The 112,492-nt window shown below is 28.5% G+C and overlaps 7 protein-coding genes across 13 annotated transcripts; 2 read left to right on the forward strand and 5 right to left on the reverse strand.

The window, feature by feature from the left end:
* Positions 1-13,898: 13,898 nt before the first annotated feature.
* AspRS (aspartyl-tRNA synthetase) lies at positions 13,899-16,884 on the reverse strand. 2 transcript variants are annotated; one of them, XM_065511870.1, is made up of 6 exons: positions 16,757-16,884; positions 16,113-16,242; positions 15,717-16,039; positions 15,249-15,655; positions 14,572-15,189; positions 13,899-14,506 (listed from the first exon to the last, which is right to left on the reverse strand). In XM_065511870.1, the coding sequence occupies exons 2-6, from the start codon at positions 16,218-16,220 to the stop codon at positions 14,343-14,345; spliced, it is 1,620 nt and encodes a 539-aa protein (XP_065367942.1). In that variant the 5' UTR covers positions 16,221-16,242; positions 16,757-16,884; the 3' UTR covers positions 13,899-14,342. The 2 variants fall into 2 exon arrangements, with proteins under 2 accessions (XP_065367942.1, XP_065367943.1); XM_065511871.1 differs by lacking the exon at positions 16,757-16,884 and adding an exon at positions 16,310-16,328.
* Positions 16,885-18,636: 1,752 nt separating this feature from the next.
* Nmda1 (N-methyl-D-aspartate receptor-associated protein) lies at positions 18,637-24,929 on the forward strand. Of its 2 annotated transcripts, none has more exons than XM_065511476.1 (5): positions 18,637-18,789; positions 20,168-20,235; positions 23,042-23,367; positions 23,446-23,694; positions 23,760-24,929. In XM_065511476.1, the coding sequence occupies exons 2-5, from the start codon at positions 20,229-20,231 to the stop codon at positions 24,117-24,119; spliced, it is 942 nt and encodes a 313-aa protein (XP_065367548.1). In that variant the 5' UTR covers positions 18,637-18,789; positions 20,168-20,228; the 3' UTR covers positions 24,120-24,929. The 2 variants fall into 2 exon arrangements, with proteins under 2 accessions (XP_065367548.1, XP_065367547.1); XM_065511475.1 differs by lacking the exon at positions 20,168-20,235 and adding an exon at positions 20,292-20,391 and having other exon boundaries at positions 18,659-18,789.
* Positions 24,930-25,457: 528 nt separating this feature from the next.
* Balat (Beta-alanine transporter) lies at positions 25,458-28,158 on the reverse strand. Its single transcript, XM_065511883.1, has 4 exons — positions 27,782-28,158; positions 27,409-27,715; positions 27,086-27,344; positions 25,458-26,569 (listed from the first exon to the last, which is right to left on the reverse strand). Exons 1-4 carry the CDS (start codon positions 27,892-27,894, stop codon positions 25,491-25,493), a joined length of 1,758 nt encoding a protein of 585 aa, XP_065367955.1. The 5' UTR covers positions 27,895-28,158; the 3' UTR covers positions 25,458-25,490.
* A 1,024-nt stretch (positions 28,159-29,182) lies between these two features.
* On the forward strand, positions 29,183-30,734 carry LOC135961981 (uncharacterized). Its single transcript, XM_065513644.1, has one exon. The coding sequence runs from the start codon at positions 29,226-29,228 to the stop codon at positions 30,531-30,533; it is 1,308 nt and encodes a 435-aa protein (XP_065369716.1). The 5' UTR covers positions 29,183-29,225; the 3' UTR covers positions 30,534-30,734.
* On the reverse strand, positions 30,709-34,701 carry p47. The gene is made up of 6 exons (XM_065513645.1): positions 34,522-34,701; positions 34,278-34,441; positions 33,792-34,214; positions 31,449-31,580; positions 31,133-31,363; positions 30,709-31,066 (listed from the first exon to the last, which is right to left on the reverse strand). The coding sequence occupies exons 1-6, from the start codon at positions 34,621-34,623 to the stop codon at positions 30,934-30,936; spliced, it is 1,185 nt and encodes a 394-aa protein (XP_065369717.1). The 5' UTR covers positions 34,624-34,701; the 3' UTR covers positions 30,709-30,933.
* A 2,432-nt stretch (positions 34,702-37,133) lies between these two features.
* On the reverse strand, positions 37,134-69,167 carry Aldh-III (Aldehyde dehydrogenase type III). Of its 4 annotated transcripts, none has more exons than XM_065513641.1 (12): positions 69,152-69,167; positions 68,952-69,060; positions 68,827-68,892; positions 55,080-55,117; positions 54,746-54,804; positions 44,446-44,848; positions 43,987-44,381; positions 43,721-43,918; positions 41,840-41,955; positions 38,438-38,573; positions 38,215-38,365; positions 37,134-38,122 (listed from the first exon to the last, which is right to left on the reverse strand). In XM_065513641.1, the coding sequence occupies exons 2-12, from the start codon at positions 69,025-69,027 to the stop codon at positions 38,102-38,104; spliced, it is 1,659 nt and encodes a 552-aa protein (XP_065369713.1). In that variant the 5' UTR covers positions 69,028-69,060; positions 69,152-69,167; the 3' UTR covers positions 37,134-38,101. The 4 variants fall into 4 exon arrangements, with proteins under 4 accessions (XP_065369713.1, XP_065369714.1, XP_065369715.1 ...); XM_065513642.1 differs by lacking the exon at positions 41,840-41,955 and adding an exon at positions 42,596-42,711; XM_065513643.1 differs by lacking the exons at positions 41,840-41,955; positions 69,152-69,167 and adding an exon at positions 42,248-42,363 and having other exon boundaries at positions 37,134-37,312.
* Positions 69,168-91,363: 22,196 nt separating this feature from the next.
* Positions 91,364-103,928, reverse strand: wech. 2 transcript variants are annotated; one of them, XM_065513829.1, is made up of 5 exons: positions 103,682-103,928; positions 93,940-94,207; positions 91,980-93,855; positions 91,743-91,895; positions 91,364-91,633 (listed from the first exon to the last, which is right to left on the reverse strand). In XM_065513829.1, exons 2-5 carry the CDS (start codon positions 94,128-94,130, stop codon positions 91,463-91,465), a joined length of 2,391 nt encoding a protein of 796 aa, XP_065369901.1. In that variant the 5' UTR covers positions 94,131-94,207; positions 103,682-103,928; the 3' UTR covers positions 91,364-91,462. The 2 variants fall into 2 exon arrangements, with proteins under 2 accessions (XP_065369901.1, XP_065369902.1); XM_065513830.1 differs by having other exon boundaries at positions 93,940-94,166; positions 103,682-103,753.
* Between the last annotated feature and the right edge of the window lie 8,564 nt (positions 103,929-112,492).

The raw sequence follows: 112,492 nt of genomic DNA on the forward strand, positions 1-112,492 counted from the left end.
TGTATTTTATTATATTTAAAATTTTGTAGATTTCAACAAACTCATTTATTGAAATAAAAATATTGTATTATTTAAATTACATATTTAGAGAATATCGGTAATTGCAGTTATTTCGGTAGCGGTAAAGGTAGTTAAGTTGAAAGGGTATTTTAGGGGTAATGGTAGCAAACCTTGCTATAAACATGTTGCTGCAACATTTTTACTATAAACAATATGCTAATAATCAAAGTCGTTTATATATATGGGCAATTCCATTATGTCGCACGGATCCATCGTACACATTTAAAGTGAAAAAAATGTCAAAATAAATCGAATTTGTAGTTTGAGAAAAGGCTTAGTTTATAGCTCTCAATTAGCCCTATAATTGGTGCTAAGTTTGATTTTGGACAAGTTTTCATTTTCAAGATAATTGCAAATAACCGAGGCATTCGCACGGGACAAAAACAGAAGTCAATTTCAGCGAAACCAGAGGCAATATTTAAATGCGACTAATTTTAGAATGTTGTACATTGATGTCTCTTAAAAATGGTTTTGATTTTACACAAAAATTAGTTATACATACTTTTTTTTATTAATTTTAATCACAGTCGCACGGTAAATTTTTTTCCATCATCATATTTATGTAGTTTCTGTTGCTTTTTTACGAAATAATATATAAAAAAACTTAGTTTTTAAATTAACAAAAGAAAGAATTTTCAATAAAATTGAAGAAAATGTGAGTTTTATATTTTAAATTTATACATTTTAAGAGGAATAAGATAAGAAAATTGTGTGTATAAAACCATTGTTACTGGTAAATCGTTCATTAACTTTTTACTGTTTTTGAAAATTCAAGAGAGTAATTTTGTAAATTTTGATTTTATTCTCTCGTTGCAAGTATTTACTGGGAAAGTAAATGAACAGACCTAACATCAACAAAATAAAAACGTAAGAAAAATATTTAGTACGAATAAGCTCCTGTCTAGACTTGACAAATATTTATCATAACAATAAATGACATCTGTTTTCAAAACAAAGTTGTCTGAGCAAAAACACTAACAATTTTGTCATAACGAAGCAATAACACTAAAAAATTAGAATTTTTATCTTGACAACCATTTGACGTTTATCATGCAAAAAATGTATCAAATGTCTAGGGCAAAGTATTGTATATCAGTAAATACAATAAAAAATAATTTTAAATGAAAGAAGTTTCAGGAATATCAAACTGATATTTTTTCCAGAATACGCAGTTCTATCTGGTTTTCCTTCTTGCCCATTGCAACAAAAGTAGTCCAACTGCGCTATACTAGGAATGCTTTTCACTTCTCTGTACCATGTAAAGTTTCTTTTATTTTAAATGTATGTATAAAAAACCTCTGTTTGGACTCAATATCTTTCTGCATATAATTTCGACGCACTGATACCAAATGTTGTTTTTCAATGTCGCACGGGACATCGAAATATGTGATAATGCAAAGCAAAAACTTATGCATTCTTTTTTAACTCGTTGTACCCTCAGGAAGATTTTAGATATCAAAAGTCAATGCATAATGTCTCTCTTTAAGAACTTGTATCAAAACAAAATGTGCATTATAAATATTCAAATCAGAAAAGTTGCCCTTGGTCGACTTTGCATTCGAATATCTCGAAATGGGTTATGAATAAATGGAAAATTTCTTTACATTATTTAAATTTGATTGGTTCCCTATGAAAATTGGATAAAACAAAGTGTTTTCAAACACTTTTAATTTTCTGGTCTCGGTGGACCTTTCGGTGGAAATGCACATATATATTTTCAAAAATAATTTAGGTCGAGCTAAAAGTATTAAAAAGAAATATTTATAATTTGAATACGCTGAATCCGGGAAAAATATTTTTTTTTGTATTTGGTTGCTCTGGTTGTCTGTGTCTGTATTTTATTTAAAACAAAAAAATTAAAACTAACTGTATTTTATTATACAGTAAAAGCGCATAGAAACAGAGTATGTTATAATGTCGAATATATTCGACAAAACCACTGAAAGGGTTAAATTTAATTTTATAACTCAAGAATTTAACTTTTGAAAGAAATGAGACATATTTTTATCTCTCCAATAAAATAAAATTTAATGATGTACATTGATTTTATGGTTTAAAAGTTATATGCAGTTAGTACACTTTGTTGAAAGTTTTTTTTCAATTTTTAAGGCTGAATTTTTAGACTGAAAAAGTCTATGATTTGATAAACACCTGCAATACATAACTGTGGTAAATTTCGTTAAAAATCGAAAATTAGAAATCCGGAAAGTGCTGATTTAATGATTAGTTGAATATTATGGTATTCATTCGAATAATGATCGTTCGATTAAACGAATAATTATTAGAACAATGTTATGTAGAATAATCGTATAAAACGAATAAATTTACATATGCATTTAAATTTATTAAATTGCTTAATAATGTTCATAATTCCAAATTTAAATAAGTAATGATGACTTACAAAAATTGTATTGTTTCTGAAATTCGACAAATAACCTATATAGTTAAGTATTAGAGTTCGTTTGTGATCAGGTCACTTCGTTTGTTTTTCAGGTATCATAATTTTTCTGAAGGTTTTTGCGTAAACAAAAATAATGGCGTCCTTTTTTTAATAAAAAAATTTGTAACATTTTTTTACAAATTATTATTTTCTTGTTAAATAAATAACTTTGAGGCCTTATAACTATTTAATGGTTAGTGATAGAAAGGAAATATTGGTGCCGTTTTGCTAAGGTTAAGATGCCTTTTCATCGTGCATGTTTAAACAAAACTAAAATTATTTTTTTATATTTTTTATGAGATTTGCGCCCACTGTTGTGGGTTTTTAAGGATTCAAAAAACATCAATTGTATTAATTTTTGATGCAGAATCGACTGGTGAAATCATATTTGCCATATATTCAACCGTTATTGCTCTACATTAAAATATGCTCAAAATGCGCGTCTTTAGGTGCGTTGAACCACCACAAGGAGTGAAAATTTTCCAAATAAAAACGACGGCATTGTTTTTATTTACGCAAAAACCTTCAGAAAAATTATGATACCCGCAAATCAAATTTGGGAAATTAACTCTATTAAATATTATCAATACTTGAATTGGTAACTTTAACGTTATTTTTTGTTTTTCTTTAATAATAAAATATTAAAAACCCTACATAAAACTGCATTATTTACTTTTTTAAAAAAAATTAATTATTCGAATAATTCGATTAATTTTAAACGTTTGATCGAATTATTCGAACAAGTTAAAATCTCTTATTCGAAATATTCGTTTTATTCGAACAAGAGAAAAATCGAATAATTTGAATACCCTATTAAATATGTATAATACTAATAACAATAATAAATATGAAGAAATATGTTTAAATATGCACAAAAAGTTTTAAAATAAGCAAAATAGACATTAGAGCTGTAATTCGAATAAATTTATAATAATTATTCGAATAATCGAGAAACAATTATATTATTTATTCGAATGAATTACATTTTTAAATTACTAATACAAATTTATTGTCGGTTACATAAACAAAAATTTGGACAAACCTTTACCAATGATACAAAACCATTAGTTTATATGTTTATTCCAAGTTTGTTAGATTGAACATTTTATTAGAAACGAATTTCTATATTAATTTTCCAATAGATTATTTATTGATTGTTAAATTCATTCTACTTTTGAATGATAAAATTTTTGTTAATCCAAATTGAATTAAAATATTGTTTGCTTTGTTTTGCTTTTAATCTTCTACAAAATGAATTGAAAAAAAAATTTGGCATAGATTTGTATTGAAGAAAAATTTAATCATTAAATAAATTTTATCAAGCTATGTATTCCGTTTGTTTTCATTTACATAAAACTTGAACGATTCAATAAGGAATTAATTTAATACGTTTGTAGTAGACACAGAATTAATTTGTGCTGAATGCATCAATGGAATGGTATAGAGATAAAATTCGATTTTGAAAATTGATTTAGGAATTAGTTCTTTCGAACATTTGTTTTGGATTAACTTAGGAAAGGCTAACAATATCTGCAATAGAGTTAGAATTATATTGCAATTAATAATAAACAATACAAATATAATTTATAATCTATTTTAGTCTTAAGCATTAACAATTGCATTTAAAAGTATTTTGGAATTGAAAGTCTTTAATTTATGTAATTAAAATGCTGTTATTATTATTTACATCTATATATTAGGAATTTAGTATTTTCATTCATTGTTAACAAGCAAATAATTACGAATTTTCTGATTTTAAATAAAAGGTCTTCCAATAGGGACTTCTGAACTTTTAGAGCTGATAGAGGTCTTTTGCTAATTGACTGTCATTTAATCAGTTTCAAAATAAAATTATATCTATGAAATATTTGTTACATAAAAAGTAAAAAAATATTTTGTTGAAAGAATTTTTCATGAATTAATATACATACATATGTATGTATGTATTTTTACTTTCAACAAACCGACGGACATAGCTAGATCGTCTTTAAGTTAAGAACGTACGATGTCATGTATCCATACGCTGAGAAAAATGTGTTCCCAGTTGGAAGATTCTAGCAGGACTCCTCTAGGGTTGTAACCGATTGGTTACAATTAGTGAAAAGGTTGTACTACATACAACTGGCGTATCACACATAAAATAAAAAAATCTTTGTTGATTTTGGATTTTGACCTCATAATTAAATATTTGGAAAAGTTTTCAATGTATTGTCAACCACTGTATATCTATCTATATTTATAATAACCTATGCTATTTTAAATATCGTTAGATACTAGATATATCAAATTATAATGTCCCTAAAATTTTTAACATTTTACAATAAAAAGCGAAGTTTATACTTGATAGTTCTGATAGTTCTCCCTCACTGATTTGATTTTTTCAAATAATAATAATCAGCCCGATCATGTGGTCACTTATTGAATATAAAGAAGACAATTATTCAAACGAAATACATACATATGTACTTATTTTAATTTATAAATACGGAAAAATATCGCGTTTACGTCAATTTGAATCATTTAATTAAAGACAATGTATGTACGAAATAAATCTTTATCTACAAGATTTAAAATGTTTGATAATTCAAAAATACTTAGCGATTGTTAAAAAAAACTATATTCAGCCTAATCCGAAATTTTTTAAACTTTTCAACAATTCCTGTTTTTAAGTTGCTGCATACCTCATTCTTTAGGTACCCTGCCCGAAACCCTATTATTAGCTTAATCGGAAAGCGAATGTTCGGTCGAACTCCATAAATCTCTTTGATAAATTTGGGACAGTTTTGCAAGTAAATGAAAATTTATTAAGCCTTCATGTAAAATTAAAAAAAAAACTATAAATGTAATTCACGAAGACGTAATAATTTTTGATGTTTTCATGACTTTGGAAAAGTTTGTTAGTAAATCCATGCTCCTCAACTATTTTGAATTGCTTTAAATTGGTATCGAAAGAGCATTTTACATCAGAAGTTTAGAAAAGAATATACATACAAAAGACTTTTTCATTCTATCAACAAAAAGTCAGTTTGTAAAGAAGAATTTCCAACCAAACTTCCACTTCTAAGATTTTGTAGCCACAACTGTAAAATTCGTTCTCTAAGAAAAAAAACATTCCATTGGCAACAAATTCAGTTGCTACCACGAATCTTTTTTCTCTGTGTATAAATAAAAAATCCACAAAAACATAAAATATATTGAATTTAGTGCCAAATTTTAAAAACCAATTAACCGAGTGATAAAAACCGGTTAACCGAAAATCAACATTTTAAATTAACCAGTTCACCAGGTTTTTCTTTAATAAAAAACCGGTTTATAAAATCTAACAATAATAGAAGTATGTATTTTCAATAACTTCAAATTTAATACAAATTATATATATTATGTTCAATAACAAAAAAACCATTACCAATTATCAAAAAATCGTTTTTGTTTTTCAATAAAAAATTCAAATTTTCTATGAAAACCAAAAAGTATCTTTTAACATTTAAAATATTATTAAATGTCATAAGTAAACAATTTTAAAAGTCCAAACCATAGGGTAACATAGAGACGAGACAGAATTGTCAAAAACCTATCTCTTGCAACAACAAAATACATGCTAGTCAATGTATTTTGTTGTTGTATCAGAAATATTATTTGTTGTATTTTTGTTTGACAAATCGGAGTGTCTCGTCTCTATGTATAATTCTCTATGGTCCAAACTATAAATGAATTTCAAACAAATAAAAACCCGTATTGGTAGAATGATTATATGCCCCAGAGGGAAGGGAACGGACTAGATGATCAGATTTGTGCTGTTCTTAAATAAATGTGAGAAAAGCTTTAATTTTAGAGAATAATAACTACTATTTTGCCTACAAATGGATCAATCTTAATATTTACTACACAGAAAAAAGTTTCAACATAAATATTATGATTTGATTTCATTGGTTTCAATTCATAACATTTATAAATAATTTCTTAAATATTAAGATTTTTTTCATATTTTATGTTTTGAATTTAAGTCTAGAAGGCTTGAAAAATATAATTTCAATTTCATTTATATTTTTATGTTATTGAAAAATGTTAGAAATTTTGCTTGAAAATTTTTTTATTTATTTTTATGATTTTCAGATACAAACTGAGAAAATATGCGCGAAATTTATTACATTTGTTTAAGGGGATGTATGCTTAATGTTTATGGATATTTTATTATGTTTAATGATATTTTTTTAAGTTTCAGATATTGTTGATTCATCTTAAAATATTGGCCAATATATGGCTATTATGCAAATAGTTTTGAATTAATTTATTAGGTAATGCAAATATAATGCAATTTATTATAAAATATTATTAAATTTATGGAAAAAAAGCAAAAATTTCCGTCATGAACAATTTTATAATATTTATGAACATGTTCTTATTCTGAATGAAAAAGTTTGGGAAAAAAATGTCATGTTCGATTAATAATATTTATTACAAAATTCATTCCAATTATGAATTTCTTTTTTCTGTGTATGTATTTCGAGAATTGAATCCAAAGTTGATTTTTAAATATGAAAAAGTCTTTAGAAATATTTCAGAAAATATTCCACATTAAATAAAATAATTTACTTTTACAGAGAAAACAAGTATCGCTTATCACTTTGCATAAACAAATTGTGTTAAAATTTGTTCGGTTGTCTGAAATAAACTTCCGTCGCTACAACCAAAACATGAAAACCCTAAAACAAATTTCACACATACATAATAAAAAAAAAATTATGAAAGCTCTTTAATGTGGACAAAAATTTGTGCGTTGGTTGTGCAATTTATAGGTCTTTAAATCCGAGATCATATCGGACTACCGAGTCATTATTCACTGAACTTTCCTCAAAATAATAATGTATAGGTAGTAAACACTTGATTTCAATTATAAGCGATGCTTTTGTTACACAACAACTTTTTAAAATTTCGAACAATTCTCTTCCGTACAACTCGATACATAATTAGATACCTAATAGTTTAATTTTAAATACCTTAATTCTTATAAAATATCTAACTATTGCAATATACCTATTTAAACTAATTTGCTTAATAATATGGAATTTAATATGTAGGTTGTTGGTATAAAAATGACTTACCGTTTAGTAAAACTGCTAATCCAAATTGATAATTTATTGTAAATCCATAAATTGTTATTGTGACGTGACGTGACTTTGGTGCTGAATTAATTCATTAATTATGCAAAATAAATAAGAATCTATACAACTTGTTTATTTTATAATTATTTTTTTTTTACTGCAAAATATTTATGTAATATTTTATTTTTCTAAATACCTTTTTACACATAATGAATCACTTTAAAAAAAAACTTAAGGAATTCATTTAAATATTCACAAAAAGATGAAGAAAATAATTCAAAACAAATTGAAATTCTCACGTGAATTTTTAAGATTTTTTTCTAAATTTTATTTCACAAACATCGCGGAAATTGTAGAATGCTAAAATACATGTGAACGAGTGAGAGATTAAGTGAATCAGTCGATGTGGTGTGTATGTGCGTGTGTCAAGTAAAATATACATATCTGTATGTATGCAGATACACTATACATTCATACACTTTATAGAGACTATATATTTGTTTAGCAAATTCCAATAAAATTTTTCAATTCTGTTTTAATCAACACTAATGAAAGAAAAAATTCCAATAAATACTTTATGTATATGCATGTAGCTGCTATATTTTGATGTTAATTTCACATGATCCACGGCGGCAAATCGATCGATTACATTGATTCAATAAAAATATGTGAGTTATTATCGCGATTATCTGTTATCGACCGCTATAAAAGTGCTCTATGAATTAAACTATACTTTTCAATTAAACACATTTCTTTTTCACCAATTTTAGTTCTGCAATATGTTTTATAGGTACATATTTATTCTATTTACGTTTACCGTACGAATTTGAAATATTTTACATTTGAATTTAAATTATTTTGAATTAAATCGAGTGCAGCAATCCGTCCGTATTAAGAAACGTGCGCATTCGCTGTATTTTAACAACCAACTGCCTAATAAGACATAGAAATATTTACGCCACTTCCATGTTACTGCAAATTAAAATCAAAGCAGAGGAGTTGCGCATGTAGCCATCCCAATTAATAGTCTATTCAATTGTCATGCGTTAGAAAGAGATGCATACATGTGCTGGGGAGATGGTTCATTTCAATTGGTTGTTTTGTTTACATGGGGATTTGTATGGTATAACATGTGTAGCAGAGTGTGTGTGTGTGTATAATTTCATTTAGTACCTCCTTTTCTCTTTGTTTGTATTTTACAGTTTGTTTGTTCTTGACAGGCTTTGTTTGTCTCTCTTTTTTAGTGTTATTAAGAACTTCCTTCCTTTTCCTACATTATTTTTAAAATGGTGTGACTTTTATTTCCGTTGCATAGTTCTGTTGTTGTTGTTGTTGGTTGTTGCTGTTGTCGGGTAGTAAGAACTTGTTCTGGTTTTATTTTTGTTCTTGCTTGATAAACTTAAATTTTTGTTGTTGTTTACAACACACACACACATATGTTTGTATGATTATACAAAGGTATATACATACAGATGTATGTATGTATGTACGAATGTATTTTTTAAGTTTTATTTTTTTCTGCAAACTGAGGATTTCTTTTCTTTTTTTCATTTTCCTATTGTCTTCATGCAAATAAGCTGAGAAACAATGTGTGTTGGATGTTTGTATGGATGTTTTGTGGTCGAATGGTATTTAAAGTGTCTATAAGCTGGCTGCTCATTAACTAATGGATTACATTTTACAAAATTCAACTTATGGGAAATTTATAGAAATTTTTTTATGATTTATTAGGTGAATTTAATTAAAATGGTTCCTAAAGTTAAACATCATAAACTAACAGAACAAATATGAATTGAATAAAGAATACACTATAATTTTGTTAATTGATAATTTCAATTGCATATTAATATTTATTTGGCTTTATATACACACATTCTGCCGATTGTACGGCCGAAATAAATATTGAGCTACAGGCTATCCGCCCCGCTAGAATTGTTCTAAGGATATGGATGTTTGGATATGCATTTACAAGGGGACAAATATTTGTTTGTCGACGTACTTATCGTTCAAACGAAATACCTACTATACAATACACAAATTTGTTAAAAATTAATTAATGTGTCCCAAATCACATGAATAAGAAATTAAATTAACATATTTTGAGAAATATTCTAATAAAAGCATAGTTTTACTTTTAACATATCCGTATTTACTCGTGTTTGTCAGCGTACAATAGCGATAACCTATTCCAGAGAAAACAGATTTGTTATAGCAACCGAATTTGTTGTCAATCGAATGATTCGGTAGCACACAGAATTTTTCGGTTCTATCAACAGAGAAGAATATAGGTTAAAGGAACGAAAGTTTTTTTTGTTATTTTTCATCATTTTCCGAATTGTTTTGGTAAAATTTAAAAAAAAAAAATATGTTTGAAGAACTGACAAGGAAAATCGTACTCTAGGGATCAAAATAAGAAGCTTTGCCCAAGGAACCATACCTGTAAAATGAATTCTGATGTTCCTTATTTTGACCCAAAGGTCAAATTTGAGGAATTTGACTAAGCATATTTTTCCAAATATGTTTGTCCGCTGAGAAACTATTTATAACAAAGTTACTAGATTATAAGTACACAAGAGTACGAAAAGCCTTTTTTTGCCCATAACTCAACATTGTCAACTTCAGATAAAAGTTTTATTAATAATAGTTGATATTATTAATAGTATATGATTGTCAATGCCGAAATCCCGGGAAATTGTTCGAGAATTCCCGCGAATTATTTTCCATAGTTTTATTCATGTTTTTTGAACCTGACTTTCTATTAAGGATGCTTAAAGCTCCAAACAAATGCAGAAGATTCATACAACTAAAAGATTTAAACCAAATAGAATAGAATAACAAGTTCATTATTTAAAATATTCCATAAACTCGTGAATGTTCAGGGCTGTCACAGAATTCTTTTCTGATTGAAAGTGGAATTATTTTAGTATTTTGCTTTTTCACAGAGTAAAACGAAAATTTTTGGAATAAAACCATCTTCCGTAAAATTGTATTTTTTTTTAACATTATTGGGTTTTCTTCAAGTTTTAATTAATTTTTGGTTTACATCGCCAATTCAAAATCAAAAAAAATAAAATATTTATTTATTTTTTGCGAATTACCAGAATTATGTAATTGAAATCTAACGATTTGCAATTCCGATACAAATGTCAAATTATGAAAGGTTTGTATATAACCAAAATTAGAAATCGAATCAGTTGTATCTATTGGATTTTTTTTATTTGTCCAATTACATTTTAAAACCACTTTTCAGATTTTTAACGAAGTCTGCATTCTTAAAATTTAATAATTTGTTCTAGGCGGGAATTCCCGCGATCCCGGGAAATTTCAAAATGAATCCCGATTTCCCGGGAAATGAAAAATTGCGGGAAATTAAAAACTCTAATTAAGATGAACTAATAAAATTATAAATTGGAATTTTATTTAGACTTACAAAAAAAATATATAGCATTTGCTATACAATACCACAACAGTTCTCTAGGCAAATTCCGGGAACATATGTACGTTTATTCCTACACAGAAAAAACTATTTCTTAAACCGTTTCAATTCAAATATTTGTCACATATTGAACTGGTTTCAATTATTTCATAATTAAATCAAGTATTCATTTGCTCAAAAACAAAATTTCTTGATATTTTCTATTGAGTTTTGAATTTGATTATTTTGTAAATTGAATATACAATTTTCGTTATTGGTTGAATTTCAAATACAAAAATGATTGAATAGATAATTTTCGTAATTGAAAACACATTTTTGTTATTTTTTGTGTTTCAATTATGAAAATTATCTATTCAATCATTTTTGTATTTGATATTCAACCAATAACGAAAATTGTATATTCAGTTGTATTCGATTTAATTATGAAATAATTGAAACCAGTTCAATATGGGATAAATGTTTGAATTGAAATATAATTTTTTCTGTGTACAATCGACACATTCAGCCTTATCATGTAAGGCGTAGTGGTTTTACGACAATGACAGTTTCGTACTAGATTAAAGAAATTATTCAACCTGTTTCATTAATCTAGTACGAAACTGTCGTTGTCGTAAAATGCCTACACCTTACATGATAAGGCTGATTATATGCTCATTTTAAAACCGTTCGACTGCATTTCAAAATTTTGAAAACAATTTTAGTTTTCTTTCTCAGTTAATAAAAATTAATTCAGACCAGTTGACAAGCAAAATGTTTATTATAGTTTGCAGAATTCTATCAACAAAAGAAGCAGTTGATTTGAATATCTCAGCCTTATATATACTTATAAAGTCCCTAAACGTTGAAGTTACTATAAGAATATTTCTTTTTTTAATGATTACAAATTGTAGAAGAGCCATTCATGTTCACAGCTTAAGATATTAAAATAATAATTACGAACAACTAAATATATTACAAGAACGTTATCGTAACCAATTCATTAGGGTGTTTTTGAATTTTCGGGAATGCGGAAAATCGCAATCACAATTTCTATCTAAATCATTTACAAACTGTTTTATATGGAGTAGCGGAAGAATGAATTTTTTGTTCGATTTATCATTGGTTCATAAACGGCAAGCCATTTCTGCTCCAGTGATCATACAGATTCATACACGACTGTCCCACAGACAAAGAGGACAAGGATGTTTAGTGTATCAGCGTTGTTGACCAAATACATAAAAAATTTAACAATTTTAAATTTACACACCCTGATATTTTCGCATGCACTTTTTAGAACGAAGTTAAGACGAAGTCGATTTTTTTTTTATTAAATTCAGATTGTTTTTGTCGAATTTGTTGCCAATCGCATGGTTTAGCCTTTTAATGGGATGCCCACAATTCCTCTATATGTACAACCGAATCATTCGATAGGCCACAAATTCGATTGCCACACGAATTTGTTTTCTCAAAATTAGCTTCTTCGGTATTTGATGGCGAACTATTAATCGTTCGACTAATTTATTTCCGTTAAGCACATTTAAAACTTTATACTTCGAAAAAGACACGTTAATGAGATAAATTAGTAAAAATATACCTTTCATCTTAGTATACTCAAGAAAAAAAATTAAGATAATTTTTTTTAAAATCTGTTTTTTTTTATATGTACTTTCAAAACATGTTCAGTATTTTAAGTAAGAAGACAAATTTACCCATTCTCATAGACTCAGAATTAGTTCGTGTTCATAATAAGTATGTTTGTTAATTATATACATACATATATAGTATAATTTTTTTTCTATATTAATTTTTATTAAAAATTTAACTTTTAGTACTCTAAAGATGAAAATGTACTGCAATACTATTTTGATAACGCATACACGTTGTATTTTCCTTTCCTTGTTTGAAGGCATCATTTTAGATGTGAATGTATTGTATTTATTTCTATAGGAAATCTTATGTATAATTGTATTTTCTATAGAAAGTCGTTTGTATATATTGACAATGAGTCAAAATAATTTTTTAAACCAATATTTTTTTAACCAAAAAAAGAATTTTTTCGCATAAAATTTGTTCAATACATACTAATTTTAAAAAAAACTAAATTTAATTTTTTTTTTACCCAAAAATATTTAAAATTTTTATTTTAAAGTATAACTTCGATATATCCGAATATAGCACCCTCACTTGTTAAAAAAAAAACATAGATTATGGAATTGTATGTATTATATCACAAAACTAAAAAGTATGGCTTAACCATAATATATTTTGTAAGCTGCCTGATTTTGTGAGCTTGATACCACCGTCAAAATAGATGAGGGGTATATTGATTTCATCATTCCGTTTGTAACACATCGAACTATTCATCGCAGACCCACAAAAGTATATATTCTGGTACCTTATGAAATTCTAAGAAGATCTTTGCTATGTCCTGGCTGAAAATTTCCACAAATCGTCACCTTAAATGCAAACGGACGTAACTTCGTTAAATAAATCAATAATAATAAAGTATTTTTTGAGTTTGAATTTCTTTAATAAAGTTGTCCTTTTTGATCGCAATGGTCTAAAAATTTGCGTGAGCATGTAGTGTAATAAAAAGGACCATAATCAATCAATAACTCAATTTTTAATTATTGTCTAGTTACGTCCATTTGCATTTAAAGTGACGAAATACTCTCTGTGATAAGATTTGTTTGTTATTGTTAGGTCCTAGAAATTGGACATAAACCACTTTTATATGAACCAAAATCTTTCTAACAACTTTTTTGAGGGTCGGTCCATAATAGACCCTTCACCCCATATAACCCCTATATAAAAAAATATTTTACACAAACACTCTTACTTGTTAACAATTGTTTAGTTGGATGTAAATAATAAAAACTCATTTATTTGTTACGTTTTGGGTTTTAATATAAATGTTTATTATTATTATATTTTTATTGATCGAAAAATTTAAGAGGAAAGACATAAAAAAGTATCTCTAATTTGCCTTTAAATAGTTTATTTACTCTTTTTTACCCACATACAATTAGAGAAGATTTGTTGTTGAACAACATTAATAAAATTAAATATTTTTTAAGTAAATCGTTCAAAAAAAAATAACGAAATGAAAAAAAAACAATTAAAAAAATAAATAGTTTCCGCACTTGTTTGAGTAACAGGGTTTATTCAATTTTTTTCTGACTTATAATCTGAAAAGTACGGAAACAAAGCAAAAATAATTTTTGATACTATTGAAAAAAAAAAACTAAAAATGTCAAAAACATAAAAACTGGGAATTTCTATGAAAAGATTGTTGCTTAATGCTTGTAAAAAGAAAGCCCAAAAATTAAGGCGTAAGTCTTTTGGGATCACGTGGGAACATGGATGTCTTACGAATATTATCTAGGCCCAAATACAACATGACAACACGTTCCATACCAATGCCACCGCCAGCATGAGGAGGACAACCAAAACGGAACGATTCAATGTAGGCAGCAATTTTACTAGTATCTGTAAAAACAAATTATTTACATTTTTATATTTAAGATGAATTCAGATTTTTACTAGGTTCCTACCAATTGCGTGATGTTTCGCCCTCTCGGTTAAAAATTCTGGATCGTGAATACGTTGGGCACCAGATAGGATTTCCTCGCCTCTCATAAACATATCGTAGGAGTTGGAATATATGGGATTGTTGGGGTCGGGCATAGTATAGAATGGACGAATTGCCAATGGGAATTTATCCAAAATATAAAAGTCAGTATCATATTTAGCTTTCACTAAACGACCCAATAATTTCTCATTGGGTGTGGATAGATCCTCTTCGTCACCAGTCTCAACACCAGCTTCTCGCAGCATTGCTACACCTTCCGAAAATTGTAAAATTAATGGTGGTTCTAAGAACTTGAAGGGCTCCACTTTATATTGTTGGCCCACGGCTTCAATTTCACGACTGTAACGATCACGCAAGCCCTTAAAGATGGCAGTGAAGGTATCGCCAATAGTATGAAGTACTTCATGATAGTGATATTTGAAGGCCATTTCCAAATCTAGGCCAACAAATTCTGTCAAATGCCTGTGAGTATTTGAGTCTTCAGCACGGAAAACTGCTCCAACCGTAAATACCTTGTCAAAATCGGCAGCGATAGCCATTTGTTTATACAATTGTGGTGATTGTGCCAAATAAGCCGAATCTAAAAACACAATGATTTTTACAACAACACTCTTCCAGACTTCAACTTGATAACATTACCTTTAAAATAGCTAACTGTGAATACATTAGCACCACCCTCACTGGCAGCCGAAATAATTTTGGGAGTGTGAATTTCTGTAAAACCTTTATCTGTTAAAATATCTCGGAATAGACGACAAACACCTGCTTCCAAGCGGAAAATTGCTTGATTTGCTGGAGTTCTTAAATCTAAAACACGATTGTCCAAACGTGTATCTTGGTTAACACGAATATTAAGACCATCGGCGTCATCAGCATTCTCTGGTCGTGAAGCATCCTCAATTTGCAGAGGCAATTGGGCTTTAGCTTGTGAAACAACAAACAACTGCTGAATAGACAATTCAAGATTTTGTTCAGTACACGATTCGATTTTTGAGGGTACGGCCACAGCTTTAGCTTCAACATCAATTATGCTTTCCTTGTTCAAACTGCAATATAGAAAATTAGCTAAAAATATCACTAAAATTTATAATTTCATGATGTACATACTTTCCAGCAAATTTAACAAATTGTTTGGACACGTTCTCTCCCACAGCAAGAATACATTGAACTGTACTGCTTTGTTGACGTAAAATCAAAAAACATTGTTTGCCCTTGGCTCTGGTGTTATGAACACGACCACGTACCCATACGGCATCTTTACCAACCTGCTGAGTCAATTCGTGCACTGCCACAAATTTTCTGTCTTCATGCTTCTCCTGGGAGTTAATAATACCAGACATGCCATAAAGTCCAGCTGAACTGTCCTCTGCAGAATCGCCAGCTTCAGCAGTATTGTCAGATTTTCCAGAGGAAGCTTTATATTCAGCTTTCTAAAATTAAACAACGCATGTGTTAACAATAAATATCACTTAAATAGCATCATTACAATCACGAAAATCTTACCTTTGCAGCCTTTAAAGCTTCCTTTGCCAGTTTCTTTGCTGCCTTTTTAGAAGTAGTTTCCCCTTCGCCTGCTGGGTTTTGCGTAGCCGATTCGTTTTCAGTCACCATATTGATAAGATGTTTCGTTTATCTATAAATTCAAAAAGAAATACATATATTTTTAAAATAGTGTATGGAATTTACCACAAAAAAATAACCTCGACATCCGGCTAATAATTGCAAACAATTGCAGAATCAAAGAAAATAATGATGAAGAGAGTAATATTGTTGATAAGACAAACAACGATAAGCCGCCTTTTAAGAGATAAAAACTTTAAATTCTCTTACGCTACTTGCATGTCTTTAAAAAAAACTATTGCATCATGTTTAGGAGTAAGAAATTGTTTTCTAAACTAAAATATTAACACTTAAATTATAAATAATAACAAAACTGCTTAAAATCAAAAAGTAAACATTCTTTTTTAACAAATTTATTCTTTTTTTTATTTAAAAAGACTAGTTCTACTTCACACTGACGGAACACGCTCCACGCCACATGCTTTACAATCGTAAGACTTTTTGATAAGAACTTTTAAATAAAATAATATAATTTCACATTTATGCATTTTAGTTTTTGTTAGCTACCAAACTTGTTTGTAAATTACCTTTTATTTATTAAAATCTTATTGAAAAATCTTAAAAAATGAAACACTTAAAAAACAGATGAATAATGTAATCTGCTGTTGCTGAAGAAAAGAGAATTTGACGTGTCAATGTAGTTGCCAGATAATTGCATGTATAATTATTTGTAAAAATCGCCAAAAATAAAATGACATTGTTTTAACTTAATTACATAACATTTGTTTTATTTTATTTTATATTATTTACAGTAAAAATTGTATTTAAAATTACATATTGATAAATTTAAAATTTATGTTTTTAGATACATTACAACTATGGGAAAATAGTGAAATAAGAATGCTATCGGACAGTCATTCATTTAGTTTTCTATTTTCTACTATTTTTACTAATTTCTAATATGGTTTTCACAAAAATGTTTTTCCATAAAATTTTTTCAGTACAGCAAAACATGTATACAAATAAATTATAATTGTCATCTACCTCAAACTTTCCGAATCCCCCAATAAACTAACGTACATGATTTATACAACAATATACCCGCGAAAAAACTTTTTATTAAACAAATAAAAAACTTTTTATTAAACTAATTTTTTTCTAACCTTTTTTTTTACAAACAATCTTCATCTGATTTGTCCCAATTTTTTTTACGAATTTTTTTTTTTATCAAATTTTTTACTTCACAAAAAATTTTTTTTACCAAATATATTTTATTTACGTTTTTGGCTCTCATTTACCATGGTGTGCATATAAAAGGCTTTCACAATAACTCGTTTTAATCGAAACGAATAGATTTGCCGAAAAATAATTTCGATATAAGAAATAAGTTTTACTCGATATAATTCGGCCCCTGATTTATATAATATTTTTGAGCAATTTTTTAGTTTGAGTTTTTTTCTAGTTTCCGCTCTATGTGTATTTGGTTCATGTTTTCTCCATAGGTTCATGTTTTGCTCATAGAGAACATAGAGCGGAAACTAGAAAAAAACTCAAACAAAAAAATTACTCAAAAAAGTTACACATACGAGTGTTGTTTTTGTTTTCACATAGTTTTTTTTACTAATACATTCTTACCACTTAGGTTTTTGACAACTGAGTTAGGTCTTTGACAGGAGAGTTTCCGCTCTATGTGTTTTCTCTATGGTTTTGCCTTTCAAGTTTTAATACACTCACACTTTGAAACTAACTTGCTTTCAAGTTGATGTTTCAATCATAGACAACATAGAGCGGAAACTCGAAAAAAACTCAAACAAATAAATTACTCAAAAAGTTACACATACGAGTATTGTTTTTTTTCACATAGTTTTTTTTACTAATACATTGTCACCACTTAGGTTTTTGACAACTGAGTTAGGTCTTTGACAGGTGAGTTTCCGCTCTATGTGTTTTCTCTATGGTTTCAATTTTCAATCGAGTTAACAGCTGATTGCATTTTTTGAACAATTTGTAGTTTTTCCTTTTGTATATATTCTTCCGCTATAGTTTTTGTAGTGTTTTTTACAAATATTCTGTTGCAATGTAAAACCATTTTTTAACATTAAACTTATTTGTAAATAAAACAAAAAAGCTAGTGATATAATTAAATTTTAATATGTTAATAAACATAATAAAATCGCTAGCTTTGAAGACAAAATCGCTCAATTACCTCAATTTAATGCATTTAATAGGGAGACTTAACTTGGTAATGCCTGTCACACAGCTGATTCAATTTATGATTGTTTGTTGAGTGATACTACTGTCAAATTGACTGCTGTTAGTTATTGCAAAAAATAAACAACAAAATAAACTTTGACAGAACTATTCACATTTATGAACACAAAATGCCTATTGTTTTTGCCCTTCTTGATGATGTTGTTAAACTGCCACTACCTTGTTAAGTGTGCCCTCATACAATTTAATACATATATTATTTTCAAAGTAACTTTGTGTGTTTGTTTTTCTTTAGTCGAGAATCATCTACCAAAACAAACTTAACACTGGTTTCACACTAAATTCATTAAACTAAAAGTGAAAAATTCAAGTGATTGTGTTTAAGATTTATTTAATTAATCTAGAAAAGGTAAATAAATAATGTAAACAATTAAAAACGATAAAAACCGTGAAAATTTTACATCAAATGATGTGAAATCAAAATAAATACAATTGTGATGTAAAATATTTCCTTTTTCTTCGCAAGTTAGTGTCCAAAGTGTGACTCATACTTTTTACAATTTCTCAGTTATTTTCGCAATTTATGTTAAATGAATCCCACAATTGCAAACAGAAAGTGCGAAGGTGTTGCAGTTTGAGTTTGTATTTTTTCATTTCATAAATCATGACGACACTGATTGAGTGAATGATTGATTGTCCACTTTTAAAGTGAACTCCATACATTCCGTGTAATCCGAAACAATGTTATTATTGTTTACTTAATTGCCTTGAAAGTAGTAGGGGATCTACGTTTTAACTTTATGATTACTCCACAGAATTTTGTTCAAAATATAAACTCACTGTTGGGTATGTACTTGTTTTAGGGAATTATATTTTAAAATAATTTAATCGATTTTTCCTCATTCCAAGTGATTTGAAATTAAAATATCAACATAGATACAACAACAAGCAATGTGTATTAAATTGGACATTTTTAGTTCATGCTTTATCTTATCACTAGTGAGTCAAATGCTTTAAAAGGCAATATACCTATCATTAATTCTATAATATTTGTGATTGGTACGGTACCTACATACATATGTATGAATACTGATGTTTCATTTATTTAAAAATACAGACTTCGTTAACCTTAAAAAAAACTATAGTGAAGTTCAGTATTAAGTGGAAATAGTCTTGCAATATTGCAAATGCAGATTTTCACAGGAATCCAATAATAAAAATATTACATTTCCCGACCATCCAAAATCGTTCTCAAAAGTGAAAAAAATCATATGTATCCCGTTTCTATAACATGTGAGAAGTTTTAGAATCGAAAAAAGTATTAAAAATTCTAATATGTAGTTATTCAGTTTTTAACAGGACGATTCAAACTAATCGAATGAAAATTTTTTCATATACAATATAGAAACGAGGTACAGGTCTCCATTATTTAGTGTGTAATAACACTTTGACGAAATTGTCAGAGCTTCAGCTCCAGCACTTTGTCTTGATAATAAACTTCATTAAATGTTGTGATAAATATTTATCAATTTGTTATTTTAAAAACAATTTCAAGGCTGAGATAGATACAGTATCCCGTTTCTATAACTTGTGAGAAAATTTCGAAGATTTCTAACATACAATATAGAAACGAGGTAGGTAGGTACTTATTATATGGATAGTTGATGCACTGTATAATATATAAAGTTTTAAAAAGTGTATAATTTTCCAATGTGAACTATGTACCTATATACAATTTAAATAAAGCAAATAATATCTATTTATGTACGTGTTTTCTATTTTTTTAGGTATATTCTAAAGTTCTAATAAAATTTGTTGATATAAACAGAATTATACAACAACTTTAAAATGGCTGGTAAGTAGCACTAAATAAAATATCTTATTAAAGTTGGGTTTTTTTCTAATTTACAGCTTTCAATTAAACAAAATTATACTTCAATTTTCAACCCATTGAGTATTTAGAAGAAAAAGTTTAAGGAAATGTCTTGGCAAGGTGGACCTTATTATCAAGGTTTAAATTTAAATTTGGTTTTTCTTTTTCACACTAAACTAACAAACCGTCCAGTTTATTTAATTAATTTGCATGCTTAAAATTTTAAACATTTTTGTATTGCCTTAACGTTTAGAGTATGGATTTCATTTAATTTTATGTAGAGCTAAGACTTGACATTTGATACATAATAAACATGTACAAATGTACAAATGTACGTATGTATGTTTGTATATAATTTGGTGAAAATTACGGCAAAGCAAATGCTTTAGTTAGAGTAACGTCATTCACGTATCTAATACTATTGTATGTATTGTAGAACTAATGATTTGTAGCTGTTAAAATTGTAGTATTCTTAGACATACTTGGTTTGTAGCTTTATTTATGTATCTTATTATTAGGGAGCCTTAACACGTTAATTAACAAATTTCTACTAATTGGTAAATTATTTATTAATAAAATATTTTCTTTAACATTAATTTAAAACCGTTTTTGTAGTTATATGTGTGATTATATTAGAATTTCATGTTCTGTTAAAACCGCAACTGGAGGTTTTAAAGCCTAGAAACCGCATATAGACAAATATTCTTCGGTTTTTTGATTTTTATTTTAGCAATAATTTAAATATTAATTACAGTTTTAAGTAAATTTGAAAATAATCATACTCTTTATTGGAATCAGTTATTATTTTGTTTACTCTTGTAATTTCTTCAGTACATTATCAAATACATTCGTAATGTGTAGAATTGATAAAGTTTTACACAACATTTACTAATGTTGACATTTTAAAATTCAATAGAAAAAGCAAACTATGGGATTCCCTCATTTTATTTCTCCAACCGCACTGTAAAACGGCAAATTTGTTCTTATGGAAAATGTGTGTTACGAATACAACAGATAACAAAGTCCATTTAATATTGTAATGTTTAAAATCGCTTAAAATCCCAACCACTTCATGACTAAGAGGGGAAAGAAAGGCACAGGCAATAAAATATGTCATGTCATTTGGTAGAATTGCATACATATGTATGTACATATTGAAATGTTTGATTTAAAAACAGGTGGCATATTGCTATAAATACAATAGTATTTTCAACACATCTTGATTTATATGAATTTGTTTATATTTTCCACCAAAGAAGTTAAATACTTTATAAACAATTATGGTACTTACAGACGACAATACTGAGTATTAAAATTTTTTAAAAACTCAAGTATCAATACAATTTCATCGTCTAAACAAAAATTGTATTAGATGTTCAAAAATTCAATAATTTATTAAAACAATTCAAAAAAAAATAATTTTCATATGTATCGGGTATTATATTATAATTATGGCAAACAATAATTGTGAATAAAATATAAAAAAATAAAAATTAGCAGAAAAACATCAATAATTAAAAAAAAAATTATTTTTAATACATTTAAAATTTAATAATATTTAAAATTTGAAAAGTAATAATACACAGCATTATCGTCTGTTAATACCTTTAATAATATAAAATTTCTACGTGGTTTATATTTAGAAAAATAAATTGTTTTAAAATTTCCAGCGGTTAAATACATATCTACAATTGAGTGTGTTCTATATAAATATGTTTTCTTGTATTGGAATTCTTATATTATATGTACATACATACATACTCATACGTACGTAGTTGTTATCTGTTTGATAACAATGAATGGTATTTTTTCTAGTTTTTAACTTAACTAGAAATTATTCATGCCCAAATATCAGTATTCCATTAAAACCAGCTGTAGAAAGATATTTTTTATTTATAACAATAATTTTAACTGCTTTAAAAGAAAATAGAAAATGTATCAAACAGTAAATCCAAACGAAGGAAAGTATCTATTTGCTATATTAGAAGTAACTGAAATAATATCTATTCCCAAATATTGTGTACCTTTACAACACAATAAATTCAAAATTACGACACTTTCAAAACCGGAAACCATTACGACATATGAAAAACTCGAATATAGAGTTTCATATTCAAAAGAACCACTTCTAAATTACAATTTTAAAGTTTTCAGCCAATGCTCGCTTCAAACGAATCGTGGTCTTGACAGATTTCAGCAGCTCATAATAGATAGAACACTTTTGAACCCACCAAATACAGAGCATTACTTTAGCGCCAGGGATATTTCGCTTTGGTGGCGATTCTGTTTGCCCGGGCTTCTTACGCTCTTACGATCCATTCATTTCATCGCAAGTAATGATTCGGTTCAAAAATGCATTTCTTTTATAGCGTTCAAGGTCTCTCGGCTTTAATTCCTATGGTACCCAATGATTTTGGAAGCCCTTTTTGAGTTTGACAACAATCTTCATGAAGTAATTCCTCCAATTCAAAAGAAAAGAAAACAGATATTGTGGTCATGTTGATCAACAATGCAACGACATTGAGCTGATTGTATTTTTCAGCCTGATTGGTTATAAAGATTTCAGAATAACTAACAAAATTTTAAATAGTTAAAATTTATACATATATTTTCATTATTAAATCTTGATAGCTGGCATGAAGCATTATTCATTTTTCAAAACAAAAAACATTTGTATGCCTAATTAAAACTGCAATGTAAACGATTAAATTCAACTTCATTATAAATCTAATACATAGTATGCATAATCGTCCATTGGTTTGAAATTTAAACATTTTCTCAATTATAGATCCGAATCAACAATATTATGGCAGCGGCTATCCACCACCACCACAAGGTGCTTATCCACCACCAGGGGGTTACCCACCACCAGGAGGTTACCCACCACCAGGAGGATACCCACCTCCAGCTGGTGGCTATCCTCCAGCCGGTGGTTACGGGGCTCCGGGCGGCTACCCACCAGGAGGTTTTGTGCCACAACCTGGCTTTATACAGCCACCTCCAGTTAATGATTCATATGGAGGCTACGAAGACCCTGAAGCTCCTAAGAACTTCTCTTTCGACGACCAGAGTATTCGCAGAGGATTCATACGCAAAGTTTATATGATATTAATGGTAAATATGGCAAAATATTTGCATTTAAATATTAAAGTTCGTGATTGTAGCTAAACATTTAATGTTCTATTTGTTTAGGGCCAATTGCTGGTAACATTTGGTTTTGTGGCCTTGTTCGCATTCCATAAAGGTACTAAAGACTTTGCTATGCGTAACCCGGCTCTATTTTGGATTGCCTTGGCTGTTCTTTTGGTAACCATGATTTCAATGGCGTGTTGTGAGGGAGTTCGTCGTAAGACACCAATGAACTTTATATTCCTGGGACTATTTACGTTGGCAGAATCATTCTTACTGGGCGTTTCAGCCAGTCGTTATGCGCCCACTGAGGTGAGTGCTAAAATAAAATCCTAACTTCAGTGGTGTAAATGTAATGAAATGGAATGTATTTTTAGGTCCTAATGGCGGTTGGCATTACAGCAGCAGTTTGTTTGGCTTTAACAATATTCGCTATGCAAACGAAATATGATTTCACCATGTGCGGTGGTGTCCTTTTAGTTTGCATGGTAGTGTTTCTTATATTTGGCATTGTCGCAATCTTCTTGCCGGGCAAAATAATGACGCTAGTTTATTCATCAATTGGAGCCTTGTTGTTCTCTATTTACTTGGTATACGACACCCAATTAATGATGGGAGGTGATCACAAGTACTCCATTAGTCCCGAGGAATATATTTTTGCTGCTTTGAACCTGTACTTGGATATTGTAAATATATTCATGTACATTTTGGCGATTATTGGGGCATCGAGAGACTAAAATGTCCCACTATAAAGTATATAAAAGTTACAATAAGTGTGAGAGAAAGATAAAACAATCTCTATAAACATAAAACAATAATTGTTGTTTATAAAATACAATAACAAAAACTAAGTTAACTCCTTATTAAAATATACTAAGCAATTAAAGAATTTATTTAAACAAAAAGTGAATGGGAAATTAAATCAAGCTATTTTATTGTTATTTCTTACCTAAATTTCCTTAAACATTACCAACAAACTAACATACAAGTTAAAAAAAATTTTAAAATATGGATTCTACAATTTTTAATTTATACTAATGCATACTTACCTACATTTATATAAAAAATTTACTTATTTTTATACATAAGTTCTATTGTTTCTGTTGTCGTTGGATAAAACAGAGCATAGTATGTATGGAATACCTCTAACAAAGAATCGTTTTTAGTCATTTAGTTTTTTCCTATCTTGTTGAGAAAGAAATAAGTATTCTTCATATACATATATTAAACTTTCATTATATTGTTATTTATTATACATATATAATTTTTTTGTTTTGTTTTTATTAATTATAGTGTTTTTTGTTTGCCTTATACCAAAAAAAAAAAAATTATCCAGAGTAGACTTATAATTTATTACTTAAAAAAAGTTAATGTATATTTAATGAAAACTATATTGTTGCTTCAATTTAAATATATTTACTATAACACCTAAAAATCATCTGAAATCTAAAAAAAATAAACAATATAAAATTACATTTTGTGAAAATTATGTATACATATTTGGAATATAAAAAATGTAATAAAATTGAATAAGTTTAAAATTCCAATTCAAATTGTGTCTCATTTAAATAGAGTATGTAATTGAATGAGTCTCTAAAATCTTGTAGTCATGGAAAAACTAATTTTGCAGAAATATTCTGTGGCAATTAGAAACAAACTAGATAAGTAGTTATTAAATTTTGATTGTATAAAAAAAATGTTTATGATTTAAACTACTCAACATAAATTCCATAAATAACTTCATTTCAAAATGTTGTGTTTTTTACCTTCAAATTATTTAGGGCCTTTCTACATAAGACCAACGATATAGTATATATGTATATTCTGGATCGTTATATGTATATAGCGGAGTCGATATAGCCATGTCCGTCTATATGTTGAAATCAGCTTTGATTGATATATCTATATATCCGCTATAATCCGATACTATTTACATATGTAAGTTAAACAAATAGTGTAAAGGTTTTATGTATATTGCCACAGAATTAATAGCAACAATAATAACGCTTATACATATATTTTATATAATTATAATTAATTTCACTACTATTTTTTTTCCAAAATTACCACTAGGTATAAACATTGTTCTATACATACAAATAGATTTTTTAAACGCCCCGATTCTTTATTTCCGTTTTACAAATACTACACACTGTATATTGTCGTTTACAGGTATTCGATCTTGAATTCCGGGGTTTGTGAGCATTATTTTTGGGCTCATTGTCACAACAGTTCGAAAGAAAGCTCAAAGGAACAGATTCACCTTCCGCTATTGTTTGAGGCAAGTTTTTGCCTTTAGTTTCTGGCAAAAATAAGCTAGCCACTCCACCGACTATTAACAGAGAACCCATTACGATCAGGGGTAAAACTAGCATTTGTTCCCCCATGTGATTTATAACTGGAATAACTATGGGACCGATCATAGCTATAACTGAACTGAAGCTCATACCTAAGCCTCTCACGACGGTGGGATAAATTTCCGATGCCAATAACGGCAGTACAACAAAAGCAGATGAAATCCCCATTTTACCAATGCAATATAATATTAACATCATGTCGGCATTTTGACTATAAAGAAACGTGGCAAGACATGCCACGCCACCAGATAACATTGAAATGCACAATATAAAACGACGCCCAAAATAGCTTAAACCCGGCCAAAGTAAAACGTATGTTGGTAGTTCGACAGCACCCGCTAAAAAGAAATTCCATATTTCATCGCCACCCAAAGCAGGAGCATAATAACTTAGACCAACGTATACACTAGTATTGGCAAACCATATCAATGTAATTATCAATGTTTTGCGACACATATTTTTAGTCCGGAATAGGTCCAAAATACCTGCAGAAGTTGAATTATTGCTAGGTTGGTGAGTTGATTGGAATTTTTGCTCGATTATATTGACAAAATCAGGAACAACAGTTAAGCCATTTACTCTCGCCATCGTCTTTAGGACTTTTGCTGCTTTACGAGGTTGTCCAACTGCCATCAACCATCTAGGAGATTCGGGCAAAACAAAGAAACAAGAGAATAATAGCAATAATGGCAATGAAACTGCCAATGTTAAATATCTCCAATCGCGAACAATATACACAATTCCGGCTAACAAGACTAGTCCACACGAATATGCAATGTTGGAGACTATAGTGCAGAAAACACGTTTATCAGGACCCACCATTTCGATAGCTGAAAATAATATATTAATTTTTTAGTAAACGTTCGATATTATATTTGTATTCGTTATGGTTATGATCAAGTTTGGCTACCCTTACCATTAAAATACTCTTTCACTAACAAATTAAAAAAAAAATAAAAATTTTAAAAAATTAAAAACATTTTTTTTTATAAAAATTTTGTATAATTTTAAAAAAGTATAATTTGGTGAAGCCTAAATTATACTAAATTATTTTTTACCAATTTTTTTTTCACCAAAATTAGTTTCTTTCTGTTTGAAAAAAAAAACGATTTTCTTTGTTAATTGTAAAATTCAAAAATTTTGGAAATAAAAAATTTTACACTTTTTTGTGATTTCTATATTATTTTATACATGATTAGACGTAACTTTGATTAAATTGGATAACATTATTATTTCAAATATGTTATACAAATATTTTGAAAGTGGTAATGAAGTCCATTAACAGGTTAAAACTCTTACATAGATATAAAATGCATAATAATAATTTTATAAAACATTTTACTCACCCAATACATAGGGACTGGCTAATATAGCGGGTACAGTTAGGCCCACAATGAATCTTAAACCAAGCCAGGAGTTAAAACTCCAAGCCAATGAACTTGCAGCACATGCAGTTATTTCTAATATTAGATAGGCATAAAAACTTGGCCGCCTTCCCCACATATCCTGCAGATAGCCAAAAATATAATTTCCTACAAGGCCACCTACACCAAATATAACCAACGCCAGTGTAACTAAATAACTCTGATCACACACCAAGTTCCACTGTAAATATCATTAAAGTATATTAAATTTCTGAACAGATTAAAACTGATTTGGTAGCAATTACCTCTGTGACAACTGTTGTTGGGTACTGAGAACGGTCATAATGCCAACCGTGTTGGCACTGCATTAAATTTGAACCAGAAGGACTACCTATGTGCCACACCTTATCACGCTGTAAATCAACTGGTGTACGATATTCCATGTAACGTACGATGTCAGTATAATTTCGTATATACATTTCACATTGAGAATATTCATTTTCATTGAGCGGTATACTTAGATTCATAACTAATTCGGTATAATCCTGTACCCAAGGTTCCAATTCTGGTATACGGCACCAATGTTTGGGCGTGGCTGCAATAAATAATTGACTAAACAATTGCATTTACACTTTTTTCAAATAAAATTTTTTTTGGATTTTTTTTTTGATTACCCACCTATAGGCATGGAAGGCACATGGAAGGGCAGCAGGCAATAGAACGGCACAAATGATGATTTTTTGATATAATCCAAAGGATCCCACTTCCTTAAGTACTTCATCGAAATCCATTTCTATTTATTATTGTTACAAAGAATAACTACGATTCCAAATTTGAACACTGTGTGTGTTTTTTTGTAGAGCAACAGGCCAACTGAACTTAATTTCATTTGTCCATTTGAAGAGTGTATGCAAATTGTAAAATCTTATTAATTGAAAACAAAGGAAATTTGTCCAAGTTTGATTTTTTTTTGTGGAAAACATTTGCGTTTTTTATTTGTGTGTGACTGTGATTGTGTACAAAGATTTCAATTGGACATAATTATATTATGGGGAAACAAGTGTTTAATTAATTGCCTACCACTGGGCTCTGAAGGTCTTTACAACATAACACACTGGGATACATTTTATCTAAACACCATTTCCACAGCACATAGTATGTCATTTTTACAAATATTTGACTATTTTTCATGTATGATGAGTGAGTGGTTGCCAAGAATTCGTATAACTCTATGTCAGAGGAAATTCTGAAAATATTCCGACCGTAAAGAAAAACTAAAATTTTCTTCAGGAATATTCAAAAAAAAAATGAGTAGAAATCACTGAAAATAAAATTTCCGAAAATATGTTAATAGTCTGAATGACATCTAGATAATTCGATTAAATGTGTGATAAAGTTTCAGATTATTTATAAAAAGATGTCTGAATTTAATACTCATATATGATAAGTGAAAGGCATAGTATAATATGAGGAGTTGAAATCTTCTAGAAAAAATCAATTTCCCAAAATTTTCAAAAAGTTCTGCGGCTCTGTACTTTAAGATCATAAAAATGATTAAACACATATTTTGATTTATGACAGTATTGATGTAAATTTATGCTTAATTCACTAAAATCTGTCGAAAATTTAATCATTCAATACATTTTAATGCTATTTTCCAATGGATTTGAATTAAAGAAAACTTGAATGATTCCATATGGCATAAAATCTATATAGAACAAATTCTAAAAGGAATAAAATCAATGCGTAAGTGAACGGTTAAAATATAAAATTTAATTAAGAATTAAGTCTTTCGATCCTTTGGATGTAAAATAGCTATATGTATGTGTTTGCCTGAAACTTTATATATTTCGAAATATATTTTTATTATGACAAATTAACTGCATTTGACCATATAAACTACTTTGAATTTAAATTATAGTAACGGTTTTTTTCCTTGGATATGGCATCTTTCTTCATGGTACTATTTCATTAGGTGTAAAAAAATACAACTATGTATGTTTAGCAAAAACAAAAAACATGTAGTGCAGCTGCCAGCTGATCGCCTTAATAAACATTAATTAAATAAATAAATTGTAATTTTAACAAATTGAAATAAATATAACAAGTTTATACATACATCATGCGTAAATATCAACAACTATTATTATTGCTAATATCTTGCATAAGTGTTGGAGTACTTTTTATGTACAAAACTGAGAATAATCGATTAAAAGACGTCTTGCATGTAATTAATTTCTTTGGACGAAACGATGCAGCTATTTTGAAGAAAATTGAAAATAATGCAACTATGAACTACTTAGTCGATTACCTATATCCTCTGGGCGTGTGGCAATCAATTGGTGATAGCTTCCATGGTTATTCAGCTCATTGGAAACGTAATGAGTTAGTGGCTGGTGGTGAGGCAGTAGTGCTGGTAGTAGGAAGAAAACGTGCCGTTTTAAATTTTAAATGTTCTCTGAATTTTAAGGGAGGCTCCACAAATATACAGGGTAAATTTCGTTTCCAAAGGTTGGACAAAGACGGGGAGGATGATAATTCGGATTTTACACGATATAATTTCTATTGTCGTGTTACTCGAGACTTCGGTTTGCCCGAATCGGTAACGTTTAATGACCTGACTAGTAGCAGTAAAGGAGGGCATACAATAAAACTGCGTTATGTTAAAGTAGTGGATGAGCTATCAAAGAAATTAGCCATGCACCCATTAACTGTATGTGTAGATATGGTAAGCAGAGAATTCCAAAATATGACTGTCGTGGACAAACAAGGTCCGGAATTACTGGAATTTTTCATACACCATTTTGCTTTGGGTATAGAAGATTTCGTAATATACAATGGTGATAATTTGCCACCGAATTTGCTACCCATACTGAATCGCTTTAACATACGTGCCCATATAATGCCTTTTAATTTTCCTTACTCAAGGCAGAATGCCAGTGAAAGAATTCGAGACTTAATAGAAAAAGATTGTTTGTTGAGATCAACCAACAGAGCACGCCACTGTTTATTGTTGGCTCCCAATGAATTCTTCTATCCCAACACAAAATTAGACCATCAAAAGTCGCTCGTACGTGCTCTTAATCACTACTCAAATGAGGTTTCCCGCTTTGATTTGCCAGTATTTGCAGTATGTAAATCTGAAAAATACAAATATCTATTTGAAAACACTTTATACGATCCTGAATTGAAGTCTTCACATACAATCTCAATATACAGACCACAAGATACTGGAATATCTCTAAGTGCTGAGGATTTATCAAATCCTCCCAGGCGTATTGCATTGCCCTTATCGCAAGTATTCACGCACCGTTATGTGAACTGTATACAGGTGGGCAAAGATGGACTTCATGATTGGCGGAATTCTTTGCGAGAAGATTTTATGCAACACATACAAAGACTCAATCAAGAGATTAAAGTTTTAATATAACTTGCTATATAGAAATAAGTATTAGAATCTTCCTAATTTTTTTTTTACATTTCCAGTCTTCCTTGAATTATGTTTACATCTTAGGTTTAAAGTTTTATATTAAAAATAAATTTTGTTTAATAAATAGCACATTTTGCTTCAACACCTTAAAATATTTAAATATTAAATAAAACAATTTTGTATTCAATTACTTTATACGAATTTTAATGTTATTTATTAATCATAGTAATCCAACAAATAAGAAAAGGTATGTATAGAGGATAAAACTAACCATTGAATTAATATAAAAAAGTGTTGAAATGGAATTCGTTTTGATGTTTATTCAAGAAATTTTCAAAAATCTTGATTCTTCTTGTGTGTAACAACTGTCTAATTAATAATTTATCATTCAGATTGATTTTTATTTTAGTCTTTGCATAACAGCTGCATTTTTGAGGCCAGCTGATTCAATGGTAGCACTAGTGTCGACAAGTTCTCGTGTAGGAAATGATGAAACCAATATGAAATTACGATTTGCATATTGAGGACGAGCACTGTAATATAATTTGTGTGTTAATATAAAGCAAATGACAATAGATTTAAATTGTATAGGTACTTACGTTTGAATATATTCCACTATATCCCCTACTGTATGGGACATATTAAATTGTGATGTTAGACGTGTACCATCAGCTAAACGAATTTGTAGTGTTGTAGTGGGTGCAGAAGAGTCGACTTTAAGCTTTTCCTTTGCTGCTTCGTCTCCTGATTTCACATCAGTAGGTGATTCTGCTGATGTTGATGCTGCCGATGTTAACTCGGTAGTATTTTCGGTAATATTGGGAGTGGGACTATGGGAAAATGTTAGCGTGTAAGAAATACTCTAATTCATGCTTAAAAAATATAAAATATGCCATGTATGGAACTCATATTCACCTTCCTAATGCATGTCCGGAACCTTTGAAAGTCTTTACGGTTGTGGGTTTCTTTTTGTAATCTTCATGCCGATGGTCCTCTACATCAACATTGACCAACCATCCCATTTCCAAAAGTTCATTGGGTATCTCCCTGTGTATATAAAAGAAACCACATAAAATCAATTCATATATACACATCTGCTCAAAATAATAGATACACCAAAATTTATTTTTTAAAAACGAAAAAAAATAATGGTATATTGTAAAATTATAAAAAAAATTCAGTCGATTTTTATTTATAGTTAAAAGGAGAGTAAAAAACAAAAACAAAATATTTCATAATTAATAATAAATATTATAAAGTAAATTAAATTTCTTAAATTTCGAAAAATTTGGTGCTCATAATAATAGATACATTTTTAAAAATTCTTATTAAACAAAAGCTAATAAATTTTATCTTAAAAAAATTAGTTTATTATTAAAGTAAAGCTAGTATCCAGTATATCCACCTTTGTTTTGTAAAACTTTCTCCACTCTTCTGGGCATACTGGATATCAAGTTCTGACACTTCTCCAATGGAATCTCGTACCATATTTTTTGCGTTTTCTCCCATAAATCGTCTTTATTTTTGAAAACTTCCTTCGAAAGCCTTATCTTTAATTCACTCCACAAGTTTTCTATTGGGTTTAAATCAGGGGATTGGCTGGGCCAGCTTAAAACAGGTACGTTATTCTCCAAGAACCAGTTTTTAACTAATCTTGAACTATGTTTTGGGTCGTTGTCCTGCTGGAATGTCCATATTAATGGCATATTTTCCGATGCATATGGAAGCACTACGTTTTCCAATATGTCTCTATACCCACTAGCATTCATGGTATCTTCTATTCGGAATATCGGACCAACACCATTCCATGAAAAGCAACCCCAAACCATTATGTTTCCCCCGCCATGTTTTACCGTCTTTTTTGTAAATTTAACGTGGAATTCTTTTCCTTTTGGTCGGCGTACATTTCTTTGGCAGTCGTTTCCAAACAAATTTATTTTTGTTTCGTCGCTCCATAAAATATTTCTCCATTTTTTTTCGCCTTCACACCCGGACCATTGTAAGTGCTCTTTAGCAAATTCTAATCTTGTCTTGATATTTTTTTGGCGCATTAGTGGCACTTTTCTGGCAATTCTTCCCGGCAATTTAGCTTGTAAAAGACGACGACGAACTGTTTGTGGACTGATTTCGTTACATAGCTCCGCAGAAATAGCTTTCGATGATATGAAAGGGTCTTTTTTAACCATAAGGACGATCCGCCTATCTGTTTCTGGACTGGTTTTCTTTGGTCTACCGCGAGTTTCTCTTTTTTGTTTTTTAGATAAAGCATTTTGGACAAAATGTAAAGATCTTCCTATGCTCTTTGCTATTTCCCGTAATGATTTTCCTTGATTTCTCATCGTTTGAACAATTTTTTTCTCATCTTCGGTACAATGATGATTTCGTCCCATTTTCTTCAAAAGAGTCCTATTTTTTATAAAATTGTTGCTAAAATTTAAATTATACTTACTGTTTCACGTAAATAGGAACAAAAAATTGCACAAAAAAAATTGTATATAAACAAATTACAAATTACTGATGTGTATCTATTTTTATGAGCAAATAATTTTTTGTAATTCAAATAAATTCGTTTTTAAAAATCAACATGAAAGCAAATAGTTGCCAGATTTTTGACTGACATGACATTGCCAGATAGAAATTTTAATAATATGATGTATTCTTAACGCTTGCGAGGAAATTTTCAATGTTACCGCCATTTAAATTTTTTCCAATTAGGTGTATCTATTATTTTGAGCAGATGTGTATATCGCTCATTTGCTGTAACAACGTCATAACTCAAAATCCGGCTGTTTTAAACTGAGTAATACAAAATATGCGCCGTTCTTTAGTCTTTCATATAGTTTTATCAGTTTTAAAAGTCAATTATTTCTTATATGAGAGTGGTTTTTTGTTGTAAACGTCAAAATGAAAATTCATGTTTTCTCGTATATTTGACAAGTAAAAATTTGGGTTAAATACAGATTAGAAAGATATTAGTATCTACTATTTAAATCAGGTTTTATTTAAGAAATCGCATGATTTGTTGAAAATCTATTTAAGAAATAGTAAAATGTCATTCAAAGTCGTTTTTCTCGAAACGACTTATTTTTTTTTAATTTTGACGTTGTTGCAGCAAATTAGCGATTTGTTTGGCTATTCTAGCAATTTGTTTGGCTATTTTATTTTCGAAATAGAAACTTATAAAAAGCCTTGAAATTACCTAATGGATTGTAATAGTGCTCAACTTAGGAACTTCGATAGGCATATGGTTTCACTTACCCTCTCATAACAGTTTCTAAAAACTCCTTGTTTTGAGGATCGTCGTACAATCGTAATTCCCCATCATCTATGGAGAATCCTTGACTCCATAATTTTAGCACTACTACAGGTTTAGTTTTACCTTCGCCTTCTTTATTTAATGGCGTAACCACTGAATGGTCGGAATCCGTCATACCAAGACGTATTCCTTGTCCCCAACTTGCTCCTGAAGAAGTGCTTGGCGCTGGAGCACTATCAAGACCACCACTGTTTTCTTGAGCCATTCGAAACATATCAGTTAATTGTTCACGAAAGTTTTTACGTTTTGGTGGACCTAAAACTTGTTGACCAGAACGATCTGAGCCGCCGGCATAAAATGCTTGGCCTTCCTCATCATCATTGCTGCTGCTGTTACGCTTCGACATGTCTCCTAGCGTGGCAAATCTAAAAAATATAAATAATTTCACTGCTACAAACGTAATATTGATCAATATCTCGAATCTATACCTTGGTTTGGCTGCAGAAGAACCTTTACCAAAATTTCCGCCTTCCGATGAAGAAGGTGGTTTACTCTCGGCCATGTCCGTAGCCGGCTGCTCGTCTGATAACCCGCCTGCGGCATCAGACATTCCTTCATCTCCTTGATTACCCAAAAAATTCGATAAGGCATCCTTTAAGAACAGTTTTTGTTAACATCAACAACAACACAAAGTAACAAAGTGTTACGAATTTTGCACTTTTCAATTCTTACCTCTAATGACCAATTGCTGCTGGACAAATAAAATCTAGCAACATTTTCCTCTCCACCACTAATCTCAATAAATTGGGCGATTAATGCATCATGATCTGCCATACTTCCTTTGTTAGTTATTGATTTTAAACAATTTCAATGTTTATTTGTTTATACAAAAGGAATTTCGCAAAATGTTCTATTTGAATACTTTTATATATAACACACACACATTGACAATGACAATGATTTTACAAAAAACAAATAATCGCCAATCTGGCAACGTTATGCTCCGGCTCAAGCGGCTGATATCAGCAGCTCACATGCTCACGCCTGTGTATTTCTTATGGGATTTTTTTGGCTGATGACCCCCCAAATCTAACTTGTAAAAACTTCATATAAAAAAAATGGTTTTGCTGATGTCAGCCGCGGTGTTGCCACTTGCTGCTTCAAATAAAAATTGTATTAAAACCAACAAGTGGTAACACCGCGGCACGAAACAAATAATTGTCTACAAAACCTTCATTAATAATCGGTAACCATTATAACAATAATGTGTTGACAGGGTTGTATTTAATAATACATTTTGCTCATTAATGTCTTATCAGACAACATGTATTTTAATATGTACTGTCAAATTTTCCATCTGTAAAAGTTATACACATCGCACAGTGGGTTCAATGGTACCCAAAGTGGCGATTTATTCATAGAAGCTGTAGTTTTAAAATATTATATTTTTTATTGATGAGTTGTTAAAAGTAAAAAAAAAATGTTTTTAACCCGTTAAGCACATTATTGTTTTATGGAAAAAAGACCTATGCTGTAACTTTTGAATGAAAAGCGATAAATTAATGAATAAAATTGGAAATTAAAGCATACTTAATGTATTATTAGAAAATTCAAATAATAAATTTATTATATGTATTTATATTACTATAAATTTAATTTAGAATCCAATTTTTGTTTTATACAAAATTTTAGAAAAGTACAAATTTTTTCAAAAAAGTCACAAAAAATAATATTAAAATTTTGTATTTATTAATTTTTAGAAAAAATTATTTAAAAAAAACAGTTTAACCCTTTAAGCGCATTATTGTTTTTTTGAAAAAATTCAAATAATAAATGTAGTATATGCATTAATATTAGTACAAATTTAATTTAAAATTAAATTTTTGTTTTACACAAAATTTTATAAATGTACAAATTTGTTCAAAAAAGTCACAAAAGGAATATTTTAATTTTTTAATAATGAGCATAATAATAAACAGCATTTTAGAAAAAAACAAGTTAAACAATTATTTTTTGGAAAAAAATACCTTAGAATGCAATAGTATGTTTCTAGCAAACTTTAACGTAGTATAAAAAAGCATATCTGTATAATTTCTTTTAAACCATAAATCGATTAGTGAACCAATGCATTTTATTCAGCTAAATTAAAAAATACTTTTAAAAACCTTTCATCTCTACAAAAATTCGTGTATATTGGGATTAAAATTTTAGAATGCATGTAATATTAATGGCTAGATATTTTGATTTTTAAAACTAACGTAAAAGGTAATTATTTATTGTACTAGATGAAAAATAGTTCACGATAACGTATTTCACACTCTGAAAAACTACTTTTTGTTTATACAAAACGCTACTGATGTGGTAAGAAAAAAAAACCAGAACAAAATTTAATAAAACTTGAAAAATTGTGTTTTTGATCATATCGAGCCATAACTGCTAAAAAGACGTGATTATCAATTTTTGATAAACATCGATAGTTCTCGATCATTCGCATCATCTCACAAAATAAAATCGCTGTATAATGTACCGTTATGATTTTACAGCAAAAACAATTTTGACGTATGTACAATTTATTGTTTTTTCTACATATTTTGTGAGCATGAAGTGGCGCTTACGTCTTTATTAGTTTTAACAAATTAATTAATATTAGTCTGTTAAGGTTAAAAACGTTAATTTGAATTCTGCAAAGCGAATATTATTTGAACAAAACAAAAAAAATTAAAAATTAAGTTGTGTTTTTAATAAAATTGGGTGTGTAACTGCCAGCGAAAAGGACGTAAGCGACATAAATACCCGTTATCTTGGAAATATATGAAATAAAATAAATGCAATCTACAGTGAAGAAGTAACAGTGCATACATACTCAATTTCACGCTAATACTTAGACTTCAACCAAGGATATTTAAAAAAAACCTTCCCCTGTAAAATTTGGTTTTTGGCGCTTACGTTTTTTTTTTTGCTGTTATGAATCTATGTATCATATGTACATGAATTGAATCTAATTTTTATTAAATATCTAAAATTAAAAAAAAAAAAATTATTAGAGATGAGCGATATTTCCATAACTGTCTATTTTTGAAAGGCACTTTCGAAAAAAAATTGCTGTCTGATCTTAAATATGACATATCAATGTTTTGTATCGAGAAGTCCAATGTTTTGCTCTAGGGGCCATTGAAATATCCCGTTCTAGTTTTCTAGACATTAGAGGGTTAGAAACAGAAATCTGGTGGATAAATACTAAAACGGGATAACTGAAGTCAATGGCCCTTAGATCCGACTGTAAATTCCAAAGATATAAACGTCAAAACGTCTACACAACCCAAGAAAAAAAGAGACAATCAACATTTTAATATAAATTTATAAATTTTATTAAGAATTACATTATATATAACATTAAAAATAATTTGTTATTTATTTAACAAAAAAAAAAATTTACAACAATTTTGGATTTGAAAACCAGTTCCATTAACCACTTTTTTATAAAATTAAATAACATGAACATTATGTATTAGTTTTTATCACTCTGAAATTGAAAGCAAAACAAAGAAAATGGTTAATTAAAATTAATAGTGTACAATATAAATAATATATGTATGTATGTATGACCACTATTTACTACCCACGACTCTATATAGTATATGTATGAATATATAATTATAAATAAAGTTTTCCAATAATGTAATATTTATTTCATTTATGTATATACCATCTGTAATGATGAAATGTTCCAAACTAAAAAAAAAACTATTTTTTTTATTGGTGATTTTCTTTATTTATTTTATATGTAAACTTATAGGAAACAAATCGTATAAATTTAATAAAAAAATAATAATTACATATATGTATTATAATGTGTGATAAACAATCTACAAATGTTTAAAAGAAAGTATTTTCTACATACATACGTTTTGCCCAACATGCCATGGCGTTTTATGTAGCAAACAATAATTAAAATAAATATACTATGTAGTAATGAGTTAATTTTTTGCAATGTTCTTTAATGAAAACCAATCAATGAATTTAACATTTTACTCCAACCTGGATAAAAGAGGTAGAAAGATAAAATGTAAAGCTGTGTTGTTGTGTTTAAGATTATAAATGCTAAAAGTAGACAGAGGAAGAAAATAATGTGTAAGATCAGTTTTCCTTTAGGCATGTTATATAGTATGTAAATATGCGAAGATGTAAGCGATGCTGATCAAAACGGAAAACTGCAACCAACAACAACGCCATCCTAGACTTGTTTGTAGATGGTGTGGAGGAACGGTGTTATTAATAATGGTACAGATTGTGTGTTTTTGTACATTTTAGTTTAGCGCGAAAACAGTTTACCCTTTAATGTATACATATATAATAGTAGTATAAATTACAATAAAAAATGAGTTATGAAATAAATATGATTGGAAAATGTATTTTTATATTTACCTGCATGTAATGATTTGCAAGGAATGTTAATCCAATGCCTAAACCAAACATAAATATGTGGGATAAATACAGTTTGGGGAATGGGCGACGTTTACGCAACAAGAAATTCAAAATATTCGCTTTGCGTTCCGAATATGGGGGATAACGACCACTGCAAGAAAGTAAACCAACAATATTATAATGAAAATTACAAAACTGATTGAACAAATAAATTAATACTTACGAAGCTAGCGTTTCTCCAAGAGGTTTTAAATTTTTACCAAGACATGACTTTTTGTGGGTGAACGTATCAAAGCCATATTTACCATGATAACTGCCCATACCACTTGAGCCAACACCTCCAAATGGCAGAACATCAACTGAATACGAAGAAATTTACAACAAAAAAAAATTAATTATTATTGATACAATTAAAAAACAAACATAATAAAGGTCATATTGATTGTCTATGTCATCTTTGGTATATAAATATCATGCATACATTTGGTTGGCGAATTTCGAGGAGTGCGATGTTAAATTGCGCCGCATGGTCTCCGAAATTTGAAAATACGTTTACAAGAGAAAAATGTGTTTTTTAAATTTTGGTTTTTAATACAAGTTCCCAACAAGCATTTTTACTAAAATTCAACTTGCAAACAAGTGTAATTCAAGCTTTTATATCAAAAGCAATCTTCAGTGAAAAGGAAACATAAATCCAAGCCACATGTTTTTTAATTGAAAATGTAAAATTTTTCAAATGTTTTTCAAGTTTAACACATAATTATATTTGCATTCAAGTCAAATTCAAACAAAATATTCAAGTGCTTGAATTTTAAGGGCTTTAGGGTTTTGTAATATATTACAAATTCCCCATACCTTTGTATGTATGTCTCAAGACATTTAAAATTTAAATAACATAATGCAATTTAATCATTTTATAACACAGCCTATTTTTACTTTTTTAAGATTTATGAATGTTCCAATGAAAAAGTTACATTTCGTATAGCATTTTTAAAAGTCTAATTTAAATCTTTTTAAAAAGGTACATTAAAACTTTCCGCTTGTAAATGCATTTCCAAACTTTGAACTCATTTGACTCGAACCGCACTACTCAAAATTCCAAAAACAACACTCTAATGCATATACATACAGTAATACCCCGATATGCGTCGTTAAGGGGGACCGGAGAAATGCGATGCAACTCGAATCACTTTTTTCATATATTTACACTGTTGGTTCCAGAATATATTTGATCAAAAGGTATTTTTTTACCAAAAAATTGCAAGTGTTTTAGGCCCTAATTTTGTAAATCACATCACCTAAGTGATATTAATGTGGAAAGAAAAAACAAAATTTTAAAAATTTGTTTCTGAACAGAACAAACGCACCAAAATTCAAGCGTTGATTTGCCTTCCATTATTTTGAAAATTTTGTATATAAAATTTTGTTTTTGCTTTCCACATAAATATCACTTTGGTGAAGTGATTTACAAAATTAGGGCCTTAATTATTCATATAAGAACCGAAAACAATCAGAATAAAATGAGAAATCCCCTAAAACAACATATTTTTTCCAAGAATCCTCATGATTATTTTAACAGCTTTCAGAATTTTTAGAACTTAAGTTCGAATTTTCGAACATAATATTGTTTATACTTGAGCTAGAGATTATTTCAACCGTTTTAAAATGTTTTCGAATATAACTTCGAATATTCGAACATGATATTGCATTGTCTTCAGGTATATACATAGATACATGAATGCGAAGTCGAAGTCATATTGATTCAAACCGAAAATATAAACATGCTAAATGAATTAAACGAAATTGGAAAAGCGACGCAAATCGAGTGATGTAAATCGGGGTCTTAGTGTAGTATATTCGATTCGGCATATCCGAATATTTCAGTAGTTTTTTTTTATTCCATCAATAAAACCTTTATATATGTATATAATTGTATTAAAAAAGCATAAAAGCAAAATATAAACAAATTAATATCTAAAGTTTTTCATAATGTTAGTGAATCAAATTGAAACAATAAACTTAAACTATTTTATTTTACAAATATACTCATTATGGTTTAAATTGCTTTAAAAACAAATTGTTTAATGTCTACTATTAAGTTTTTCTTTAAAAAAAAATTAACATTTCTCTCATTTGCGATAACTCAAAAGAAAATTAGCTTTGAACTGATAGTTCTTGATATTATTTAAATAATTTTAGAAAATTAAAACTTTATATTCATAATCAGCCCAATTATTAATAAAAATTCCCCGGGAGTTTTTCCCCTTTTCTCATTTTTCCTATTCAAATTCAATGGGAAAAAACTCCCGGGGAACAAACTGCCGCGGAATATTTTATTCATAATTGGGCTGAATAAGAATCTATTTTAGAGCTTAGATAAATACACATAGATCAGAAACTCTCCTGTCAAAGACCTAACCTTAGTTTTCAAAAAACTAAGTGGTGAATATGTAAAGTAAAAAAACTATGTGAAAACTAATAAAAACAACACTCGTACTCAATTTTCAAAAAATTTTTGATTACTCAAAATCATCACACGTACTAGTGTTGTTTTTGTGTTGACATTGTTTTTTTTTACTTGTTTTACAACTGAGTTAAGTCTTTGACAGGAGAGTTTGCGATCGCGGTAACTAGAAAAAAACTCAAACAAAATAATTACTCAAAATAATCACACACACGAGTTTTCACATAGTTATTTTCTACTAATACATTCTCACAACTTAGGTTTTTGACAACTGAGTTAGGTCTTTGACAGGAGAGTTTCCGCTCTATGTCTATTCTCTATGGTTTAACATACAAACATTTGAAAATTGTTTTAAAGTTTTGTAAAGAACGTTTCTAGTTCTTCTTTATTTAATAAAAAAAATCATATTATCGTCACAAATGGTATAATTATTTATTATGCTGTTGCTACTTTAATTTTTTTTGGAAAAAGTGCATACAAATTTTATAATAGGCATATAAACAATTTGTTGAGTATTGCAATTTGTGATTTTAGTTAATGGTGGCAAAAATAAAGCAAGAACAAAATTTGTAGAGTGCTAATCAAGCATTAAAATTAATAAAAATAAAATAAACTAAACTAAAAATAAAAAAACGCTTTTAGTAAGAAATAATATAATACTACAATAGGTATAATTACTTTCATCAGGTACATACAATTGTACGTTCAATTCACAACCTATTGTATATTGTCTGAATTGGCAATTGTTGTACAACAAATTCATATGTATATATGTTTATCGAATCTCCGATGAGATTCCAATACGTTGTAAATTGAACTAATATTTTTATATAAGGCTAAATCTTAAAACAAATAGAGAATTTCGAATTATTTTGTTTAGCTAGTATTGGACCAGGGAGCAATTTGATTTATATAGTATGTATGCCCGTAATTTCAACAACTAGATATCTAACAGTTCTTAGTTACTCTTGGTGCAATAAAAATATTTGACAATTTATTGATTTGAAATTAATGTCAAATTATTTTTTAGGTAAATTTTTCGGCTTTGTATTTCATACCGTAGATACCTATTTGTTGTTATTCGGGTAAACATTTATTTGTATGTAATTAAACTGTGTAATAATTATAAATGAAATATCTATAATAGTTTTTTGTTTGTACCTGTAAAATGATTTAAAGTTTCATTACTGCAAAAACCTCCACTGGACGTTTGAGCTCTAAATAATTCTACAGTTTTCTGAGAATCACTCAAAACATATAATGCCAAAGGTTTTTCTCTATATTGTATATATAAATTATAAAAGTATTGTTTTGTAAATTTAAATATAAAATTAATTAATTAATTATAAGTACATACAATAATAATAAAAAAGTAAATTTGCGTTAATTGATAATAAACATACAAACATATTACATAAAATGTTATGAGAAAATGAATGTACAAAATAAATTTGAATATTTAATATTTAAAAGTAAAAGAAACCCTCTGGGAACGCATGCATTATAATACATATCAGTTAATAATAGTTTGTTATACATAGAAAAGAGTTAATTAAATAAAACCAATACCTCCGCAATGCATAATTGTTTCATTACTGCAATATCCACCACTTTGGGTATTTTCTATAAACTCCTGTACGAGTTTCTGCGATTTGGAGAAAACATAAACCACTAAAGGCTTTTCCCTATTAATTTAAAAATGTACAAAAGTTTATAATAACAAACATAAATAAGTTTTTAAGACATAAACAAAATACATAACAAAGAAATACTCCAACACCTCAAAATCCCTTGATTTTTTACACATATACATATATATAGATAGATCTATGAACAATAATGCTTTACAGATATTTCACCTTCACCCAGAAGTATCGTTTTTAATATGGATTAAACTTGAATGTTTGGTTTTCTTACCGGCGTAATGCATTATGGTATCATTTAATAAAATGCCTCCTGATTGTGTACCGTGTATAAATAAATTTTGTACTTCTGGTTCCATTGTAAAAATGTACATCGCTAGTGGACTTTCTCTAATTTTTTTTTATTTTATTTTTTAGATTTTTTGTCGATAATGCATGAATTTTTTATGTAAATCGTGGGACAAGACACATGTTTGCAAATGAAAAATAAAAAATAATTATGAGTGCAAATGTTATTTTTTTTGTTGTTTTCGTTCTCCAAATTATATATTAAAATAAAATAGAAACCAAAGAGAAATACACATTGAGCGGGGGAGCTAGAAAAAACTCAAGAAAACAATACAAATTACAACACATTCTCACCACTTGGATTTTTGACAGCAAAGTTTCCGCTCTATGTGCATTTCTCTATGATATCAACAGTTTACTTAATTTTTTTTTCCAAATTGTATTATTTTGATGACTATGCTCTTATATGTTTGATAAATAATGAAAACACAATACAAAAGTACAATGAAAATGAAAAATTACAACCTCTTTAGGACACTATTCAAATACATATGTATTCAAATGAAATGTTTATCAATAAATACAAATTCACAACAAATTCATTTGAAATTACCGAAAATCGTAACAATGCATAGGAAGGAATTAATTTGAATACTTTGTAATGGTAAATTTATGAAACATTCCAAGTACTTTGCATAAGTCAATGTCTATTAAATTATGCGTTTCGTTATAAGTTTAACACCCTATGGTGTTTATTTTATTTAAGTATATTAAGCTTCTACGTTTTATTTTATAAAGACGAAATGATTGAATCATTTTAAACAACAAAAAACAAACAAAATATTCCCATGACAAATTTTAATACAAGCCTACGTTAACAATATAAATAAAAACTTTGGCTTAATTTTAAAAATTCCAAGTTTGGATAAACGTTATAATCGATAAGTTAAGTAACTTTTTTTAGTATTCACGAGTTAAAAATTGCAAGAAGATAAAAGTAGTTTTCCTCCCTTTGTGCTTTGTACGTTTAAGGCCAGTGAATTTTTAATGAATACGTTTTATTATTTGGAATAAAAATTTTTAAATGAATATTCTGAAACATTTATCTTACCTGGAATTGATGAATTTAATGGCTTCATAGGCACTCTCCACATTAATAATTGGCAAGATGGGTCCGAAAATTTCTGACTGCATAACAGGATCTTCTGGTTTTACATCAACAATCACGGTTGGTTCAATGAAACGTTCGGCAGCATTATGATTGCCACCAATAGCAATTTTACCATGTTTCATTAAAGACACCAAACGTCTGAAATGTGAAAGGGTATCATGTTAAACACATATAACATACGTCTTTTGGAATTTGTTTCTACGTACTCAAAATTAGTTTTATTTATAATACGACTGAGATCAGGACTGTCTTTAACATTATCACCATACCACTCCTTTAAAATAACTTTGGCTTCTTTGATAAATTGTTCTTGAATTTCTTTGGAACACAAAACATAATCGGGTGCGATACATGTTTGACCACAGTTTATTAACTTGCCCCACAAAACACGCTTAACAGCAGTCGTTAGTTCTACAGATTTATCAATATAGCAGGGACTTTTGCCACCCAATTCTAAAGTACAAGGAGTCAAATATTTGTTAGCAGCAGCATGTATAATCTGGCCAACACGTGTGGAGCCAGTATAGAAAATGTAATCGAAACGTTGTTTCAGCAGTTCTGATGTTTCTTCAGGGCCACCGCAGACAACAGGATAGCACTCCTGTAAAAACCAAAATGTTTCAATCAAATGCAAACAATATCACAATTTCCTCAACTCAACTTACATTGTCCAAATATTTTGGTAAAGTTTCTTGTACGAACTTGGCACAGTTGGCTGCAATTTCACTGGGTTTGATTACAACACAATTGCCAGCTGCAATGGCAGATGCCACGGGCACCAATAACAATTGCAGGGGATAATTCCAAGCGCCAATAACAAGTACAACCCCATAAGGATCATTGTAAATTTGTACATCGTCCATTAAATTGACCAATGGTTTTTCTGGATACTCCGGTTTTACCCAGTCATTTATATTGTACAAAATGTGCTTTAGGTCATTTTTCATAAACTCTGTTTCAACGACCAAACTTTCTTGTTTGGGACGACGCAGATCAGCGTCTAGAGCATTGATCATGTCATTTTCATGCTCTTCATACATTCGCAATAGGTTTTCCAACTGTTTTTTTCTACAATAAGGAAAAAAAATATTTTAGTTGTTAAATTAACTCATATAAATGTCCGTAATATATTGATAGTACTCTTCCTATAGATAATTTTATTTTATGTAAATAATCTGGGTTATTCCTGTTGGGACTGTCAATTACATTCATATGTAAGTACGTAAATTACCACAATACTATGAATCACAAATTAGTATTGATATGCAACAAATGACAGTTGTCAAACAAGTAATATCGAACAGTATGGTTGTTTTGACGTTTTACAAAAAAATTTTAATGGTGGTGGTTTGCAGATCGAGATAAAAAATAACAGTTTCTATAGGTATGATATATATTTGTCAATCTTTAAAAACTACTTTAATCATATCTGTATTATCAGTGTTATGCATTTTGAATATTCTGATATTATGTTTGACATTTTATTTATCCCTTGTTTTTTTTTTTTAAATTTAGATTGAAATAGAATATGAGATATGTATATGTATGTATATCGTCCCCTCAATAAAACAATAGTGTATAAGCATATACACCACTATTTTTTTACTTCCACAAAGTGGTTCAAAAGATCAATTGAAATATTACTTTTGTTCTAGATGTCTACTAACACAAAAATTTTAAACTCAAATATTTCAAAATGGCAAAAAAATATACACTACATATTGTTTTATTAAGGGGACGATATATAGAATATGAATGAACCAAATATAGCCATTAAAATTTTGGTATTGAAAGAATCACAAACAACTTCTTTTAACAATACATATTTTGTTTACAATTTTGAAAATATTCCACAAAGAAGTGGTCCAAGTCCAATGTTTGATGAACAAAACGCAACCACTAAATAAAATGTAGATAATATATATGTACATAAAATCTAAACAGCTTTTACATTGGCCAAATCACAGTTGATATCTATTGATTGATTTAAATTGATGCTGTTTACTTTGACAAAACAATGTAAAACTAATTTTTAGTAAAAATATTGGCTATGGTTTTTTGAAAAAATACGTACAAAACTTGTTAATAAAACGATTGCTATTAATAGGAATGTTATATAAAATAATGAATAAACCATTGCACGTTATCAATTATAAATAACGAAATACATACATTTAAAAATAATTTAAGTAGAACACAATATTCAGCTGTGCCGAATCTTACATACTCTCCACCTAAAACTAGAATTTCACAAATTACGCTAGTCTTTGAAATGATGCCCATCACACGAAAATAGACACATTCGCCCCCATTTTCTCAATATCTGGTTATCGCTTTTCGTAACGATAAAACTCCAATTAACATTTTTTTGTATGAGAAAAAAAATAACCAGAGATTGAGAAAATGGGGGTCGGAGTATGTTATTGTTGGGAGTCAAAGAAAATATATGGTCAGTTCCAGAACTATTTACAGCCTTACCTAAATAAAATTCTCGAGAGTTGTGACCTTCTGCCGACCATTGTATACCTTAATAAAAGTATCAACGTTTTACAATTTTAGTTTGTTTGTATGTTCAAATAATAAGAAAACCATAAACACGAAAAACAAAATCCAAAAAATAAATAAAAAATTAAATAACGATAGTTTAAACGCAGTGTTATTTCGGTATGCTTCATACAAGTAATATGGGCATGAGAATTTTTGACAAATAAACAACGCTCTTATTTAGTTATGGCTGTTAGATTTTCAAGTTTTAGTTAGAAACTTTGAAAATTTTGAATTGATTTTTTAAATTTGGTAATATTCATTTTTGTTTGTGAAAAACGAAGATATGATTGATAAAATATATGGAAAATACATCTTCATATTAAACCATTTTCATATTAAATAAAAATTTAATGTTAACCGGTTTTTTTGAAGACAAAAACCGAAACCGTTAAATCGGCTTTTTTAAAAGAAAATAATAAAAACTCAGTTTTTCAAAAACACATTTCTTCGGTTAAACCGGAAATCGGTTTTTTTAATTTGCCCGTTTTTTGGACACTCTAATGTAAATACTTACGAATGCGGATACTTAATGTAGATGTACATATCGCTCATTTGCTGCAACAACGTCATAATAAGATGTCTAAAATTACACGCAGGATCGCCATAGAAGCATTTTATCCTAATTTCATAATCTATTATATATTACATGCAATAACGTATTATTTTAGTTGTTAGTTTAGTTTTGTGTTCAACATCGTTAAGTTATATAGAAAAGTGTGTTTGTTTTTTTTCTTTAAAATTTAAAAAAAAAATACGGTTTAAAAACTAAAAATGCGTCTCTTGAAAAATAAATTTTTTTGAGTTATGACGACGTTGCTGCAAATAAGCGATATGATGAATATAACACTAAATATATGAACGAATTTATTTTAAACAATGTAAAATTAAACTAAAAAGTAACAATGTTGAAGAAGTATTTGGAAAAATACGAAAATCGAGATTACCTAACATTTTGGTAAATAACTTTTTTTCCACTGAAACCATTTTGCAAAATTTCACAATACGAAACTGCATTTTGTGTGGACCTAACTAAATCGACTTAATATTATGATAAATACAATTTATTCAAATTTTTGGAGCCCCAGATAACATACAAGCCTACATATGAGGAAAATCAAACATTTTGAATTTGGAAAGAAATATTTATATTTATATATTTTTAAATTTTAAAAATCGATAAATTTTTGTTTCACTTATGTACAATATATAACCATATAATTTTCCGCCAAGAAGTATAACTTAAATTTATGTTGGATTTAATCTTTAATTTAAAAACTGTATCCATTATAGACAGTAATTGTCACTAATGTCTAATCACTTGGCTGACTAAATGTATATGTTTATTGAGACTATAGAATGCCGCACATTTTGTATATTCATGAAATTTGAGTTATGTCAGTCTTTTAGTAAATGAGCGATATGCATGTAGATACGTATATTAATGCAAACAGTTTTTCAATACCTAAATTCTGCGTAAAAACAGAAATGTTAGAATAAATCGGTATAAACATTACTATCAAGTTTTTCATTTTAAAGTCATATCATAATTCTTAGTTTAGTTTAAAACAAACGTGTGAAAATTAATAAGCACTTGCAAGAAAACCATGGTTTTCAAATATGTATTAAGTTAAAGAATTACTTCCGATTTTGTTAGGTACAAAGAAAGAACAAATCAACTACTAACGATTACAATTTTAAAGCAAAATATGGAATGAAGAATTAAGGAAAACAATGATTTGACTAATGAAACATCCACCACAGAATTATTTAAAGAATTTTAAGAAGAAAAAAAATAATAAAACAAAACGGTTAACTAAACAAAACTAGCGGCAAACGTTACTTGTTTGTTAACTAAACAACCAACCAACCAGCCAACCAACCCATCAGTTAACTAACTACTAAGCGACCAGCCATATGGATGAGCAAGGTCAATGCCAAAACAAAATGTATACAAAGCAAAAAAAAAATACACAAAATATACTTTAATAAATACACACATTCATACACAAATAAATTCAATCAATTAACATATTTTGCGAGTGTTTAACAATTTCGAATACATACATCGGCGTTGTTTAATAATTAAATCATGTGTAAGGAATTCTAATTCAGAATATAACTCAGTTTTGGCAAGATATTTTTCCCATTTTGTATGTATTTTTCGTTAAAACAAAAAGAAAACGTAATGTTTGTTTTAATGATCGATCACAACAACTCTATTTATATTTAGAAATGGAAAGCACAATTTAACCATATAATTTAGAATATTATTGATGAAAGTAATAACTTTCATCTTTAATTTAAATGGTAAATATGTACGTACATTTGCGAAATATTTTATTGGCATTTTTAGTTACTTGAAATGCATATTTATATACATAGATGTTGTTCGTACATACATATGTATGTACTATATACAAAAGATAAATATTTAAATTATTTAGCAACAAAAATAAAATGATTCACTTCTTTTTCTCTTCATCGTTTACCAACTTTAAAAATTTAATTGCAAACCTTGATTAGAATACTTCCGTTTCAGAACCAAATGTGCTCGTTTGTAAATCTGAACACAAAAAACCCATCAAACAAATAAAATGTTAAACTAGCACCCTACTTCAGTTTCAAGTCATAAGTTCATACGCAAATGTATAAGTTTAGAGTTTTCAAAAAAACCAAAGAAAAATAAAAACTGCGTTTATGGTTTTGAAAAATTGAAAACCGGTCAGTTTCGGTTTTGGACATACTCGTATTATTATATCGAAACATGAAGCATTTGTTAATATGGAAAAATGCTACAAAAACGTTGCTCATATTATGAAAACATGTAAAGGATGGAATTGGTAACATTTAAAACTCAATTAGAAGTTTTATGGTGAGATCAATATTTTTCAATGAATTGGTAAACAATTTTATTGGTAGGTTTCCAAATATGGATTAGTAGTTTCCATGCTTCCCATACGAAATAGAACATCTAGTTCGTTCACATTAAGACTACTAGGTTCACATACATCATGTTTACTTGCACAGGACTTGAATATCGATGGCTTAATATAAAAAGGCCCTAACTCGTGTTTTTTTAAGTCGAGATTTTTTGACTAATTATGATATATGATCGGACCATTTATCAAAATAAACGAAAATCTGGACTTACAAAAAAAACACATGTTAGGGCCTTTTTATATTAAGCCATCGATATACACATAGAGACTTGCACAAGTGGTGATTTCGACACGGAAGACAAATATCCCCCAGACCAGCCAAAAAAGTTTGAAGACCAAGAATTGGAGGCATTGCTCCATGAAGATTGTTTGCAAACTCAACAAGAGCTTACAAAATCATTGAGAGCTACTCAATCATCATTTTCAAAATGTTTGCAAGCAGCTGAATTCATTCAAAAGCAGATAAATTGGATACGAATTGAAGCTGAGAGACCTTGAAAGACGATTTTGTATGTCTAAAATGCTAATTGAACACTATAAAAGAAAATCATTTTTGCACCGAATCATTAATTGTGATGAAAAGTGGATCCATTACAATAAGCCGAAGGCCAAGATATCGCATGTAAAGCCCGGACAAACAGCCAAATATCCATGACGCTATGGTAATTCCTGTATTTGGTGGGAGCAAAAGGATCCTGTTCTTCACAGAAAACCTGTACCGATCGCAACTGATTCGTCTGAAGCGAGTATTGGCCAATAAGCTCCCAAAAAATGCAGCCAGACATAAAACCGTAATACTTCATCATGTTGCAATGAATATAATATAATTGTAAATTAGTACAAAATTTATCTTTAATTAAATCGTAAAAATTAGGGAAATGGGCCATTTGGAAACCTAAAAATCGTCAAATCTGGTAATCGTGAATACAAGTATTCATCCATTAAATTAAATTGTTACATCGATTTGCCTTTGGAGAACTTAAGCTCACGGAATTATGAATATTTTGTCCCAGTTATTTGTCTTAAAACATGAAATGTATTCAGAAAATATTTATTTTCACAAGTACATACATAGTAGTGAACAATTAGAATCATCAGGATCTTAAATATTTTTATTCAATGTTAGATCTCCTTTTTATACCCTTCACCTTCGTGAGAAGGGTATATATGAGTTTGTCATTTGTAATTTCCAAAATATGTATAATTTTCCGAACTTATAAAGTATATATATTCTGGATCCTTATAGATAGCGGAGTCGATTATGCCATGTCCGTCTGTCTGTCTATTGAAATCAACTTTTCGAAGCCTCCAAATAACATACATAAAAGATTCATACATCAACATCTCCGGAATTCTTCCGGCTCGGTTTTAAAAATCGAGAAAATCGGTCTACAAAAAACCAGGATAACCTCAATTTTTGACCTATATCTGGATTACTAAATCATTAATACGACGTATATAATCTAATTTGAAATTAGTTCTTAAAGACAGTTATTCTTCGGTCAAAAGTATTAGTATAGTATTTGGCACAAAACGCTTTTTTGTGATAACTATTAGTTAACACATAACCAGTCTTCGTGTTAATGGTGGTTAGTGTTACCCTTAACTTTTAACGGTTATGAAAGTAGCCTAAGTCTAGAAATCAAAATGTTTGTGTTGAAAGAATATTTCTGTTTCTCAAAAAAAAATAATTTTTTGCGAATAGTATTGGATTTGCAGTTGGTTTCAAAGTGGTATAAGTCAGCTAATTAATACCTTGGGTCACAGATTTAAAGTGAATAAAAACAAATAAAAATATTTGCCCAATTCACAATCCTGTGCAAATGGTCTTACATCATTGTATATGCATTGCATTTTTATTCACCATTGTATAAATTTGCAATGCAAATGCACCACAAGATTGAGAATACCGTTATTATTTTGTCACAACTTCTATACAAATTTTCTATCTTGACTTTAGTAGTATTGTCAAAAAATATTTGTTAAATAACGTTTTATTTTTGCCATGAAATTCAAACATTTAATAGATAAAGATAAACTTTAAAAGTAAAAGATCATTATCGCCAGTTATGAATATAATTAATTAGAAAGAAAAAACCTTTTTTTTTGCATATTCGTCTGTCTGTTAATTAACAATTTTAATTGCTCTATTATACAAAGCATTAATTATAAAAAAAACGTCTTTTGAAGGTGCATATATCCAAGTATTAAGTATATGTATAGGTACTTATTAAAACAAATAAAACAGAATAGTATATTTTAAAATTAAGTGATGTATTTAATAAAAATACAGGTTGTTATTTATATTAAGTATAATATAATTGAAAATCACGTAAATAGTCGTATGCAATATTGTGCACTTTAACTTTAACATTCATAAAACAGTTTAAAAGTGGCTACAAACAAACATTATGTAGGTATTTATAAAAAATATTCCAAAGTCTGTTTGGTTTTACAATACGTTGTTAAGCTGAATAAATTGACAATTAAAAAACGGCTATAAAAAATGTTGGTCAAGTACAATCCTTTAAAATTGCAATGAAAATATGGCTTTTAATTGCCTTTATGTAAGTTAATATTTTTCTCACCAAAACAAAAAAAAAATAATTAAATTTACTTGGGAAAAATAGTGGTTTTTATTACTTATTGTTTAGAGTATTATTGTTATTATAAATATAATATTAAACCAAACATACTACAATATTTTCTGCAGATGTGTTGAAATTAAAACAAATATATTATCCTCATTTGTCAACATAAAATTACGTTGCACAATAATAGCTATTCTGATTGAACGATTGGTTTTAGTACTATTCTCACCAAAATTGGCCCATAATCGGATTTCGGTATTTCTCCTCTGCGTATCTCGAATAGATCCTTCGCTTAGTAAAGCTTTTTTTTTACATAATCCATAATTTCTGAGTTGAGGGATTCTTTAAAAGAGAGTAACATATTTTAACCCTCTAATGCTTAAGGCTCAAGGCACTCATCGCAAAATGTCAATAAATGCAAATATAATTTATATTTCATTTCAAAAACTGTGGAAGCTTTTTAAAATAATTTAAGTGCGTTTTTTAGCAACTGTTACATGAGTTTTTGAAATGTAAAATCAGTTATATTTTCATTTATTGGCATTTTTGCGATGAGTACCTTGGGTATGCTAAGGCATTAGAGGGTTAACAAAGACTTTGTACGACAGTATTGGTAAAATTCTCTCTTATTAAGAGAAGTCGCTTTTCGATATGTAGAAAGAGAAGTAAAACCTGATATAGATGTTAAAAACTAAGCAATTTTAGCTTTTTTATTAAACCAGATAATGAACAATTAACAAATAAATTAGTTTTGTACGTTTTTACAATTTTCAAGTGTAAGTTTTTATAATCAACAGAAATTTTTACCAAATATTTTTAGAATTTTTTTTGCGTTGGTTTTATGTATGTACTCGTATGTAAATATATGTATATCAAAATATACCATTGAGAAGAAGAGGGTTTTTACTAATAAATCATTCTTCAACAAAAAACAATAACAGATTTTTACCAAAAAACCGATTCGATCTTTCATATTCCTTTTATATATGTATCTATGGTGGAGGGTATATAAGGTTCGACATATCCACACATATTTGTAGTTTTACAGTTATACATATATAAAAAACAAGTAGGAATGTATAGTCGGTCAAGCCATATAAACAGTTTTCTTTCAAAATTTATATGGGACCGATCGCCATAAAACTGGTGGCATGTGTGCTGTATATGTTTTAGGGTGATCGGCCCGGTTTCGGTTTTTTTGAAAAGCTCACATTTCGAATATCGAAGGAACCGGGTTTTTCTGTGTGTTTTTATGAGTTTTTTTTTTTAATAAAAACATTAAAAAATATTCAAAATCCAAAAAAAATTTTAAAACAAATACACCAACTATTTTAGAAGACTTTTATATTTAGACAAATGTCACAAGCGATCTGGAAAGCTTGAAAACTTACTCAATGCATTGTCCTACAGGTAAACTGAGTGAAAGATCATTTTCAATGTCTAGCTCCAAAGCATTTAAACTGTGTTTCATTCTTAAGAGATTATTTTAACCTTCAAATTTACTGACGTTAATGATCTTCGGGTCAAATTTGACACAAATAAAAAAGATATATATTTTGTTTGCCAATTTTTTTTTGTTGTTGACATTAAATAAAAATCATAAAATATCATTTTAGAAAAAAAATTATTTTAATTTTAAAATGGGTAAATTTTGACCCGAATACCTGATGAAGGATAAGAAAAACATAGCTTTGGTATTTACCCGGGGAATACAAGTTTTCATAAATAAAATTCATAAAATATCAAAAATATCAACCAATCAATTTTAATTTCAAATTTGATCCGAAGACCTTGTGATGATTAAAAGAAGTAATCAAAATTAGAATTAAAAAGTATATAAGCGTTTTAAAAAGGCTTATTTTTGGTTATTAGAATTTTTGCTAAGTTTTTCCATGAACTGTTTTTGTTTAAATAACTATTATTTTAATAAACAAAATTAGTTTTCTTCTTATTTCTAGGCTTTTTAATATTATGCCAAAAAACCCGGTTAACCGGTTATTATTAAAAAACCGAAACCGGTTTATATTCAATTATATGGAACATTGTGGACCGATCGGTATTGAGTGTTTAGCTTATAGAAAACGTATTTGTGCGAAATTAGGTTTGGATATCTTTATAATTAGGATATTTATTTATATAATGGACTGATTCGAACCTAATTCAAATTAATAGATTCAGAAAGTGATCCTGAGCAGATTGGTATGATTTAGGGTGGGTGTTAGAACAATATTTTTCACGTTACAAACATCAGCACTAATCGAATATACCAACCCCACAGTAGTAGGTGTAGGGTTAATAATCATATCACTAGTAAATGTGATTTGTCACTTGCTGTTTAGACGATATTATCTTCATTAATTGTTATGTACATTACATCGGAATTTAAGTATGTACATACGTACACATGTATGTATGTAGATATCTAAGTACTAATTGGAAAAATGAACTTATTTTATGAATATTTTAAAACTAAGAATAATTCAATGACTACTGTTCATAATAATACATTTATGTTTGTGTATGTAGATATTTATTAATATTTGAACTCAAATACTGAGTTGAGTTTGAAATACTTCAACATGTTTGGCATTCACCAAAACGAAAAGCGAAAAAGCCTTCTAATAAACCTGTTGTAACGAACATGAATTGGACAAATTATTTTCTTAATATTTTGCACTTTTGTTTCGAATATTCTATTCATAAATATTTAAAAAAAAAAAATGAAAAAAAATTATTCAAAACTTAATCATAAATATTTATGTATAAATAAGTAGCTTCCTTTTCGTTTCTTTGTCCGCTTGTGTAGTTTTGTAAGTTGATTCTCTTAAAGTTAGTTACTGTTGTTGTTGTTATGGTTGCTGTACTGTGTATTTTGTTTGTTCACTTACCTAAAGCTGACATCTCTTGTTTTTCCACTGGCAAAAGCTGTGCGGCATCTTTGCAATATCTAGTTGTTGTTTTTTTTTATTTTTTATTTTATTGTTATTGTAGTTGAAGCAATTGGTAGCGGTTTCAATGGACAAGTAGTTGTTGTGTGGTAAATTGTTGTTTCGTGTTATGAAAGAAAAGAAAAACAGGAAAAATACGAAAAAAAAATTAATTTCATCACTTTTCATTTTTGTAAACTGTATGTACGTAGTTTTATGTACAAATAACAAGTAAATATATAAATTTACTTATAAGTACATACATATCTACTTACATACATATTAATGTACTTACATCGTCGTAGCTTGTCATATTTTCTCCTTGGTAAGTATCTGCAAGTTTTAAAATAAAGAATGTTTTGTTATGCTTATTTTCTTTATTTGCGCTTATTAGATAGTTTTATAGTTATTATTTTTAGTTTTAATTTGAGTTTTTTTTTGTAGTTTCTTTGTGTATAATTGCGTAAAAATCACTTTCATTCAATTGATTATTCCCACAAGCTCCTCTCTCTATATGCATAAATAATATAGAGTGGAATTTTTTATTAGCAAGTTTTATTTCTATGGACCGAAAAATTCATATAAAATTTATTCACAATTTTGCATCTGTCTGCATTTGTTAGCAAGCGCAAGTAAGTAGTAAGTAAGTAGCTGCAGTAATTTACTTTTATTTTTATAATTGAACTAATACTGTTTTTTTATTAAAAGCTTTTTACAATTTTATTGAATATATGTATGTATCACACACGCAATCACTCACTAGCAGCTCCGGTCCAAAAGTTAATCTTTGCTTGAATGATACAACACGGAACACTTTTTCCATTTATTTTATACCATATAGATTAAAAGCAAAGCGAAATACGAGATAAAACGAAATAAATCAACAAAACAAACCCCAAAAAAAGTATATGAAATTTTAATTAACTAAACAACACAATCTCTCTATAAAAGCCCGTCCGTTTCCCTACGAATACGTTAAATTTAGACGAACGTTAAAAATCAACTGAAATTCATCGCTACCGAATGCGGCACACACAAGGTGAATTTATACAAGGTGTGCTCTGTCAAACAGCTGTTTATTGTTGTGAACACTTAACTGTCAAATTGTTTCATATAGTGTTGCCAGAGACTTCTTTCTATTCTGAAATATATTTTCTAAACAAACAAATGTTTGTTTCAATTGTCAAATCTATAGGTACTAAATAAATATAAATTTTCACTGAAGTTACGGTTATTTTTTATTGAAATGAATGCCTTAAAAAATAGTTACTTGGATATTTAATTTTGTTTTTTTTTAATTTTTGGTTTAATTAATCTCAACATTTATTTTTTGATATTAGTCATTTATTTTTTACTTTATTGTTATTTTAAATTTCTTCTTTTTAAATTGAATTGTAATAACTTTTTGTTGTCAATATTTATTTTTGTTTTTCATACATATGTATTTTATTTTGTCTTTAAGATCGATTTACCGTTTTCTCTCTAAACATATGTATTGTTACGAAATTGTATTTGAATTCAAATATAACGGTTTCTAAACCTTTCTATTTCTGATTGTGGATAATGTTGTTTATCGGCCGATTAAAAGCACTTAACATAACTGTAGACATTATTAACGTATCTGTGGATATTATTAACATACATAGTAGATGTGGAACATACAATATTGAATAAAAGGTTTGAATTGATCATTGTTGAAATAGAGCAAGATGCATCGATAGATGGAGCTTTTTTCATACAACTTTTGAAACATATAAAAATTACATGAAACAAAACCGGTTTTTCCGTTTTTCGAAACTCAATCTAGTTTGAATTTTATTTTAATTTGTCGAACCTTATATTCACCCGATGCATCGGGGCACAGCATATCGCGATGTGATGTTAGTAGAGTTTTTCTTTTCCCGCACTTTTTCATTTCCCGCCTAGAACAAATTATTCAATTATACGAATGTAGACTTCGTTAAAAATCGAAAAAAGTCTTTGGTTTTAAAATGTAATTTAATATAAAGAGATGAACTGACTCGATTTCTAATTTTGGTTATATACAAACCTGTTACCATTTGTAATTTGTATCGTAATGGCTTCAATTTCCCTTAGAAGGTAGAACCATCGTTAGATTCCAATTAATTCTGTCAATTCGCAAAAAATAAATATAAGCAATGTTTTGCTTATTAAATCAAAAATTAAGTAAAAATGTTAATGTTCAATTCCACGGAAGGTGGTTTTAATCCAAATATTTTAGTTTTACTCTTTTTGAAAAATCAAAATACTAATAATTCTACTTTCGAACGAAATAGACAAAGGAGCAAAGGATATTGTGTTTTGAACATATGTTGCTATATGATCTATATCAGATTGGGAAGAAAATAATTGAACTTCGAAAAACGAAGAAACGTTATAAAGTATTTATTTAAAATGTATGTATAAACCAAAAATGTAAAAAAATTAAATTTTTTACAAAAAATTACAAAATTTAGAATATTTTTGGATTTACACGATTATTTCAGATATGGCATTGAAAGCGCCTTTCATAGACATTTCACGTGATAAACAAATAATTTTTTATCATTTGATCCAGCTCACCAAATACTGAACCCAAGACAAACATATTGAGAAACGGTTTAAACATTTGTATTTGTTTATGTACATTTGTATACCTTTTGATGAATTTAAAAAACATGTCCATACTTCCCTAATATAAATGTATATTTTTAGTTTTATATTTTAAATTCATCTGCTCAAAATTGTTCTAAAACAAATTTAAAAATAATTTACGGTTTTCGGTTTAAGTCTTAAAAAACCTCGGTTTCGTTTAAAACAGAACACAAAACTATAGTCTGCATAAATCTAGATTCTAGAAGTATTTGAAATTTTAAGATATTGCACGGAAAATCTACTACTATTAGTAAATCGGAAAATAAAGAAAATTTAACATAATTTTTCAATAAATCTATAATTTCTCAGTCTAGGAGAAAATATTCCAAAATGGCATCATTGATCTACGTTAATATTTAAGAGTTTTTTTTTTACATTTTTGTTGTAGAACTGAATTCATTTATAAAAAGTCGCACCAATTGAATAAAATATTTATTCGTCAGCTGTTTTGTGATGTTTGTTTTGTTCAAAAAGCAAATGAAACAAATAAAAGCTAATGTAAAGAAAATAATTAAACAAAAAACTAGAGTTGTATCAAGACAAATATGTATATGCTAAAATATATAAAAAATAATTAGCTGCGTTAACGACACCACCGTTAACGCAGCTAATTATTTTTGCTTCGTTTGTTTAGATATTTCAACTGTCAAATTCACTTGTGCTTGTTGTTACAAAAAACACAACGAACCCAACAGCAACAAAAGGCAGTCATTGTATGTCACAGGATCTCCAATACTTCCTTACAAGTCATGTTATCTGTAAAATCAGTGTACTGATGATTTGGAGACACTCAATAGGAAGTTAGTGCACAGTGAGTTCTTTCACTAGTTCTTAATATCCGATAGTATCGCCATTGAATTTGATCACCAAAATTATTATTTTCCAAGCTAAAAGATTGAAAAACTTTTCCTGGTCATCAACAATAATATAGGGCAATTCCAAATTTAACCGACTCATATGCATTGTTCTGGAACGAATAATTTTTCAGGATGGTGATAAATCTGAATCTTCTAACTATAGACTTTAAGAAAATGAAATTTGTGAATACATGGTGTTAAAGTCGACCACCTCTGTTTTGGAAAACTTATTACAGCTTGTAACTTGTACAAATATGGACAGATTGCAATGATTGAAATGAACTTTGTTGTAAAGCTAGTGTGAAGGTAATGAAATTCCTGTTTATTTCACTAAGTTATCACTTTTATATTTTAAAAGATAATTGGTTAAATTTTGAAATTTTTGTTTTTAAAATTGACTTTATTTTGTTCATTGCAAATATCTAATGTTTGTCCAAATATTTTTCTAATCTCTAATAAATACCAAAATATCACGTTTTATTGGCAATATCTCAATTCGCCTAGTCGTAAAAAATAATCAAAGTCGAAATTTTTAAATGATTTTGGAAAATGGCAAAATTTTGACAAAAAGGAAGTTTAATTGTTTGTAATATTCCTCAAAGATTTAAACAAAAATAATTACAATCACTCTTATCGTGGTTGGCGTAAAAATTTTACGCCGACGACAGTTTCGTACTATATTAAAGATAAAATGCAAGCTGTTTCTTTAATCTAGTACGTAAAACGATTACGCCTACCACGATAAGGGTGAATATTCTTACATATTTGAACTGGCTGCAAAAATGACTAATAAGAAATTTTTAAATGGATATTGACATGTACCCTCTCTTTACGAATAATTCATAAAAAATACATATCATTCTGCCACAAGGACCGATGTTCGGATTTTCAAATTCCTATTTTTGAATACAAATTCCAGAGCCTGACAAGCCAGTACTAGACTATCAGTTAAACTAAGCAGTTAAACTTTAATATTTCAGTCATATCAAAAGTATTATAATACACAGTAGCATTTACAAGCGATTTATAAATGTATTCTGAACCTTGGACACTTAAAATATCATTATTATTATTATTATAATTTATATCAAAGTTCATTCATACATATACATAAGTATTTAGTATATTACTTTTTTCATACATTGTACAAACCAGTTTAAATATTTAAATAATAATTAATGAAATTGCATAGTAGGTATAATTAGATACAATATTTTTGAAATTAAACTGGTAATATTAAGACAATTAAAAATCGTTTTTTTCCAGTACATAGTTGCTTTTACTGACGCCTTTTACTTATACACAGTATACAAATTATTATTTTATTTTATTCTTCTGCAACAATTTAATTTTATATATTTATTTGTATGTACATACATACATATGTACGAGTATACTATTGTTTTTATTCAATATATATTTCACCATTTATAATTGTATAGACATTTTAATTTATATATGTAGATATGTACATATACATATATTCTGCTTTTATAATTGCAATTTCAAATAATTTTTCACCAAAATAAAAATATTTCTTCATTAATGTTTGTTTTTTTTATACAAAATAAATTAAATAATTGAAAGCTAACCTGGTAAGAACGAAGTTTAAAATTAAACTAAATGTGCATGTTCAAATATAAAATAAAAGTTCTCAAAAAATATTAATAAATAAATGAATAAATCGTGAAAGTATTGTTATCAGTAAGAAGCAATACATTCATTCATATGTACGTGTATGTACTAGGGTATCCATTCGAATAATATTCGTTCAAATAATCGAACAATTTCTTAGGAATAATTATTCGAATAATTTGAAAATTAAAATTTTCACATAAAGAATAATTCGAATAATTTTATGCAGAATAATTGAATAAAAAAATAAAAATAATAAGCCTAACTACAGTCGATTTTAAGTCCATAAAGTTGACTATCAGCCTAACTACAAAAGCCTAAATCGATTTTAAGTCTATAAAGTTTACTATTATATTAAATTTCGTATCATAAAACAAATTTCAAATATAACACTATGCAACAAATTTCGGGTTATCGCGGCCGGCCTCAACAACTCCAAAGGGAAATGAAAGTTCACCATTAACTTAACAAAACTTCCAAAGGGTTTTAAAAACTTAGCTCGAATTTAATTTTTATGGCCTCTTGAAGTTGGGCCATTTTTGATAACTTTTTACACTATGAATGAAAAAACGTATAAATACGTACTTATTGTTGCATTGAATCCAATGTGGAAAAATATATTTTTTCCTTTATTTCAACAAATGGTGGGCGGTATAGGCGTGGTCAAATATAAATAAATTATCAATTTTGGATTAAAATGCACTACATGTCATTCATTGTCTATTTTTAGAAAAATTTAAAACAATTCTATATCAAATGAATCTGAAATTCTATTGAATACTACAATTTATTTTCAGAATGTGATCTGAATATTTACTGGAACCAATATAAATATTTTAAACTATACGGTTCGAAGTCTTTTTGATTTTGATGGAAGCTGTAAATTCTGGGTAACGTCACTCTCATCTTTCGAGGCCGAATCCATTTCTGCATCACTCTCTAAATTATTTCCATTATCATCTTCATTTGTTTCTTCACGGTCTATAAATAAGTTTTTACTCCACCAACAAATTTCCGCTAGAACGGAGTCTGTCGAGCTTTTCCCTCGGTATCTGTAATTTAATTAGGCTCATTCGCCAAAATATGGCCAAAAAATTAGTTTTTCTCGAAAATCGGAAAATTTATATCGCAGGTACGGAAAATCTATAGGAGGTATTGACATATTTTTTCACATTTTTATTCCCTATTATGTTGTCAATAAATCCCCATGTGATGATCAAAAAATTCTAAAATTTGATTAACAAAATTTTTAAAAATTTGAAATTGGAGTTTAGAAACTGCAGTTAAAAAAATTATTTTTTTTTGGTTATACCTGCGAATAGGTTAACTGTATCCTATGAAGATAAAAACTCATATACAAGTAAATATGGATATATTTTAAGTATGAATAAACTTTTGTTTTAATATTTCTCAAAACATGTTAATTTTATTCCTACATTTCTTGTTCTAGTGGCCTGATACACGTTAATGTCCTGGCGATTTTTTAATAACATTAACATTTTTTAACCAATTTTTGTATTTTATATCTGTATAGAACGACAATTACGTACACATTTCGTTTTTTTTTAAATTAAATTGCAAAAGTAATTATTTAATAGCAAAAATTTAAAAAAAAAAACTTTGTAAATGCACAAAACTAAATCGAAAGTCGGCACGGGTTGCCCTTAAAGCTTTTGGTACCGTTTCAACATTACAAAAAATTTAATTCTAAGGGACACTCTAACATACGTATTATTCTTTTTAAATGTAAAATAAAAAAACAATTCTTTATCTCATCAGATTTAAGTTATCAGACTAAAAGTCACTTGGAGGGAAACAGAGTTCAATAAATTGTTAAACAAATGTTTTAAGAAAATGTTCCATAAATTGACTACAACAAATAAATTGTTTATTTCTATGGAAATAAGTTCATAAATATGTATGTATGTACAAATGTACATGTATAATAGATGCATATTTAGTATTTATATATTTATCTGGAATTCATATGTATTTATCATTTATTTATGAAAAAGTTTTTGAAAATTTCACAAGAAAACAGCTGTAGTTCTAATTATTTGCATATGTACTTGTTCCAGGACAAGTAATGATGATTTTCCAAAAAGTTTTATATGTTGTATATGAAAATTAACCATGATTAGCATTTATTTTTTTATGATAAAGAGTTTTAAAAATAAAATATCGATAAGATACTCACATATTTAGCTTATAAATTTCTACATACATAGATTTTAAAGGTTTGAAAGAATTAATTCTTAATTTATTTTTTTAAAGCAAATTACATATTGCTTTCCATAATTCCATTAAAACATTCACCTCGAATTAATTAATTGTATTAATTCCTTAGTTCTCCAAACGTATTTTCGTATATTCAAATTCATTACAAAACCACTATTCAAATCTATCACAAATAGGCTTAGATAAATTTTTTTCAATTCATTTTGTAAATTATTAAAAGTTAAAAATAAATTAAATGAAGAACAAATATTTTTGAAATTCAAAGATGAGTGAATTCTATTTAAATAAAAGCCTTTGAGTGAAGCTAAATAATTTGATTTTTGGACTAAATATATGTATGGCTGACGTTTTTTAATTCCGAATTAACATTTTACTCAATTAGGCTCAAATTGAATTAATTAATTAATTCGAAGCTCTGTTACGAGTAGATACATATTATAATTCCAACAAACACAAAAATATTTAATCCGTTCAAAAATGTTTACAACCCTCACCATAAGTGGTAAGTGTACATGTACTTGGTATGTATGTATGTATATCGTTAGCTTAGTGAGCAAATGTACTAAGTCCACTTTTTATGAAAATTGAGATTTTAATTAAAAACAAAAGTTACAATATGTAAAAATACACTGACAGATTGCTTAGAAAATATTATTTCTTTTTTCACATTGTTATAAAGTGATATGCAAATGTGTTAAGTAAATTTTTTGGTATGCAAACCAGCTAAGTCCATTTTTACTGTAAAAATTCCAAAAAAGTTAAAAGAAAATATTAAGGGCCATTATATCAACCTGCCTTTATGTTCGAAATAGTAAAAGTTAACTTTAAGGATACCTTTTTCTATTACTTAAAGTTAGTTACCTTTTACTATTACGAACATAAAGGCAAGTTGTAATAATGGCCCTAAATATATTTAAATGAAAAGTTTCATGAAATTGAATCGTGTTTTTATTTTTACTGTGTTGTGATGGTAAACGATTTTTGTAAATTCCGTATATTCAATATAGAGTTGTATTTTTGTTTTTCCAATGTTGCCGTGGCACTAGAGTTACTAATAGGGAAAAATTTCAAGGGCATATTATTTTTAGAAAAAACGCGGAAATTTCGGGAAAATATTAATAATTTTTGGCTTAATTTAGGATTAAAAATTCCGCTGGAATGAACAGATTTATTTTAATATTTAATGGAACTGGAAAAATTCCTTGAAATTACTATTTGGCAAGAGTCCTAATTTCTGTCTGGATTATTGAATAAACCAGGGTTTAAAATTAGTTAAACGTTTTTTACATTTGACTACCGACTGCGCAATAAATATGAATCGTTTTCATATTAATGTGCACAAATACTGAAAATATACAAACTATAAACCAATGCCATATATGCACAAGCTTCATGGTAGAAATATTTGTCGCAGTTTTTCCAAAAATATTTTGCCTTACAAAATATTTTACGTTGCAGCTAGAAGACAAAATGAAAATTTTGCATTTTTAAATCTTTTGCTGCCTAAATATATGTATATTTTTGGTTAGCAAAAACAAATGAAATTGCTTGTGTATAATATACAAAAAAATTACTACAAAAACATCATACATGCAAACAAATTGCAGCGTGAAAACCATAAACTGCAAACGATATGCGCAGTGAAAAATTCAAACAATGAAAATATGGAAGATGCTAAAAGTAGACTGCCAAACCATACGAAGTTGAAAAATGTAAAATACGAAATTGTGCAAAGTTAAAAATGTTTAAAGCGAAAATGTTTATTTTTAAAATATTTCCGCCGCATATATGGTTTTGTTTTGCCGCATATAGTCATTGAGTAGAAAAATGTGAAAAAAACTATGAAGTTGATTTGGGTGTACAAAATAAAAATTGTATTGAAATGTGTGTTAATAAAGAATTTTAGTGCAATAAAATAGAAGTTTTATTTTTTGAGGTATGTAATTGTATGTATTGTGAAAGATAAATTAAATTAAATAAGATTCTGGACAAAGGATAGCTATTGAATTTTTTGATTGATTGGCTTTTTTAATACGAATTCAAATGTATTCATGCTGGTGGTAATAGGAGTCCAGAAAAATTAGTAAGAAAAAAAATAATTTTGTATGTAAAGCGGTTAAAAAAGGATATATAATGCAACAACAAAATGTGACAACAACAGCCAAATACCATAAATAACAGGATCATTCATTTTATGAATAAAATCTATCATAATAAAGTGTTGTACATTCAAATGTTTCCTTTCGTAAAATTTGCAACAGGAGAACAAACAAAAAAATAAGCAGCATAGAAAATAATTGTGGAAGAACAATTTTATGTGTAAGATATAATGCAAAAAAGGCACAGGTATAATTACAACAGTAGCAAAAGGAAATTAACTGCAACAACATCAACTTATACACACAAGTAGGTAATTATGATATAAAATTGCTGGATGTGTGTACATACAACAACAATTTATGCAAAAATCATAAACAAATACATAAATAGGTTCAGTCGTGATCGTGAGTGATTTTGTAGCAGGAGAAAAAAGGATTATATCTTACACATAAAATTGTTCTTCCACAATTATTTTCTATGCTGCTTATTTTTTTGTTTGTTCTCCTGTTGCAAATTTTACGAAAGGAAACATTTGAATGTACAACACTTTATTATGATAGATTTTATTCATAAAATGAATGATCCTGTTATTTATGGTATTTGGCTGTTGTTGTCACATTTTGTTGTTGCATTATATATCCTTTTTTAACCGCTTTACATACAAAATTATTTTTTTTCTTACTAATTTTTCTGGACTCCTATTACCACCAGCATGAATACATTTGAATTCGTATTAAAAAAGCCAATCAATCAAAAAATTCAATAGCTATCCTTTGTCCAGAATCTTATTTAATTTAATTTATCTTTCACAATACATACAATTACATACCTCAAAAAATAAAACTTCTATTTTATTGCACTAAAATTCTTTATTAACACACATTTCAATACAATTTTTATTTTGTACACCCAAATCAACTTCATAGTTTTTTTCACATTTTTCTACTCAATGACTATATGCGGCAAAACAAAACCATATATGCGGCGGAAATATTTTAAAAATAAACATTTTCGCTTTAAACATTTTTAACTTTGCACAATTTCGTATTTTACATTTTTCAACTTCGTATGGTTTGGCAGTCTACTTTTAGCATCTTCCATATTTTCATTGTTTGAATTTTTCACTGCGCATATCGTTTGCAGTTTATGGTTTTCACGCTGCAATTTGTTTGCATGTATGATGTTTTTGTAGTAATTTTTTTGTATATTTTATACACAAGCAATTTCATTTGTTTTTGCTAACCAAAAATATACATATATTTAGGCAGCAAAAGATTTAAAAATGCAAAATTTTCATTTTGTCTTCTAGCTCCAACGTAAAATATTTTGTAAGGCAAAATATTTTTGGAAAAACTGCGACAAATATTTCTACCATGAAGCTTGTGCATATATGGAATTGGAAAATAGTATTTATATTTTTAGTATGTATACAATGAAATATTATCTTGTTAAATATTTGTTGCAGTTTTCATGTAAAATTATGAATTTTTTTGCAATTTTTTGACTAATATAGTAGTAATTTTAAACTCTGGAATAAACAATTGAATTGTGCTGAATTTGATATAGCACCATTGGTATGATATTTACATATGTCCGTTAAAGCGTGGGTCTTGTATCGGAACTGTGCACCGATCACTATAGTACTTGGTAGTGAATTTTTTTTATTTATTTTGAACATTGGCCATAACCGGTTATAAATTTCTACTTAAAAATGTTTATTATCATAAAACAGAGATTTAAGGTAGTTAAAGAGATTTTCAGAAGTAGGCCCATAACATAAGGTCAATTATAGGTCGATCATTACAAAATCTACATCTAAGTGTCTACAGGACAACAGTAAACAACCTTATGTATAATTAAAAATTAAATCCGAACAACCCGTGCTTAACTTTTTTTGTACTCTCGTTATTCCGAGTTTATTATTTGTTATGAAGTAAGGCAGTAAGTTATTTTAGGGAGTAAGCCTTACATGGAACCTATTGTCAAATTTAAAACGATTCACAATAAATTTGAAATGTGATTTAGTCTTATAAATAACGCAATCGATTTTTACGAATTCCCGGATTTTGATATAAATGACGAAATATTCATTATTAAAAGAAAAAAAAAAAATCAAAAATATTTCACTTTTTGTTATTAAAAAAATTATGTTTCGATTAAAATCGAAAATCTGGATCGTTTAATATTTTATGGAAAAGGAGAATAATTTTCGATATCATTTTTAATATTGCAATAAAAATAAGAATCGAAATAATAACCATTTATCGACTCTTTATCGTTCTGCACTCTACATAGGAAAACACACACATTCTCAACAATGATTATATCAAATTCTATATCGAATAAATTTTATAAAAAGTTATTCATTTTCCTCCAGAATACTGGGAGGATTTATTACATAAATCAATTTTTAAAAAGCTATCAAATATCTTAAAGTGGCTTGGAAAAATTAGTTTGAAGTTAAATTGTTGATTTCTGTTGTAATCTTAATCAATACCTTTTGTGAATTTTAATTCGATTTCGAAAAACGTTATAATATTTACAAAAATCGATTATTATAAATATTTTTGAACGAAATCTTACAGTTATATAGAACTTTAAGTTAAAATTATATAGTGGGAAACAAATTTGAAAATCTCACAATTCCCAAATACAAAATAATTCAGGCCATATTGGGGCACACACAAAAGAGGTTTTCATTTCTTCAATCCAGCTATGGATCTAATAAGTACATATATGTATATTTTCTTAATGCTTTCATTGCACTTTGATGATAATTATTTAACTTTTAACAACATATTTATGTATATTTGTGTATTGTATAAACATTTACCGAATAAATAATATTATTAGAGCCTGTTTTATTCTAACGGAACAAGTCAGCAAAATATCGTATTAATTATAATTAAAATAAAAAAAATAACCATGAGAACCTGCTTATGAGACAATTATTTATATGTATAAATTATATATAAGTATGTAGTACAATAAACAAAGTACATTTAACTTATTAAATGAAACGTTTTCTCTCCAAAGAGTATACAGTAGGGTGGCTAAATTTGTTTGGTCAACAGGCGTATAGCAAAAACGTAATCTACGAAAAAATACCCATGAAACTACCCGCCGAGAGACATAAAAATTAAAATTTAAGAAATGTTTAAAAACAATTCTAAAATCTTTATGTGTCTCTGCGGTCCATAAGTATCCAAGATAAAGTCGAAAATGGGTTAAAATTATTTAGATAATCTCATTCAAAATTGTATCTCCAACCATAATTACGAGTAAAAACAAAGAAAAAGAGAGGAAACAAAAGTGTGGCTCTAAATTTGGAATTTGGTTAACTATAGCTTAATGACGACCTATATTCGGATCAAAAATGTACCAATTTTGGGAAAATATCTGGAGAAACACAGTTATAAGTTAATAATTGTGTTATAAGTAAATGTCTTTCTCTAAATATATGTTTGTCTACAAATTCCGGTTATCACTTAAATGAAGAGCGACATATAAAATAATAATTAACATTGTTTAAATTTAAATACCTCCAGTTTAAGAAAAAAATAAAAATATTTGAAATAATTTATAATTGGGGTATTCACATGGTCTGCTATTAGTCATATTGTCATAATGTCCTAATATATTATAATAGTTGTTGTTGTGTTTTAAACAAAAAAAATCATTATTTTAATGCAAAACAATAAACATATTTCAAATAGTGTTATTAGTTTAGAACTTTTTTGTTTGAAACACAACAACAAATTTGTTTAAACTATCATAATATATTAGGACATTATGACAATATGACCAAATAGTAGACCGTGTGAATACCCCAAATAAATTTAGACATTTGGGGGATTCAAACGATCTCCTATTAGGTCGTATTGTCATAATGTCATAAAATATTTTTTTTAATTTAAATAAAATTTTGTGTTTTTTTTCAAACAAAAAAAGTTATAAACTAATAAGACTTTTAGAACTATGTTTATTGGTTTGTCATAAAATAACACTTTTTTGTTAGCAGCACAACAAGAATTTGTTTAAACTAAAAAAATATTTTACGACATTATGACAATACGACCTAATAGCAGACCGTTTCAATTCCCCAATTATACAAATTTTACTTGAAAATATATACAAATATTGCCATAACATTTGTCCAAAGTTGTATGTCTATACCAGGAGCGGATCCAGGGGGTGAAAAAAGAAAATGTATCTCCCTCTCTCCACCACAAAATTGTAATATAAAAAAGGAGGAAAAAATAAAGAAATTTTCATTTATTTCCCCTCCAAATGGTTGAGCTGGATCTACGCCTGAGGGGGTTATTGCTTAACGCAATCCGAAAACGGAATTGTTCGAAATTGTGTACTAAATACATTGTAATTGGAAACGATTTCCTTTTGAAACCAATTAGGGAGTAACCCGCCTGGTCTTTGCAAATTATACAAGCACAAATATGATATTGCATATTTTTGTTTGCCCTAATACATTTTAACTTCAAGGTCCAAATAGTTATTGCTTTTTTAATATCCACAAATTACGTACAAATGCTTACTTACCAATATCAATCACTTCGATCTTCTCAAACGGTACATTTTTGTTCAATTGAATGACTGATGTTGTTCCTGAAATAAATAAATAATTAATTAATCAATATTAATCCTTAATTTTATTAATTACATACCGACGCCATTTATTGTGGGTATATCCAGGATAGTATGAGCTGAGTTAGTCGGTATATGGCCATTTTGATCCGTCATTTTTAAAATAATTTTATTAAAACTTTATTGCAACTAAAAATAAGAAAAATTAAATTAAAGTGAAGTGAAGTGAATTTATGATTGAGTGTACATAGTTGTAATTATATAAAATTCTTTGCATTACTTTTTTATACGGTTGATTTATATTTAGACAACCTTTAATTTTTGCTGATTTTATAAAACTGACTTGAAATTCGCTAACAATAGTAGTGCTACAACAAATAATTAAAATAAAAAATAAAATAAAAAAATACTGAATGTCACTTCATGCACCTTTTCTCAAAATGAATTTTTAATATTTAATTAGCAACTTAATAAAATTCAATGTAAACAAACACACACAATTTTTTATATTTGTAGATTTTACAAATAAAGAAGTACAAAGAATTTTTAATAAAAAAATGCATGTAATTATAAAGTACATTTGCAAAAAAAACAAATATATGTATAAATAAACAATTGGATAGAAAGAAGTACATACTTTTACGAGTCTTCTGTAATTAAAAAAAAGTGTTTTAAAGAATTTTAAAAATAAAATTTTCTAAAGTGTAAAAGTAATTATTAAGTGTTTTTCTTTTTTTAAACTAAAATGTAATAAAGACTGTTATTAACACAAACATTAGGATGGCTCCAAAAACAAATTACTGTAAATGTAGCGACGATGAAGCGATAATATTTATCACATATCAGTGACTACGTTATGTTAAAATAGAACCATAGAAATATTTACTTTTCTTGTCACAGATTATTGTCCTTTATCCTCTTTATCACTCATATTTCCTCTGGTGGGAAATATGAGTGCTCACAGATTTTTGTCCTTTTTCCTTTAGGACCTCTTATTAACGAAATATGAGGGATTTTAGATTTTCCATATAAAAATCGATATTTGGTGGGAAATATGAGTGATCACAGATTTTTGTCCTTTTTCCTCTAGCACCTCTTATTAACGAAATATGAGGGATTTTAGATTTTCCATATAAAAATCGATATTTGGTGGGAAATATGAGGGATCACAGATTTTTGTCCTTTTTCCTCTAGGACCTCTTATTAACGAAATATGAGGGATTTTAGATTTTCCATATAAAAATCGATATTTGGTGGGAAATATGAGGGATCACAGATTTTTGTCCTTTTTCCTCTAGGACCTCTTATTAACGAAATATGAGGGATTTTAGATTTTCCATATAAAAATCGATATTTGGTGGGAAATATGAGGGATCACAGATTTTTGTCCTTTTTCCTCTAGGACCTCTTATTAACGAAATATGAGGGATTTTAGATTTTCCATATAAAAATCGATATTTGGTGGGAAATATGAGGGATCACAGATTTTTGTCCTTTTTCCTCTAGGACCTCTTATTAACGAAATATGAGGGATTTTAGATTTTCCATATAAAAATCGATATTTGGTGGGAAATATGAGGGATCACAGATTTTTGTCCTTTTTCCTCTAGGACCTCTTATTAACGAAATATGAGGGATTTTAGATTTTCCATATAAAAATCGATATTTGGTGGGAAATATGAGGGATCACAGATTTTTGTCCTTTTTCCTCTAGGACCTCTTATTAACGAAATATGAGGGATTTTAGATTTTCCATATAAAAATCGATATTTGGTGGGAAATATGAGGGATCACAGATTTTTGTCCTTTTTCCTCTAGGACCTCTTATTAACGAAATATGAGGGATTTTAGATTTTCCATATAAAAATCGATATTTGGTGGGAAATATGAGGGATCACAGATTTTTGTCCTTTTTCCTCTAGGACCTCTTATTAACGAAATATGAGGGATTTTAGATTTTCCATATAAAAATCGATATTTGGTGGGAAATATGAGGGATCACAGATTTTTGTCCTTTTTCCTCTAGGACCTCTTATTAACGAAATATGAGGGATTTTAGATTTTCCATATAAAAATCGATATTTGGTGGGAAATATGAGGGATCACAGATTTTTGTCCTTTTTCCTCTAGGACCTCTTATTAACGAAATATGACTGATTTTAGATTTGTCATATAAAAATCGATACTTGGTGGGAAAATGAGTGATCACAGATTTTTGTCCTTTTTCCTCTAGGACCTCTTATTAACGAAATATGACTGATTTTAGATTTGTCATATAAAAATCGATATTTGGTGGGAAAATGAGTGATCACAGATTTTTGTCCTTTTTCCTCTAGGACCTCTTATTAACGAAATATGAGGGATTTTAGATTTTCCATATAAAAATCGATATTTGGTGGGAAATATGAAGGATCACAGATTTTTGTCCTTTTTCCTCTAGGACCTCTTATTAACGAAATATGACTGATTTTAGATTTGTCATACAAAAATCGATACTTGGTGGGAAAATGAGTGATCACAGATTTTTGTCCTTTTTCCTCTAGGACCTCTTATTAACGAAATATGAGGGATTTTAGATTTTTCATATAAAAATCGATATTTGGTGGGAAATATGAGGGATCACAGATTTTTGTCCTTTTTCCTCTAGGACCTCTTATTAACGAAATATGACTGATTTTAGATTTGTCATATAAAAATCGATACTTGGTGGGAAAATTAGTGATCACAGATTTTTGTCCTTTTTCCTCTAGGACCTCTTATTAACGAAATATGAGGGATTTTAGATTTTCCATATAAAAATCGATATTTGGTGGGAAATATGAAGGATCACAGATTTTTGTCCTTTTTCGTCTAGGACCTCTTATTAACGAAATATGACTGATTTTAGATTTGTCATATAAAAATCGATACTTGGTGGGAAAATGAGTGATCACAGATTTTTGTCCTTTTTCCTCTAGGACCTCTTATTAACGAAATATGACTGATTTTAGATTTGTCATATAAAAATCGATATTTGGTGGGAAAATGAGTGATCACAGATTTTTGTCCTTTTTCCTCTAGGACCTCTTATTAACGAAATATGAGGGATTTTAGATTTTCCATATAAAAATCGATATTTGGTGGGAAATATGAAGGATCACAGATTTTTGTCCTTTTTCCTCTAGGACCTCTTATTAACGAAATATGACTGATTTTAGATTTGTCATACAAAAATCGATACTTGGTGGGAAAATGAGTGATCACAGATTTTTGTCCTTTTTCCTCTAGGACCTCTTATTAACGAAATATGAGGGATTTTAGATTTTTCATATAAAAATCGATATTTGGTGGGAAATATGAGGGATCACAGATTTTTGTCCTTTTTCCTCTAGGACCTCTTATTAACGAAATATGACTGATTTTAGATTTGTCATATAAAAATCGATACTTGGTGGGAAAATTAGTGATCACAGATTTTTGTCCTTTTTCCTCTAGGACCTCTTATTAACGAAATATGAGGGATTTTAGATTTTCCATATAAAAATCGATATTTGGTGGGAAATATGAAGGATCACAGATTTTTGTCCTTTTTCGTCTAGGACCTCTTATTAACGAAATATGACTGATTTTAGATTTGTCATATAAAAATCGATACTTGGTGGGAAAATGAGTGATCACAGATTTTTGTCCTTTTTCCTCTAGGACCTCTTATTAACGAAATATGACTGATTTTAGATTTGTCATATAAAAATCGATATTTGGTGGGAAAATGAGTGATCACAGATTTTTGTCCTTTTTCCTCTAGGACCTCTTATTAACGAAATATGAGGGATTTTAGATTTTCCATATAAAAATCGATATTTGGTGGGAAATATGAAGGATCACAGATTTTTGTCCTTTTTCCTCTAGGACCTCTTATTAACGAAATATGACTGATTTTAGATTTGTCATACAAAAATCGATACTTGGTGGGAAAATGAGTGATCACAGATTTTTGTCCTTTTTCCTCTAGGACCTCTTATTAACGAAATATGAGGGATTTTAGATTTTTCATATAAAAATCGATATTTGGTGGGAAATATGAGGGATCACAGATTTTTGTCCTTTTTCCTCTAGGACCTCTTATTAACGAAATATGACTGATTTTAGATTTGTCATATAAAAATCGATACTTGGTGGGAAAATTAGTGATCACAGATTTTTGTCCTTTTTCCTCTAGGACCTCTTATTAACGAAATATGAAGGATTTTAGATTTTTCATATAAAAATCAATATTTGGTGGGAAAATGAGTGATCACAGATTTTTGTCCTTTTTCCTCTAGGACCTCTTATTAACGAAATATGACTGATTTTAGATTTGTCATATAAAAATCGATATTTGGTGGGAAAATGAGTGATCACAGACTTTTGTCCTTTTTCCTATAGGACCTCTTATTAACGAAATATGAGGGATTTTAGATTTTCCATATAAAAATCGATATTTGGTGGGAAAATGAGTGATCACAGATTTTTGTCCTTTTTCCTCTAGGACCTCTTATTAACGAAATATGACTGATTTTAGATTTGTCATATAAAAATCGATACTTGGTGGGAAAATGAGTGATCACAAATTTTTGTCCTTTTTCCTCTAGGACCTCTTATTAACGAAATATGAGGGATTTTAGATTTTCCATATAAAAATCGATATTTGGTGGGAAAATGAGTGATCACAGATTTTTGTCCTTTTTCCTCTAGGACCTCTTATTAACGAAATATGAGGGATTTTAGATTTTCCATATAAAAATCGATATTTGTTGGGAAATATGAGGGATCACAGATTTTTTTCCTTTTTCCTCTAGGACCTCTTATTAACGAAATATGACTAATTTTAGATTTTTCATGTAAAAATCGATATTTGGTGGGAAATATGAGTGATCACAGATTTTTGTCCTTTTTCCTCTAGGACCTCTTATTAACGAAATATGAGGGATTTTACATTATTCATATAAAAATCGATATTTGGTGGGAAATAGAGTGATCAAAGATTTTTGTCCTTTTTCGACTAGGGCCTCTTATTAACGATCACATATTTTACTTTAGTTTGATATGAATTAAGAGAACATCCACCGATATACAGAAGTGAGGTAAATTTTTCCATCAGAGCTTAATTTATTTTATGACAACATTTTTATTATAGATTTTTAAACTAATGAATAAAATAAGGAGGGAATGAGTCTTATATCCAAACAAGAGTTTTGAAGTATCTTTATTCAAAGCTTTTAATCGGTACAACGTAAAACGTTCTTTTATAACCTAATAATTTAACCATAATCAAGAAATATAAAGGTAAATATCGATTCGATTCTCTTAAACTTTAGATAATTTGAGTTTAAGTTTCAAAGTTTCTGAATTAAGTGAGTAGTTTCACAGACAGAGAGACATACATATGTACATATATTTGTACATCATAAAACCATTTGTAGATTTTGTCAGTACTAAAGCATTTTAGTAAACCTTAAAAATATATGTCATGATAAGTAAGTTATATACATATGTACATATTCATATGTATGCTTGCATGAACATTCACGTTTGAACTTGAATTGTAAACTTGTATTTTCATTTGCTCATTCATTCGTATAAACAAATAATGATGGTCTTTACAATTGGTAAAACATTCAATTGTAAGAATTTTTCCCTTGAATTATACTTGGTATCAGCAATCCTGCATTATGGAAATATGAACTCAGAAGTGATGTTTGTCAACTTTATAATGTGACCACATGAAAATCAATAAAATATGTATTAGGGAAGTAACGAATGTTTGTTTGGCGAATGCCTAAACGTCTAATAAATAATATTGTTTGCGAATGAGAAATCGCGTGCGAATACTTAAAATCCATATCAAAAGGGCAAATAATAGAATATTATTAAATAAGTATGTGTATGTATATTCATATGTAAGAGTAGATATTTAACAAAAATATTTTTTATTTACATTTCAAGACAGTAAAATCTTTTTATAGCGAATAAATAATACGAAGTTGCAGTTGATTAATAAGTAAACACAGAAACGTACTTTGCTCAGGTAAAAAAAGTTATACTTAAATTAACTTAAGTTTTATTGATAGAGCAAACAAATGGCTAATTTACATTAGAGTTTTTATTTTCCAGCACTTTTCACATTGTGGAACATTCTGATGCTACTTAAAATTTCTACTTTCGAACAAATAAACACTTTGACATCAATTGGTTTATATTAGCAATTAATCAATGAACAAATTCGCTTGTGTTTGTTATGTGATCTGTATCATAGTGTCGAAAAGAAGTCTGTTTTCTATGGCAACACCATGATAAAGTGACATATCCCTTTCATATGTACATATTTAGAGCTAGAAAATGACTAGTTCTGTGTCAATTCCCTTAAAACTAAATTTTGAAGACCAAGAATTGGAGGCATTACTCCTCTATGAAGATTGTTGCAAAACTCAACAAGAGCTGGTAAAATCATTGGAGCTACTCATGCAACAATTTCAAAATGTTTGCGAGCAGCAGGATTCATCCAAAAGCAGGAAATTGGGTACCATTCGAATTGAAGCCGAGAGACCTGGAATGCTTGAACGCTATAAAACAAAATCATTTTTGCACCGAAAATGCATCCATTACGATAATATGAAGCGTAAGAGATCGTATGCGAAGCCCGGTCAACCAACCATAGCGCTAAGGTAACTATCTGTATTTGGTAGATGCAAAATGTTTCTAACTATTATGAGCTGTCGAGAGAGCTTTGGCCGACAAAACGCCCAAAATATGCGGCCAGACATGAAACCGTAATATTCCATGATGACAACGCTCGGCCACATGTTACAATACCTGTTAAAAAGTATTTAGAATTAAGTGGTTGGGAAGTTTTGCCCGCTTTATAGTCCAGACCGTGCCCCGTCCGACTACTATTTCGATCGATGCAGAACGCTATCTCTGGGATACGCTTTACTTTGTTTTTTTTTTTGCTTATTTTGAAATTTTGCTTATATCCGAGGTGCGGAGTTTTATTATTACAAATTTAATATTATATATTTATAAATCGGACTATAAATAACCGGACTATAAATTACCAATTTATTTCCATTTTTTAATACAGCCACTATGCAAATTGATCTAAAGAACTGTTTCACGATGTCGAAAGAAAAATGATTCGAAATTTGTATGAAAACTATTCGAAAGAATTTTAAAAACTGAGTGTTTTTCATACAAATTTTTTCGAAATTTAAGGAAAAGACACTAGAACTTGTGTTTTTTATGTATTCGCACATTTTTTTATTATTAAAAAAACATTTAAAAATTTGTTTTATTGTGTATAACGCTACATACTAACGTATATATCTACATATATATTTTATAATGTAAAATAATGCCAAAATTCAAATAAATAACAAAATATTTATATGGACATGATAATGAAGTTACTTAAGAAACGAACGTCACGTATGATTTGATTTTGAAAGTACGAATACGTTACAAACTAGTACACCCATCCAACAAATAAATATTTATAAATAATGAAATGTTTATTGCACATCCAAATACCTAGTTACACTTAATTATAATAAAAATCAAAAATACTTTATTTGAAATATTAAATAAAAATACCAGCAACGAAATTAACCACTAAAAGCTACATTTTAATTAAAAATATAGTACATTTTTAACTTATACAGAAGTATTTAATGAACACCAATCTTACTTGCAATACACTCACTCTAAACTCACTCACTCACTCACTTTGCCTTGTACTTGCACTTGAAAACTCTATTAGGGGATTTGTTGTACACTTAATAATCTAAAAATTGGCTTCTTTATTTTTTTTTTTTTTTTTTGGTTTCTTATAAAAAGTTTAGAAAATCAGCAATTTGATAATTCTTAATCGCTGGTTATCACAAAGTTTTTATTGAATTGTACTGAATTGAATAGAAATAATTGGTTGTTTTTTTTAAAGAACGACTTTAAATGTTTCCTTTGCGCTATCACATTTAAAACTAATGTTGTTACTGTTAGACTTTTGTTGTTTTGTTGTTGTTAATATGAAAACAAAACAGACAACAACAATTCTCTCGTTTCGTTTTAATATTGTATCGTATCGTAAGTACTTTATTTACATACAATAATACACACATTCATTCGTACATCTACGAAATATTTATTTACATATGTATGTTTGTATGTATGTAGATATGTATGTACCCAGCAGTTCTAGGAGACAGTACCGAACTAGTGATTTTACCCATCATTTAGGGTGGGAGCTAGTTACTTCAATAGCCACGTGACTAGTCATTTTAACACGAGCATGTCCTAAGCAGGGGGTCAATTGTCTCTTGTTGATTACAATGGGACTGTCCGATAGCTGGTCCAAAGTAGCCAACGCATTGAATTCACATAATGGTTACATAGCGTCAGTTACCTTACTAGCTTTGTAACTTGGTTACTTGATCAGCTACTTGACTAGTTATTTTAACTCGTGCATGTCCTAAGCTCTTTTGATTACAATGTGACTATCGGATAGCTGATCGAAAGTAGTCAACGCTTCTGGTGGGTAAAATAAAGTGCAGTACAAAACAAAAGTTTGAAGTGACTTCACCATAGGTTACTAAGAGACACTAAAGTAACTATTGACTTCATGCTATGTTACATGGGATATCAGTATACTTAAGCAAAAATAAAAATAAACTGTATGAAAATTATATTAACACAATTTGTAAAAAACCAGTTTGTACGAATTACTCAAAAAACGTTTAAAGTGACTACACTCTAGATTACTTAGAGACACTTAAGTGACAATTGTCTTCACGCTAGATTACTTGGGATGCATAAAGTAACCAATTGTCTTCTCTCTGCACTCTCTGCAAAGTGCACACACGTGTCAAATGACCAAAATATATAAAATGGAGTCAGCCAAGTGATAAGACATTTGTGACAATTACTGTCTTTAAGGGATACATACATTGACTACTTGCTTAACTGCTGGGTATATATTTTTACTTAATTGTATTGAATTAACTAAATACATATGAATATATGTATGGATGGAGTATTAGAGTGGTTCATCGTTATATGGAAATTTCTAAAGTACTAAATTATGGAAGAGTTAATCGTTTGCAAACTCTGGGACGAAATATTAGACTGGTCCGAAAGGTCCCTATATCTTAAAAAAAAACACAGGTTTTCACAAAATAGATTTTGTTTTGCAATAATTGTAAAAATTTAAAAGAAAAACAAGGTAAATATATTTTTAAATGGAATATGCTTACTAATGATGTATTCGGATTTTCAAATTCTCATAAAATGTAACCACAAACAGTTTTTGGCCTCTACGAAAATTTTGAGTTAATATCCTCTTGTTGATCAAGTGCGATATATATGTATGTATGTATATGGGGATTGATTTCATGTCAAGTGAACCAACTTTTGAAATCGATGTCTTCCGATTTGGTACACATTTTGCTAAGAACATTAGGTAATAAGTTACATGGATGAGAAAAAACACCTGAAAGTTATCGAACGATCTTGTTGAAAAATTGTGTCTGAATTACTATCCAACAGAACTAATTTTGGTGCAAATTTCATCCTGGTTCACTTGACATTAAATCCCGCATATACTTTTAAGTTTCAATTTTGACTTTATTTCGTTTTTTTGCAATAGTTTTTATTTAAAACATTATTTTATTTCTAATTAACTCCAAATTAATAATACGTAAAAGCGTTTGAATGATCAAATTATTCTTCAATCAGTCAGTTTTTTAAATTTATTTTGTAAATGATTTATAACAAAAATATAACAAATATTTATCATAACAATAAATAACGTTTGTTGTCAAGACAAAGTTGTCTGAGCAAAAGAGTATACATGATAATTTTTTATCTTGACAACCATTTTGACGTTTATCATGATATAAATTTATCAGGTATAGACAGGGGGTAATTGATTGAAGAAAAATATTTTAATTAAATTTTTATTAGATTTTGAATTAACAAAAATTTAATCATTCATTATTATGAATTGATTGAAGAAAAATATTTTAATTAAATTTTTATTAGATTTTGAATTAACAAAAATTTAATCATTCATTATTATGAATTCATTTCAAATAAAGACTTTGAGAAGAAGAATTTTTTTTATTTTTTTATTTCGAAAATCTGGTATGGAACTTTCATACGATACCAAAATAGATAGCATCGATTCCTTAAAGATCAACTAACAAAAATATTGAAAAACGCTGTTTCAAAATGATGGAAGTTTTCATATTAGTTGGAAATTTCAATATTGAAAACTTGAACTACCCTAATGTATATACAAACACATAAATACATACATACGTATGTATATGATATTTGTTTGTAGTCGATATTCCAGTCTATCAACGTCAATGTTGGCAGAGTTAATAAACAGACGAATAACTCTAACATTTACTGCGAATTACATTGAGAGGTGTCATGCAGTCGTGTTGGGAAGTGTTGTTTTGTTAATCACTTAACTGGGACTAACAGTTCTAAGTTGGAAGGATGTATGTATGAATGTATGTATGTAAGTAACAACAAGTACAATATCAAAAGTATCTGCTAAGAAGAAGATTCGCATTCAATAAATTTGATACCTAAATTACTTACAAATTTTTGATCTGGAAATTCTTAGTTGAATTTAATTCAACATTATGGGATTATAAACTAAAGTTAGGATCACACATGGCAAATATTTACTCAAAAAAGCTTAACCACTTTTTAAGCACAAATTTGTTTGACGTGTTTACTCTTACAAATGTTTTGTAAGATCAAACAGCATCAAATAAAAGAAAACTAAATTTTTTGTTTTGAATCATCCTAAGTAAAATAAGGTTTTGAAATAAGTAAAAGAATTCAAATGTATTTTGTTTAATGGTTACGTCTTTGTCGTCAAATATTTGTCATGTGTGAGCCTACCTTAAGTAATTCACATTTTAACAACATTAAACCAATATTTATTTTAAAAACGAGTAGATATATTAAAGAATGTTTAACAAATTATTATTGTCAAATATAAATACATATGAAATTCAAATGACTGTTAGGCATTTAAAGGGTTAAGAAACATCTTGATTTATAATATAAATACATACTTATGTACATCATGCATAGTGCGTGCGACATTGGGCCGTCTACTATTATTAAAATGTTTTTCTATATAAATACATACATACATACATATGTATGTATGTATACTTATATACAGGTATACAGAGTATGTATTTCGCATTCATATCGTTCCCTTATGCTCAATTTTTACTTAAATTAATTTCTTACTCACCCGTAATACACCTGCTGATCATTATTCTATAAGTCAGCCAGTACAGCACGCTTAAACCTAAAAACTATATTTCACTTAGGGTTAGTTATTGACCAGTAGCCGAACTATAAATGTATGTATGTAAATATGTTCTGAATTTTAATTTATAATTATCCAGCGGGAAAAAATTCTAGGGCTTCACTTTGTAGGCCTTATAAAGGACATGTTTACACATTCTATAAGATCAGATACTCATTACACTCTTCCTTCAAAATTTCATTAAAAATCTTTATTTAAGATACAAACATTGGTTTTGAAATGCTTATTGTAAACCGTTGCATGAAACCAGAGGAAGGTAAAAAATCAACTAAAACATGTAGTATTTTAAAAAATTTGATATTTTCAAGTAGTTATTTTAATATATAAAACTATACACGTGAAACTTTAAAGTCCATTCTTTAGGTTTTATATGCTGAATTCATTAAGAATATTTTCCTTAATAACTCCTGACATGCCTTCAACGGAAGACCTACTTATATGTCTTCTTAAGAAGGCCTTCTATCAGACCTTTTACAGAAGCGTGTAACCAAGGCATTGGGTTCCAATGTCACGCCATGCCAATTATATTAGCTTTTAGCTCGTTTGAATGGTGATACATTACCAAGCTGGCGAATTCGTTATCAGTAAGTTATTAGAGTTGAGAAAATTTAACAGGCGGACATACAGACATCGTTAAATCCAATCCATTTTCTATGTGGAACCACTATATAGATACTTATACATGTATTCTATAGGTTGGCATGAATCAGACATGGATCCACGTCAACCATTTGGGAGAGGGACCTGGTTTAATAAAGTAAAATTTATTTTACATTTAGCTTTTTTCCTTTTTTATATGAAAACTTTTCGGTTTGGGGGGAATTTCCTTTTTTCACCCCTTGGATCCGCACCTGGCAAAAATGAATATTGTAGAAATGACAAATGCAATAACAAATTAATACTCTTTCCCATAGAGAAACATAGAGCGGAAACTAGAAAAAAACTCAAACAAATTACTAAAAATAATCACACATACGAGTGTTGGTTTTGTTTTTACATATTTTTTTACTAATACATTCTCACCACTTAGGTTTCTGACAACTGAGTTAGGTCTTTGAAAGGAGAGTTTCCGCTCTATGTCTATTCTCTATGCTCTTTCCTCTTATATCGATAATATACTAATAATTCTTGTAAACAGATTTGTATTATTATTCCTTTTTTTAATTAAAAATATTTGAATTTTAAACCGGTTACATTATTGTTTTTAAACGTAGAGCTTTACCCAAACAGTCTCTAAATCCATGACAATGATTTTTATTTGTTTGTTTACAATAGTAACTAAATGAGTATTAGACCTGTCCTTAAAAAATAGTTCTGGTTTGAATGGAACTTATTTTATTCTTTAGTAGCTATAACTAAATGCTGGAAATTGGATAACAAGAAAACCCATGCCGAAAAACGATTGAAAGTTATAAAATTGGGTAAAAAAATTGTACTGATGTTGATTTCGTAAAAAAAAAAATTCAAAAATTCGAATAATCAATCACCCTAGTAGTATTCATCTTAGTAAATAAAAACCAAATACTTTCAAACTAAACAGGTTCTATTCAAAATAGCACCTATCATTTTCTATTGCAATCAAGTTTTGTTACCAATTCAAAATGGTAACACTGTTTTAGCATATTTCGGTTGCGGTATTTCAGCAGTAACGGTATTTTATTGGTAACGGTAATTTCGACCTGACTTGAATTTAAAAATATACAAACATTTTTAACAAGTTGACAAAGGTCGTAATACATTTATTACTATAATTCCCTTTTCACAAGAGTCTAGTATTTCCCCGACTTTTTCCATTCCCGGGAAATATTAAAAAAACTCTATTCAAAAGTTTTCAGTTTTGTTATAATTTTCTCAACGTCATAAAGTTTAGTATATTAATATACAATACTACTTTTGTTATCAAACATATTTATGTATATTAAATATGAATTATCTTGTGTTTCCAATTAATTTTATTTCAATGATTTATTTATTTTTGTTTGTTATATTTTTATACCCTTCACCTTCGTGAGAAGGGTATATGTATATAAGTTTGTCATTCCGTTTGTAATTTCCACAATATAATTTTCCGACCCTATAAAGTATATATATTCTGGATCCTTATAGATAGCGGAGTCGATTAAGCCATGTCCGTCTGTCTGTTTAAATCAACTTTCCGAAGCGCCCAAATTACTTACATACACGATTCGGCTCGGTTTGCTATTTAAAATCGAGGAAATCGGTCCACAAATGGCTGAGATACATATAAGGAACAAACCAGGACAACCTCGATTTTTGACCTATATCTGGATTACTAAGTCATTAATATAGACAATATGGATATCTAATAATAGATATATCAAAGACTTTTGCAACGACGTTATAGTAAGTTGGACCTACAATGGGTCAAAATCGGAAAAAATATTTTTTAACCCGAATTTTTTTTACAAAAAGTTTTTTTTCGCTAAATATTAAAAAAAAAAATTAAAAAACAATTCGAAACATTTTTTTCCAAAAAATTAAAAGAACTTTGGAAAAAAAATAAATTTTGTTTACCTAAAAATATTTAAAATTTTTATTTTGAAGTATAATTTGGTGAAGGGTATATAAGATTCGGCACAGCCGAATATAGCTCTCTTACTTGTTATATATGGAGATTTTCATCTCATTTTGAAACCGATGTCTTCCGATCGGGATGAAATTTTAAAGTTTTTTGGTCGGTTAGTGGGATAGATAGATCTCCCACTCGCATTCACTAAGCGACCAAAAAGCTCTTAAAGGAAGACCTAAGCTTTCTATTGCAAAAAGTCAAGCAAGTTTTTGATTTTGCCAAAAAATCGAGACCGATATCGGTTTCAAAAGTTGTGTCCCTTAGGATGAAAACCCCCATATGTAAATATATTTATGAAATGAATTGTTTAATATTTTTTTAATGTGAAACAAAAATCCCGAAATATCCAAGATTTGACATTTTCAAAATCCTGAATGTCGGGATTGAAAAATCCCGTTTCGTTTGGCATCTCATCACCTACAAAATATTGTGGTAATGATCGTAAGCTAATTTGGTTTTTGTATTATTTCGATAGTTGAGCTGTAACGGTAATTTAGAGGTAACGTAGGCTTAGCGGTAAATTTAAACAAAATGTCACTTTAAGCCAGTCATATTCGTATAAATTTTAGAATAACAATTTCTATAGAAAAAAGAAAACAAAAATTATTTGCGTTTCTTGTGTATAATTTATTTATTAAACATTTATAAAATTATGTTTTTGTTTTATATTAATATTATTATGAATTATCAATTAAGTTGTTGTTGTTATTATTATTATTATTTGTTTGTAATAAAATAACTGCATGTATAATGTAGTAGTTGTTGGTAGTTTGTTTCAAACACAAATCAATCAATAGAAAATCTTTATTTTTACAATACACATTACATTTATTACACAAATACAACTTGTACATATGGATATGTACATAGTACATGTGTATTTAAAGTGTATAGATAGATAGATAGATGAATGAAGTGTTTAGGATGTAACTATTTCTAAAATTAACTATTAGATTTAATTCAATCGGTAGTAGATACATTTACATACGAATCAAACAAGATTTTTATGCAAGAATGAGTGAGTGAGTGAGTGAATGCATGAATGAATTAATGCATGTTATATTATTTGTGTGTGTAAATCTACTTGGATGAATTAAAACTAATTTTAATTTCAATTGTTGCAATAAATGCATTTCTTCATTTTTATGTATGAATGTATGTAATGATGTATGTATGTTCATTAATATTTGTTTATTATGTATTAATAATTATTAATGAATGGATTAATGAAGAAATGAATTTAATATAGAATTAGCATACAATTCAATTAAAAATGTCTTATATTTATGTAAGTATGTATGTATGTATGTTTGCTTGTTTGTTTGTTTGTAAGAATGTTAATTACATATTTATGTGTTATGTGAAATACATTAATTATTTTTTTAAAAACTATATTTATTGAATTAATTTTATATTTTTATGTATTTTAATTATGTATGTTGTATAATATATAATATATTTATTTATGTATGTATTTAAGCTTAAGTTTTTTGAGTTTACTTTATTTTATAAGAACCTCTAATAAGATTATATTTAACACCTGATGAAAGGTTTTAAACTTTCTTTGTTGTTGTTGTTGTTTTTGTTTAATATATATATATTATTATATTTTTTTTATTATTATTATTATTAATAATATATATTTAATAGTCTTTAAGTAGTTTTAGAATTTTACTAAGAATGTATTTATTTGATTTATTGAAATTATCATATCAAGAAGTTTAACTGCTTTAAACAACAAAAATTCTGAAGACAAAATCTGATTCCTTTTACTTGTAGTGTATGCAGTTTTTGTTTTGTTTTGTTTCCTTTTTTCTCTTTTTGCTAATTTGTTTTTCAAACTTAAATTGTTAATTTGTACTTTTATGTTTTGTACTCAAAAATGTATGTGATTATTTTTTTTTATGATTTTGTAATTTATTACAAAAAAAAATTTAACTATATTGTAAAATAATGTTTTGTTACATAATTGTTTTTTTATTATATTTATAATATAATTGAAGAAAAATTAAAATAATTTATTTATGCTTGTAGGTATTTGTTTAAAAAGTTTTCTTATAGTTTTTTTTTTTTTTTTGTTTTCAAAATTTTATTTTGATATACATATGAATGAATGATTATTTTAATGTATTTATGTATTTTATATAATTTTTGTTAAAGGTCTATTGATTAGCATTTTGTTTTTAAAAAAATGTATTTTTTTCGATTTTCCACATCCATCGACTTAAAGACAACGGGTTTCAAATTATTAGTGTTTTTTTAATATTTTATTTTATACTAATATAAGTATGTATGTATTTATAAGTTTTTATAACTTAATTCTAGAAAATTTGATGGAGGAATTTTATTTTTATATGCGCTTTTTAAAATGACTGACTTTCAAATGAGCATTATGGCTTTAAAAAAAACTGTGATGTATGTATGTATGTTATAAAAATAATTATAATAATACAATAATAATAGTACATATGTATATGTAAATAATAAAAATAATATAAATTTAATAAAAAAAATTTTAAAAATTTGTTTTTGATTTATAGCCTTTGGCAAATAAAAATTATAAACTATACTGTGTGATAATTAAAAAAAAAAAATAAAACAAATATGGCAAAAATACAAGACGAAATAATAAAAAAAACATATATGTATGTTGTATTTAAAATTTTAAAATAATTAACTAAATTTGTTTCATATTTCAAAAATTATATTAACTGAACCAAACTGAAATGTTTTCATTTAGTTTGGGTAATTTCAAGTTGTAAGTCTGTAAATCGAGTGATTTCAAAAACGAAAAATTTACAAATTGAAAAATTCTGTAAATCGAACGATTTTGTTTCCTAAAACTGGTTTGTTTACTCGAAAGTAAAACATGTGAATACGATTTACAGAATATCCATGGGCTCGGTTTATAGAATAGGAATAATTGAGTGACGATCAGAGCGTCGAATTAATTAATTCATTTTGAGCTTTTTATTTCCCTTAACCCATTCACATCAAACTAAATAAACTCCTCAGCGTTGTTAAAATTATGTTTAGCAATTGCAATAGTATCGTCTATTATTCTAAATTTACATATAAAAATGAATCATTAAAATTCACTTTTTTCAAGATAAAATGTAAAAATAATACTTTAAAATAGATTTAAGGTAGGGTCGAGACAACTTTAAAATTTGTACACTTACAAAATGGATTATAAAAGGTATTTTAAGGTTTGTTTACTCGAAAGTAAAACGAGTAAATCATGTGGAATCTTTTTACAGAACACCAAAATATGTGAATTCGTTAAAAAAAACGAAAACTTTACTCGGATTCTGTTTACAGAACATTTATTCATTGTTGAATTAATTCATTAAGTATTAAATGATTCATTTTTCGTCAGTTTAATTTTGGTTTTAATAATTTACAAAATCTATTAAAAAAAGAGACTTCTAAAGAATCAATTTTATCAAGTTATTTGGTAATGAATTTACAGAAAACCTAAATGATTCAATAATAAATTAATTCTATAACAAATGAATTCAATAGGTTTGAAGTACTAAAAAATTAAGACAACGAATTAATTCGTGCTGAATGCATTAATGGAATGGTAAAGAGATAAAATTTAATTTGATTTGATTTTGAAAATTCAATTAGGATTTAATTCTTTCGAACATTTGCTTACCATGGAATGTCTAACTTTTTCTGAATCAATATAATTGAACTAACTGTGTTTCTTTTTTAAAAGATTGGACTCTTATTTGAAAATAATTTACAAACGTTACCCCCTGGTTTTACCCGATAAATTTTTATCATGATAAACTTCAAAATGGTTGTCTATTAGGGTGGTAGCAAAATTGGAATCTACACAAAATTCTAAGAAAATTTTAAAATTTAAGTCTCCAGCTCCCGCCGAGAGACATTTAAGAGAGATTTAAGATTTCACTCTGCTACAAAATAACACTTTTTTACACACAGTTTTTGAATTCACTGACTGACTCGTCAGTCATGAGTGAGTGAGTGAATGAATGAGTCAGGCCTTGTATTTTTAAATATATAGATTTTTAAAAAAAGGCCCAAAAAGTCGATCTTACGTATACTTTAGTAACTGCGTGTTTTAAAGACAATTTTATGTAGACAAAAATTAGACATTACTTGTCAAAATCGGTTTATATTTGCAAAAGTTATCCTTGTAAATTAAAAATTTTACTAATATTTTTTTTGTCAAGTATAGACAGGGGGTTATTATAATCAAGAGTTTTCTAATGAGAACGTGTTGTTTATTATTCAGTCACTGATGTCAAATCAAATTTAGCAGTACTTAAAAATTATAAAACTGTATTGACATGCTAAACTCACTTGGTGGCAATGTATCCACAAAAAATGTAACTGTTTAGTGTAGGTTTAGGGCCAGCGGCTTCATTGGTCTGTACTTGTTCGGACAAACCAATGACGACCAATTTCTTTTGACTCAAATTGAACGTGGATGATATGAGTTTCTAGCAGGACGGCCCTGCGTTCGAAACAGCGAATGGTCATTATACATGAACGATGGTTTTCTCTTACAGAGGTCATGTAAATAGGACTCCAAGATCGTGCGATCTGAGTCCGCTAGACATTCAATAAGCCCAAATCAATCGACGCTCCCATTTTTCGAATTTAGCCGGGTCTATGACGCAGAGTCATTGAAAATTGGGCCACTCAAATTTATGTGTAACCGCGGCGGAAATATGAACGATGTTTTACTCTATTTCAACATCTAACCGCTCTTTATAATTTCATATTCAAAGAATTTTACTGAATGGCTCCACTGTTCAGTAAGCCTAGTTGAGATGAAAAATTTAAAAGTTTTTTAAATAACAATTCACATGGAACATCATTTTAAATTTGGCAATTTTCTAATGTTTTGTTATATGTAGAATGAATGTTGAATGTCTTTCAAATTTGATTGTTGAACATTTTCAAATTTAGTTAATTATTATAAAAATATTTTTAAATTTAAAAATTACAAGAAATAAATTAAAATATGTATGTATGTATGAATGAATGAATGTATGTGTGTAAATACCTGAGCATGCATATTGATGACAAAACAAAACGGAAAATAATTTTAATAAAAAAAAAATTAAAAATTAAAATTTATATAAAACGTTGTTGTTGTTGTATGTATAAATATTTGTAGTTGATATAAAAAATATTAAGACTTCTTAGTTTATTATATACTTGTTGTTGTTGTTTTTTGTTTTTTTTTTTGTTTTAATAAATTCAACACCAACAACATTCACTCTCGTAGAGTTTTGTCTAAATTGTTGGTTGACGCATTAAATGCAATTTGCTTTGTTTTGTGGAAGGACTTAAATTACAATAATTTTTTTTATTCCTTTCTCAAAATACTTGTAAAAGATCAATATAAGTTATATGTATGTATGTTTGTATGAATTTAAATATATACATATGTATGTATATGTATATACATATATACTATACTAGTATATTATTTCGTATTATAGTGGTTTAGTTTGAAAAATTATTTCTTAAATATTATGTATTTAGTTTTTTAATTTTTAATTTATAATTAATAATTTATGCTAATTATGCATTTAAGCATGAGTTGAAGAGGGTTGTTGTTTTTAACTACTTTTCTAATCACTTATATTTTTAATATTTTAAATAATTTTATTATAGAATAAATTTAAATGAGTTAATAACTCATATTTAGCTACATTTGTTGTATTTTTTTTTTCTATTATTACCACTTGTAATTTTCTTAATTTTATTTATTATTATTATTATTAATTTTGTTTAATATGTAGTTAGCAACACCAGGAACCCTAAGCTTAAAATTCCATGGCCTACAGATTTCCTAAAATATGTATGTATGTACGTTAGTGAGTAAGTACGGATGAGGCAGAGAGAAATTTTGTTTTAGCAGCAAAGTAGTTTTTTTTTAGATTAATTAATTAATTAATTAATATTCTTGTTATATAAAAAGATCGTTGATTTTTTTGTTTTTAATTTTTATTAGGTATTGCTTATTATTTATCTGAAATTTCTTTGTCTCTCGCATCCTTTGGATAATTTTCATTAATTATGCTAAATCTTTAGCATTTCAATTTTAATAAAGTGAAATTAATTGAAATAAATTTAATAGCCGAGTTCAAAATATGTGGCGAAAACATTATTAGACTGCTTCAAAATTGTATGCTAGAAAAAAATGTCAAAACCTTAATTGTTTCTTTTATTGTAGAAACAAAAATCTACTTTTCCAGTTTCAATTTTGTTAAAAAGTTTGTCCTTTAATTGGAAAATCAAAAAGTCCACAATGGGACCAGAATTTAAATATTTTGCAAATTGATTAAAATGATAGATTTTAAATACATTTTAGGACAAAAATTTCAATACAAAATATGTTAAATGTTTATTTTAAATCCATCTATGTAGAGATACGTTTCTGAATAATGATTTGTTTGAAAACTTAATAATTTGAAGGAAATCCGTCCTTAAAATTAGGACACATTAAATAAAATTAAAATGTTTTTGGACCTAAATAAAAACATTAAGAATTTGTTAAAATACATATTCGGAATTTTACGAAACACAGACAATTGACAATAACAAATGCTAGAGAGACACATGAGACATCTCTCCTCAAAAGGGCATGTGGGGTCCGTCGTCAAAACCATGTGTTGTGGTCCGAATTTCGAAATAAATGTTTTGAAGCAGTCTAGTAGTGTAAGTACATCAGGAGCGAATGCAGGTCAACTATTTGAAGGGGTCGAGGAAATAAATTTAAATTATTCTGCATTTATCTTTTTGCCTTTTTTATATAAAAAACTTTTCGGTTTTGGATCCGCGCATGATGTACATCATCCATATTTGATCGGATTGAATATGAAAGATATACATATGTATGTATGTTTTAAGCTTTAAAGTTTGACTTCATTTGAACTGGCGGCCTTTTTCCATTCTGGTTTTATGTATTTTTGAAATGCCGCTCGTTTTTTTTTTTGCAATATTGCTCTTATTTGTATTTATTTATTTGTTTAATTATTTATAATTTGTTTGTAGTTGTATTGTTTTAAAATTATCTAATAATTTGTATGTTGTTTTTTATATTATATATAATACTAATGAACACATTTATATAAATTTTTCTTTGAAAATTTAGTTTTCAATTAATAGTTAATTTGAATTAATGTTTTTTTTCCTCTCATTTAGTTTTCTAGCTGTTTTATTTTATTTTCATATAAGTATTTATTTATTTATAATATAATTTAATTATTTTTTTTTTATTTGTGTGTCATTTTGTTTTTACTCGGTGTTATGTAGTCACTTTGGTAATCAGTCTTACTAAAAAATAAAATTATGTAATAAGTTTCGTAAATAAAATACGTAAAATGAAATCATATGAAAATAATTTTCTTGAGTTCAGTCTCTCAATAGTTAAAGACGAAATAAAACAAACAAACAGAAAAAAGTAAAAGTAGAGTAAAATTAATGCATAATAATAATAATATGTAATAAGAATAAAATAAATTTAAACAGAAAAACAATAAAATATTTAGTTACAATTAGTTTTTAATCTCTATTATGTATTTAACTTTCACAGCAATATTTATTCACTTTGTATCTCTCCCTTCATAACGCAAAAAGGGTATCTTTTTGGGCAGAGGGGTAAATAAAATGCTATGCTCTACTGTGTAAAGTTGTTGCTTTAAAGTGTGTTTTAATGTGTTTTTGTTTTTTAGCTATAAAGCTATGTTTGTTTGTATGTATTTAGTTAGTTAGTAAGTTTTTTTTTTATAATAACGGTGTATTTTATCGGTTGAACTTTTAAGATTTTTAAAGTCTGTTTGAAATTGAGTTTTTAACTTTGTTTTTATCATAATCAGTCTATTTAAAAATGAAATTAATCTTGGATTAATAAACTAAAAACTATTACATTATGCGTCGTAGACATACATAAATATACGTGGACATATACATATGTAAATATAGATAGATTTAAATGAAGTTATGAATGGACAAAACGAAACACGAATGTAATTTATGTAAGAGATGACTGTGATGTTCGCATTAGAAATTTGGCGCGATACCGTCGCATAACTTTGTTCTTCAACTGTTGTCGCCATTTTGTTACGTTGTTACGTTGTTACACATAAACGTAACGATGAATAATGATGAGTAGTGATTGCAATGTAATGTGAGGTAAAAATGAGATGGTCATGTTTAATTATTTTATATTTTATAATTATTTATGTATGTATGTTATGTTATGTTTTTGTTGTCGTCTGAAGTTAAAGTATCTAGTAATGGAGTGTTTTTGTTTAACTACATATGTCTGAATGTATGATTCATACTATAACTGATCCCTAAATAATATGAACGAGGTAATCGTTGTAACTTAAATACTAATAAAAAGTTTCTTTTTGTTTTTGTTAGATTTTTTTTTTTGTTGTTATCAATCATCTGTTTGTGAAGATCGATAAATTTTCTAGTTTTTTGCAATGTTAAGATTGTTACCCATGATACATGTATGCCGCTGATGATGATGTTATTGTTACTGAGGCGGCTGATGCGGTTGATGTGGTGTCCGCCGCAGCATTGATATTTGTAGTATTATTTATCCATCCCAATGACGGATATGTTGAACGTTAGAAGACATGTACAAAGCGTTTATAGGGATTAGATCCCTCTTTAGAGTCGGGTGATAATTCAATAAGAAATACTATGCGACCGTCTGGCATTAAGGCCACATCACAAGTACGATCTTTTTCATCCAAAGTTGGTGGCATTAAGGGATTCAATGAAGGTCTTACTTCGATCTGCAAAGAGTTAGGCACATAGAAAGTTTAACCAATTAGATCATTGATTTATGTATGTATGTAAATAAAAGTTATAAATGTACATATGTAATTATCTATTGCTACTTACATCCCATAAATAATCCAATGTAGGACTATATACTACAATGCGTTGATTCTTGGAATCTGCAACTATAATGCGACCATCATCGTCGCAACATATACCTGAAGGGCGATTAAATTCTTGGAAACCAGAACCTTCGTGACCCTTGGCTGATAAAATCTGCAAAAACAAACGTGACATGTTATTAGCATACGCAGTTAGTATTTGATAATATAGTACATATGTATGTATGTAGAAACTTACCTCATTTATATCAGGATCGATCAGGTACAAACAATGATTGTCAAAGTCGGATACTATAATATTACCGGTGGGTGTGTAGCACACACCACGCGGCGAGGCTATGCCCTTATTGGAACCATGATTATCAAATACAATTTGACGTATAAATCTACCCTCCGAGTCGAATTGTTGTATACGATGATTGCGCGAATCGGTAACGACAATTTGACGTCTTGCATTTACGGCCACATCCCAAGGATATTGGAATTGACCATATTCCTTGCCGTAACTGCCGAATTTCAGTAGGAAAACACCCGAAGATGTAAAGATTTGCACACGATGATTATCCTTGTCCACCACAATGATACGATTATCAATATCTACACAAATACCGGCGGGAAGATCGAACTCGCCATTGCCCACGCCCTTGCGGCCAAACTTGAATTTGAGAGAGCCATCGGGATTGAAAACTTGTACGCGATTGTTGCGTCTGTCGGAGACTAATACGTGACCGAGTTTATCGACACACAAACCCCATGGGCGGCTGACCTGGCCATCTTCGTGGCCTTCGGTGGCAAACGAGAGAGATAGAGCATTCGAGTTTCGGGCCTTGACGGGTTCGGAAGTACCAGGAATAGCGGGTGTTGAACGGGGAGCGCCAAAGTGTAGACCAGGCGAACTGCGCATCACACTGAGTTCCCAATCCAGACCAGGATTGGGCATACTGCAAGCACTACCGCCTCTAACTTGCATTACCGGCGAAGGATTACGGAATGAATTGTCTCTTAGGAGTGGGCGTCTCATATTAGAGGGTACAACGCCATTTGTTAGCCCATTTGAGGACATCGATAATACGGTGCCCACCGACTCCACAGCTGCAGTGCCACCCACAATTGTGCCACCGCTTATATTCATCAGGGGCATATTCTTCTCATCCACCAAAACTATGCCACCTTGATTGCGTATGTCTTGCAATAAGGTATAATCGGGAGCCGCAAAAGCAAACACTTCTTGCTTGGGCTGTAAATCTTTGTAAATAGCAGCAAACTGTTCGAGTTGTCTCTGACCATTTGTCACCTTCATGGCAATGTCGACGTGATCCATGCGGCCACCGTTTTCTGCCACTTTATTCAACATATCGGAAGTTTCAGCTAAACCGGCTAAAGCTGATTTTAGTCCAGCCATTTGATCGTGCAACATAGCCAAACGACGCTGCCTCAATTTCTCTACAAAGTCCAAAAGAAAACGTTCGCGATCTTCAATGGCGATGAGAAACTGACGGAATCCCTTGCGAATGTTGTCGCTCAACTCGGCGCAATTTCTCTCGATGTGACGTATGAATGCCAAAGCCTTGTCAATGCTGCTCTTAATGCACTTGGTACCCATGCGACTGCTCTCCAAGGCTGATTCGATTTTCTCCCTCGATTCATCGACAAAGTTCTGAATCGAAGAGTAGCAGTGCTCCTTGTGCTCGTGCAGGGTACAACATTGGCACACCAACTTCTTGCAGTATTCACAAACATAACGCAACAGTTCATTATGTAGATCGCAAAGATAATTTGGGCTGGGTATGCTCGGTACGCTAGTTGACATACCGCCGGTGGGTGAAGTGCCAATTGGTGTTGGCAACGAGATAATGGAGTGATTAGAGGATAATGGTGATTTGCGATGTTCTCTTAAGCAATCATTGCACATGAATTCATTGCACTCCAAGCAGCGTATCGAAGCATTAACTTCACACCAGCCGCAGCTAATGCTCGAGTTATTCGATGATTCCGGAGACATTTTGGGGGCTCTCATGCCACTGCCTATGGGTGCTACACCAATACTAAATTCCTGTGGTGTCTCCAATGACGAAAGGAAGTTATTGAAAAAGAAATCATTACGAGGTGGTGAACTGCAAAGAGGAGAGTGGAAACAATTATTTCATATATTTTGAGAAATTATTCATAGTGCACTTAGTGCAAGTGCAAATACTTACTCATTACGAGCATCGCTATTCATCATACCGCTGCCAATGTCCCAAGCTGGAAATGAATCCAAAATACCTGCTAACAGTCTTTCGGCGGGTGTAGCGCCGCTATTGGGATTGCCATTTGCTGCTGCATTATTGCCAGTTGCCGATGCCATTTGTGCTGATAATGATGAGTTGTTAGACAACAGTTCCATCATAAACTAATCGATGACCGCTTAAAAGATACTACGGCACTATTGATGGACAAAATTAAGCCGCAGTAAATAACGTTACACTTGGTATTGTAGCAAAAACAAATGAAATGGAAAATATTTATTATCTTTATCTGAATTTTGCACTGTTTTTTTTTATTATTATTATATTTTCACTCTCCTTGTCTTCAAAAATATTCGTGTATGTATGTAACTCAAGAAAATTATTATTATTAATCGTAGTGAAGAGGACTTAAGGGTTGTGCGCAGCAATACGTTCTTCGAATCGCATTGACGTAGTGTGCGGATGTTTTTAAAACTAAAGTTGAACTTTAAGACACTTATTGCAAGGTAAATTTAAGAGTAATACTCGTTAAATAAAATAATAATTTGCAAGATTGTGGATATATTTTATAAAAGCGTTTAGAACGCACGCGTTGAACGATCGAGGAGATGACGAGAGGATGCTGATGATACCGCCAGATGTTACCAAGCGCAACTAAATCAAAAACACTCACTACTGCCGCTTAAGTACTGCTTGCTGCAACACAAGATGAAGAAGAAACAGACCCTAATTCTTCTTGCAATCTTGGTAGGTACTCAAACTCATATTAATGAGCTGGCACGTACAATTTTACACATCCTAGACTACACTTACTATATATGTATGTATTTATTTATGTAATTGTGTGTGTGTGCATGCGCTTGTGTGAGTGCATTGTATGCCTGTGTATTGGTTGGTTAAAGGAAAAGAAGATCCTTTGTTCCTGGCATGAAAAACCCAACAACTGCATACAACAACAATAAATAATAAAAATTTTATGGCTACATTTTTACTATCCATTATCCCTAGCGGGGCAGATGTGTGTCATATTGCTTTTTTCCTACAAATTGTTCCACAGGATGCAGCGATAGATCAGCAGGTCAGCACAATAAACTATTCTTTCTTACATCTAATGCATACAAACGTACATATGTATTTGTAATCCATGGATTTCTTTCTAAGAGATTTACAACTCTCTATAACAATAATTTCGTCTATCTGTTACTAATTGCAAGAGTTCAAAGAAAATCTAAATGAAATGGAGCAAGGAAGTTATTTTTAAAAATATTTCTATATTTAAATTCAAAGTTATTTTAACGATCATAGAGAAATACACGTAGAGCGGAAACTGGAAATTAAAAAAAATTAAACAAATAGTAGTTGTTTTTAATAATACATTCTCACCACATAGGTTTTTCACAACTGAGTTAGGTCTGTGACAGCAGAGTTACCGATCTAAGTGTTTTTACCCATATAGAAACTACATAGAAAAAAAGTCAAACAAAAAAATAACTCTAAATAATCACACATACGAGTGTTGTTTTTGTTTTCACATAGTTTTTTTTTACTAATACATTTCCACCTCTTTGGTTTTTGACAACTGAGTTAGGCCTATGACTTGTTCAACATCTGCAAGATTATATGATTTGGAAAGAATTGCTTTAAGTGCTTTTTTATTGAACATTTTTCATTCATTATTTAAACACCTTTAAAAGAAAACAATTTGTCCTTAGAGGAAATTTTGTACAGATGTCATCGATTTATCAATTGATATTAACATCTGCTACAAATAAATTTACATCGATATTTTGGTACGTGGTTTCTAATATTTTCTGGGAACGCATTTGATCAGGCTGGGGTTGATGATGAGAATTGATATTTATTTACCGTCAATTATAGAAATAGTCTAAAAATAGTGCCTTAGTTAATTAAGTGACAAAAAGTCATTAACTTACATCAAATGTAAATGGTGTAAGCCATAGATGTATTTTACTTGTCTTAAAATAAAAGAGGGGAGAAAAAAGACAGTATTTTGAATTATTATGTACATATGTATGTATGTGCTGTAAACAACCACCCCAAATATTTATTCAGGAAAAGCCACCCTATAAATGTACTAAGTACGTTTCATTGACTACACTACTGAAGCTCAGAACTCAAATAAAGAAAATTTAAGATTTTACTTAAACCACAAATCAATTCAACAAATACAGAATGCAAACATTAAGGATTCTTAATATACATACATACATATATTGTATTAAATTAAATTGCCCTACTAAAACAATATAAACGAATATTAGAAAAGATAGTTGACAAACAGGAATCCCGGATTTTAATTTAAAAAAAAAAACTGATACTGTTCATGTGGAACCTATGTATATATCCAGCACCAAAGCCTGTGTAAGTTTTAAGTACGTGTTGATGTAAGAATAGACGAGAATAGATAAGACCGAAAATACAAATGTTTATAAACAAATGATTTTTTCTAACATTATATTGAAACAAGTAAGAGTGCTGTCTAAAATCGAGGTAGTGCCGATTTGTTATTGGAATTGATTTATCAATCATTAAAGAAATTTATTTGGGGTCTTCGGAAAGTTTAAATTAACAGACAGAACAGAACGATCCAGAAAGTTTATGTTTGATGAAATCTAGAAGTTATCTTTGGAAGACTTATTCAAAATTCCATTTACTTTTCATCGATATGATATTTGTTAACATTGTTGTTGTTATTATTGTAATTATTTTTTTTTTTAATTATATATTTGCCAATGTTTCAAAATGATAACAACATGTTATAATTTTTTTTACTATAATCTGTAATTTCAATAAAATTTTGTAGAAATTTCATATCCTTTATACTCGTATTTTATTTAATTTAAAGAAAACAGCAATACATATTTACTGGTTTTAAAACCCCCAGTTTCTAATGCAATTTTTCATGCCGCATTCAGAATTGTATCTCTAATAAATGAAAGTTTTCTATCTGCGACGCTTTCTTTTGAGTGGGCCTTGGTTTTTAATTTGTTTGCACATATCTCGGTAATAACTTCCCTCGATTTATATCGAACTTTCTCAGATATCCCACTATACGAGTTGTTGTAGATGGGATATCATCAAAAGAGTTCAAGGTACCGCAAGGCTCCGTTCTTTCTCCTACTTCCTATTCTTTATTTTTCTAAACGATATTCTACGTCAAACTTACAACACTATCTATTCTTTTGCAGATGACAGCAACATTTGATGAGGCCAAACATGAATGATTCCCTTAATCGGGACCATGTGAAAATATCTGAATGGGGTCGCTTTCAACGCTCGCAAGACTCAGTGCATGTTGAGACAAAAACGAAGCTTTATCTGTATTTATCCGTCTAAATATTGTGAAATCAGGAGCTCTTGATGTTCTGGTCATGAGAAAACAATGTAATGTCCGCTGGTTTAAACACATCTTTCTAGTGTCGATAGAAGCATTGAAGTGTCTCGGTTTTCTGAAACTGTGTTGGAATTACTTCACACCATCAGATCTCCTCACTATTTACACCACCTATATCCGTCAGAAAATGGAATATACCTCCCCTGTATGAGTCGGTGCTTCAAAATCTATTTTTCTATCAGGCCGAAGGTGATTATTGGTGACAGTAGGGAATCCAATTCTATTTATTCGTTGCGGGCTTCGTTTCACTGTTCTATCGGTACCGCAATGGAAGTTCTTCCTGTCATTTTGCAATGTGGGAAAGTTCAAATCGAATGGCGCCAAACACTACTCTCGCTTTCCTAACACCCTCCCTCCCATAACCTAATTTCCTAGTTCTAACACAATCTGTTTTTCAAAATTAGCTTTTAAAATCACTCGATTTGTAAAAAACAAAACTGAAGGGTATATATGATTCAGAACGTCGGAATAATCACTCTGGCTTGTCTTTAGCTAACTTTGACCCCAAGATAATAAAAAATTAAATTGTTTCATAAACATTCCTCAGTTTGTCCACAATTTTTGAAATGACAGCTACATTAATTATATACGATATTTTCAACAGACTCCTTAAGTAACTAAAAACAGAGTTATGTACATATGTATGTGATCTAGCATTAACATTTGTTGTGTCTGACGAAAACCCAACGAAATCTTCCAAATACACAAAATGGGATATTAGCCAGATTACTTAGAAACAGTTAAGTGACAATTGACTTCACGCTAGATTACATGGGATGTATAAAGTAAAGTGTCCATATATGTATATCTATAAGTTATACAATGACTACTTGCTTAATTCTGCTGGGTACATAACTTAAAGCGTCAAATACACAAAAAGCCAAATTATTATCCTTTATAAACTGGGATTCCTCCCCTACTCCACTATCAATGAAAGACACAATTTTCTCTATACTAAATTTAGAAACATGAGACAGAATATGAAACACGCAGCAAAAATCACCAAACAAATGTTGCATCTTATGAAAAAAATTTATAAATTTACGCACAATAGACATACATACATATAAATACAAAATAAGGATTGTGTTTCACGATTACCTTCTTTTGTGTTTTTTTTTTTTGTTTTAAGAAAAAGTAGTGCAATTGGGGAGTAAAAATAAGAGTATTACACACAAAAATATCATCCCCCAAACTTTATTTACACGAATGTAGTACTTTATTTCGCATTTACTATAAACTCACCCTACACTTTTATTTCTGATACAAAAAAAAAACAACATATACACATTCATACATATATTTGTATGTGTGTGTGTGTTTGAATGTTTTTTCTCGAATTTATTATTACAGTCGAAATTAGATATAACGAATACGAGGGAACCCACAATTTCAGTTTGAAATAAACAAAGTTAAGTGGAAAAAATAGCAAAACTGGAAAATTTGATTATTTTTTTGCCCGTAACTCAAAATTTTGGTGGTGTTTGGTAAATTTCAAAATCTGATTCTTGTTATGCTAAATAACACCTACCATTAACAAATATTATCACTTCCCAGGTATATTTGTATTTTATTATATTTTGTATCAGTGCGTAGTATTTTTTTAATTTTTGTAAATTTGATTATAAATTTAAGTCAGACCGAAATTACTGTTATCATTAACGTTACCGAAATAACAGCAACTATCGTTAACGAAATAATCGAAATTAGCGTTAGCGTTACCTTTTAATAGTTTCCAATCGGTAGCTAACCTTGTTTTTTAGAGACATAAATTTTAATGGGATATAGAAAATTCACAAGAACCCATAAACCGGACAAATTTATAGATTTATCTTTATACCTACGTTCCAAAATTTTACATTGCATTTGGAGTTATCCATATCAAAACGGAAAGAAAACAGCTATTATCGGATTTAACATCTTCGATTTTAATGATTTTTACCACACATATTACGTTGCAAAGGGTTCCTCAAATCTATGACTATTTCATCGAAGAACCTTTCCATTTCAAAAATATCGCGATTTGAAAATTGAAAAATTTCTTAAAATTGTCTAAAAAAGTCCAACATAATTTTTGATTCCATTTTAAAGGGTAATTTTTATATGAATTTATATATAAAAACGTACTTTTTTTGCAGGAATTCAATACTCTGAAACATTTTGATGAATTTATCCGATAGTCAGTTAAAATTTAAAATTCAACTTTTTGTTGCAAAGCTTATGAAAATATTCGTCCGCTAAGTGTTTACACTTTAAAAATATTTTTGAAAATTTATTTTGAGGATTTTCTTTCTAAAAATTTTATGATTTTGCAGCCAATTTATAGTAGAGCGTACTAAATTTTAACAAAAACACTAAAAGTATAAACATAGTAGGTACGTAAGTATGTATGTATGTGTATCAGGTATGGAAGGATGAGTTTGTACGGTACTCTCAAAAAAGTACCGTACAAAAACTAATTTATTAAAATATCGTAAGTGTTTTATGCAATAGAGCCGTTTTTAAAAAGCTCGACTGAAAAATATTAACGATACATACAACCAATAATACAAAATGTCCTGCGCTATACAATTTACAAAAGCCCAATTGTATAGCATTTTACCAATTATTCACAAGAATATTTGGGAAACGATTAACATAAAAACGATTTAAATTTATTTGTTAATTTGTTATAAATTAAGTTTTGTTTATATTTTCCATCCCTGATGAATATGCATTAAAGTAAGGAACATAATAATAAAGAGGAATAAAATCGTATGCGTAGTATATAGGTATACAAACATATGTATGCACGTACATACATACATACATATGTATATAAATATGTATATATATTCGAACTGAATCTAGAAATTACAGACAGACTGACAGACAAGAAAAACGGATAAATACGGCGTCAACATTGTTAACAGCGACGTCAGTTTAACAAGATTTTCAAGTTGAATTGATACGAAAGAAGGAATAAAAAGAAGGTCCTTCTTTCATTTTGTACTGCTTCTAATTTTGATTCTTCTCCTTCTCAACATTTCGTATGCTCTTTCATTTTCTTTACTCGTATTCTCATGACCAGAATTATTAACCATCATTAAAAGTAATGTAATCTTCTACGAATCGTATACATCGTCGCTGCACCAAGTTCAGTTTTCTGTTTTAACCAGATTTTCTGAAGAGACAAAATAATTGTTAGTAATTTCGCGAAAATCTATAAAGTTATACGATTTATGGAAACCGAAGCTTTATTACTATCAACAAATCATTTGATTTGTTATTGCATATTTTTCCGTAATTCGTTATAAATGCATATTTGCATATTTTAACATTTTTACCCCCATTTTCTCAATCTCTGGTTATTTTTTATTGTGACGAATTGGAGGTTTATCATTACGAAAAACGACAACCAGATATTGAGAAAATGGGGGTTAAAGTGAATAAACATTTAATTTGGATATGAAAAAAAATTTCATTGAAAATATAATTACATGGAGTGCGGAAAAGTAGATTAAAACATAGATCGGAAACTCTCCTGTTAAAGATCTAACTCAGTGCTCAAAATCCTAAGTGCTGAGAATGTATTAGTAAAAAAAACGATGTGAATACAGAAAAATATGTGTGATATTTTTCTAGTTTCCACTCTATGCGTATTTCTCTATGGTTTAAAACGTTTTTACTTTTGAGTTAGGATCTCTTAAGAGATATTTTTAGGAGATCCTAAATTAACTACTTACGCAAAAATTTAGACCAAGCTTTTTCTTCTGTTCGATAAATTTGTTATTGAAAATCAGCTAAATCGGCCCACAAATGGCTGAGCTATGAGCAAACAACCAAGACACCTCAAGATTTGGACATTTAAATTTATCTTTTTTATATAATTTTGCTAATCTGAAAATAAATCTGTCTAAAATTTTAGAATCGTACTGTCAGTTTTTGAGATATTTTCACTTTAAGCTTTCACGAAAAAAAAAACAGTTTTCTAACAGTATTACCCCAAGAAATAAATATTGTTATATTAATATTTAAGGATGTTTGCAGGATTGTGTAAGGAATTGCATAGTTCATATATTTTAGTTAATTGTCAACAGATTTTATCACAGCTAATGTATTTAAGTTTTTTGTGTAATACAGAAACTAGACAATTCTGCGATTAATATAATGTATTATTAAAGTTTACAAATACATCACAAATGTCCAGTTTCTGCAGTATTATTAGCTGTGATAAAAACTACTGACAATTAACTGAAAAATTGTAACTTTGCAATTAATTGCATAATCCTGTAAACATCCTTAAATAAAACTATTTGAGAACCTTTTATTCACTCTTTTCGCTCTTGGTGTAGGCGTTTTATGACATCGAAAATTTTGTACTAGATTAAAGAAACGCCTACGACAACCACGAATAAATGGTACTCATTTAGAAGCTAAACTTCAGTAGATGTTAAAACAATATACAGTTTTTAACTTTTTCAATAAATTTTCACGTTCCTGAGATAAAACTGTTAAAAAAAGCAATTTCTAGTGAATGCTTTAAAGTGGAAATATCTCGATAACTAACCGTAAGAAAATGAAGCAATTTTCAGCTGTGGAGTAGTGTCGAATACTGAGTATTTCACAGCCGAAGTAGATGTAGAAAGGGAGTGCGACTACGATGAAAACGAATGGGGGTTCGACTACGATGAAAACGAATGGGGGTTCGACTATTGAACACCTTTCAAGCACATGAAAGCTGTTAAATTCGACTTGGTCCACATTTAAAATTCAATCAGCTCTTCTAATGTATTCTATCCCTAGAGGGAACAGAATAGATGGTATGAACCTGTTATTCATACTGTTGTTTTTACTTTGCCTCTACCGACACAGAACTGGTCTCGTGATTGGTCCCCCGGAAACAGGTTCAAGCCGGAAACAGGCTATTCATAAAAAATTTACCGATTTTTGATAATCCTGTAAAATTTTTAAATTTGTTCCCAAAAAAAAATACATATTTTGGCAAATCAAGCCCATTTTTTTTGCTCGAGTTTGTTTACAACTTTAATCTTGTCAAAAATTTTTTTTCCTGTAGTTTGTATACATTATGTCAGCTGTTTTTGACACTATAAAAGTTATTTGTTTTTGTATTGTTGTATTTGTTGCCGTAACGCATACACCTTATAATCATTACGCCAAAACATTCGAAATTGAATTATTATTTTACACTGCAGCCACACGATCAAGTTTTTCTTGATAGTCTTTTACATATACTGTTTGTCAAAATTTATAAAAATTGAAAGCGGTGACGTAGGCAGCACGCAACTTGAAAACAATTTTAGTTCAAATTGGACATAAAAATGTAATCAGCTGTTTTCTTGAATGAAAAATTGAACACCAACTTGAATGTGAAATTGAATGCAAGTTCGTTTCAATTCTTAAAAGTGTGAGTGTATTAGTAAAAAAGTGTGAGTGTATTAAAACTTGAAAGGCAAAACTTGATCGTGTAACCCCCAAGTTAGGAAATAGGTATTTAAGATTTTAGTAATTTAGGGATGTAAATGAGTTGCAATATTTTTCACAAAATTTCGTAAATTATCCACTTATTGACAACTTAAGTGATGTGAATGACCTCTTTTCGCATGTGACAGAACTAGTGGGTTTAAAATAACTTATAAACACATCCTGCTGGGAGAGTCCTAGCTATTTATTATTTTAGTATGTTTTAATACTTTTAAAGTTCTGATTGGTAAACTTGTTTCGGTAAATAAAAAGGAAGAAAGAGAATGTATGTATGTATGAATAAGTGTGTGTGTGTGTATACATACATATGTTGTTGTTTTAGGGGATGTTCAACAAACGAAAAAGTAATACTGAAAACACATACTTTTTGAGACTGTTATTTTTTAATTTTTTTTGTCTGTTTTTGTATTTGGGGAACAAGTAAAATCAATATTTTTCTTGGCGACATTTTTGTTTTTTATTTTTTTGGAAATTTTAAGTTCAATACTTTGTTTAAAACAAATTAATAACTTTTAAAGACACAAAATGACTACTAGTGGATAGGGAGATCTACATTAGTACATTTGTGCATACATACATATTATTTTCATATAAAAGGTACTCCATTTTTTAATACATTAAGTACATACGTACTTATATATATACATACATAATAACTAAATATGTATGTATGTATGTACATCTTATTGATGTAAATATGTAAGTTTGTAAATATGTATATATATTTATACATACAATATTTTTGTTTTTAAGAAGAGAAAATGATTTTGAGAAGTAGAAGCAAAAAAAAAAAGAAAAGAAAAGTGTACTTACAATTTGTGGCCCAGGCATACGAAGTAAAATAAAGTGTTTTATAGGTGTATGTATGTATGGCCTTGATCTAAATTGTTGGATGATGATTTTTTAATACAAAATTTGCTGTATTTTTTATTTTTTTATATATTTGTATTAATAGGATTTATGTCTTTAGAAGACCTTACATAGAAGCAACAAAAACAAAATATGTAGGTAGGTATAATAAATATTGTTAACACCGTTTTTAATCACAAAATAATTTTCTTTTTTTTATTATTTATTATTTAAAATAGTAGTTTGGTTTGTATTTTCACGTAGCACATCAGAGTTGTAGTCGTTTGGTGTTTGAAAGTTTATATTTTAGGTATTAGATTTTGTATATTTTATTTTATATTATTGTATTGTATTATTAAATGTGTATTACTTTTTACTTTTTATTTATTTGTTAGTAAGTTAGTTTGTTAGTTAGTTTGTTTGTTGTTTTCTTATTTTATGTGTATACATACATATATGTACTACTTATATATATTTATTTTTTATTTTTTTTTATTAGTTTGGATCTCTTATCGTTCTTTGTTGTTTTTTTCTTGATTATTGTACATTTTTCTATGTTTTTCTTTTTTTAGTGTGTCTCTTGCTTGTATTATTGTTTTGTATTTCTCGGTTAGTAATTTTTTAGTTTATGTTTCTGTCACTTAAGATTCCAGACTGATTATGATGAGTCCACAAAGTATATGTTTATGTACCCCAGCGAACATGTAACGAACACTGACGTAGCTAGCATTGGCAGCAGAGTTGGATGTTTTTCGAGTGCAGTTCAGCAGCAGCAATGACACACTCTAAACATGCTCAATGTTTTCGATTTTTTATTTCTTTCTTTTGTTAATTTCCCAAGCATTAACATTTGGTTCTATAACTTTTTTTGTTACACTTGGCCGCCAAAGAGTGCGTGCTCAAACTTCTCTTACACACAACAACAACTCTCTTAAACATACAACTGTTATGGCCTTTTTTTTTGTATACAATGTTAATTAATTAAATGTACCTACATACATACATATGTATGTAAATATGTAAATATGTTGTGTGTTGATTTTTATTCTCTCAATTGCAGTCTTTCTAGTTTTTCGTTTTTGATATTATTGTTTATTAATATTATTTTTCTTTATTTTTGTTAACTAAATATCAGTTTTCTTGAGTTTTAGAAAATTATTCGATTGTTAATGTTTATCATCTATCTTTGGCTTATGGCCACCTCTTTTGTTGGATTTTGTTTTGTAACTAAATCCATATAGAGGAATAAAATGAGTAACCCTTAACATTGGAGTGAATTTTTTCTGTTAAACTGCCAGCTACTGTTGTATCAAAAGTTCTTTGTATAGAAAATTATGGGGATGTTTGCTGTATTTGAGTTAGTTACGAGAAGTGGTTGTTGTTAATCTTGAAATGGTTGGTGGTTGCTTTTTTTTTTTGCCGTCAATGTCTGAAATGGAACATACTTTTAAATCTAATTGAGCACCATGCATACAAATTGAACAAGTCTGGTATATCAAATCCAATTGCATATTCAGAAAGGTGGTCGTGATAATCTCAAAAGTGTTTTCTTTTTCGAAGAATGTTCTTATAGCACAATATCGAATGAAAAACTGATTTTGGTTTCATTAACTCATACCTATGTATGTATGTGAACGAATTTCTTTCATTCGATATTTTGAAACAAGCTATTAATGTCCAAGTTGTGACACAGAAAAATTTGTTCATTTAATGAAATCACTGCTAAAATTTAAAACAAATTACATAATTTCAATTCCTTTTCAAATAAATATTCATTCTTGTTCTTGTCTTTATTCGGATTTAAAATAATACCAGCCATTCATTTCGTAAAATCATTATCAAATATAATTATTTAGCTTTAATTTAAATAGAATTAATTTATCGTTGAATTAATTTATTTCTGAATTCCGCTATTTTTTCTTCATTCAATATTTTTGTTTCCCTTTTAATAATTTACAAAATTTCTACAGCGTTTTTGTAATAGTATTGAATTTGAATGGGGATTGAATTGAGGTATTAAGACAAAGAACTAATTTGTGCTAATTTGATTTTGAAAATTGAATTAGGAATTAATTATTTCGAATCTTTGGTTCTTGTATTAGTTGGATTCGTAGCTTTTATTTTAAAATTTACGGAGATGCAACGTATCCAATGTAATTTTACTTTTCTGATAGGTATAAAAAAAGTTTTTATAGAATTTTTAATAAGGTTTTTGTTAAAAATGTTTTATTCTACTATCTAAAATTCATATTGATTGTCCATTTATTTGCCTCATATATGTATGTATGTATAAAATAGGTTTCAAAGTTATCAAAGAGATTAATGTATATTTTTGCTTGCTTTCTTGTACTGCTTATTGGCGCATCAACGATATCGACCCCTGCCTGAAATTATCGTATGTTACAGAGACCAAATTTTACAGGAGAGCTTGCTTTATTATTAAATTATTTTGCTTTGGCTGGTATCATCAATTCCAAATTTTAAATGCGATACAATAACCGATTTAGTAAATTATATTTCACATACGTTAAAATTAACTTAAGTAGTAATATTTGCATAAATATTGCGAATATCGGTATAATATTTTACTATGTATATATAAATGTAACATACGATCATTTCGCGCAAAGGGGTCGGTCGATATGTACATATTGTAAGTTATACAGCTTTTGATTAGTTTTGTGTTAGACTGTATATGATAATAAATCTGTTATGTTAAACAATTCGATAATGTTAAATTTGTACACTAAAATAAAAAGAGAGAAAACTTTTTAAAAATGTTATATTCATCTAAGTGTTGCCATAAGAAACAGTTTTTTGACGTTTTGTGTCCGAATATTTGTAAAAATCCCAAATATCTCCGGAATTTCAGCCAGCACATGTCTTGGCCATAGATAAATACACATAGATCGGTAACTCTGCTGCCATAGACCAAACTCAGTTGTCAACAAGTAAGAGAGCTATATTCGGCTGTTCCGAATCTTATATACCCTTCACCAAATTATACTTAAAAATATTTTTTATTTTAATATTTTTATTTAAACAAAATCAAATTTTTTTTTTAATTTTTTTTAAAAAAAGTTTTTTTTTTAAATTTTTTTAATTAATTTTTTTTAAAAAAAAGAATTTATGACAAAAAAAAATTTTTGATGAAAAAAAAATTCGGGTTAAAAAATATTTTTTTCCGATTTTGACCCATTGTATAATGAAATATCTATCATTAGATATCCATATCGTCTATATTAATGACCAGGGCAACCAAAAATATGCAATATCATATTTTTTGCTGTGCGTCGTATAAACATATGAGTTAGTATTTATCCGTTTCAGACAATTTTAAGAATTTTGGCATCGATTTGTTAGCGCATATTTTTGCATATTTTGCCCTATACTGCATATTTTGGCATATTTTGCGTTTTATAGCATATTGTTGCATATTTAACTCATAACTGCATATTTTTGTTGGATATTTTCTTTTATTTTTCATTATTTTATTTATATATTTTACTATTTTGTTAAGGTCCAATGATAATTGGCCTAAGTTACTTAAATAAAAAATAGAGTACCCATAATCGCTTATATTCACAGAGTTTTCGTTGATTTAAGGGAGCTTAGTTTTCATATATTTCAATTAAATTAAAAATATACACACAAATATTAAAATTTAACAAATAGTAAAAATACGTAAAAAATTAAAAGAAAATTCCAAAATTGTATGTTATTATGGGCAACTTCTTAAAAAATTGTTGGATACATTTAAAAGAAGGAATTTTAGTCAGCTTGAGATTGAGACAGTTTGGGCATTAATAGTTTACCACTAATGTAAAATTAAACAAGTATTCAACAAACGTTCAGAATATTAAGATCTATCGAAAATCTCGCGTTCAAAACCCGTTGATATATTTACACAACTTGTAAAAAAATTTATTAAGAAATCGTTAAAAAAGAATATACGTGGATATCGATAAACGATACAATGGATGAGAAAGGAAGAAACATAGGAAATGTCACGGTATTTTGAGTCCCAGTGATAAAACTTGAACAAAAAGTTTTTTTAATTGCCGCAGTCTTAAATAGAACTAATCATTCCACTATTGTAAGGTTCTTTTATAATTCTATTTAAATTTTAGAAGCCGAATTCAGATGTTAATCTAGATACATGATGAATGCTCCAAAATCCTTTGCAATTTTTTACCAAAAAATTACAGGCTATTCACAGAGTTTTTGAAACATTATTCAAATGATAAAAAAAACTTTTAAAGCTTCATATAGAATAGAAACATTTGGAGAAACTTATTGGGTACATCCTCAGTAGGAATCCTATAAACATTGGGACACATGGATTGAGAATGTAAAATATTATGCCACTAATTACTAAAAAAAAGTTTGAAGTATTAAGCAGGTTAAAATATGAGACAAATCAATTGATTGTTTAAGAAACTCGGAAATCTAAAACAAAGATTTAGTTAAAAAATTTTAGAACTTAAGTAAACACATAGTAATTTATTTCTAAATATAATAAAATGAATTGAATATAACTATTTTCATGTAGTGCCAAATTTCCTAAAATCGATATTTAATCCTATAATAACCAATTTTAATTTATGAGCTCAATATTTTATTTACTTCATATATATTTTTTTATGAAATTTTGAAATCAAACAATAACCAACTATTTTTAAGTGCATATTTTTTATATTTTAAGAGCATATTTTTCGTTTTTAAGTGCATATTTTATGCGCATAAAACACTTTTTTTAGAGCATATTTTTGGTTGCCCTGTTAATGACTTAGTAATCCAGATATAGGTCAAAAATCGAGGTTGCCCTAGTTTTTTCCTTATATCTCAGCCATTTGTGGACCGATTTTCTCAATTTCGGAGATATTGATGTATGAATCGAGTATGTAAGTTATTTGGGGGCTTCGGAAAGTTGATTTCAACACACAGACGGACATGGCTATATCGATTCCGTTATCTATAACGATCCAGAATATATATACTTTATGGGGTCGCAAATGAAAAATGTGGAAATTACAAATGGAATGACAAACTTATATATACCCTTGCCACTCATGGTGAAGGGTATAAAAACGTAAGTGGTAAAAATGTATGTGAAAACAAAAACAACACTCGTATGTGTGATTATTTTGAGTACATAATTTTTTGTTTGAGTTTTTTACTAGTTTCCGCTCTATGTGTATTTCTCTATGGTCCTGGTTAGATACTACTTTTATCTAGATATTTACTTACGTATATGTATAGAGTAAAACCTTGTTAATCCGGACGGCGTTAATCCGTATTATCCGGTAATTCGGACACCATTTTTCCAATATTGAATGACTATTTTACCAAGCAAAATAAATATCTTTAATATTTTTATTGTTTTTTAATGATTTTTGGAATTGAAATATGTTAATACATAGATACTATAAATGTTGTTTTTAAATATAATATATCATTAGATATGTATTTTAAAAGCATTTTTAATACAATAACAATGTTTTTAATTTTTATTCGGTAGTCCGGATAATTTGATATTCCGTATTAGGGTCTGCAATCAATTATCCGGATTATGGTGATCTCAGTATTCCCAGGAGAAGGGGTTTTCTACTCTTTAGAAGTTTTATTAAAACCATATAATCATAATTTAAAATAATCAAGGTTTTACTGTACATATGTATATTTTTTCAGTATACAGTGCGAACTCGATTTGCGCAAGCATTCATTACCGCAACACATCAATTTGCGCAACGTTTTTAACCTAACAAGAGAGCTATATTCGGCTGTGCCGAATAAATATATATTTTTTTTAATATTTTTATTTAAACAAAATTAATTTTTTTTACCAAACTGTTTTTAAAAAAGTTTTTTACAAATTGTTTTTAAAAAAGTTTTTTACATTTTTTTTTTAAATTTTTTCCAAATTTTTTTTTCAAATTTTTTTTTTAATTTTTTAAAAAAAAATTTTGGGAAAAATGTAGAAATTACAAACGGAATGACAAACTTATAATATAAGTACATATTATGTACTTAGATAAATTTGGATATTATTTTTAATGGTATTTATTAGGGTATTCAATCGATTAACCGTTAATCGGTTAACCGATTAATTTTGGACGGTTAACTGTTCGAATAATTTGAAATTGCCGATTTTCAAATAACAAATAAACCGATTTATTTGTGTCGATTAACCGATTAACCGAAATTCATTTTTTTTTGCACATTAAAAAATTGTTTGTATTTATTTTTCCGTTTCAATTCAAATACAAATTTCAAATTAAAATTAGATATTTTTTGAACATCCAATAAACATGATTAGTGAGTATGTATAACAACTGACATATTTAACTCACATGTATTTGAAACTTTGTTTGTATTTACATGTATAGACGAAACTTTGTTTTGAAATTAGTTTTATCATAACTATACGAAACTATTAAATTAACCAAAATCTAAAACAATCCAAAAAGGAATATTCTTTATCATGCTTTTGATTTCTCCAACATATACAATCTCCAACATATTCCAAGAAAACTTTTATTAAATCTAAAGAAAAAATCGTTTAAATTATTTTCTTTTTATAAAAGATTATTTTAGAAGATCTCACTAAAACCCTAAAAAAATCACACATCGCTCATTTTCTGCAACAACGTCGTAATTCAAAAAAAAGTCATTTCGAGAAAAATGTCTTTAAATATTTTATGACAAATCATGCGATTTCAGAAATATAAATAGTAGATGTTAATATCTTTCTAATCTAACCCAAATTTTTACTTATCAAATATGCGAGAAAACATGAATTTTAATTTTGATGTTTACAACAAAAAAACAATCTCACACAAAAAATAATTGACTTTTTGAAAACTGATGAAACTATATGAAAGCGCATATTTTGTATTACTCAGTTCATAAAACACGGATTTTGAGTTATGACGTTATTGCAGCAAATATGCGATATGTTTACAAAAAAGATCTCAAATACATTATTTGCTGTTTTTTATGTTTTTGTACACAAAATTCGTTGTTGTATTTTCAATTTAAAATGAAAATAGAAATTATTCGGTTAATCGAATAATTTTAAATTAACCGATTATTAACCGAATAAATCTAAACCTCGATTAATTATTTGCTCGATTAACCGATTAAACCAGAAACCCGATTAATTGAATACCCTAGTATTTATAGACGGCAATACTGAGTATTATATTAACACTTTTCAAATTTAGAATATTATTGAAATCATTCGGTATGTCAAGAAATCGTTTCTGCAATGACAATCATACATTGTTTGAAATTTATCTGCAAAAATCACACAAAAATATATTTTCATTGTTTTTACACAATATTCAGCATGTATGTACTTACATATTATTGCAAAAGTTGCAAAAATATTTTTTAAATCTGTTTGCTACCTGAAATGCAGGTAGGTGGTGGTGTACGTTAATTGTTACATGTATGTAGTATGTAGTTTAGATTCCGTATAATCTTGTATCAATCTATGTATACAAGACAGTACCTTTTATGTCCACGACAAATCTCAAGCTGAGAAAATTATATGAAGAAAGAACAATTGATATTGATGGGTTAACAAAAAAATCTATGTTAGGAACAGATGGATATTTTTATACGGAAAATACTCTATATCAATCAGTCTGTTCGTTTGCCTGCTAGTTTTAATATTTTCCAATAATTTGTATACTTTTTGTATTGAAAATTTCCAAAGCTAATAAAAACTAGCAAACAAACTAATAATTCATATACAATTGCCCAATTCACAACTGGTGTTGTAGCGTTGTATCGTTGTATGTCGTAATTTTTTTTATTAATGTTTTGTTTTTGTTTCGAAAAATTTGTTTGAAAAATATTTACGACATACAACGATACAACGCTACAACACCAGTTGTGAATTGGGCAAATATGAATGTATTTTTTGTATTTTTCAATATTATATATGTATGTTGGTCCTCATGCAAACAATTAAATGAAAGATTAGTTGAAGGTAATTCTATAGAAATGTATGTACAAAAAGCCTAATCAGTGATCATTGAATCGTTGAATTGCTCGTTCTTTTGCTTCTAAAGGTAGGGTCACATATGACAAATATTTGACGAAAAAGACGTAACCACTAAATAAAATACATTTGAATCCGTTTATTTATTTCAAAATCTTATTTTACTTAGTATGATTCAAAACAAAAAAATTAGTTTTGTTTTATTTGATGCTGTTTGAATAAAATAATCAGAGCATTTAACTTTACGAGCTGCTTTTCTGATAGAAGTGTTCGGTGCTATCCGAAAGTGATGATCGACTTCTTTTGCCTTAACAATATCTGTTAGACATTTTTTTCTTCCTGATCCAGGTTTTCATTTAATGTTCAAGTCTTTCTTATACTGTTTAATGGCTTTTTAAACAGTATGACCATAAATCTTCAGATCTTTTGTTATTATTTTGGAAAATCCATATTGGATATTTTTGAAAAGTTTTAATTTTTTTTTCGATGTCCATTTTGACCGAAATAAGAGTTGAAAATTAATGATTTAGAAAAGAAAATACATATCCTACATATTTTTAAAAGCTAACGTGATAAAAAAAAGTAATAATTTGTTGGACCAAGGATAAGTTTTGGCTGGAATAGTGCGTATAATTTTTTTCTGACTCACTCTTTAGGTGCATTTAAGTGTTTAAGTCTTTAATAAATAAGTCATTATTGGACTATTTCCATGTAATGTAGACAATATGTAGTAGTCATTTAAAATAATCAGAGCTGTAAATGAA

This window comes from Calliphora vicina, chromosome 5, assembly GCF_958450345.1.
Source record: "Calliphora vicina chromosome 5, idCalVici1.1, whole genome shotgun sequence".
Taxonomy (NCBI): Eukaryota; Metazoa; Arthropoda; class Insecta; order Diptera; family Calliphoridae; genus Calliphora; species Calliphora vicina.

Coding starts and splice junctions, on each gene's coding strand:
- AspRS (XM_065511870.1), bottom strand. CDS start 16,220: ATGGTGACTGAAAACGAATCGGCTACGCAAAACCCAGCAGGCGAAGGG. Junction 15,656..15,716: donor TTTGTTAAATTTGCTGGAAA/GTATGTACATCA, acceptor TCTATATTGCAG/TTTGAACAAGGAAAGCATAA. Junction 14,507..14,571: donor GGCGAAACATCACGCAATTG/GTAGGAACCTAG, acceptor TTGTTTTTACAG/ATACTAGTAAAATTGCTGCC.
- Nmda1 (XM_065511475.1), top strand. CDS start 20,361: ATGTCTTGGCAAGGTGGACCTTATTATCAAG. Junction 23,368..23,445: donor AAGTTTATATGATATTAATG/GTAAATATGGCA, acceptor CTATTTGTTTAG/GGCCAATTGCTGGTAACATT. Junction 23,695..23,759: donor GTCGTTATGCGCCCACTGAG/GTGAGTGCTAAA, acceptor ATGTATTTTTAG/GTCCTAATGGCGGTTGGCAT.
- Balat (XM_065511883.1), bottom strand. CDS start 27,894: ATGGATTTCGATGAAGTACTTAAGGAAGTGGGATCCTTTGGATTATAT. Junction 27,716..27,781: donor TGTGCCTTCCATGCCTATAG/GTGGGTAATCAA, acceptor GCAATTGTTTAG/TCAATTATTTATTGCAGCCA. Junction 26,570..27,085: donor AGCCAGTCCCTATGTATTGG/GTGAGTAAAATG, acceptor TATTATTTTCAG/CTATCGAAATGGTGGGTCCT.
- LOC135961981 (XM_065513644.1), top strand. CDS start 29,226: ATGCGTAAATATCAACAACTATTATTATTGCTAATATCTTGCATAAGT.
- p47 (XM_065513645.1), bottom strand. CDS start 34,623: ATGGCAGATCATGATGCATTAATCGCCCAATTTATTGAGATTAGTGGT. Junction 34,442..34,521: donor GCAGCAATTGGTCATTAGAG/GTAAGAATTGAA, acceptor CTGTTCTTAAAG/GATGCCTTATCGAATTTTTT. Junction 31,364..31,448: donor TCCGGACATGCATTAGGAAG/GTGAATATGAGT, acceptor ATTTTCCCATAG/TCCCACTCCCAATATTACCG.
- Aldh-III (XM_065513641.1), bottom strand. CDS start 69,027: ATGACGGATCAAAATGGCCATATACCGACTAACTCAGCTCATACTATC. Junction 44,849..54,745: donor ACAAGAGATGTCAGCTTTAG/GTAAGTGAACAA, acceptor TCCTTATTGTAG/AAAAAAACAGTTGGAAAACC. Junction 38,574..41,839: donor AACTTTAAATCATTTTACAG/GTACAAACAAAA, acceptor CTTCGTATTCAG/TTGATGTTCTGCCATTTGGA.
- wech (XM_065513829.1), bottom strand. CDS start 94,130: ATGATGGAACTGTTGTCTAACAACTCATCATTATCAGCACAAATGGCA. Junction 91,896..91,979: donor TCGATCCTGATATAAATGAG/GTAAGTTTCTAC, acceptor TTGTTTTTGCAG/ATTTTATCAGCCAAGGGTCA. Junction 91,634..91,742: donor CATTGGATTATTTATGGGAT/GTAAGTAGCAAT, acceptor AACTCTTTGCAG/ATCGAAGTAAGACCTTCATT.